The 144,179-nt window shown below is 35.0% G+C and overlaps 7 protein-coding genes across 12 annotated transcripts in view; 2 read left to right on the top strand and 5 right to left on the bottom strand.

Annotated features, from left to right (window-relative positions):
• LOC106673903 (xenotropic and polytropic retrovirus receptor 1) overlaps window positions 1–3,155 on the bottom strand; it is a 39,413-nt gene extending 36,258 nt beyond the window's left edge. The window contains exon 1 of the mRNA XM_014406287.2: window positions 2,692–3,155. Coding sequence (XP_014261773.1) covers window positions 2,692–2,760 — 69 coding nt within the window. The 5' untranslated portion in view covers window positions 2,761–3,155. The remainder of the gene's footprint in view (window positions 1–2,691) is intronic.
• A 7,580-nt stretch (window positions 3,156–10,735) lies between these two features.
• LOC106673908 (keratin-associated protein 5-3-like) lies at window positions 10,736–12,184 on the top strand. The gene is made up of 4 exons (XM_014406293.2): window positions 10,736–10,848; window positions 11,031–11,078; window positions 11,145–11,246; window positions 11,317–12,184. The coding sequence occupies exons 1-4, from the start codon at window positions 10,828–10,830 to the stop codon at window positions 12,118–12,120; spliced, it is 975 nt and encodes a 324-aa protein (XP_014261779.1). The 5' UTR covers window positions 10,736–10,827; the 3' UTR covers window positions 12,121–12,184.
• Window positions 12,185–17,175: 4,991 nt separating this feature from the next.
• LOC106673941 (keratin-associated protein 4-9-like) lies at window positions 17,176–18,267 on the bottom strand. Its single transcript, XM_014406337.1, has 3 exons — window positions 18,105–18,267; window positions 17,904–17,960; window positions 17,176–17,754 (listed from the first exon to the last, which is right to left on the bottom strand). The coding sequence occupies exons 1-3, from the start codon at window positions 18,114–18,116 to the stop codon at window positions 17,191–17,193; spliced, it is 633 nt and encodes a 210-aa protein (XP_014261823.1). The 5' UTR covers window positions 18,117–18,267; the 3' UTR covers window positions 17,176–17,190.
• Window positions 18,268–20,229: 1,962 nt separating this feature from the next.
• LOC106673948 (glutamyl-tRNA(Gln) amidotransferase subunit B, mitochondrial) lies at window positions 20,230–24,974 on the bottom strand. Its single transcript, XM_014406346.2, has 10 exons — window positions 24,791–24,974; window positions 24,405–24,552; window positions 24,238–24,351; window positions 23,801–24,122; window positions 23,610–23,743; window positions 23,453–23,554; window positions 20,956–21,138; window positions 20,753–20,892; window positions 20,570–20,693; window positions 20,230–20,504 (listed from the first exon to the last, which is right to left on the bottom strand). The coding sequence occupies exons 1-10, from the start codon at window positions 24,865–24,867 to the stop codon at window positions 20,283–20,285; spliced, it is 1,566 nt and encodes a 521-aa protein (XP_014261832.1). The 5' UTR covers window positions 24,868–24,974; the 3' UTR covers window positions 20,230–20,282.
• A 4,274-nt stretch (window positions 24,975–29,248) lies between these two features.
• On the top strand, window positions 29,249–50,411 carry LOC106673848 (importin-7). 3 transcript variants are annotated; one of them, XM_014406191.2, is made up of 24 exons: window positions 29,249–29,453; window positions 29,563–29,661; window positions 36,150–36,231; window positions 36,294–36,453; window positions 36,518–36,676; window positions 37,686–37,845; window positions 37,912–38,096; window positions 38,160–38,333; window positions 38,409–38,554; window positions 38,615–38,775; window positions 38,837–38,956; window positions 39,015–39,203; window positions 39,306–39,443; window positions 39,510–39,696; window positions 39,769–39,860; window positions 43,015–43,146; window positions 43,204–43,296; window positions 43,372–43,595; window positions 43,663–43,808; window positions 43,879–43,938; window positions 44,013–44,122; window positions 44,195–44,345; window positions 44,416–44,559; window positions 49,133–50,411. In XM_014406191.2, exons 2-24 carry the CDS (start codon window positions 29,578–29,580, stop codon window positions 49,198–49,200), a joined length of 3,165 nt encoding a protein of 1,054 aa, XP_014261677.1. In that variant the 5' UTR covers window positions 29,249–29,453; window positions 29,563–29,577; the 3' UTR covers window positions 49,201–50,411. The 3 variants fall into 3 exon arrangements, with proteins under 3 accessions (XP_014261677.1, XP_014261678.1, XP_024084691.1); XM_014406192.2 differs by having other exon boundaries at window positions 29,271–29,661; window positions 37,689–37,845; XM_024228923.1 differs by having other exon boundaries at window positions 29,271–29,661.
• A 4,534-nt stretch (window positions 50,412–54,945) lies between these two features.
• LOC106673955 (secretory phospholipase A2 receptor-like) lies at window positions 54,946–59,690 on the bottom strand. Of its 4 annotated transcripts, none has more exons than XM_014406356.2 (4): window positions 59,583–59,689; window positions 55,780–56,084; window positions 55,471–55,710; window positions 54,946–55,409 (listed from the first exon to the last, which is right to left on the bottom strand). In XM_014406356.2, exons 2-4 carry the CDS (start codon window positions 56,072–56,074, stop codon window positions 55,249–55,251), a joined length of 696 nt encoding a protein of 231 aa, XP_014261842.1. In that variant the 5' UTR covers window positions 56,075–56,084; window positions 59,583–59,689; the 3' UTR covers window positions 54,946–55,248. The 4 variants fall into 4 exon arrangements, with proteins under 4 accessions (XP_014261842.1, XP_014261844.1, XP_014261843.1 ...); XM_014406358.2 differs by having other exon boundaries at window positions 59,433–59,647; XM_014406357.2 differs by lacking the exon at window positions 59,583–59,689 and adding an exon at window positions 56,608–56,717.
• Window positions 59,691–66,899: 7,209 nt separating this feature from the next.
• On the bottom strand, window positions 66,900–136,285 carry LOC106673967 (pollen-specific leucine-rich repeat extensin-like protein 2). The gene is made up of 5 exons (XM_014406377.2): window positions 136,230–136,285; window positions 101,909–102,873; window positions 88,089–88,491; window positions 79,128–79,316; window positions 66,900–67,605 (listed from the first exon to the last, which is right to left on the bottom strand). The coding sequence occupies exons 2-5, from the start codon at window positions 102,870–102,872 to the stop codon at window positions 67,545–67,547; spliced, it is 1,617 nt and encodes a 538-aa protein (XP_014261863.1). The 5' UTR covers window position 102,873; window positions 136,230–136,285; the 3' UTR covers window positions 66,900–67,544.
• Window positions 136,286–144,179: the final 7,894 nt, after the last annotated feature.

The following is a 144,179-nucleotide window of genomic DNA, read 5'->3' as shown; positions in this document are numbered from 1 at the left end:
AAATACAAGATAGATAAATAAAATGTTTTACATATAGAAAAAATGAGTACAATAAGAAAAAATCCACATATAAAAACTTAAAATTAAATTTATTTATTTTATTTCTAAATCATAAATAAACTTAAATTGAACAAGGTTTCAACTCTGGCAACTTAATGGTTGATACGAAGTATAGTATTCTTTAGAATTAAGCTTAAGGCTTAATCAAACTTGTAGTTTTAATCATTGCAGTGAAAAAAAATTTTCTCTTTTTGAAAGGAATATTTTCAGAATTCATTGTTTATTTCCTGTCTGTAAAGATAAAATTGATTATATAGTTTAATAACTGATGATTTGAGCATCTATAACTTAAAAAATATATTTTACTGATACACACATTTGTAAAATTGACTATAAACTTTGACACGATAAACATTCTACAATTTATGCATTTTGAGTTATTTATTAGCTCAAGCCAACCATAAAAAAATATTTTTTTATTTGTTGACCGAAAAATGAAGAACTTACGTTGATAACTATTTTAATAACTGATCATTTCAGCAATGTATGGCTAAATAAAGAAATTATATTTTTTATAAATAAATTTGGAAAATGGTCTATAAACTGGACTATGGACACGTTGAATATTCTATAATTTATGTATTTAAATTAATTAATTATTTTATTGGCTCAAAATAAAATATATGCCAGCCATAAAAAAATGTATTTTTCTGTATTAGTTTGCGGTTTCATTATTTTTTCATTGATTGTAAAATGAAAATCCTACGATTGATAAATTAGTTTAAGAACTGATAATTTGAGCAATCTGTGCAAAAAAAAAAATTTTGTTGAAGATAGACTGTTAAAACTTGAAAACGGACTATAAACTTAGTCTCGACGAATATTCTACAATTTATGCTATTTAATTTATTTATTTATTGGTTCCAATTAAAAAATATACCAGCCATGAAAAAATATATTTTTCAAATAAAAGTTTTATAAGTTTTTCCTTGGCTTAAGTTTTCATTTACGTATGTAAAATTAAGAAACTAGGATTGATAATTTAATTTAAAATTAACTAGAAACATAGGCACGATGAATGTTCTAAAATTAATGTATTTAATTAAATTTATTTATTTGGTAAAAATAGCAAATGTACCAGCTATGAAAAAATTGGACTTTCAGTATTAGTTTTATAAATTAAGGCTTGTTACTAGGCCTGATTTTTTAAAAAATTTATTGAATGTAAAAATAAGAAGCTAGGATTCATACCTAAGTTTATTAACTGATAATTTGAGCAATGTATGCCCAAATAAGTATTTTTTATGATATACTGTTAACATTTGAAAAATTGACTATAAACTTATAAAATATTATACAGTTTATGCATTTTAGTTTATTTATTGGCCTAAAATAAAATATATGCCAGCCAAGAAAAAATATATTTTTGAATATTAATTTTTACGCAGTTTCGTTTTTTATTTATTGTCTGTAAAGTAAAAATCCTACAATGAATAATTTAGTTTAATAATTGATAATCAGAGCAATCTATGACTAAATAAATAAAATATTTTGATGAGTATAGACTGTTAAAATTTGGAAACTGACTATAAACTTACACACGATCAATATTCTACAATTTATGCATTTTAATTTATTTATTTATTGGTGCGAATTGAAAAATATACCAGCCATGGAAAAATATATTTTTCAAATAAAAATCTTATTAGTTTTTACTAGGCTTTATTTTTCTATTTCTTGCATGTAAAATTAAGAAATAGGATTGAAAATTTAGNAAACTAGAATTGAAAATTTAGTTTAAAATTAACTAGAAACATAGGCACGATGAATATTCTAAAATTAATGTATTTGATTTAATTTATTTGCCCAAAATAAAAAATGTACCAGCTATGAAAAAAATTGGATATTGGTTTTTACGAGGTTTCATTTTTTATTCATTGACTGCATAATGAAGAACCTAGGATAGATAATTAGTTTAATAACTGATAATTTGAGCAAACTATGACTAAATAAGTATTTTTTATGATATACTGTTAAGATTTTAGAAAATTGACTATAAACTTAGACACGATGAATATTACACCGTTTATTGACTCAAAGAAGTAAGTGAATACAGCCTCAAAAAATAAAATTTGCAAATAGAAATAGTATTAGTTTTCACCAGGCTTTATGTTTTATTTATTGTATGTAAAATTAAGAACCTAGGATTCCTTAGTTTATAAACTGATAATTTGAGCAATGTATGACCAAATAAGTATTTTTTTATGATAGATGTTACCATTTGGAAAATTGACTATAAACTTAGACATGATGAATATTCTACAATTTATTTGATTTATTTACTCAAAGTAAAAAATATGCCAGCCATGAAAGAAAATAGGATTTACAAATAGAAATAGTATTACTTTTTACCAGACAAGATTTATTAATTTAAAAGCATGCCAAAAATTTAGTGAATTAATATGGGAGCCGAATAGATAGAATTAACTATGCGGGTATGTAATTGCAAACTTCACATCATCATCAGAAGGTGCCCGGTCGATGACACAACGGACAAACAAACGAGGAGCGTAGAACCCCCAAGTACAGGCCTCGTCCGAAGGTCTCGTGACTCGTGCAAAGCGGTTGCAAGTCACCGTGCGGAATAATCAACGGTCGAAAAGCGACGAAGTTCAACCGGCCGAGACTCACCTCATAGTTGATGTACTGCTTCCTCCATTCGGGCGTGATGTGCGCGGCGAGGTGTTCGGCGAACTTCATTTCGGCCCTGTTGGTTTCGCGTGGCCGGCCCTGACGGGAGACGGCTGTCGACTGAAGTTCCTATCTTCGTTCTTGATAACTGAAGGCCTTGAAGCTTGAATTGAAGCTCCCCACTATTCAACCGTTTACCGTCCTCGCTCTCACTCTCTCCTGCTCCAACCACCTGTGCGATTGTCGGTTTACAAGCCGACCCTCCTCGACATCCCTGGAAGTCGATCGTTCAACGATCGTCCCGCTCTGACTACCCACAAGTACTGCCCGGGATTCGGTTTTAACACCAGTCCCATAAATAATTGACTTCCCATTTACTTTCTTATAATTGACCTTTTGTCTGAATCTGCATATGGAATAAGTTGATATATGCACATGGTATTTTTAGTCGCGGGCTCACATATGGGCGAGGTAACCTTTCATATACGTCCAGTTCTGACCTTTGACTCGATGACTTGAACGGACGACCTGATGAGTAAGGCCTGGCCTAGCTCCCCAAAGTACACACTTCAGAATAAAACTTAATAAATAATAAATATTTAGGTTTAATTCAAAGGTCAAATAAAAGAATTACACATAACTACATTATTTTAAATAATAATTAAATATTTTAATTATTTGGAGATCGTGAGATGCGGTCTGGTGTGACGTAGGTTTTATAAAAACATTTTCTTTATCGTGCCAACGTTTCGATCTTTATGAGATCATCTTCAGGGCCTGGGATTGATAAACATTGTTTAAATTATACAAATACATGTAGGATGTGAAAAAAGTGAATTTATACAATGCTAGAAATTTTAGACTCAAAAAATAAATGTGTGTTGTATAAATTCACTTTTTTCACATCTGACATGTATTTGTGTAACTTAAAAAATGTTTATAAATCCCGGGCACAGAAGATGATCTCAATAAAGATCGAAACGTTGGCACGATAAAGAAAATATTTTTCTATAACTACGTCACACCAGACCGCATCTCACGATCTCCAAATAATCATTAACTAACATTCACTAAACACCACACATTAAATATTTTATTAAAGCTATATATAAATTCCTCCTGTATGTTTAATTTAAAGTGTCCAATTTAATGACTTACTTTTAATCAATCTATTTATTAAAAAAAAAAAAAAAAGCCTTTTCCTATAGTTTAGATCCTAGAAATTAATATTTTAAGTTTTAGTTTAACTTCTGTTCCTCCGCTATACAGGGTGTTTCAATGTCTCATACAAAACCCGTCCACAACGTGGAAAAATTCCTTGGATTTAGCACAAAGGGTAATGAACAGCTTTTATGTTCCAATGGAAGAAGTCAGGGGACGTAATTTTCACCTTGTGTTCGGATAAGGGGAGGTGTTCCTCAGGGAAAAATCCTTGGCCTGTTTCTTTTTTCAGTATACTAGGTGTTACGGGTTTAAATGTAAATACTGCCTTGGTGGATTCACTAAATAAAACGTAGTTCAACGCCACCAAAACGGCGGTTCTATCTTGACTCTTTCCTGAGTTACATTTTTCAGATTTTTTTAAAGAAAATCGTTTAGGGATGGTTGGGATGTGCGTTGGGGTTAGGGACTTTTCTATCAAATTTTCGGGGTTTTACCTAAGTTGTCTTATCATATATGCATTCCAAGGACATACTCACTTTTACATTTTTTTAGAACTTTTCTCAGTGTAATCTCCTTTGCAAGGTTGAAAAGGGTGATATCGAATCCAAGGAGAGCAGCAAGACAAGAACATATTTCATATTTTTAATGAGAACATTTATTAATTGGTAACAAAAATCAGATCCCTTCTTCTCAGAAAGTTTACATAATTAAAGAAAAACTATAATGAAAATGAAACTTCATTAAATTACGTATTTTTTTCTAATTCAATTTGTTTGAAAACATTTATTATTTTCGAACAATGCATCAGTTAATTTGCAAAAAAATGCATAATTTAATGAAGGTTCATTTTCATTGTAATTTTTCTTTAATTATGTAAACTTTCTGAGAAGAAGGGATTTTTGTTACCAACTAATAAATGTTCTCATTAAAAATATGGCATGTACGATGTTCTTTCTTGCTGCTCTCCTTGGTTTCGATATCACGTTTTTCTATCTTGCAAAGTTGATTACACTAAGAAAAGTTCTAAAATATGTAAAAGTATGTCCTTCAAATACTTATAAGATAAGGCAACTTTGGTGAAATCCCCGAAATTTTTTATGGAAAATTCATTGCAAGAGCCACAATTGAGTATTTACAAAAAAAAAACATTTGCCATTTGCTATTCTTTGAGCGGCTACTGTGCATTCGAAAGCGCGAATTTTTCAACGGAATTTTTATCTTGTGGAAAATGTTATGTAGTTTGCCAAATAAAGGTCAGATTTGTATTTGACGCTTAAGTTGAGATATTACGAGTTTATGTTTAAAAAAATCTGATTTTAGGCTTAAATCACAAAATTATCAATATCTCAGGAAAGAGCCAAGATAGAATTGTTCTGGTGGCACTGAACTGCATTTCATTTAGTGCCACTATGGCAGATATTGACATTTAACCCTGTAACACCCTGTATACACTCCAAGATAAAAAAAAATTGGACATTTGTATTTATTTATTTTCCATAATAACTAGGTATAAAAATTAATAGTCGATTTAAAATGTAAACACCACATTAATATCTTATTAAATTCACTAATTTTCGTGGTCCGCTTGACCAATTAATATCTTTCAATTAATTAAGGTTTTTAGTTGAGATAAAAAAGTCTACCACTTGAGCTATCGTGACCTCGTGAAGTAGGTATAGCAGCGGCGTATCTGGCCGAAGATCGTGGGTTCGAATCCCGCTCGTGACACTGACTTTTTTATCTCAACTAAAAAACCTTAATTAATTGATTAATAACTTATTTTTTAGAGTGATACTAATCCTTTCACTCTTTAGCTTAAAAATAAAGAAAATCGGTTCAATTTCTTCCTTTCCAGCATAGCTAACTCGTCGATTGAGTTAATTGGTTTATTAAATTATTTTCTTGTGTGTAAAATTTTTGTAAAAAAGTAATTATTAACTTTCTTTCTTAAAAGCATGGTATTAAGTCGTTATCCCGCCCGGGCAGATGCTTTGGCCAAGCCCAAGAAGTTCTGGGTGTGCCGAGCTCAATCACCACGATGGTTTAAAGCGGTTTAGGGTCAGAGGAAGTCCCGATCGAATAGAAGGTGGTGGACCGCGATGTAAGACGGCTAGAAAGGATCGTTTTATTGTTTTTACCGCACTAAGGAACCGTCATTTAAGGGTCGGAATAATAATTATGTGAAACATTTGCGTTTTTCCCTAAGCCTGTTGTACCAATTTTTCTCCACTGTTCATTCAAGCTAATTTAGTAATTTTCTAAAAAAATCTTTTTAAAACTTATACCACTAGGAAGTATAATGACCTAAGACATTTTCACTTTATTTAGGTTTTACATACGTATGTATAATATAATCAACAAAAACCGACCACCTGGTTTTTGCTCGAAAAAAAATGGCCAACTTTGTAAATGCAGGTTTTCTCAGCCTTTTAAGTCACAGAACTAGGCGTGTCTCATTTTTTAGAAAATTTTACACTGAACAAGATGACCTTTTTTAAATGTTTTCCTAGCTTCAGACATTCATCAATATATTAAGAAATTCTGGTTAATTTTTGCAATTTTTCCGAAAAGTTCAAATTGAGCTGTGAAGCCAGGAAATAGTCCCTGGAGCGGCGCCCTGTAGCAATCGATGGGAAATTTTAGTAAGCTTTCAATTGGTCACCTTCCACTTTGCCCGTTTTCTCAACCGTTTTCGAGTTATTCGCCATTTTTGGGCTAAAACGTGGTTTTTTACGTGCATCATGGAAAATAGCCGATCACTCTCCCTCCCGATTTTCAAGAATGCATACATTTTGAACCGTCATTTTTTCGCAAATTCAACGATCTACAACTTTTGTTCCGAAGACTTTTTTCGAAAAGTGAACAGGAAGCGACAATTCTTACTTTGCGCTTTTGGGATGCGGAATGCTTCTGCCATCCATAAAAACTTGTTTATCTCATCACGGAAATTCAACTTTTTTTAACTTTTAACATTTCAATAAAATTTCTTTCCTTTTTCACAGTGTTGTGGCAGTTCGGCTTCAATGCGTATTGAAACAATAGGTTTATGTATGGTAAAATCGGGGGGGGGGGGGGAGTGAGACGGTTTATAATTTTTTTCCCCATTTTTTGGGAGAGAGAGAAAAGTGTGGGAGTGAATGAGAGAGGGTGAGATAGTGAGAGAGAGAGAGGGTTTATATTTTTTTTTCAATTTTTTGGGAAAGAGAGAAAAGTGAGGGAGTGAATAAGAGAGAAAAGTGAGGGAGTGAATAAGAGAGAAAAGTGAGAGAGAGTGAGAGGGAGAGAAGAGGCAGTGATCGGTTTTTTCCATGAGCATGTAAAAAAAACCACGTTTTTGCCCAAAAATCGCGAATAACTCAAAAACGGTTGAGAAATCAAGCAAAGTGAAGGGTGACCAATTGAAAGATTATTAAAATTTCCTATCGATTGCTACCGGGTGCCTCCCCAAGAAAGATTTTCTGGCTCCACAGTCCAATTTAAAGTTTTCGTAAAAAGTGCAAAAATTTACAAAAGTTCCAGAATTTTTGAATGTACTGATGAATGGCTTGTTTAGGGAAAAATTTTCTAAAAAAATTAGAGCAGTTCTGTGATTTCCAAAGTTGGCCATTTTTTCGTGCAAAAACCAGGTGATCAGACAGGAGCACATCGGAAGCAAAAAAACAAAAATTATGATGGCGAACAATGTTAAACAATTTTGGCTTTTAAATTAAAATAAAGATTGTATTTCTGTAGATTTTATTAAATCTAGAACTTCCCGTGCTCTTTGATATTTGTATATAGTAAATTGGAAGTCGTTGGTTGTCGAAATCTAAAAAATCCGGTCCACCACTAGGGAGATCAAATTGATCTTCAAACTGGCTTATACCTGGTTATACCTCAATATTCTATTAATCGAGGAAATGTTTCATTCTTTGCTGTGCATATAAGGAAAATATAATTGGTAAGATTTAAATAAGTGAAAAAGAACCATAGGAAAAGCCAACCTTCTCTTGAGAAGGACGAAAATGTATATAATATTTTCAATTCATTTAGTAAACCAATCAATAAAAAAGCATTTTTGTGTCTTCTTGTTTAAAAAGACAAAGCGTATTACAATGTTATTTTGGCAGAACGAAAAACCGGAAGGAGATCAGATCGAAAATCCTCCCTGTTCTATACCATTTTAAAAGTAAAGTAAAGTAATCAAGAAAGTGTGGAGTTCTTGGTTTATAGTACTTACAATTAATTAAAGTGTTTTTTTCTAGTTCTTTTTAACAACACTATATCATAAACATTTAATTAGCAGAGATATTTTTCTAGAACTTCGATGCAGTCAAAAACAGTCTGATAAGACACTTTAATTGGCATTTAATTTTTTTGTGAAATCATTGTTGATTATGACCCATCATTTTCATCGTCATTGTTGAAAGATAACCTTTCAACATCCAACTTCGGTCAACTTGACTGATAGGCTTTCAATATTACTGTTCCAATTATTACCAAACACACTGTTCAGTTTTAAATTTACTATTTATTATCAATGTACTAAAATAATACCTCATTAAATAATAATTAAACAGTAATTATAAATGTGTGGTGTTTAGTGATCATTAGTTAATGATTATTTGGAAATTGTGAGATGCAGTCTGATGTGACATAGGTTTCAGAAATACATTTTCTTTATCATGCCAATGTTTCAATCTTTATTGAGATCATCTTCAGGGCCTGGGATTTATAAACATTGTTTAAATTTACAAATACATATAAGATGTCAAAAAATGAAATTTCTAGCATTGTATAAATTCATTTTTTCACATCCCACATGTATTTGTGTAATTTAAACAATGTTTATAAATACCAGGACCTGAAGATGATCTCAATAAAGGTTGAAACGTTGGCATGATAAAGAAAATGTTTTTCTAAAACCTACGTCACACCAGACCGCATCTCTCAATCATTTAAAACAATAAAATAAAACATAGAAGGTTTTCAATTAAATTATAAATTCATGGTCCATCGGTAAAGAAAGTTATTACGGATCATGGATCTGATTGTAATATCTGTTAAACAAATCTGAGAAAACGAATAAATATTCTATAAGCTCACCACATATATATATTTTTTTTTAAGTCATATAATTATATAAATAAATTAAGAAAGAAAGCAAATTAACCGATAGATAATTAATAAAAATTTAAATAACCAAAAGAATAAAGTGAAAATAATATGGACTAGAAAAAAAATATATCAATACAATATATGAACCTACAAGATAAAAAAGCAGGAAAAAAGGGGGGGGAGAGAGAGAGAGCGAGAGTAAGAAAGAGAGGTGAGAAATTGAAAGTGAGAGTGAGATAGAAAGAAAGAATAAAAATTTATGTAAGCAAAAGAATAAATAAAGAGAAAGCTAATATCAAATATAATATGTACTAGAAAAAACATGTGTACAATGTATGAACATATATGGATAAAAAAGAGGGAAAAAGGGGAGTGAGAGAGAGAGAGAGAGAGAGAGAGAGAGAAAGTGAGAGTAAGAAAGAAAGTGGGATAGAAAGAGAGAGGTTGATTGATTGATAGGGTTTTATTTACCTATGCAAAATTGGGTCTATTGGACCTCTGTTACATCCAACGTGAGTTATAATTTACATATAAATGTTATAATATAAAACACATTAAATAATCTGCTTTATAAAACAATAAAAATTAACCATTAGCCTGTGTAAGGTAAATCACACTGTAATAACTAACATTATTATTTACATCAGAAAGCGTACTAAAATATAATAAAAAAACAAACAAAAATTACAATTAAAATTAAATGAAGACAATGCTGTAAAAAAAGTAATGAACATGGCTAATCGTAAGTAAAATAAGTGCATGCATTTCACTTATAACATTTTAATAAAATATTTTTGAAGTTTATTTTGGACATATTAATTTAATTAATTAATTATTAGAAGAGGGAAAGTGAGAGTAAAAAAAAGAGGTGAGAAAGTAACAGTGAAAGAGAGTGAGGAAAAAAGAAAGACATACAGAGGAGAAAGAGAAAAATCTGACGCTACTGTTATAATTTCATTAGACTTTTAAAAAATAAAACTGCTGCTAAACAGCAATTTATTCTCAAGAATGGGCCTAATTTATTATCTCTTTTGTATGTCTTTGTGCCAAGACCTGTTGAGTGCAGATTTATTTATTCTCTATAAGAATTATTTGTAACCTTATATAAATTGTAATAATTACAATTTTTATACCTATTCTAAGTAATTAGGTATTTAAGGTTATTCATTAGTGTTTATCTCACAAAATTCTGCCTTGCACTTCTTCTTACTTTCTCTTTAAAAGGGTCTGATAATCTAAAATACAAAATCATAAGTGAGATTCATATTCACTTGATTCTTTCTGATAAAAAAAAATCATTTAGCTGACTATTATGGCAATATTTTGTTTAAGACATGGAGGGATTAGTTTAAAAACATAACCCACATTCTAGATTTAAAATATTTGTAGCACCAAATTAAGTTTTTAATTATTAACTTATTTTTAAAAAAATGAGATTTGTTCAAGATTTTTCATTAGTAATTTGCATAGTATTCCACTGTTGTCTTTCTGTTTTATCTTCTTACATGTTTATTTTAATATTTGTTGTTCTTTCTACCTCAAGCAGAACTGAAAGGAGTGAAATTTCCCTCTCACAGAGATTTGTATTATCTTCTCTCTTCTAAACAACTTGTATTTGTTTGACTCATCTATTTCTCTTAGACAAGGAGTACTCAACAACTCTTTATTTTTTAAACTTTGGATTAGCAGAATAAACTTTGATGTTGACTTCAGAGTTCATTTTGAGTGCAGTTTGATCTCAAATTTAATTAATTTTATGGTACATATGAATAAATTATAAAACAAATGTTTAAACAGCTGCCTCCTAAGTGAGTACCAGTTGTTTGCAAGGCATGACAAGTTCAAGTTGAAAATTTCAAAAAATTACACAAAAAAATGATTCCAAACTCTGCAAAGGTAAATTTCGCCTGTGGTAGATTAGACATTTTATATTACATTAATTGCAATCCCTTGAAACTGAAATACTTGGTGCCTACCAATGTTAATTATTTGCAATATTTAACACAACATTAAGTTTACTTTAAGTTAAAGTTTAATTTTATTTCTAAAGATCTAATATAAAACACTGTTTTCTTCAGCTTTTTGGAATACTGGGCAGTACCTCTCATCCAGAAATTCTGGCAAATGTACGCATTATTTTACAAATAGCTAAGGATAATTGAATTCATTATTTTGAGTTGTTTCTGTTACAGTCAGTAAAAGGTGTGCTCAGCACTTCACTCGTGAGAAATAATAGCCAGGCGTGTTTACAATCGGTTAAATCACTGTTTGATTCAAATAAATCTTCACTTTCAGTAAGAAAAGATCAAAATAGGCCAATTATTATTTAAACTTTAGGTAAAATAATATATTTTTATTTTTCAGGTTCCAAACAATGTAGGCCAAGTTCGAAACGAAAGCTCATGTGGAGGGCAGACCCTCTGTGAATCTACAAAAGGCACTTGTTCTTCTTTAAGCCAACAAAAATTTACCCAGGCTTTTATGAAAAAGAAACCAGGAGGTATAACCCTTCCACCGCAAAAATGCGGTTATATCAAACCCGAACAGAAGCCTTGTGATGACTTGCCTTGTATTGAAAAATGCTGCCCGGTTAGCTGTCGGATTAAAGATCCCTGTTGCACCCACAAGTGTAACGCTATACCGTGCCCTCCTGTAAAGGAGCTGAAATGTTGCAACAAACGGCCGTGTTGCCCGAATGACGATTTTGGCAAAAACCAATGCTGTAAGGAACCGCCGACACCTAGGATACACAGGTGCGACCAGGAAGGCGCGTGCAATGATCCTTGCTGTTCGAGGGTCCCCTGCTGCAAAAAGGAAGAGAAACTAGCTACATGCGATGAATTTGATGTTGGTGGAGATCCTCTAGAGAGGCCTTGCCCCACTCACCCTTGCGATGTCAAAGGTGCAGCTTGTGATCTGATGGGAGCAGAGGAGAACGACTGTTGTGCAGATAAAATGAAAAGGGACGCTTGTGACGAAGGCCCCTGTCCCAGGAGGACCAAGTGTGAAAGGAAAAAGCCTAAATCGTCCAACCAGATATGTCTCAATTTGGACTCGAACTGGCCCCCCAAAAGATCATGTGGTAAAAAACCACAGAAAGATCCTTGCACCCCATGCCAAAGAGATTGCAAACCACACAAACACAAATTTGATGATGGACTATGCTGAAGTGGAATATGATTGATTGGCTTTAGCTGCTAATTGTGCTCTCAATAAAAGTTTTGGAATCATACTCATTTTTATTTATTTATATGTTTTAGTAAGTTCCTCTTGGAGGGGAGGATGGTCAATATGTGCTTAGGTGGTAGTCTTAGAATTAATGTAAAAGGAGGCTATCCACAGGGAGGTTGTTTATCGGCTAATGGCTAATTACAGTAAACAGCTTAATAGAACTTCTGAATAATTCAGGTTTCTACAGTCAATTATTTTCAGATGGTGGTAAATAATGTTCATAGGTAGGGATCCGTTGACTCTTTCACTACTGATGAAAAATGCCATGGGATTGCTTTATAGGTGGTGTTGTGACAAAGGTTTATCAATTAATCCTGCTAAACTAGAATTGAAAATGTCTAGCAGGAGAAGAACATTAGGTAATTTTAAAAACCCTAAATTTCAGGGCATAGAATTAAAGTTAGTGGATTCCTTGGTGTGACACTTGACAGGAAACTTGATTGGAAAGGTCATATTAATAACATATACAGGAAAGGCACTATATCAATGGTACAATGTAGGAGAATTGTCGGTAAAACATAGGGCATCAAACCATGGGTAGCCAAATGGCTATATACTGCAATTATTCTACCTAGATTCTTTTTCGCAGCTTTAGTGTGTGGAAAGGTCTAGAAAATAAATGGAATAGCAATAAATTAAGGTCATTTCAAAGACTAGGTTGTTTGATGATGACAGGAGCATTTTCAACTACACCCACCCTAGCACTTGAAATCATAACCAATACCACACCCCTTCACATTGAGGTTAGGGATGGTTAGGGGTCAGAGCACTATTCAGCTGCTACAGATTAATTAGTGAGGGCGGCTGGAATCATAAGTGCAATAACATAGGTCACTCGAAAATCTCACAACTATTGAGTAAGGTTAACGGTCAATTATTAAGTGTTAGTGATAAAAAGATTAAAACCCCTTCAGAGAAAAAGCACTTTCAGGTAGTCACGTGATTATAATTATTGTCTGGATAATGTCCATCGTAACATAGACTGCTACACAGATAGACCACTTATCAAAGGAAGAGGGAGTGGTGCAGGGATCTACATACCCAAATTAGGAATCAGCATCTCCTCCCCTCTTGGCAATAACACCTCCATTTTTCAGGCGGAAATCTGGGCCAACAATGTGTGTTGTAGAACACTTATGGAAAATAAAATTAAGGGAAAAGATATAAAAATCTTTTCTCACAATCAGGCTAGTCTTAGGGCATTACAAAAAGATTTGTCAACCTCACTACTGGTGGAGGAAACTATAGATCTTATAAATAGGATCTCTTTCAGGTTTGAGAATAAGGTAACCAATATTTGGATCCCAGCACATAAAGGACACCATGGCAATGAAAAGGCGGATGGCCTAGCCAAAGAAGGTTCTAATACTGCGTTTGTCGGGCCACAACCGGTATTACCTCACTCTATGAGCACAGCGAAAGAGAGTATTAATAACTGGGGCATGAAACTGTTCCTTAGGGAGTGGAATCTATCCCCCGGACACAGGCAATCGAAAGAGTTTGTTAAGGTGATCAAACCAGCAGAATCGAAATGGCAATTCTCTATCTCAAGGAAGGGAATTAGGAGGCTGATAGGTATTCTGATGGGCCACTGCCCACTGAGAAGACACCTCTTCGTAATGGGTACTCTACCAGATCCCTTTTGCCGATTCTGTGAAATAAAAGAAGAAACGGCAAGGCACTACCTCACAAAGTGTGATAGGTATGCTAGGCCTAGATTTGAAATCTTTGAAGGAGAGGACATCACCAAATCATTCCCCGAGATAAAATGGTCCAAAATCTTGGGGTTTGTGAACAAGTCAAAGAGGTTTATGCAGGACTCGTGAGCCGACCAAGTCCCGGACCTTTTAGGGATGGGGTACGAGTCTACCCAGGCATTTAACCCTTCGGGTCTTGGTTGCCCACCCTGCATAATATATATAGTTCCTCAACAACAGCAAACTAAATTTTACTCTTCGCTTATTTGTCAGAAAACTGATTTGAAAAAGATTAACATATAAAAATGATTTTTTGACCAACAGTGAACGGCAAACTAAACATCAGATTTATTACTCCGCAGACCTCAATAGGAAAACTCACAACCTACTCGTGTACACAAATTTGTAGAAATATTAGATTTCTACTATTAGATTATTAGAGAGGGAAATGAAAAGGCGTCCTAACCCTTAACTCCCTTAACTATCGCGATCCACCCCTCTGAAACTAAAAATGCAATAAAAAACATGATTGAAGGAATGCGGGTGCCAGTGGGCAGGGTTGGCAGAGAAACTCTCGCGTATCAAGAGCACTGACGATTGGTGGCCCTCAGAGGACCAACAAGAAAAGTCATCCTCAAACAATTAAGAATAGGCCGTGTGAGGTTTACACACGTGCACTTACTCTTGTGCCAAAGCCCACGTGTCAAGAATGCAGTTCCTTGATGTGTCCCATTTAAGAAGGGTGTTAATCCTGGCACCATAAAAAAGTGTGCTGGAATGCCACCCGATATAAGAATTGTTCTTGAGTGAAGCAGCGAATGTCTGGGTCTTCTATTCTGATTCTTGGAAGAAACAAGGTTGTATAAAGTGCTAATATTGTTGTCTATCGTAATGCCTAGTATGCACTGAGATTCTTTGAATCGATTCATGTTGCGGGGCAGAGTTGGGGCTGCGTAGATTCATTGTTGTGATGCATCCCCGACTCTGCTCCGTGACAAAGAACCGTGTCCAGACCAAGATTCAGTTCACATTCATCAGTGCCTGCGAAAATGACGGAGGAACTAGCTCTTAAAGGAATTTCCCTTGCTCTTTTTTGCATTGTACATAGTGAATCCAATCGGAGGTGCATTAAAAAAAATGCCCAAAAAGATGGTAGGTTCAACAAATATTTCACGGTGGGAATCAGCATGGGAAAAATCTTTTGGACACAAGATTAAATGATGGAGCAGGGTTCAGAATTCTTTTTTTTATTTCAGAAACACTCACTACAACGTCAACTAAACAAATGAAGTAAGAGCGCTTGTACCGATTCACATCCACACTGGCAAATGTTGCGCAACATTGAGTCAAAGAATCCCACATCGGATGGGATTCAAAAGAGTTTGAAAATGCTAGCCCGCAACCACCAGATCCATCGGAACAATTAGTCGGGGCAGCCCCGACTCAGGCTAGATGCAGTCGAGATTCTCCGGAGATTCAAAGAGTCGATGAAGAATCCCAGTGTGTACTACGCCTAATGTGTGTTGAAAGTGAATGTATTTATTAATGTCAATGTGGCATGTGAGAGGGTTCATTGTGGAATACTGAGTACCCCATGAATCCTTAGTCTAGTTATATCAGGTGTAAAGATGATGTACTGGAGTACTTTGCTGCCCTAATAGTGAATGGTATATAAATAAGAAAGAATGTATTTGAGAGTGAGTTTGAAGGGTTTCGATTGCGATGGGTACTGAAAAGACCTAGCTTTTCAGAGCACTCAGAGCCCAACTTCAGTGGCTGCACGTCACACTAAGCAAATCTCGGCCAATGAAAGACAATCTATCGGGCCGAACATTGGCCATCGTTCTCAATCACACCAACGGGTTGTGGTCAAGGGATTCAGCCATGTGGAATCGCAGTCAACATCAACCTTTTTGATGTTACCATCAGAAGACCAAGGCCAACCCCTTCATTGGTTGATTTACCTCCCATACACACTAAGCAAATCAAAGCGGTTGGTTATCTTTCCCGAAAGCACCGCAGCTGTGCTACAAGGGCACCATAATAATTTTCTATAAAAACTGTTACTAAACCCCTTTATAAAACCCTATAAAATAAGAACCTGGTGGCCAGTCAATCTCAATATGGATTTTAACGAGACAGTTGCAATTGTGTATTTTATATTATTGACCAAAAATGTATTCGCTTTTATATTTTTGCTATTAAACGCGTAATCCCTTTTCAAAAGGCAAGTTTTTCAACTTCACAATTAAGTAAGTAGTTTTATTTTTTAAAGAAAATTGCAGACAAAATAAGGTTTTTTTTTTTTAATAATTTAAAGGCTGCAACCTTATTGGTCATTAAGCCTTCAGTCTTTGCAAGTCAACGGAGCAGCCCGGCCCCCTCAGAGCGATGGCAGCCCCAGGCCTGGAAAGAACAGAACCCCACGGATCTCTCGCAACTGATGCTTTTAGTCTTAATATTGCGCGCAGGACTTTATCGAGGAGGGGTCGGTGTCTAGTCACCATCGACACCTCCTCTAAGCTCGCTGGAGATTCCTTGACCTCAGAGTCCGGGGAGGCACCCCTCAATCCAGCCCAAGACCGACCAGCACCCGAGGCCCCGCACGGGCGTCGCCAGAAGTCAGCCGCACCACACCGCCAACATGGGGAACCAGCAAAGGAAACAAGAGTTGAGGGGATGGGATATTAGATTTTATCAATTAGTTGGATGTCTGTTAAGAAGTTAAAAATTTTGTTTATTGATGTTGAGTTGTTGCTTAGTATGGATTGGAGGTCTTTGGGAATCTGATGGAGGGTTCTTTTAGAGGTGTATAAAGGACAATCTATTAGGATGTGGGATATTATGATGGTAGTTTTACAGAGTGGGCATATAGGTTTAGGAGTTCTTTCAAGGAGGAATCTATGGTGAGTCGGGAGTGGCCAATTCGAAGCCGGGTTAGGAGGGTTTCTTCTTTTCAGGAGGGTCTAGAAGAGGATTCCCATTTCTTTACATCTTTCTTTATTGCTAAGAGGTTTAAATATATCAATGCTTGAATTGAAAATGAATTACTATCATAAAACTCATGCAGAGAATATGGAAATGGCAAAAGTTTGGGAACTGCTGGATTAGACTAAGGTCTGACCCCGGGGTGGGTGATTCTCGAGGCCTGCTGGTGATTCATTGTAAAGTACAAAAGCTGGAATTGCATATGTGCATATATACAAGCACGTGCAGATTTGAGTTTATATAACTCAGATCAAACTATAGAATAGGAATTTGAAATATAATTTAAAATATTGAAATAATAAAACTCTTAGTGGTCAAACATTTATTTGGTTGGTTTACAAGCTTTTCCTACCACTTCGATAGTACACTTTGGTTCTCCACATTCAGCAACTTTGGGACAAATTTTCTTATCTGTCATGTTTGTACAGCAATGCATTTTCTCTGGTAGTTTTGGCGGACAACAAGTGAAATTGTGCGAACGTTCACACTTGAGATCTTTACAAGTACAAACTTGACAAGGGCAGCATTCGTTTCTCTTCACTTTACAGTGTTCGGGGCACATAGCGTCGGTTATTCTGTTTGGATGTTTCGGCAAGCAACAGACATCCCTGAACTGGTAGGGGTTGTAAGGAGGGCAGCAGGCCCGTTTGCAGCAAGCATCCTTCGTTTTAGGGCATGGCGGTGGGGTATAAGGACAGTGGAAACACGGATCGTCATATGGGCACATGTGTATCGGAGGGAGGCATGGCTTTTTCGGACAAGGTGGACATTTCAATCTTGGCTTGTCGCACACTTTCTGCCATTGCGATAAACACGGATTGATACAATCGACGGTGTCATTGGGGCATTTGTTCTTAATGCTTACATTCCTTGAGAAATTTGTTATCTAAAATCAGAAAATTTAAAATAAAAACGTGATTAACATCACTATTGTATATTTTACAATAGATAAACCCAAGAGTTTGAACAAATAAATTATATATTAATGACATTAAATAAAAAATTATTTAAAAAAAAATAGCAAAGGATATCTACCTCTAATTTCGGCTTAAGAAACGACGTCCATGTTTTGCAAACATACTTTGCAAGCCCCTAGGGGTTCAAAAACAAATATTATTCAGATCACAATTACCATGAAGTTTATTTAAAAGTCAATAAAATATTTATCGCTTTATTAAAGCAATAAACTAACAAAAGTGTAAGCCGAGTGAAAAAAATAAACATTAAGCCACTTACTCTACCAGCCATGATGACCACTAATTTTTCTTACTTGCCCTTGAGAAACTTGCTTCACATATTTTAATTAATATGTTCTGATCACATGGGTGTTAATTGTTTCTCTTTTGTCATTTATTTTGCAACAAATTTTGGTTAAAAATCACATGGAACCATCACTCATGAGTTTTTCGTTACCCCTGCAAGCGTGTATATAAATATTAAAGAAGTGGTTGCGTTAGGTGTTAGTTCTGCATTTCCTTTTTGTAACATGAAAATATAAAAAAATATAGTTATTTTAATAGCAACATTTAATGAAAAATATAAGCGTAAACATTTATAATATAAAATATTAGTACACAGGACTAGGTAGGTAAAAACACAGCAAATGATAAAAACAATTTGCACCAGCTTTGATCATAGTTGTTTGCCATTAAAAAAATCTTTTCACTTCATAATCTCCAAATCTCAATCCCGCAAATCCAAGAAGACCTAAATGTCATCGGCGTTGGACTCTCAATCTCAATAAGTCCCAGGTGTTTGGATTTGTTTTTTTTTTTCCGTTCCATTGTCTCATTACAACAATTTGCACATAGTATATAATATGTATATAGAACTGAACCGGTTCAACTTCAAAGATATTAAACAGGTTGGGAGAATACTGCCGAATGTGGAATTTGTCAGTAAATTTGAATAAAACTAAGATTATGGTGTTTAGAAATGGCGGTAGACCATCAAAGAACGAACGATGGTTTTTAGAAAATGAAAGAATAGAGGTAGTAAAAAGAGTACAAATATTTAGGTATAACGTTGACTCCTCTAATTTCCTTCAATATGCATTTGGCCAATAAACTTAGGGTTGCTAAACAAGGATTAAATATAACCTGGAATGGTACTCTCAACAGAGATGTTCCTCTAAAAAGTAAATTTAAAGTTTTTAATTCCGTCTCTAGGGCTGTGATGTGTTATGCGTCACAAGTATGGAGCTACCATCAGTATGAAGTAGAAAAACTTCTTTGTTTTTTTATTAAGAAGTTGTTTGGCGCTCCCTATTATACACCAAGTTATTTTCTTTATTTGGAATTAGGCTTTAGACCTTTGTTTGTGTATACAATGAGGAGTCATTTAAATTATATACAGCAGGTTTTGGGTCTGAAACAAGATCGTTTGCCCTACCTCCTTGCTCAGGAGATAATAAAAAAAAACATTTTTTGGTTTAAAGAATTGGAAGTGTTGTCTTCCGGAGTGAACTGTAGTTCTCGTATAAATTTTACAGATGCGAAAGATTTCAAAATTTGGGCAGTCCAATTATTACAGGCAGTAGAAACTCAGCATAAAGAAGAATGTTTAAGAAAAGTACAATGTTCTACATGCCATTTAATATACAAGAAATTGAATTTCGATCTTGGAGACAATTACTTGTATAAGGAATACAACTGGAATTTGATCAAGGTTGTTTTTTGCGCGAGAGGTCAATTATTATATTTAAATTTTAAGCCTTGGCTGGAGGAAAGAGACCAAGCATGCTATATGTGTGTAAACTAAAAACGGTGGAAGATTTGTTTCATTTTTTGCCAGTTTGTCCAACTTTGGAGAAAGTTAGGTTAATTTGGTTCCACAGATGTCGTTTGACATTCCGTGAGTATATAGAACTTTTAAATGGGAAAATTGGTTTAGTTTGTATAGATATATTATAGATGCGCTGAATTGCAGAGATAATTTTATATTAAGTTTATAATTTGTATGTTAATTTAAGTTTTATNTATATATATTTTTTTTTTGTCATTTGTCCCTCGAGGTGCCGGTGTTTTAAAAAAAAAGCCCATTTGTAAGTATGTCGGGTTCGAATGCAGGGCCGCTGTATTCGAACCCGGGACCTTTACCTTACAGTGATGAGCACCGTGTCAACACCGTTGCGGCCACTGACACCCCATATTTATAATATTACATTATATAATATATATTATACAAAAGGTTGTTTAATTTTTAAATATTGTATTTAATTATTGTGTAGCTGTGCAGTTTGTATGATATATATAGAAAAAGGGAGAGGGCCGATGGCGGAATATCAAGCACCCATCGGCACTAACAGTGCAGGACTTCATTGTTGTTCCATTAAAAAATAATAATAATAAGCATAAAAAAATATGAAATAAATTCAAATCGTTTATTTAAGATAAAAGTAACATTTTATAAATATTATTTGGAATTTAACATTTCTCTGATCAGTTCGATCACCTTACTCATTTTTGCACGATTGTTCGTTTGTTCACTTATGTAGTCCAAAAGAAAAGAAAGGACCCTGACTTTGCCTTTCCGATACTTTTCAACAGCAGTCGGATTATTCTTCATTGCTTCTAAGCAGATTTCCCTCAGAATCTGTTCATCGGTGATTTGATATAAATTCTCCTTTTCTACTATCTATAAATAGATAATATTTAACAAAAATGGTTCTGTATTTTTGATTGTGTAATCAAGGTAACAACCTCAAAAGGCGTTTGCGGATTTCCATTTATGATTTCACTCAAAAGTTTTCTTGCGGTTGTTAAGTTAATACGGTCATTCTGCAACAAATCTATTATCTCACCTAAACCAAGGCCGATGAGTTTACTGTTAAAAAAACCACATTAAAAGTGAAATTTATAATGTAAAAACTACAAAAACCCAACCTTATATCTTCGAGAGAAATAGTTTCTTTATTGACATGCATCATCAATTCAATTGTAATAAATTTAGCTATTGTTTTAACATCTCTTTCCTTATTTTCTTTTAAGAGTTGTAAAAATACATCATAAAGTTGATCATTTCCCTTAAAAAATAAATAAATAATTAATTAAATAAAATTATTTTCACCACCAAGGTGAAGACCTACCACTAAATGTATAATCATATCTCTAGATAAGCCGAAATCAACTGCCAACCTCTTCCTCGTATCTTCTGGCAATTCTGGAAGAGAATCGCGAAGCTTTTCAACACTTATGACGCCTGGGAAATCTTCTTTCGAAGTGTTAACTCTTAAAGGAGGGAGATTTGGTTCTGGCATGAACCTATAATCCTTGCAATAAATTTATTGTTCAAGTTAAGTTGGTCAACCAGGTTTTGGGAAAATTTTGAGACAAATGACTAGTAATGTGAGTCAGGCAGAGGGGTCATCGAAATTATCGGTAAAAAAGTTCCACGAAAGTCGGTACCAAAGGGTTTTTATAGCTAGACTTAATACAATTTGGTCAAATCCAAATTTTGTCCATTTTCTGACCTACTTTGCTTAACATAATGTTGATTAAAATACATTTAAAAAAAAACAGTATTTTGTTTATTTGTCTTTTTAAATCATACCAAATTATAATATTCTGCATCATAGAACATTTTTGTTTTTATGTTAACCAATAATGAAATTAATACACCAAAAAAAATTTTTTTTTTTTTTAAATCTGCAAAATAATTTATGCTCATTTAATTAAATTTACTTTATGCTTATAACTTTTATTAAAATTTTATTGTATGCAATATAATTTAAATAAATAAATTCATACAACAGTTATTTAGAGATTAAATAATATTATTTGTGGTAAATAGTAACTAATAACAAAACCGCGACCCACCAACCTGATCATCTTGTTAAATTAAAAATTAAAAAATCAGCTGATATGTAATAATCTTGAAATATGTACATAAATGAAGGCATAAAAACATATTTTGCAAAATTATTTCGATAGCTTTCTCTTTATTTATTCTCTTGCTTACATAAATTTTTATTCTTTCTTTCTATCTCACTCTCACATTCACTTTCTCACCTCACTTTCTTACTCTCTCTCTCTCACTCTCTCTCTCTCTCTCTCTCTCTCTCTCTCTCTCTCCCTCTCTCTCCCCTTCCCCCCCCCCTGTTTCCCTCTTTTTTATTCATATATTGTATACATGTTTTTTCTAGTACATATTATATTTGATATTAGCTTTCTCTCTATTTATTCTCTTGCTTACATAAATTTTTATTCTTTCTTTCTATCTCACTCTCACATTCACTTTCTCACCTCATTTTCTTACTCTCTCACTCTCTCTCTCCCCCCCTTTTTCTCTCTTTTTTATCTTGTAGGTTCATATATTGTATACATATATTTTTCTCTAGTTCATATTTTTTTCACTTTATTCTTTTGCTTATATAAATTTTATTAATTATCTATCAGTTAATTTACCTTCTTTCTTAATTTATTTATATAATTATATGACTTTTTTTTAATATGTGGTGAGTGTATAGAATATTTATTTGTTTTCTCAGATTTGTTTAACAGATATCACAATCAGATCCATGATAACTTTCTTTACCGATGGCCCATGAATTCATAATTTAATTGAAAACCTATGTTTTATTATATTGTTTTAAATGATTACTGGGATATCGTGAGATGTAGGTTGATTGTGCCAACTTTTCGATCTTTATTGCGATCATCTTCAGCCTCCCTCACGATCTCCAAATAATCATTGATTAACGATCACTAAATGTTTTAAATATTTAGTTTTACACATTTTATAAACAAGGGATTGGTGAAAAGCTGTATGTAATCACTTCTTCTTTTTTTTATATACAGAACAAAAAACCCTTTTCATAATTAATTGTTCTACTTGTTCTTTATAATTACTGATTATTTGGAGATTGTGACATGCAGTCTGGTGTGATGTAGGTTTAGAAAAACATTTTCTTTATCATGCCAATGTTTCAACTTTTATTGAGATCATCTTCAGGTTCTGGTATTTACAAAAATTATTTAAATTACACAAATACATGTAGGATGTGAAAAAATAAATTTATACAATGCTAGAAATTTTAGACTCAAAGTATTTGTACTCACTCAAAGTGTTTGTTTTCTGTGTAACAGTTGTATACTTTGATTGAGTAGAAATACTTTGATCGAATATAAAAAATTTTTTTGCATTGCATAAATTCACTTTTTTCCACATCCTACATGTATTTTTTAAATTTAAACAATGTTTGTAAATCCCAGGCCCTGGAGATGATCTCAATAAAGCTTGAAACGTTGGCACAATAAAGAAAATGTTTTTCTGAAACCTACATCACACCAAACCGCATCTCACGATTTCTGAATAATTATTGAAAATATTTTTTTGCTCAGCCCCTAGGACACAAAGGCAAGAATGCTCAGACGTGTCTAATATTTTTTAAACAAATAATCAAAAAGTTATTAAAACTGGTACTCCCACATTCGTAGCCTTCCCTTTATATATTCACTTATTTTTTCCTTATTTTAAAATCAAAAAATCAAAGCTTTCGCTTTATGTTTAATATATAAATGCCTACAATTGTGGCTACTCCGCAAGCAATAAAATTATATTGCAATTGTTACATTGTTAATTACCTGTTTGACCTCTTTATCTCTCATTGGTAAAGTTTGGGCATTAATGGCATCCCACGCTCTTGTTTCATTTACAATTTCTCCTCCCTTTTCCAATATTTCTATCTAAACATTTTGTTTATTTTAATTTCTTATCTACAGGGTAAAAATGATAAATTACCTGTCTTTTAATTTCAAAATTAACAGCATTCGCTACGCCCCTTATGCTTGAAATGTTTTTTACTTCAGTCCTTGTTCCGAGTGGTTCGCCTTGTTTATTAACAGAAATGTTAGCATCGACACGAAGAGCACCTTCTAAAAATTTAAAAACATGTTAAAAGCAAAAAAATAATATAATTTTAACTTATGTACCTTCCATTTTACAAGAACAAGTATTTATTTTAGATAAAATAAGAATAAGTTCTTTTACAAGAGCTGCAGCCTCTTCGCCGTCCGAGAGATCAGGCTCAAAAACTAATTCCATCAAAGGAATTCCTGCTCTGTTTAAATCAACTAAAGTATATTCTATAATTTCCTCGTGCAACGATTTACCGCTGTCCTGCTCAAGCTGGATTTGTTTTAATCTCGACCATCTATCGTAGGGCGTTTTGTGAACCCCAGGTGTGAAAATATGAAAATGAATTTTCCCATCGTTTGCCAAAGGTGCTCTCTGTTGGGTTATCTGGTATCCTGCCTTTAAAAACAAACTATTCTATATTAAAAAAAAAAAAAAAAAAAAAAAAAAATCATTTGAGAGTTGATTAGTAAAAAAAAAAAAAAAAAAAAAATCAGTTGAATTTGTTCATTACAGGCAGATCCGAATAAAAGTAATGCTTCCTGTCAAACGTAGACACCTGGTTGACCCTGCACGACAAAGCGAGAGCGGTTAAAATCCCAGACTCTACGCAACTTCTGTTCAACACCTAAAAAACACGTAGGTCAGTTAAACAGAATAAAACACTTTGAGCGTACTGACAGGTAAAGTGCCTGGTATCGCTGCATCAAAAAGGGCGACACTGCTGTTCACCAGGCCGCCGAAAGAAGTCGAAGCACCGGAGAATAGTTTGGACTTTGTGTTTATCTGGGCATGCACTTCCAGACCGACTACACTGTTCCATTTAGAACTGGAAAAAAAATTTGTAAATCTCAATAACAAAAACAAAAAAGTAAAAACTCGATATCATTTCAATAATAATACATTTTACGTAACTAGTATACTTGTATGTTAAACCCACAGAATAAAAAAATAAAAAAACAGCCTGAATTCACCAAATATTTTTTTCAATCACCTTAATCTATTTCATCTATGATTTAGATTTTATTTAGGAGAAAAAACTTTTAAAAAATGTAATTTTACTATACCCCTTTTTAGTTTTGGTTGAAAAATAGACCCTAGGACACCTCGTGTGAGGTGGGCCACGAATTAACTTATAAAGCATGACAATCAATTCATGGCATGTATTTTAAACGTTGAATTAATTGTTAAGAAAAAGCCATGCTTAATCCAAAACAGAACTTAAATCTGGAAGGAGGTTTTACTCAGCAAAGTGCGCTATCTCATAGAAAAGAAATAAGTTCATCCTGGGGTAGTTTCGATTGGTTGCCACCTTATTTTGAATTTGGCCAAAAGTACTGGCTAGATTCTGCAGAACAGAAGAAACCAAAGGCAAAACAAAATTAACAAAGCCTGATGAGAGTACTTGGAAGAAAATTTGAACTACGAAATTCATTAGCAAATAAAAACAAATTATAAAAATTAACTATTTGAAAGTTCATCTAAAAACCGACAAACAAGGTAAATTAGAAAACAACCAAAGAAAAAGTAAATAGAAAGAAAAAAGAGATTAATTGTAGAGAAGAACATAGAAGCCAACAAGAAAAACAACACAAAGCCTGATGAGGGCATCAGAAGAAAATTAGTACTTAACAATGCAATATCAAAAAACAAAAATATAAAAATTAACTGGTTAAAATTTCATTTAAAAAAAGAAAAAAAATGTTTAAAAAGCAAGAAATATAAAGGAAATTAGAAAAAACCCAAAAGAGTGGAGAAGAGAAAATAAAATGAAAGGAGCCAAATGAAAAATAAATAGCAAAAATACAACAACAAAAAATTTAATACACCAAGAAGCATAAATAAAATTAGAAAACAACAAAAAAAGTAAAGAAGATAAAGAAAACAATATCAACAATAAAATAGCAAATAAAAACAAAAATACACAAATTAATTGGTTGCAGATTAATTAAAAACACGGAGAAACATAAGAATTTATAAAACAATTAAATAAGAACAGAAGAAAAATAAGAAAGTTATACACCATAGAGAAGAGCAGAAGAAAACATGATAAAATTAGTAACACCTGCTAAGGGCATCAAAAGAAAATTAGTACCTAAAAATGCAACAGCAAATAACAAAAATATAAAGATTAACTGCTTAACATTTCATTTAAAAAAATTGTTTAAAAACGAAGAAATATAAAGGAAATTAGAAAAAAACCAAAGGAGTGGAGAAGAGAAAGAAAAAGTATATACATTGTAGGGAGTAACAGAAAAAATCATGAAAATAAAATGAGACGAACCAAATGAAAATTAAATCCCAAAAATACAAAAAAAAAATATTAAAACAACAAGAAGCATAAATGAAATTAGAAAACAACGAAAAAGTAAAGAAAATAAAGAAAAATGAGATTCCTTGTAGAAAACATAAGAAACCATAAGAAACCAATATGAGTAAATCAACAATGAAATAGCAAATAAAAACAAGAATTAATTGGTTAAAAATTAATTGGTAGAAAATAAATTAAAAACACCAAAAAAATAAGAATTTAAAAAACATCTAAATAAGAAGGATTACACCTTAAAGAAGAACAGAAGAAATCGACGTGATAAAATTAACAATATCCAATGAGGGGGTCAGAAGAAAATTAGTGCCTAAAAATGCAATAGCAAATTTAAAAAAAAAAAATACAAAAATTAACTGCTTAAAATTTCATTTTCAAATTTTTTTTGAAAATTAAGAAATTTTCAAAAAAAATAATAAGAATAAAGGAAAATTAGAAAAACCAAAGGAGTGGAGAAGAGAAAGAAAAAAGTATATACATTGTAGAGAGTAACAGACAAAATCATAAAAATAAAATGGGAGGAATCAAATCAAAATTAAATCCCAAAAATACAAAAAAAAAATAATTAAAACACCAAGAAGCATATGAAATTATAAAACAACAAAAAAGTAAAGAAGAAAAAGAAAAACGATATTCATTGTAGAAAACATGAGATCAATGAAAGTAAATTAACAAAGAAATGGCAAATAAAAACAAAAATATAAAAATTAAGTGGCTGAAATTTTAAAAAAAAATCGTTGAAAAACCTAGAAATATGAAAGAAATTAGATAAAAACCAAAGGAGTGGAGAAGGGAAAATAAAATCACAGGAACCAAATGAAAATTAAGAAAACAACAAATAAATAAAGAAGAGAAAGAAAAAAGGATATTCATCGTAGAGAACATAAGAAGCCAGTAAGAATACATTTACAATGAAATAACAAATAAAAACAAAAATATGAGCATTAATTTATTGAAAGTTAATTTCGAACACCAACAAATATAAAGGAAATTAGAAAACAACTATATACAAGAGAAAAGGATATTCATCATAGAGAACATAAGAAACCAATGAGAGTAAATTAACAATGAAATAGCAAATAAACAATGTAAAATTAATTGATTCAAAGTTAATATATTTTTCCCCTAAACTATTTTATATTTAATGTATATTTTAAGATAAAATGCTGCTTACAGTAAAACAGACTAGGTGAAAAAGGTCCTAAACTGCCTAATGACTCCGGGAAAGGAAAACAAAATTATCTTAAAGTGGGTTCCTGGACATGAAGGCACAGAAGGATATGAAAAGGCTGACCAACCAGCCAAAAAAGAAGCAACCCTCTCACCCATGGGATCATAATCACAACTGAGTACTCTGGAGTGTCCGCTTAAGTCGGAATTGGCAAAAATAGATTGAGAAAGATAAACCCTCAGACAAACAGGTATGAGGCAAAGCTAAGAGTTTGTAAATCTCTCAAAACAGAAGGCAAAGGAACTTCTCTCTCTCAGCAAGCAGGGTTTGAAGAGAATTAAATACCTCCATAATGCCACTGCACTTTCAATTTTCTTCTTAAGGCAAAACAGAGACAGAAAAATGCCGACTCTGTCAGAAGGAAACAGAGACATTGGCACATATCCTTTGCAAATAAAAAATATAAAGCTGCTTATGGTACAGCTACTTTGGACCATTTCTCATACTAAACTAAATCCCAAAGAGGCACTAATGAAAGTGCTTACCATGGATTAGTAAGTACCTAACTTTAGTATAAACTTAGTAAGTATATAACTATTTAAGCAATAGCACACTTTCCAAGGTGTAGTGGTTCCACAATAGACCTGTTTAGGTCGCAGAGGAAGATAAAACTGTCTTCTGCATCACCCTCAAAACCTTAAAAAATTAAATAAAATAAAAATAAATAAATATATTTTTTAAAGGCGAAAAAAAGCCACCAATGGTTTGAAGATTGCCTTGAAAATATGTTGTTAGCCAGAAATCATGGGAGCCTTTGCCCCGGCTACTTTCTACATAATATTTGAACATTAAAAGGTTATGTTTAGAAATTATGAATGAAACAAAAAATTATGAATGAATGAAACATAAGATTATGTTTTGTTTATTAGGCAGGATTAATAGAGGAAGCCAAATAATTTCTCAATATTACTAAAATTGTCACCTAGTATTGTTTTTAAACTATTTGCAAGTTTGAATCTATTTCTTAGTTCTGTGTATTTTTGCGTTATTAAAATATGTTTAACAGTGATTAATTTCTCCCCACTCTGGACACATTTGAGCAAGCTCTCAGGACATTAAGCAACCAAATGTCAATGCATGCGCCCTATCTTTATCCTCAGTCTAGCCAGCTGTTTCTTTTTTCCTAGGTTTTCATAAGGATGGCTCTTTGACAAAACCCTTAATTTCCTAAAGTTTGTCATTTTGTATGATGTTCTGCCACTTAATTTCCCATTGTGGCTATATAACTTTTTTAATAAATGAATTAAAATCTTCGTAAGGTACTTGAAATATTTTATGTACTTCTGTTTTAGCTTTCTTAGCTGATCAGTCAGCTTCTTCATTCCTGATTATGCCATTATGACCCAGGATCCGTAAGAAGCACAAAGACTGATTTTTAAATTTGTTTGCTATCGTAAGAAGAATATCTTGTACTCTAGGATTAGTCATGAAGAGGTTTCTAAGGGTGCTGATGCCAGAGAAAGATAAATAAATTAAAAAGTACAGTAATGCCGTGGAGTCACCTGAGTATAATTATATAAACAAATTACTGTAAGTCAAAACTTATATGCAGTAGAATTCATACTTACATATGTTCAAATATGTGATGTATACACTGATAGAAAATTGATAGAGAGGGAAAGAAAAAATATATATTATAGTCTATAGATTCTTGTGGGTACAATATATTGCTTAAATATTATATCAATTTCTTTGTCATAATTATCGAGCCATTTTATTGTTTTATAGTTGTTTATTATTTTTTGATACTTCACCTTTCCTTTAAATTAGGGATTCGGCGTAGTACCGCCAGGGGCGGTAGGCGTTCTCAGGACCAAGAGCAGATAAATTGGAGGAAAATTTTTGGTGAATTTTTACCTGGGCAGTTTTTCATAAACGGGCCAATTTTAACCGATCCCGGTCCGAAAAGAGGGAAGAAAACACAAAAAAAATCAGCTGCCGGGAAAAATGGGAAAAATCAGTTGTTAACAAATGTTGTTTTTTTTTAGTTCTCGCTCGATAATTTTTTAAAGTAGAATATTTTTAGAAGCCAAATCAAAATTGTAAAGTAAAGGAATAATTAAAAAAAAACAAGGTGCGAAAGTCGATCTGGTAGACTGAGAAGAGCGCGCTCGCCCCTAGGCGATTATTCCGTTTTGACTATTACATGTGATCGGTGGGAAGTGAGATTCCGGTGCGCCATTGTCTATTGACGGCTCACGTGACGTCCCTTTTACACTTATTAGTTGTCATTAGTTTTAATACCGAGGAAATTTCGTCAGTTGTCAACTTGTTTTTTATAGATCATAGCCGTTAAAATGGACACGCGGAAGTTAATCGAGGTCTTCAGGGGCACGTTGAATTCTGCACAGAGGGAAGAAGCAGAAGGACAAATCACCCAGGTACGGTCGTACGGCATGGCCGGCAGACCATTTAACCTATAAAAAAAGACTTTTTTTCTCAAATTACAGTCGTCGAGAGCGGATTTAATATTGGTTTTCATCCGGGCCGGCGGGTTTTCACAAGGAAAAAGCTTCGTCGGAGCGGATTTCCATCGGGGCCGGGCTTTAAGCCGTTCCTGGGCGCGAGGTCTCGGCCGACCGCGCTCATCGCCTCGAGATTTCTAGTTTTCACCAAAAATCCCTCCAAAAGTTTGTTCCTAGGATTTTTCAATTTTGAGACGTCTCGTGGTCCAGACTCATCCGCAATATTCCACTCCGTGAATCATTGCCAAAAATAAACTCCACATGCTCTAGCTTGTGGAATTGTGATCATGTTTCACCCGGTGATTAGTCTACTAGGGGAAATTCTGAATCTCCTGTACATTGAGACTAATCTTCAATATCTGCTAGGAGTGTCAGTCAAAAATAAACTTCACATACACTGACTTGTAGAATATGATCATGTTTTACCCATTTATTAGTCTACCAGGAGAAATACTGAATCACCCGCATGTTGAGACTGATCTTCAATATCTCCTGTGTGTTCCATGGTCAAATGTAAACTTCGCATGCACTAGCTTGTGGAATTAAGATCATGTTCCACTTGGTGATCATTCTACCTGGAGAAATCCTGAATTTCCTATTTAAGATTCTTGTACAATATTCCATTCTGTGGTTCATGTCCAAAAATAACTTTCACATGCACTGATTTGGGGAATTATGATCATGTTTCACTCGGTGATTAGCCTACCAGGGGAAATTCTGAATCCCCTGCACATTGAGACTGATCTTCAATATCTCCTTGGTGTTCCATTGTCAAAAATAAACTTCACACACACTGACTTGTGGAATTATGTACATGTTTCTCCGGGTGATGAGTCTACCAGGAGAAATACTGAATCACCTGTATGTTGAGACTCACCTTCAATATCTTCTTGGTGGTCCATGGTCTTAAGTAAACTTTGCATGCACTAGCTTTTGGAATTAAGATCATGTTCCACTTGGTGATGAGTCTACCTGGAGAAATCCTGAATTTCCTAATTGTTAAGATTCTTCTACAATATTCCGTTCGGTGGTTCATGGCCAAAAATAAATTTCGCATGCACTGATTTGGGGAATTATGATCACATTTCACTCGGTGATTAGTCTACCAGGAGAAATTCTGAATCTCCTGCACATTGAGACTGATCTTCAATATCTGCTAGGTGTGCCATTGTCAAAAATAAACTTCACATGCACTGACTTGTGGAATTATGATCATGTTTCACCCATTTATTAGTCTACCAGGAGAAATATTGAATTACCTGCATGTTGAGCATGCATCTTGAATATCTCCTTGGTGTTCCATGGTCATGAGTAAACTTCACATGCACTGACTTGTGGAATTAAGATCATGTTCCACTTGGTGATGAGTCTACCTTGAGAAATCCAGAATTTCCTAATTAAGATTCTTCTTCAATATTCCGTTCGGTAGTTCATGGCCAAAAATAAAATTCCACATGCTCTAGCTTGTGGAATTATGATCTTTTTCTCCCGGTGATTAATCTACCAGAGGCAATTCTGAATCTCCTGCACATTGAGACTGATCTTCAATATCTGCTAGGTGTACCATTGTCTAAAATAAACTTCACACGCACTGACTTGTGGAATTACGATCATGTTTCACCCATTTATTAGTCTACCAGGAGAAATACTTAATCACCTGTATGTTGAGACTCATCTTCAATATCTCCTTGGTGTTCCATGGTCATAAGTAAACTTCGCATGCACTAGCTTGTGGAATCATGATTTGGTGATGGAATTATGGTTGTTTCATCCGGTGATAAGTCTGCCATGAGAAATCCTGAAACTTCAGGCTGAGACTCTTCTGCGTTATTCCATTCGGTGGTTCATGGCCAAAACTAAATTCCACATGCTCTAGCTTGTGGAATTATGATCATTTTTCTGCCGGTGATTAGTCTACCAGGGGAAATTCTGAATCCCCCGCATGTTGAGTACCTTGTACTATATTCCACTTGGTGGTTCATGCTCAAAATAAACCCCACATGCGCTGATTTATGGAATTATGATCGGGTTTCACTTGGTGATTAGTCTACCAAGAGACATCCTGAATATCCTGCAGTTGAGACTCTTCTGCAATATTCCACTCAGTGGTTCATGGTCAAAAATAAACACATGCACTGATTTGTGGAATTATGATTATGTTTCCCTTCGGTGATTAGGCTACCAGTAGACATCCTGAATGTACTGCACATTGAGACTCTTCTGCAATATTCCACTCTGTGATTCATTGCCAAAAATAAACTTTGTGTGAACTGGCTTGTGGAATTATGATCATGTTTCACCTGGTGATCAAGCTCCTGAGAGAAATGCTGAATCTCTTTGACATACCTCTAGGAGTACCTTCTACTATATTCCACTCGGTGGTGCACGGATGCAATATCAAACGGATATCTTCAAGTTAGAAACTTGTAATCTATTCACTGTCTGTTCCAAATTCTTTTATTGTGAGAAACAACTAACTTTTTCCAAAATGGCCTTTGTTTATTGACTAATATGTAAAGGGGCAAGGACAAACCCATTGACCTGTCAGGGTGAGACAATTTCTTAATTTCTGTTTACTAATTTTTTTACATTCTTAGTCAAGAGACTTTTAAGTCTTATTTGAGAACAATCAGGCCAAGTTGTAAATCCCTGACTTATTCCCACATTCAGGACCTTATATTGATATTTAGGGGTGTTGATAGTCACATCCAGGTGGTCACATGGCCTTTTTTGTTTTCGGCTAAAAACAAGGAATATTAAAAATTTTAATATCTCAAGTACTGTTTATAAAAATTTTCATATTCAACATAAAGATTTGGTAATCTAAATTTATTTTTACTCATGTAAGGGAGAAAGAGTTTATTTTCTTAGTATAATACTAAAATAAATTTGATCAATGCTAATAAACCTTTATTTTCTGTTGGTAAAATCTTCAAAAAATATTAGATTATGATATTATTTTAATTAATTATTTATACTAATTAAGTTGAGTTGAAGAAGTTAGTGTCATAAACGGGATTGGACCCAAGACGTTCAGCTCAATACGCCGCTCCTCTTGAGCTATCGTGACTTCAATCCACTCAACTTACAACCTTTAGAATTTTACCTCTTTTTGTCATATTTTCAAATGTATTGATATTATTATTATTTTTTTTTTTTTTACTTAATATACCTCACGAGGAAAGACCTGACGTTAATCCAAACATCGGGTACCTTAATAACATTTGAGGGTCATGATTTGTCACATTCAAGTGGCCGATATGTTTTTTGTTTTTGCTCTAATAATACCTTCATCATAAATGGTCCTGAAATTTGGGCTAAAATTTAAATTTAACATTTTTATCCTTAAAAGGGTGAAAGGGCTTACTTCGTTAGTCATAGTCCAAAAATAAGGTTGGTCCTAGGAAATAATCTATTATTTCCTGTTCCCTTAAAAAAAAAAAAAAAAAAAATTTATTGATGCAAGGGAGAGAGGGCTTATTTTCGTACTATAATACTAAAATAAATTTGATGAATGCTAATAAACCTTTATTTTCTGTTGATAAAATCTTCAAATAATATTGGATTATGATTATTATTTTAATTAAGTCGTCTATTAAGACTAAATCACAATAGCACAAGTGGTTATAGCAGTGGTGTATTGAGCCGAAGGTCATGGGTTCGAATCCCGCTTGTGACACTAACTTTTTCATCTCAATCAAGATCTTACATAAAAAGAAAAAAATAATAATTAATTGGAATAAGTAATATGGTCAATTAGAAATAATAATAATATTTTCACCAACGGACCTCAGGAGGAATGAATACCGTGTTTTCATTCCAAACAAATTTATCTCTTACGAGGGTGAAGAGCTTATTTTATTATTTTCTTAGGCATAATCTCAAAATAAATTTGTTCCTAGCAAAGAAACCACTATTCCTGTTTTTAAAATTAAAATAAATAAATAAAGTGAAAAATAAAATAAATTAATATAACAATAATTTAAATAAATGAATAATAAATAAAATAAATAAATAAAACTCATAAGATGTCAATTGGAAAACCTAGAAAACCCTGACTTAACACATTCCATACTGAATATTTAATGGTGGAAATGGTGATATCTCTTCTGGTGGCCACATGGCCTTTTTGTTTTTGTTCTCAAAACGATTAACCAAAAATAACATGAAATTTTAATAAAATTGTAATCTTCATCATAAATTCAAATATCTGTGGTATTATATAACCTGAGGGGGCTGCCATTAGGCAGCAATCTCGGTAAATGACTATTGCTGATAGGTTTTATCCCTTATTGCAAAATTGAGCAGAAAATGTACTATGAATAAACAGCAATAGGCCACATACCATTTTGAAAAACAATACAACTTTGATTTAAACAATATACAAATACTAAACACTGGAAAAAAGCAAAAAACAAATGCATACGCAATTTTCTAGAAATGGTTTACATTAACAGAGACACACAGCATTAATTACAGAACAGATACAGGCAAACCAGCCATAACTATGCCAACATCATAAAGCAAATGAACTATTAAACTTTATTTTTATATTTTTTCCGTTGTTATCATCCTTAATAATTTACTTCCTTTCCAATATTGAATAAACCCCCCGAATCTCAAATCCAATCCAGAAAATCCCCATTCTCAACTTCCTTTCGAGTTAAATAAAACCGCCTATGATAAAAGAAATTTTTCCAGATTTAACGCATTCCCCACCCTGCCCAAATTGTATAAAAACAGCAGAATACAAATTCACGTTTCCCAAAAATTTCATGATAAACCAATATGACACCACAAGAATAGCACCACACTTTGTGTAAGTATGAAATACTTGGTGCAAAATTTATATTTACATCTGTATTGTTCAACATACATAAAGGTCGAAACGTCGATAAAAAGGTGTTTTTCTAAAATTCTTCGTTTTTGACCGCTACTCAAGACTTCAATAAATTATTGAACAACTGGTCACTAAAAAAACACAAATTATTATAATCTTAATAAAATCAAAAGTACTAAAACCTCAAGAGTATTTTTTCCCTTGAAAAATATTAGAGACATGTCAGCATTCTTGCTAATGTGTTATAGGGGTAGATAAAACAAAACTGAGCTAATTTAAATAATTTTTTAAAATACGATTTTCTCCCTTTGTTGTGCATATTGAGTGTATTATACAGGGTGTATCAATTTCTATAGTTCACCCATTTAATTCAGAAACGATTAACTTTAGAAGCACACAAGAATGGCACACTTACGCAGATAACAAACACTTTGAGCCCTGAAGATGATCACGATAAAGAAAATGTTTTTCTAAAACCTACGTCACACCAGACCGCATCTCACGATTTCTGAATAATTATGGACTAATGGTCACTAATCACACATTTTAGCCCCAAATAAATTTTAGCTAGGAATCGCATGGTGTTAACCGATTTAATATAACTTTCTCAAGTAATGGGGAAATGACACTAACTTTATTATTTTAAGTGGGATTCCCATATTTTTATTGTACAACTCGATTCTAGAGATTATTTTATGCCACTTTTACTGAAAGGAAAATTTTGATAGGGTTGACCATTTCTGAGTTATGCCTGACGGAAGAAACATGAGGGAGGGTATGCTTTTTGTAACAAATTGGCCCTCCCCTTTATTTCGAAAATGATTAACTTTAACAAAAAGTAGAATAGAAAATAGAAATAGAAAAAAATATAATTACACCCTGTATATCACAATGAGATTATAGATGTTAATAAAATAAAAAATTACGAAAAGGAAATGATGCTTCCAGTAAAGAAAGCTAAAAAAATCCTGAAAATAGGGCAGGGGCAATTTTTTTCTCAATATGATGTTCCACTTAAAAATTTATAATTCCACTATCATTTATTGAAATTCAACATTGTTACAATATTTCAATTAATTATTCTATGCTCTTGGTTGAGATGAAAATGTTAGTGTCACAAGTGGGATTTGAACCCACACATCGCTGATCTAACCACTTCTATCATGCTGCTCTATCATGACAAAAGTGGTTTGAGCAGCGGCATATTGAGCCAAAGGTCGTCGGTTCAGATCCCGCTCATGACACTAACTTTTTTGCTTCAACCAAGACCTTAGATAAAAATAATGATTGAAATAATTTTAGTCAATTATGACCTCTAAAGATGATTATTACAATAAAGAGCATAAACATTAGCTGATTTCTCATGGCATATGTCCACAAAGTGCAGCGCATGGTTTTGTGACCACATTTGTAATATGTATAGGGTACAAATAAAATAATAAAAAGGGTTGGTCAGTTTAATTTATGTGAGGATAATTTACTGAAATATTCTGTTGCAAAATGAATTAATATATAAAAATTATACAGTAATACACACAAATTAAAATTGTCTTAATTGTTTCAGATGAAAAAAATTATTGGTTTTGGACCCACATTGTTACAAATGGTAATGATGTCAGATGTTGACATGCCTGTAAGACAAGCCGGTTAGTTGAGAAAATTTATAAAAGTATTTGAACTTGGATTGATCTGGACTTAAAAATTCCAGGTGTGATCTATCTTAAAAGTTTGATAACTCAACACTGGTCGGATAAAGGGGCCATTGGCGACGCTAACAATCCTATGAACTTCATATTCCACGAACAAGACCGATCCATGATAAGAGACTCAATCGTAGACGCTATCGTTCACGCTCCTGAGCTAATTCAGTAATATCACGATTGCTAATAACCTAACAGGTCAAATATAATCGATTTGGTTTTTATTCTAAAGAGTTCAACTGGCAGTGTGCATTCATACGATGGTGAAACACGACTTTCCAGAAAGGTGGACCCAGATTGTAGATAAGATCAGCATTTATCTTCAAAATCCCGAGTCAGCAGGATGGGGTGGTGCTCTACTCTGCCTCTATCAACTCGTCAAAAACTTCGAGTGAGAATTACTGGTTTATTTAATTTAAATAATTAAATTTGTTAACTTAAATTTAAAAAATGCAAGATCTCAATGTTATTGTGTACTGTGATGACCATCGTGCTGAATGTTCCTTACTCCAACGTTTAGTTAGTTATCCTATCACCTTCTGCCAACTTGAAACATAAAATAATTAATTTTTACAGTCCATAATTTTTTGTTGCATGCTCTGGACATTGATCATATTGAAATTAAAGTCGTGCAGGGTTAATACAACCATAAATTTATAAATATAATTACAATTAATTAAGGTTTTTTAGTTGAGATAAAAAGTCAATGGCACGAGCGGGATTCAAACCCACAATATTTGGCTAGATACGCTGCTGCTCTACCACTTGAGCTATCGTGGCCCTGATCCACTCAGACACTAACTTCCCGTCTCAACCCTACGTTTTGAATTTTCCCTCCTTTTTGCCATTTTTCAGCTCAAGTGGTAGAGCAGCGGCGTATCTAGCCGAAATCATGGGTTCGAATCCTGCTCGTGCCATTGACTTTTTTATCTCAACTAAAAAACCTTAATTAATTGTATTAATTGGTCAAGTGGACCACGAAATTAGTGAATTTATAAATATAATATTTCAGTAAGATCAATTAAACAATTATTTTCTGTTACTGCGACTTGTTTTAAAAATAAAGTGAATGACTTTGAGGGAAAATGCTCCTCAAAAACAGTAAGTTAAATCATGTTTGAGTATATGTAAGACCATGAATGTCAATTGGTTTACAAAAGAAACTGACATTTCTTATAATTGAGTAGTGGTTCTTTAAAGTGCCTTGAATGGTTTAAAATTGAGTAATTTTTTTACAATTCAAAATTTTTTTTGTTATTTATGTATAGATTAACATTATTTTTTAAGTATACAGGAATTTCCTTTTGTTCATGTTTTTTTCTACTGTTTTGTAACTAACATTTACTAATAAAATTATTTAATTGTAATCTGTTAACATTGATCAAGCTCAATTATCCCAGCAGATATCGAAAAGCCCAGGAACGCGGACCGTTGAACGACGCCATGAATCTCCTCTTACCACTTATAAACGAGCTATGCATCCGACTTTTACCTGACGATTCGGAACAGTCGGTAGCCTTACAGAAGCAAATTCTGAAAATATACTTTGCCCTTACGCAGGTAATTGGTTTGATTTTAATTTGAACATTATGCGGTTCGTCGGCTAAGGTTTACTTTTAATTCTAGTACGTCCTACCTTTGAACCTTATTACGAGAGAAATGTTCGCCCAGTGGATGGAAATTCTGAGGCAGATAATAGACAGGCCGGTTCCTGAACAAACCCTCCTCATCGATGAAGACGAACGACCCGACCTTCCATGGTGGAAGTGTAAAAAATGGGCTTTACACATTATACACAGAATGTTCGAAAGGTAATTTCTTTGTGTGAATTTATGACTTATATTTAAAAAAAATCTAAAATTTCAATTTGACAGGTACGGTTGCCCAGGAAGTGTTGAAAAGGAATACAAAGAATTTGCGGAATGGTTCTTGAAGACGTTCTCATGCGGGATTTTAGAAGTTCTGCTTAAAATATTAGCCCAGTATACAAGGAAAATTTATATACCACCGAGAGTAGTCCAGCTGTCGCTTAACTACATCACACTCGCGTAAGATTTTCTGTTAATTTAAATACATCGGAATGTAAACTGTTTGTTACGTTTATAATTAACGCTTGATTTCAGTGTAAATCATGCTCATTCTTGGAAATTTCTTAAAGAGCACATGTTTCCAATAATTCAAGATGTAATTTTCCCTTTACTGTCTTATTCACAAACAGACGAGGAGCTTTGGGAGTCAGATCCACAAGAATACATTAGAGTCAAATTTGGTAAATTCGATTGCTGTTGGACGTTGTTGGATTGTGCGATAATGATTTTTTTCCCCACAGACATTTTCGAAGATTTTGTCTCTCCTGTTAACGCCGCTGCATCCCTCCTTATTGCCTCATGTAAAAAGAGGAAAAACATGTTAGAAAGGACTATGCAATTAATCTTGGAAGTATTAAATTCAGACACCGGGCCTCGGCAAAGAGATGGCGCACTTCACATGGTAAAGTTATTATAAAATCATTGTTTAAAATAAATAACTTTTACTCACTCTAATAATACAGGTGGGCACATTGGCGTCAATTTTATTCAAAAAGAAGCCCTATAAAGAACAAATGGAACAAATGATTGTTAGATACGTATATCCTGAATTTCAAAGTCCTTATGGCCATATGAGAGCAAGGGTGAGAAGAATAAAAAAAAATCTTGTCTTTTATGTCTTTTTAACTTATAATTTTTTAGGCTTGTTGGGTTATTCATTCCTGTGACGAGTTGAAATTTAGGTCTGATGAAAATCTCGCGACTGCTGTTACTTTTGTGACAAATGCTTTGCTTACTGACAGAGACCTTCCGGTCAAAGTCGAGGCTGCCATCGCGATTCAGATGTTGCTGTCCGAACAGGAGAAAGTTGAGACAATCCTGCGACCTCAGGTAATTTTTTTTTAATACCCTGATCAAATAACTAAAAATAAAAATTGGTGTTTGAAATTACGAGTCGATACAATTTTTATTGATTCTCTGTTTAAATTTTAGGTTAACATGCTCGCTTTAGAACTACTTAATTTAATCCGTGAAACCGAGAATGATGAGCTTTCATCAGTATTACAAAAATTTGTGACCACGTATCCTGAGGAAATTGCGAAAATCGCCGTTGAAATGTGTCAACACTTGGTACGATATAAGATTTATTTAATCTCATATCGAATAATAGAAATAATTTCAAACTTTTTTTTTTAGGCACAATCATTCAAGATTGTTGTTGACACCGACGAAGGTTCAGATGAAAAAGCGATAACCGCCATGGGCCTCCTGAACACGATCGAATCGATTATTTCAATGCTGGAAGATTATCCGGCGATCCTGGCACATGTACAATCAACGGTACTTTTTGTCGTCGGCCACATTTTTACAGGAAATCTTATGGGTAAGTTTTCTGCCAGTATTACAACCGCAGTAAATTTTTACAAACCTTAAATATTTTTTTTCCTCTTTTAAGAATTCTATGAAGAAGCTATGTCCTTGGTCTATGACCTCACAACAAAATCTATATCAGAAGATATGTGGAAAGTCTTTGAACATATGTATAGAGTAAGTTGCAATATTATTTTATTCACTTCAATTGAATTAATTTAATTGAATCAATTATTTGAATTAAAGTAATTCTTAACATATTCGTAATGGCTGTTTTTCTGGAACGATGCGTCTTTTCTAGAAAAACCCACTTTTGAAGCACGTTGCAGGGTGTTTATTTTTGGAATTGAATCAAATGTGTCACAGACCTTTAGGCGTAGTACGCACTGGGATTCTTTGAGTCGACTCTTGTAATCTCCGGATAGTCTCGGCTGTGTCTAGCCTGAATCCGGGCTGCCCCGACTCATTGTTGCGATGAATCTGGTGTGCGGTCATCCCTAACCATCCCTAGCATTTTCGGGCTCTTTTGAATCCCATCCGATGTGGGATTCTTTGTCTCAATGTTGCACATTTGCCAGTGCGGTCGTGAATTGGAACAAGCGCTCTTGCTTCATTTGTTTAGTTGACATTGTAGTGAGTGTTTTCTTGAAGATTTTGACGGTTTCTTGTATAAAGATATGTTGTGGAGTACCAATTTGACATTACAGTCTATCGAAGACATGGATTCCCATTGGTGTTTGTGGGATGTATCATTGGGAATTGAAAAGCCAAACATTGAACAGTTTAGCCCAAAAATTCAGTGTTTCCGTTGCCGAAATTGAAAAAAAAAAAAAAAATAATAATAATACACACTTTAAAAGGACAGTTCCGTCGGGAACATAAAAAATCAATCGGGGACATCCCAAAAAATTTCTGAACCCTGTGCCATCATTTAATCTCAACGTGTCCCAAAGGTTTTTCCCGTGCTGATTCCCCCCGTGAAATATTTGTCGAACCTACCATCTTTTTGGGCGTTTTGAATGCACCTCTGATTGGATTTACTACGTACAATGCAAAAAAGAGCAAGGGAAATTCCTTTAAGAGCTAGTTCCTCCGTCATTTTCGCAGGCACTGATGAATGTGAACTGAATCTTGATCCTGAAACTGGTCTTTGTCGCCGGCTACAATGAATCTACGCAGCCCCGACTCTGCCCCGCAACATGAATCGATTAAAAGAATCTAAGTGCGTACTAAGCTTTAGTATAGCTTTGGCAATGTTACTGTTATGGTTACGGTTGTTAAGCTCTGTTCACGGTTGAGTAGTCAACACTAAAGGTGGCCATTCACGATCGCTCCAAGCAGTCCAAACGGAGCGACGCCGATCCAAAAACCACGTCAATGGCAAAACTGAACTGGGTGCCCGGCTGTGCCGAATATTCGACCAGTCCAAACTCCATCGCGCCACTCCAAATATCTACGGCGTGATGACGGCATGGCGCATTCGTGCATGGGAAAACCTGGTGTGGAGGGTGGGGATTTTGGCGCACTGGCCTGGTCGTGAATGGGAAAACCCTAATTTTTTTTGGCGCAGTCTCCGTCTTTCTGTCACTGAGCAAACATCTCCGTCGTACATTCTCAAAAAGTCAAAAAGTTTATTCTTTATTGGTAATGACATCCAATCGAGATTTTATTGTTGAGGTGATTGAATTGTATGAAAGTTTACCATGTTTATGAAAGTGGTGGACAATGATTATATTACCACGATAGAAATAAAAGAAATTCGATCCTCAACCAGTTGGTCGACGTTTTCAAAACAAAGGATACAAATGCAATGAGAGATGCGGTATTGATAACCCCTAACAATGATCAGAAATCGTAGTAGAGAACTTAAGTTCTTTGTAGTTCATCCCTGTAGCGAGAAATCGTAATGTGGTTGCCAACCTTTCATGTAGTGATGATTTCTCTCATGACTGTCTTTTGTTTTCTAATCAAGGGGGTAACAAGCTGGAGTAAATATAAATAAGACGTTAATCTTTTTTTTGTAAGGTTTTGGTTGAAATGAAAAAATAGTGTCATGAGGGGATTCGAATCCACGACATTCGGCTAAATACGCCGCTGCGCTAACCACTTGAGCTATACTGACTTCGATAGTTCGATCCACTCGGACACCAACTCCCCATCTCAACCTACAACCTTTCGAATTTTCTCTCTTTTTGCCATTTTTTGGTTTCGGAGAGGATTGAAGTATTTAGCCGAAGGCCATGGCTTCAGATTTAAGTAAGTAATTTGGTCAATAGAACACTAAATATAATGAATAAATAAGATGTTTCATCCATCCTTAAATAGTTCCTCCAATCAGCGGGTTCAAGGGAAAGATCTTTCATCAAATTGATGTGGGTATTACGGCTTCTGTTCAGAGCCACTTCTTACACCATTTCCTCTTCGATTTTTTGCTTGTAATATGTAAATAAACGGAAGAGTAGCACAAGAGATCGTCATCCATTTTGAGAAGGTAATTGACTGGTTGACATTCGGAGCGACTGGCTGTGGAACGGTCGTGAATGCCCCTCAAATTTCAGGCAGTCCAAATGGAGCTGTACGGCTGGGTGCGGTTCCATTTGGAGTGATCGTGAATGGCCACCTTAAGATCTGCAATTTTTACTGTTGTCTTATGTGAATTTTTTTCAATCAACGTTTTGAATTGGTTGTTGTTCACAACAGAAGGCCTACCTGACCTTTCCTGTCTTCAAGATTGAAAACTCTGAAACCATCGCTCTCCCAAAATGCATTGATGTTTTGTGCGATTTGTGCCGCATATCACTCAAGTTTAAATTTGTACAAACAACTTTGACGACAATCCTAGTACATATTTAATTCCGTAGGTTCTCATTCTTATAAAATTCAATATAAACTTAAATGTTTTACATGAAAGTAACAGTTAAAAGTATTTATTATAATCCATAAATTAGATTTAAGGAATTAGTTGGTTTATACAACAAGCACCTGCTAAAATAAAACATTTTCAGAACCTGCATTCATTTTATACTACTAATAGTCAAGCGCCATACTTTCTCCTCTCTCTGTCATCTCACCAAGGCTAGAGGCTGGAAAGTTGCATGATCGCAAATCCAGGAGATGGTGTTTTTTTTTCTTTTTTACCATCTATCCTATTCTCTTCTGCCCATCGTGGGGTGCTATCACTACTCTGATGCTGTCCCTCTTTACCAACATAAATTACAAACTTACAAATTATCTTAAAACTAGGAATTGCAACTTAAAAAAAATTCTTTGCATGATTTTTTTCTACTCGAATAAGTTTTTGTATGATTAATGTCAAAATAATTTTGTTTAGGTGTTTGAAGAAAATGGTCTCGATTATTTTACTGATATGATGCCTGCTCTTCATAATTATGTTACTGTCGATACTCCAGCATTTCTCTCTAATCAGGATCGTCTCTTGGCCATGTACAAAATGTGCAAAGCCGTAAGTAACACTGTTACACGACAATCATAAAGGTATTAAAATTTCTCTTTTCAATAGGTGCTGACGGCCGACACCGGTGAAGATCCAGAATGCCATGCGGCTAAACTATTAGAAGTTATTATTTTACAATGCAAAGGGCAAATTGATCAGGTATAAATCTTTTGAAATTTTCTTTTTTTCTTTCTTCAGTTACTTTTAGAGTTAATATTTAATTTACGATTACAGTGTATATCGCCTTTTATTGAATTAGTATTAGAACGTCTGACAAAGGAAGTGAAGACGTCAGAATTAAGAGCCATGTGCTTGCAAGTTGTAATCGCTGCGCTTTATTACAACCCGGAACTTTGGTTGAAGACGATGGGCGAAATCCAACTCTCCGTCTCGCCTGGTGTCTCGATTAGCGAGCAGTTCATAACACAGTGGATACACGATGCAGACTGCTTTCTCGGGTAAGACTTATTAAGCTGTATTTAATTTCCCGCTGCGTGGATTTTTCAACGAAGGACTTGTTTTCAGCCTGCACGATAGGAAATTATGTGTGCTTGGATTAAGTACTTTGATGGCGATGGGCTCAAAAGGGCCATTGGCTGTGAACGACTGTGCTCCTAGGATAATCCCTTGTCTAATTTTAGTTTTCGAAGGCCTCAAACAAGCTTATGCAGGTGATAATTGTTACCAAATATTAGATTTTTTTTTGGTGAAGTTATTACAATTTTATATTTAAACTTTTAGCAAAAGCACAGGAAAATCAAGAAGAAGAGTCAGAACAAGAAGGTTCAGAAGATGAAGAAAGTACGTTTTTAATGAATTTCTGTTAATGAATATTCTCATATTATTAGATTTTTATTAATTAATATTTTGTTTAGTTCTTTCCTCTGATGAAGATGAAGTGCTTCCTTCATATCTTGAATCGCTGAATAATAAAGTAAACAAAGGAAAAAATTCAATGGTGTTCTCGGTTTCAGCCTCCATGCAGGTAAAATTTAAAATTAAAAAAAAAAGAAGCTTTTTTACAATTTTACGAACAATTTTTTTTTTTTAATTTTAGGATGGCAATGATGACGATGATGATGATGACGATGATGAAGATGATGAGGATTATGAGGTAGATGACACCGGACTAGAAGCATACACCACCCCTCTTGATGAAGAGGATACCGAGATCGATGAATATGTCGTATTTAAGGAAGTCCTCCAAAGTAAGCGAGTTGATTTTTTTCCCTAACAAGGCTTTTTTTTTGTTTAATTTTAAAAAATTTTCACTTGCAGCACTCGAAGGCGCTGACCCATTATGGTACAATGCCTTAACATCAAATCTAACCCCCGAACAACGTAACGCACTTGTGGAAGTTCTAGTCCTTGCCGACCAAAGGAAAGCCGCGGCAGAAAGTAAAAAGATCGAGCAGCGTGGAGGTAAATTATAATAGTTTTTTAAAATTAATTAATTTTTTTAATCCTTCCATTCGTGAACTAATAGTCCAATAGTTCTTTTTTTGCTTTATTTCTCCTTCTATGATTAGTTTTTGAAAAGGTTTTTTTAAACCCTAAGGGTGTCCAATTTTCAATCATTTACACTAAAAAATCTAGTTTAATAAAAATAAATTAATTAAAAAAAATATACAACTAAAAATATGAAAATAAAATAAAATAGTTCAAAATTGCATATTCGAACAATGCAGTTTTCATTCTAGTTTAATAGTATGACTGACTTTGGTCCTAGAGCAATGGTCGGCAAGCTCGTCATGCAAAAGAGCCAAATATAAACAAAAATACGAAATTGAAGTTTATTCAGAGCCATTTTTTAAACTTAAGCTTTGCTTTAGTAGACATATTTATGGAAATAATTGGAATTAAAATTACACTCTCGAGCTTGCCTTTGCTGAATATGTCTTAACGGTACATTAAATAAAACTTGGTATCATTCTTATATAAAGATAATATTTACAAAAAATATAAAGGTATCCTTTAAAAAAATTACAAATATTCCACTAACATGTACAATGGCCGCCTTGCATTTCCCTGGAAAGTACAGGTCAGGTTTGTAAGTTGTTTTTAATTTTAGGCACGATTCCAAGTTCTCATCATAAGCCGATTTCTTAATCTACTCTTGATAAAGTTCATGCTTGAAAATGATTGTTTTGCATAAATGTGTAAACCCAAATAAGGAAAGAACAGCAAACGCTAGTTTCTTCAGTTGAACATCATCATCCAGGTGTTAAAAATCAACATATCTTCCCTTGCCAGATCTTTCAAAGCAGACCATTTGTACTGTAAACTTAATTCACATTTATTTTTCACCAATAGCTGTAAATCGGTTTAAAGACGCTTCGAATTTTGAGCTCCAAAATTCATTGTTTTTTAAATTACAAAGCTGCCAATATCAATATTATAAAGAGCAAAAAAAATTTTTTAAACAAAGGCTAGCGTCGCTTTGTTGTTCCTAAAGCCTGACCAGTCACCTGCTGAGCAAATTTCTTCAGGAAATGTCTGAGCACATAGTGCTTCCTGATGAATAATACATGATTAATTTTTTCTTTATAAATAGCGACAATCCCATTTCTTGCACCTGTAATACTTTTCACTCCGTGTCTGCACTAAACATTTAGTGAAAGAGCCGCTGCTAAGAAGTCAAAGAGCCGCGGTTTGCCGACCACTGCTCTAGCCCAATAGAAGCTTTATTTTCGGAGAGGATAGCCAGAGGCAGTCCACTTTGCGAGAAGGAAGAATCGGAAAAATAAAAGAAAGAAAAAGAACCCTCACTGATTATAGTATAATATTAACCAAAAAGAAAAACAAAATTGAATTGAACCAGATTGAATTTAAAATTAAATAGATCTATTTCAAATTATAAATATTTGTGACCATACCAATTAAGAAAACCTCCACACAATACCGGTCAATGTTTCTTAACGGGGGCTGGAATCACACTCTAACTAAAAAGATATTAGATACTACTAAAGTATCGACAGAAATTATTTGATACTAACGAGTACTTACTCATTACGTTTATTCATAATCAACCTACTATTGTGGACTTCAGTTAAAATAATCAAGAAATTGCATTTTTTTATTGTTTAGTATTTTTTAATACAGTGGGTCATCTTTTTCTTAAAATCCACGGTTCGTAGCAATTATTATCCAAAGGTTGAAAAATCCTAAGTTCTCCGTGGTTGAAATATTTTATTTAATAGTTATTCAGATATCGTGAGATGCGGTCGGGTGTGATGTAGGTTTCAGAAAAACATTTTCTTTATTGTGCCAACGTTTCGATCATTTATTGAGATCATCTTCAGGGCTCAAACTGTTTGTCTTCTGTGTAATTGTGCCATCCTTGTGTGTCATGTTGAGAGTGCACGACACGCAAGGATGGCACAATTACACAGAAGACCAACACTTTGAGCCCTGAAGATGATCTCAATAAAAGATCGAAACGTTGGCACGATAAAGAAAATGTTTTTCTGAAACCTACATCACACCCGACCGCATCTCACGATATCTGAATAACTATCGATTAACGGTCACTAATCTCTACACATTTTATTTAATTATTACATGGATGTTTCAGGCTTACAACCTACCACCATCAGAACCTAAATGTGGAAAACATGGTACAATTGCCATTCAAAGATACATAAGTAATTTACAATTAAAAAAAAAATATATATACCTGGACTATGCCATAGATAAATATATATTTCCACCCCATTTTGAGGGGGATGTTGTCAAAATGGTTTTAAAAACTGTAATAACAACAATAATTTTATTTTAGTCCCACCATGGGTACAACACGTGATAATGAAATTCTTTTTATATATACCCTCGGCCACTATCCCAAAATATACAGGGTGGCCCTAATCGATTCAGCTACACTTCCAGATCTTATAGGAAATTGAACGCTGAGTAAAAAAAGAATGAACCTGTGTCTGCACACCCTTCAGTTTTGAGCTACAGGCAAAAAACCATCAAAAACCACGTTTTTTGACCTTATTCGTGATATTGTTAGTAAACAGTTAGCCTGACCATAAAACAGCTTGAAACAACATCTGTAGAGGATTAATTTCTGCGTCGAATGAGATTAAAACCAGCCTGATCGGCCAAAAATTTCATTTTGGCGATTTTTCAAAGTTAGGAGGTGATGGGTTCAAAATTCACCATTTCTGACATTTTTATCGAAAATTCACAACTTGAACACCCTATCAGAAAATTCTCCGTTACAAACCTCATTTGTTGGTGATCGAATTCTCCGTCACATTAGACCAACCCCTGTCCGATTCATGAAACATTCGAATTTTAGCTAATTTACTGCTTTTCACCGAAATCGAATGTTACTGTTTTCTGATGGGTAAGCCGTACAGATTTTTCGTACATTATTGCATTCAGTAGGGGGTACCCATCAGAAAACAGTTCAAGTTGTGAATTTTCGATAAAAATAAAAAACTTCGAAAAATTGCCAAAAATGAAATTTTTGGCCGATCAGGCTGGTTTTAATCTCATTCGATGCAGAAATTAATCTTCTACAGATGTTTTTTCAAGCTGGTTTACAGTCAGGCTAACGGTTTACTAACAATTTCACAAAAGTCCAAAAACGAGGTTTTTCATGGTTTTTTTGTCTGTAGCTTGGAACTGAAGGGTTTGTGGACACAGGTTCATAGGACCTTTTTTACTCAGCGTACAATTTCCTATAAGATCTAGAAGTGTGGCTGAATTAATTGGGGCCACCCTGTATTTTTATCTATGGTATAGTCCAGGTATATTCACTAAAAAAAAAAAAAAAAATGTAAATTACTTATGTGTGTATCTTCGGATGGCAATTGTACCATGAGGTTTTCCGTGATTATCTGATGATGGGCCCTAAGCCTGTAACGTCCATGTAATAGACAAAATTAAATAAAATAATTCAACTGCGGAGAACTCGGGATTTCTCAACCTTTGTTTGAGGTTGTAGGTATGTAGCATACCTACATAGCTACAGCAGGTATGTAGGTAGGAACAAGGAAAAGCTGTCAACACATTTCAACATAATTAATATTTCAATTTTATCGTTATCGAGTCTTTCAGAAAATTGATCAACGGGTGTTTGGTTTTCAAATGTCAAGAAATAATACTGATTAAATCTCACTATTTCCACTGTATTCACTTGAAGACAAAAACATTTTATAAGAAATTTCTGAAATTGAAAGTGTAAGGTGCGACGAGGTAAAGAATTATGAGTTATTACCAGAATTATCAGCAGTTACCAACCACCAATTAAAAATCTCGATTAACTTTGTTGACACATGCCGCTAGTAGGCGCTCTTAACAAGTAACTAGTCCACTCCCAGTTTAATGAGAGGTAAGTTTCCAACGGAAAATAACAATTTGTAGAAAAATCTATTTGAGTATATTTTCCAATACCTCAAAAAGGACTCGATACAGTACTTCTATCGAATAATAATATTCGCACGTCACTACTTGGCTCCCCTCCCACTGGCCACTCTTAAGTCAGGTCAGAAAAGTATGATCACTGACAATAGTAATAATAATAAGTTAATTAAGGTTTTTAGTTGAGATAAAAAGTCATTGTCACAAGCGAGATACGAACGCACGATCTTCGGCTAGATACGCCGCTGCTCTACCACTTGAGCTATCGTGACCTCGATCCACTCGGACATCAACTTCCCATCTCAACCCCACCTTTTCTGGGCATGGCAAAAAGGAGGGAAAATTGAAAAGGTGGGGTAGAGATGGGAAGTTGATGTCTGATTGGATCAAGGTCACGATGGCTCAAGAACAGCGGCGTATCTAGCCGAAGATCGTGGGTTCGAATCCTGCTCGTGACACTGACTTTTATCTCAACTAAAAACCTTAATTAATTGAAAGATATTAATTGGTCAAGCGACTACAAAAACTAGTGAATAATAATAAGAATGAAAAGACTTTTGAAGTGGTGGTCCCCCTTAAATTTTTTAATTGTTTGTAAAAAATATTAATTGGTGTTGTCTTTCAGGTTATAACTTTGTCACTCAGACAGTACCGACGTCATTCAATTTTGGAGGCAAGCCCTTGGGACGGTAAAGCACTGCGAGCCGCTATCATCAGCTCAAAAAACAAATACATGAATTACAAAAATATTACATTGTGAAACCAGTTTTCATTTGTTTGAAGAGAATCAAGTGTAAACAGAAACTGTTCCTTATTTTAAAAATTGATAAATGGAAAATATTTTATGTAAATATGGTAATTATTGGTAGTGTATGATTTAACGGTGGAGATTGAGGAGAAAGTGAAAAAAAATTCGGATCGAATTGTACAGATTACATGTCAATAATGTTAAGTTGAAATTAAAGATTAAAAAATAATAATAAAAAGAGTGACATGGATTTTAATTTTCATTCTATTTGTAACAATTTTGGCCACATCTTCTTTGTGTGTGTGAGTGTGTATATAGGGTCCCTTTGATCTATCTACTGTTATTTCAACTCCTCAATTCATCACAGAGTTACAAAAGAATCACTAGGCTCAAACGGTGGTTGAATATTTTTATAATAAAAGTTAAATTATTTTAATTTGCCAAAATGTAATATTGTACTCAAGTTGATCGTTTTGAACTTCCTGCAGCTGTTGACTAATGTTTAAGTTTCCAGAACCAGTCCCATAATGGAATATGTCTAAAATATAAGAGGAGTTATGAAAGGGGCATAATTTTATATTATGTTTTTAATTATTTAGGTATTACATAGCTATTGTTTCTTTTTAGATTTTTTTCTATAAACTTTTCTATTTTATTATAACTGAAGAAATACTTTTTAAATTCCTGTCATGTACAACTAGTTCATCCTGAAAAAATTACATTTTCCATAACTTTCTTATATTTTTATTAAAAAATAAGCTGTGTTATTCCAATTTTTTTTTGACAAAATGCTTAATTGCAAATACACATTAAACAATTTAATTTTGCTACATTAATGTTGACGTGCCATTTATCACAAAACTCAAATGGTTAAATGACCACATAACTTCAATATTTAAAATGGCAACGTTTTTAGTTTTTCTTTTTTAAATATATTTATATATATTGCTCGCAGTACATAGTTTAATGTGATGTTATTTATTAAGTGCCTTCCATTTTTTAATGGTATGACGTATTATTTAAAAAAAAGGGATGTTTAAAACTCTACAATGTACATGTTACCGCATTTAAGCCCATTTTGATGTATTTCGTCGTAATAAGTAAATGTAAACCGATGAGCTTTTATTTTTATTTGTATGTAATTTAATGTTTACCCAAAAAAATGATTTTTTTTGTTATACTAGAATACTGGTTGAACTGAGAATAAAAACTGTTAAAAAGTTAATTGAAAATTGTTTAAAAAGTTAATCTTTTCAAATTGTTTAAAAAGTTAATCTTAATTATTTATCAACTTTTTAAAGTATAGCTTGCAAAGAAATGGATGACTTTTTTTTTTAAATTAGAAATTCCTACATGAATCAATCCTTACTTTTAATTATAAAAATCTATCTTTCGAATAAATTTCAAAACATTGGGTTTCCATTTCACGAAAATCACTTGTACAACTGTTTCGCGAATATCTGAGTATCGTATCCTAGCCGGGTACGAGGATGTTTCAGGGTGAGCTGACAGGCTGTCAGTTTTTTATCCTTATCCAACTGTGTCAGTGCTATCTATTTTTGCCATAAAAAGAGCAAGATAGAGGATCTGGGGTTTGCTTTGTTTGGTTTTCTTGTTATTCTTAATGTATATCGCCATGATATCAGTGATGCTGCAGTAGGTGCAGATATGATGGGCATGCTTGTCTGGTGCAACCTGATGGCTCATCTTGTTGGCCTCTATGTTGCAAAATGTTTTTTTTTCTTGGAAATGGCTAACCCAAGACGGCTGTTTCACAAGTGATTCTCGTGTTTAGTGATTTTTGTGCATTGAGAACAGCTTTAGGAATCAAGTGGCTACCAATTTTATCAAGAGAAAAAAAATTTCTGGTGCTATAGGTGTGTCTGAATTTTTTCTCTTCCAGATTATTTAATATCAATAAATTTATTTATTGTTACTATCACTTTATTATTTTTTATTTCAGGAGGTAAAAGAGAAAAAACAGGATAAAAATAAAAATTACGAACAGGGCTTGAGAATTACCCACCCCAGGGTGTTGACACTCCAAGGTGATTCTAGTCTTATCCGTCAAGAAACCGAGGTTGATTAAGGGCTATTAATATCTTACAATTAATTAAGGTTTTCAGTTGAGATAAAAAAGTCAATGGCACGAGCGGAATTCGAACCCACGAGCTTCAGCTTGATACGCCGCTGCTCTACCACTTGAGCTATCGTTGAGCTCGATCCACTCGGACACCAACCTCCCATCTCAACCACACCTTTTTGAATTTTCCCTCCTTTTTGCCATTTTTCAAATGTGTAATCAATTTGATTCTCGGCGACAAATGAAATGGCCACGGAGAGCTTTAGTGAAGGTATACTTCATTTTAAACTTATTCAAATCACTAGTTTCGTGGTCCGCTTGACCAATTAATATCTTACAATTAATTAAGGGTTTCAGTTGAGATAAAAAAGTCAATGGCACGAGCGGGATACGAACCCACGATCTTCGGCTTGATATGCCGCTGCTCTACCACTTGAGCTGCCGTGACCTCAATCCACTTGGACACCAACCTCCCATCTCAACCACACCTTTTTGAATTTTCCCTCCTTTTTGCCACCAAAAGGTCCATCAAGTTGATGTCCGAGTGGATCGAGGTCACGATAGCGTCAGCCCCCAATGTAGTCTCCCATTCACACTCTCACTCTTAAATATATTATTTCTTATTTATATGCCAACAATGGGGTACTAAATATTCCTCCATTTGTCCACTCATACTACACATTCACTACAGTAAATACATTCACTCAAAACACGTATCAGTACTTACAGATAAAACAATCCTGTTTCCTCCAAGAATCAGAACAGGGGTCTTACTCGCGGCTCAAGCACAATTCTCATGCCACGTGCAGTCCTGTCTCTATATAGAGCCAAGGAGTTGCCCGTTCAATTAGGTGGATACATTTCTGTACATGCCGGACACGTTTGTGAGCAAAACAGAATGTATTGATGTCTTATTTTATATTTTAATAGGTTAATTACTTCTTTGAGTCTGGGCCCTTATCAACTGCAGCAGTGAGTTTGCCAGTCTTGTTGAGGGTTGTTTTAGCGATGTTTACTGTGTTGAGCACTCCTAGAGTTTATCCACTTTTCGTTTTGTCTTTTTTTGGATTTATTCGATGATGGAGGATTCTGTGTTTGTTTTTGTTATCCCAAATATAGGTTCAGGGCCTGTATATGGTCTTGCAGATCCTCCTCTGGACAGTATGTCTGCTGTTACCCAAAATTTCTTTGGCACCCAAAATATCAAGTTGTGTTTCCGCAGGTTTTGGAGATTTTGGATCATTTTTTTACATAATAATGCTTTAAATAACTGCTTGGCTGTCAGATGTTATGAGGATTTGTTTTGCCGGTGTAACCTCTTTTAAGATTTTCCATGAGTTTAACTGCTCATATTTTGGGCTTGTACAAAAAACACCCATCCCGTGCCTTCGATTGTTTTATAGTCATCTTTACACCATAGCAAGTGTTCTGTACTGAGTTCTTCCACTCTGCCAATCTGTTGAGACTTTATAGGATACAGTAAACAATGTTTCGGGATCCTATAGTCAGTTCTCATTTCTTCGAATGGGTTTCTGATTTTATTATGGTTGTGTACTCGAATTGTTTAGTTCCCATCCAATTTGATTGTTTTCAGAGACAAAATGAGCTTTTTCTAACCTCTCGTTATATGAATGTTTCCAGTGGAGGTAGGTTTATCAGAGTTTCTAATGCACTTTGATGGTTGTTCTGTCCCTGTGATTCATAGGTTTGCTAATCTTTCTATGCTACCTATTGTTTGGGCAGCTAGTTTTTGTTGAGCTTTGGTCCATCAGATTAGTGATCCATAGGTTATTTTGATCTTATTACTGCCAGTATATAGACAGCAGGTCATTTTTGGCTTTGATTTCTAAACTCACAACTGTTACAAACTGTTCATTCAGGATGCTTTGTTGTAACTATAAAATCTATTTAATACGTGGGATTTAAAAAAAAATTGAATAATGAGAATCACCCACTCAAGTGTTTTGATGCTCTGGGTCAGACCTCTGCCTTATCCATACCATCGCTGAAGTTGGGCTCAAGGTGCTATTGATGGGGTCGTATGAGCTCCTAGCACATGCACTTTTAACCTAAACATGCTCACTCTCTCGCTCTTTCTTAAATGCATTCTTTCTTACCACACCTTTTACTCTAGTAGGATATCAATTACTAGATATTCCCCCATCACACTTAACTCATATAAACTAACAATACTTACTCTAATTGATGATCGAAGGTCTTATTCCACCATCGACACCCTTGTGTTTCTCACGCATTCACGCATATAAATACAATCTCAGAAACAGTTAAAACATCTACTACCAAACTTAACAATTAATAGTTTTTTGTTGTATCCAAAATTAACTGCATTCTTCCCAAATCTTGTACCTAATCCTTTGCTCCCACTTCAGAGGACAATTATTCTGAGTTTGCCAACGGTCGAGTATGGTATGGTAGAAAAGGATACTAGGAAGCGGGGTTTGTACTCCCCAGGCACTGCAGCCTTCTGGCTTATTGTACCTTCCTAGTTCCTTAGTTCAGTCAATAGACTCAATCCTTTTTAGAAGTATCAGGTCATTGAATGTTGCTGCTGCAATTTGATTCCCTAAGTTTTTTCCGAATGTTAGGTTAAACTTATGATTTTTCCTTCTTGAAATTGGGATAATAGGTCATCTTTTTTCCATTTAATTCATTTTGTTTGGTAGCTATGTCCCTTTCAAATCCTTTAATCTGGGAATAAGCAATGCTTATATCCAGGTTTAAGATTTTCTTTTTTGAGTTATAAAATATGGAATCTAGTTTTTTGATNCCATTTAATTCATTTTGTTTGGTAGCTATGTCTCTTTCAAATCCTTTAATCTGGGAATAAGCAATGCTTATATCCAGGTTTAAGATTTTCTTTTTTGAGTTATTATGACCTATTATCCCTTACCTATGATTAAGATGATCCACCTTCAAGAAGGAAAAATCATAAGATTAACTGTTGAGGTCGAAATATAAGAAAACATCATTACTCTAATCATGGAGATATCAACGGACATGCCAGTACTGCTCATCGGGGAGGTGGTATGTTCTACAGACAGATCGCTGAAGAACATGGAGCTCCGTTGAGCTGTTGCTTCGCATTCGAAGATGATATGAGTAGCTGTTTCCTCCTCCTCATTACATAATCTGCAAATGGATCATCGCTGTACATACCCATGTTATGTAGATGTTCGGGGGTGTCGAGGGGGGTTGAGTGCTACTATGCCTTCTCTATACCTCAGACATCCCAACTTAATCCTTTACCCCCTTGCAACCTTTGCTAGAGACACAGCCATGCTTTCCTCTGATCCTGAATGAACAGTTAGCAACAGTAGTGATATGTTTCAAGTTTCAAAAGGCAATGATATGAAATTTTCTGGTTTCCTACGTTTGTAGCAATTACAAATTATTTTAGTGGACAGAATCATCTGAAAACTCAAATAACAGCAGTTGTTTTAAAGCCCGATTTTTTTTTTTTTACTACAGTTTTGTAGTAGTTTTATAGATTTTGTAGTTTGTAAGTAACATTTTCATTTATTTATCTTACAGTTCAGTCAGAATTACACAGATAAGCATATGAAATAATACAAAATGCTTTCATAAATCATAGTAAAAAATTTTATTATAAAACTGTGTGTAAAAAAATACATATACATTGTTAATAAATAAAACACATCCACTCTGTCGGTGTTATGAGACTACGCTTTCGTTTAAATGATTTCTTACCTTTAAAGATTCTATTTACAAAAATATAAATTTTCTATTTTTTTTATGCCATTCGCACTTGTAGTTAATTTAACTTAAAGCTCTGAAAATACCCGTTGCCTTTCTGTTGAGATAAAAGATTGGCACAAAGGTCGTTTGAAACATAATACTGATAAATTTGAAAATCAGATAATAGCTTATTTTAATAAGACATTATCTGACATATGCTGAACTGTGTCCTGTTTCTGCACGAATGCTCAGCCCACCGGCCGTCATCAGACAGTGACCAGCAGTTTCTCTTCGGATCGTTTCTTGCCTGCTGAGGTCTTGTCGGGAAGTAATTCGTTTCTGAGACCCTCCTGCCTATAATAAAAACGTTAATTCTGAGAAAGAATTAAAAAAAAATTAATTTAAAAAAATTTACCATCAGAGTGCTCAGGATCGCCTTCTTTTCTATTGTCCATCAGGCCAATCCAAGCATACTGGGCGTTTGCCTTTCTCAGCAATTCAGCAGCTTCTTTGTTTATCCCTGGGTCTGTCAGTGACACCAACCTTCCGTTTTGATTTCTGCAGTTTTGATCAGCTTCAGCGAAATCGGTCACTTTATTCATAAGCTTAAGACAGGAGTCGGATTCAGCATGATATACGTAACCATTTTCAGGAACTAAATTTAAAATTTATTAGCAAAAAAAATTTACAAATAGAAAAATATATAAAATTGAAATCAAATTACCTAATGGCCTTTTTGTGTAGTGAATGTGGTTTTGTGAAATCTCAAGAAACTTCGTCGGTGAGCATCTTGTAAAGACACGACATTTTCTCGTTTTCAAGTCGAAATTTGCCGAATCGCAAGCTGGCTGTGAATTACAAAGTGCGAGGCATTGCTTTCCAGACCTAGACAGTATGGTAAAACCATGCCCCTCCACTTTCACTCTCGCAACTTTTGCTTTTTGACCTTCCACAGGAAAGACAATCATCGCTAACCCCAGGGTGAACAAAGTAATAGTTATTTCTTCTACGAGGATCATCTTGGCATATCTATAACAAAAAGAAAAAAAAAATTAAATTTCCTAATTACAATTTAATTTGCCAAAATTTTAGAATTTAATTTTAACCTAATTTTCTTGACAAATTTCAAAAACAAGTTAGTCCAATGATATCAAACAATCATTAAAATTTTTTGATGGCATCCATCTTGATTTTGTGGAATTCCATAATAAATAATGTGTAGGAAATAAATTGTCTTTTCCAAAATAGGCATTCATTTTGTCAGACATGTTTCGGTTTAATATAAAACATCTTCAGTGAATTTTTTTGTATAAAATACATACAGAGCAAGTCTACAGTCGTACAGACATACTTTTGAACAAATATGTAAAAAACCGACAAACTATTTTATATAAAAGAGCCACTGAAGATGGTCTATATCAGGCCGAAACGTGTTTGATGAAATAAATGCCTGTTGTGGAAGAGACAATTTATTTCCTACCCATCATCTAATCATTGAAATCACAAAGTTAAATATTTAAAAATTTGATGATATTTAATATATAAACTTTACCGGTTTGGATTTAAACGGGCATTTAACGAGTCATCGGCTTTATGGAAGATTACAGACGAGTTTATCTCTTAACGGAAAGATCGGGAATATCGAGAACGGGATTATCATTAGGGATTAAAGTCCAAGGAGGAGATTAGACGCCCCTCTTAACGGTATGGCGTGACATTTATTGTTTTTTTTTTGTGGCTACTTTTTTGCTCGGGGCTTCTCAGGCGAGGTCTCAATTTCTCAACTTCCTTCCCGAAAGGCCACCCCCTGTCTCGCGGACGGTGACCCCGGGCAATGATCGGTTAAAATAAGACGATGTACTTTGCCGTGTTGCAAATACGATTCCGGACCAAAAAATCCATAGTTATATCGTATCTCACGCACACCTCTCTTCCGAAGGTAGATTGGCAAATCGATCTTACACGGTTCTTAGACAGGATAAGAGACGAAGTATAATGTTTTATGAGCAGGCATTTTTATTTTTTATTTTTCCAATTTGATTTCTTGGCATTGGGTGCTATATGTTTCGCGGTATTCAATCGATCAATCATTTTAGGATTTTTAAGAGCCTACCTCTCTGGTATGAAATTTAATCCAATCCATTAAAGAGAATACATATCAAACTTGTATGTTGTTTGTGGCACTTTATATTTTTTTGAACTATTAAGACAACAGGGTAACATGCACAAGTAACTTTTGGAAATCGAAAAACAAATTTCGAATTATTTTGAATAATTAATATAAACGGTTCCATTTTGTTTTGAGAGAAAAAAGTTGAAGAATAGTAAGATTGATCTGGCCAAGTTTAACTGTCAGCTTTTTAATTTCATGAAAGAAGTATAGTTCCTAAGTTCGTGGTTCGTTTCTTTAGATTTCTTAAATATGAAATTTGCTTCTATAGATTATTCTCTAATTTGTTGAAGTCGTGAGGAACGGTCAGAAATGAGATAGTTTAGAATAAACCATTTTCATTTTTTTCCCGACGTTTCGACCTTTATTCGGGTCGTCTTCAGGGCAAAAGTGTGGTTGTATCATATTTTCACACAAAAGTAATATGACACCACAAGAATAGCACCTAGGGGGCGTCGGCGGCCGCAACGGTAAGGTAAAGGTCCTGGGTTTGAATCCAGCGGCCGTGCATTCGAACCCGACATATTTACAAATAGGCTTTTTCAAAAACACCGGCACCTGAGGGTTTATATGACATCTGCTGTTGCGAACCGTCGTAAAACAAAATCATGATTGAGAGAGAAAGAGTGAGTAAGAGAGAGAGACAAACGAGAAAAAGGGAAAAGCAAAGAAAAATACGAGGCAAAAAGAAAGGAGATAGAGAATGAATGAATACGTTTTTAAAGTTGCAGGATAAAAGGAAATGAAATAGGACAGAAGAGAGAGAGAGAGTGAGAAAGAGAGTAGTAGATATAGGAAGCAAAAAGTTCGAATTTACCACGCTAATGGTTCTGGGTTCGAATCCCGTCAGAGTCAATAGTTTTGTAATGACTGCTCGTTAGGGACAACTCAACATTAGATCAACCCTCCTGTATGACAATAATTACCTTACTTTTAACTTTATATCTAAATTTTGTTTTTTTCTTTCCCTAGCTATACCTGATATTCCCCCCCCCCCGACGTTTCGACCTTTATTCGGGTCATCTTCAGGGCATAAAGTGTGGTTGTATCACATTTTCACACAAAATTAATATGATATTACAAGAATAGCACCTAGGGGGCATCGGTGGCCGCAACGTTTAGGCGTTGACAGGACACTCATTGTAAGGCAGTCTCGAGTTCGAACCCAGCGGCCCTGCATTCGAACCCGAAAAATGGGCTTTTTTTTTCAAAAACACCGGCACCCTGAGAGTTTATATGACCTCTGCTGTTGCGAAAAAAAAAGCACCACACTTGCTGCGCTGAAGATGACCCGAATGAAGGTCGAAACGTCGGGAAAAAAATGAAAAAAACTACCTTATTCTTGATCGCTCCTCACGACTTCCACAAATTATGAAATAACAGGTCATTAAGAAACACAAATTATTCTCTAACAGAAAGAGGTCTGACAGGAACCTGGAAAACAGTGTGGACAGGCGGACCAATGCTGAATAAATCACTAAATTTAAATTCACTTCTTAATTATGAAATTCATAATTAATTAATGCATTGCCTATTATTCGATGGTTGGTTTGTTACATGGTTCAAAGCAATTTGTAGTTTGCAATTTATAAAATTAAATTTAAAAATATGTACTAATATTGCATATTAATCTAATCTTGTACTAATCGGAACTAATCCGGATGTCGCGGGTTCGAATCCCGCTCGTGACACTAATTTTTCATCTCAACCACACTGCACACAAAAATGAATTATTTGAAAATAAAAAATCCTTTGGTTAAAAGAACCAACAGAAACATATGTATTTATGTATAAATAAAAAAAACTTACAATACAGCTTTGAAGTTGTAAAAACTTGCACTTTAAAAAATTGCATAGGCTGATTGCTTAACTTTAAAAAGAATTCAAATTAGTCGAAAATTCATGTTATTAATTAGTCATTTTCAATAAAAAGCGTTCCGAATGTATTCAAGACTCAAAGGTAAAATGCACGGATACATTTCAGAGTTGGAAAAACCAAAAATTTACTTTAAAACTGCAAATTTTTGACCTCTGAAATATTTCTCATTAAATAACAAAAACATTATTGAGGTTTAGGATTCAAGTCAGAAAGTACAAAAAAAAAAAATTATGAAACAACTAAACATCTCGGAAGGTATTTAGATCTTCGTTCTTACTGTAAGAAAGAACAGCAATGATGCGATAAGAAGTAGCGAGACTGTACGGACCTTAAAAATAACTTGTGTTTTCGTCGTTCCGGCGAACTTTAGTCAGACACTTCGGTCCACCTGAGTCTCTGTTAATGAAGGATTTAAAGAATCCGTTTTTACAGTTTTTCCTTCAGACTTCACCAACTTGACAACACAAACTTTACTCACTTTCATCAGGTTTTTCCTGCAGATGACGGGGTTGTGTAACCGGTTACTGTATCTAGAAACGAGACTTGATGACTGAAGTTGGACCGACACACTTGTTGCTTTTTAATTGAAGGCTGGTGGTGGTGGTCGTTCGGCTCGTGAAACTAATGGCCACGCCTCTGTATTACTATCTCTGTATTATCACTGGTAATCATCTTTTATCTCGATAATCATAAGATCATTTTTTTAAATTTGTCATAATAGTTAATCCATTTTAGTTTTTTTAAACCGTTACTTTTTTTTCTAATAATCCGGTTGTTATGGCATTTCCAATTTTAATTTTTTATATTCTGTTGAATCAATGAAACATGTCTTAAAGGAAAAATGTAATGAAATGAACACTTGATCATATTGAATTTTATAAAGTAATGGTAAACTTACTTTAACTTACTTTAAGAGGAGAGAGAAGTGATACTTAAGGAATGAATGAGATTTTATTTAACGAGAGAGAGAAAGAGAGAAAATAAAAGAGAGGGGTGTTAGAGGAGGGAAGAAGAGAGAGACGTAAGAATTAATGAATGAATGAGGTTTTATTTAATTTCATTAGGTTTCGTTAGGTAGGTCGTTCTCTCCTCTTAAATACATGTTCTTTTTTTCTGTCTGTCTCTTCTCTCTCTCTCTCTCTCTCTCTCTCTCTCCCTCCCTCCCTCCATCCCTCCATCCCTCCCTCTCTTCAATGAACTTTATGTAAGAGCCACTGGTACTACGTACGTGTAGGTGCTCATGAGCGAGCGCACACTCACCCAAACGTTCACGTATAAGCAGGTTGTCCTGAAATCCAGTTTTCTATAAAGAGAAAAAAAATGCTTCAGGAGCCAAAGAGCCTTGACTAAGTAATAAAAAACAACAGAATATATAAGAAAATAATGTATGAAAGACTTGACTTTCTTTCGGGGCTTAGACGCGCTATAAGGGCCTCTCTTCCTTTTTTCACTTTCTCTCTCTCTCTCTTTCTCTTTCTCTCTGACAACATTGAAAACTGCAACATTAAATAAAACCTTTTCAATTAATTAAGAATGGTTGAGATAAAAAAGTCAGTGTCACGAGCGGGATTCGAACCCACGATCTTCGGTTAGATACGCCGCTGCTCTACCACTTGGGCTATCGTGACCACGATCCACTCGGACACTAACTTCCCACCTCAACCCCACCTTTTGAATTTTCTCTCTTTTTTGCCATTTTTCAAATGTGACAGCTTTAGTGAAGGTATACTTCATTTAAACTTATTAAATTCACTAGTTTCATGGTCCACTTGACCAATTAATATATTTCAATTAATTAAGGTTTTTAGTTGAGATAAAAGTCAGTGCCACGAGCGGGATTCGAACCCACCAAAAAGGAGGGAAAATTCAAAAGGTGGGGTTGAGATGTGAAGTTAGTGTCCGAGTGGATCAAAGTCACGATAGCTCAAGTTGTAGAGTAGCGGCGTATCTAGCCGAAGGTCGTGGGTTCGAATCCCGCTCGTGACACTGACTTTTTTATCTCAACTAAAAACCTTAATTAATTGAAATATATTAATTGGTCAAGCGGACCACGAAACCTAATACAATTAAATAAAACCTCATTCATTCATTAATTCTTACATCTCTCTCTTCTTCTCTCCTCTAACACACCCTCTCTTTTATTTTCTCTCTTTCTCTCTCTCGTTAAATAAAACCTCATTCATTCCTTAAGTCTCACTTCTCTCTCCTCTTCTCTCCTCTTACATACACGTTCTTTTTTTCTGTCTGTCTGTCTGTCTCTGTCTGTCTGTCTCTCTCTCTCTCTCTCTCTCTCTCTCTCTCTCTCTCTCTCTCTCTCTCTCTCTCTCGTTAAATATAAAACGAATGATGTAACCTATTGACCACAAAAACAAGCTTTTTAAAAATAATGAAATTTTAATGAATTAGAAGTAGAGTAAACTTGGATGTAGATGTAGAAGTATGAATCCGGGTGTAATATAGTGCGCCCTTTAAGAGCTGTTGTATGCCCCGTCCTCTGCCTAAAGCATACCGGTGAGTCAAGGAATTTCATCAAGTAACTTGATTAGTAGGCCCGGTTTCAGTGGTTGAATCTCTTCTATGGTTACATTGTACATCCCAAAGCACTTCCTCCTGCGGGCAAGAGTAACACCACAATCTGTCAATAGATGTCTTGGTGTCTCCTCTGCCTCTTCGCAGAATCTGCATGTGCCGTCTTGGATCATTCCAATCTTCTTTAAGTCCTGTTAAGAATCCTGCTAGGATTGGCAGTTTATTCCTGCTTCCTTTGATACATTCTGTTATTCTTTCTTTCCGAAATTCGTTAGGAGATTTTGGATTGTCTCTGTCCAATGAGTGAATTCCATTATTCCTTCATTGTCGTTTTGTCCTTCTGCCTGAGATACTCATTGATAGTTTGGGTTCATCCCACAGAACGGTTCGGGTCCTGTCAGCTGTGTAGCACCTCCTTTCCTTGCAAGGGTGTTCTCTTCTTGTTTTTTTCTGCCTGTCTGTCTCTCTCTGTCTTTGTCTGTCTCTCTCTCTCTCTCCCCCTCCCTCCCTCTCTCCCTGGAAACATTGGCAACTGCGACGCTAAATAAAACCTCATTCATTTCTTAATTCTCACTTCTCACTCTTCTCCTCTCCTCCTACACACCCTTTCTTTTATTTCTCTCTCTCTCTCTCTCTCTCTCTCTCTCTCTCTCTCTCTCTCTCTCTCCCTGGCCACATTGACAACTGCAACATTAAATAAAACCTCATTCATTCATTAATTCTTACTTCTCTTTCCTGTCCTCTCCTGGTTTTTTTCACGCTTCTCACATTTTTCTTTGTTTCATTTCAACTTTATCCCTATCTCATTCACTGAGGAGTGAGGAGTGTCTTGTTATTCGTTCTTACCATCCCACACGTGGTTTGTTAAAAATATTTCAATATTTACAGACTCACTAACAATACCCACTCACGCTAAGAAAATGATCACCTAATCTACAGTTGGCAGTGCTCAAAGTACAGGTGCACGACTGAGGTGACCCCTACAACTAAATAAAAAGTCGGTAAGATAGTCAAAATCCTACCGACTTTCTTCCATTCATGCTAATAAATACATTCATACAGTACAAAATTTCATTCATCCATTAGACTAATTTCCTTTTGACGGTCTTGTGGAGTACTCGATATTCCTCGACATCCACGTCCATTTACACAAAACATTCACATTAATAAATACATTCATTTTGGAGAGGTCGCAGCATCTCGGTACTACAACCTTGATAGCGATGACCTGTCCCTCACACCACACTACAAATATATAATTACCTAAACTAATTATGACAGCCACACCCAGACATACCTCATCACCCCCGCTAATAGATACATTCACACTGTAAAATGGAGATGTACCACGTGTGGTTATACTCATACGCATTTATCAATTTTAAGTACCTAATAAGATTATCTTTGAAGTCACTGTTATACTTAAGAACTATTTCCAGATTAGATGGTAGGTCACACCGTTCTCGGTACTCTCTTAACTTATTACCTTCCTCTAATAGGTGCCTCACTGTTACCGGGTTTCCACAGAGTGGGCAGCGTTTTTGACTTCTACCCGCTAAGAGGTGACCGTGCGTGAGACGGGTGTAACCTATTCGCAACCTTGTTAATATTATTTTGTTACTTTTTTTCCCGAATTCTCCTGTTACACACCCTTTCTTTATTTTCTGTCCGTCTCTTCTCTTTCTCTTCCTATATCTCTCTCTTTCTCTTTTTTTCTCCCACTCTCTTTCCCTTTTCTCCATTTTTCTCTAAAGAGACTAAAAAATCCTCATCCAGCTTACCTTCTTTTTTTGCCAACCACTCACGTATTTCTCCGTTCGTTTCTTATTCAAACAAACTCTTTCTACCGAAAATGCATAAACATAAACATAACCGCAAAACACAATTTTTTAATGTGTGGTGATTAGTGACCGTTAATCGATATTTATTTAGAATTCGTGAGATGCGGTCTGATGTGATGTAGGTTTCAGAAAAACATTTTCTTTATCGTGCCAACGTTTCGATCTTTATTGAGATCATCTTCAGGGCCTGGGATTTACAAATATTGTTTACATATAAAAATTACATTGTGGATGTGGAAAAGTGAATTTATTTATAGGGGGTGTTGGTGTGTTGTTTTGAAGTGATTTGTAGGTGTATATGTCAATTTCTTTTCGTTTAAGTGTTTCTTGGAGAATTTTGTTTGTCTGTTTGATGAGAGTAGGAGTAGAGTCTGATTTGATTATGCTATATGTGTTTGTGTCTGTGATAATTTTGTTAATTTTTTCCCTGTACTCTTTTTTACTGATTGCTATTGTTTGTTTGGTCTTATCAGCAGAAAGAATGAGTATGTCAGGATTATTTTTGAGAAAATTTTTGGTTTTGGAGTATGTTTGTTGAGATAGGTTATGCTGATTTGTAGTGAGGTATTGTAAGTGATTTGTTATTATGTTAATGTATTTCGATCGTGTTATGTCTTTTTCTTCCTCTGTTTTTGTGGATTTTTTAAATTACGATTCGTGTTGTTTGACACAAGAAGAGAAGACACGAACAATAAATGCAGTGCTGCCTCACACAGTCGATCCTTTATGAACATTATGCTTTTTTTTTTTTTTTTTTTTTTTTGGTAATCAGATTTATATCGATTATTATTCTTACAAAAATAAAATAAATTGTGAAACAATACTAGATAATAAATAGAGAATAACAAATTATAAAAAAATAGTTTACATAACCGTGACTGTTTCTTTTGATAATTGTACTCATTGTGCAGGAAATATCTTCTCTCTCTTTACTTTCTCACTCTCTCTTTTTCATAATGTTTTAGGAGCAAAAAAGCGTTGCCTAAATATGAATATAACAAATGATTGAAAAAAAGATTATATAAAAAATTAATTTATGAAAGAACGACTTTTTTGGGCATGTTATAAGAATCTCTCTTTATTTATCTCTCTCACTCACTTACTCTTTCTTTCCCCCTCTCTCTTTTCGCCCAGTCTTTCTTTCTTTTTTATTTGTTTATTCATGTATCATATATATACGTATATATTATATACATGTATTTTTCTCTAGTGTATTTATTGAAGCTTGTGTGGACATCAAGTAAGTTCTAAGCCTAAATTTAAGTTCGGCTAGGTATTTGATTAAATTTTGAAGTACATTCTCTCTCTCGCGCTCTCTCTTTTTTACTTTCTCACTCTCTCATTTTCACTTGCTCACTCCCTATCTTTACTTTCTCACATTCCCTTCTTTTTTACTCGTTTTCTCTCTCTCTCTCTCTCTCTCACTCTCTCTGTCTGTCTGTCTGTCTGTCTGACTCTCTCTCCCTCTCTCTCTCTCTCTCTCTCTCTCTCGCTCTCTATATAAAATCTATGTATCGCGTTTTCTCTATATGTATATGTAACGTGTTTTATGATCATGTCATTAATGTGATGTAACATTCCGGCCCTTTTACTATTTGCAGTCTATCAGCAATTTTTTTATGCGTGACAACCGTTAATGAGTTATATAATTAAAATGTTTGAATGGAAAGATCCATTTTTTGATAATAAAAGTCTCTCATTAACACTTACAAATTCTTGTATGATTTCACACTGAGTAAAAACCCTTACAATTTCGACCATTAAAAAAAAAAATTGGAGAATCTAAAAACGTCCCACGTAGCCAAATATATTGCCTATTGGTGGTGAAATTGGTGTAAATGATCTTTTTTAACTATCGAAACTGGGTTATTATCTATCGCTACGTCCTCTCAAACTGATCAAGGATCACGATCAAGGAACTCCAACTCATCATGTCTCCTGTCCTTAAATCTATTATTAAATTAATATCAATGTTTTCTTTTTAAATGTTAATGAGTGGAAACAAAATTTAGTGATAATCGGTAAAAAAAGGTTTGACAGTGGATTGGAATAAAAATCACTTTGAAGTTTTTGCTCCGAACAAAAGAAAGATAATGTCTGACGTGAGGTGCTAGCAAATTTTAGTTATCAAATTGAAAAAACAGAAAAAGTAAAAGATAGTTAAATTTAAAAGATTCTTTGAAAATGACGGAGCCTGGGAATGTGACACTTCTGAACAAACATTGCGTCCTGTATACAATTTCCTATATATCCTCAAATATGAGATTTTTTGATTGTTGATGATGATGATAGTTTTTTCTCAATTCTGGGTAAATAATGTTGTAAAAATAATTATAAGAAAAATATGTGATGTTTAGTGACCGTTAGTCAATGATTATAAGGATATCGTGAGATGCGGTCTGGTGTGATGTAGGTTTCAGAAAAACATTTTCTTTGTCGTACCAACGTTTCGATCTTTAGTGAGATCATCTTCAGGGCCTGGGATTTATAAACATTGTTTAAATTTTACAAATACACATAGGACGTGAAAACTATGAATTTATACAATGCTAGAAAAATTTAGATTAAAAAAGTATAATGATTTTATGCAATACAAGAAAATTTTTGATTAAAAAAATGAATTTATTCAATGCTAGGAAATTTTTGATAAAAAAAATGAATTTATACAATGCTATTTTTTGAATCTCAAATTTTCTAGCATTGTATAAATTCATTTTTTTAATCTAAAATTTCATAGCATTGTATACATTCATTTTTTTAATTTAAAATGTTCTAGCATTGTATAAATTTATTTTTTTAATCTAAAATTTCATAGCATTGTATAAATTTATTTTTTTCATCTAAAATTTCATAGCATTATATAAATTCATTTTTTTAATTTAAAATTTTCTAGCATTGTATAAATTTATTTTTTAATATAAAATTTTCTAGCATTGTATACATTTTTAAAAAAATCTAAAATTTCATAACATTGTATAAATTCATTTTTTTAATCTAAAATTTTCTACTATTATTTATCTAAAATTTTCTAGCATTGTATAAATTCATTTTTTTAATCTAAAATTTTCTGGTATTATTAAATTCATTTTTTTCTAAATTCTTTTTTCACATCCTACATGTATTTGTAAAATTTAAACAATGTTTGTATATCCCAGGCCCTGAAGATGATCTCAATAAAAATCGAAACGTTGGCCGGATAAATGAAATGTTTTTCTAAAATCTACATCATACCAGATCGCATCTCACGATCTCCGAATAATTATGAGAAAAATGTTATGTTGGGGCAATATACGTTAAACTCACCTTGTACATAAAAAAATATTACTAAGTACTAAAAGAGATTCTGCTCCGTTCTACTAAGATTTGACTACTTGCCTAATAAAACTTTTCAAAACACGAACATGTAATTATTATAATAAAACAAATAATATCAACAGGTTTTTATTTTGACATATACTACACACAACAATATATACTATAACAAACATGTACCAAAAATACAACAATCGATTTTGTTCGTTATTATTAATATTGTAAGGTTTAATTGTCTAATCGGGGGAGGCTTGCTCCTGGAACTACTACACTTTTGAAACTATTCAGCTTTCTAATAAATATACAGCTAATTAGTTATGTTAGTTATGTATTTTTTTTAAATCAATCAAAAACCTTTTTTTTTTGCTTTAAGGCCTATCGTACCTTAACAATTTTTTTGTGTTTGTTATTTACACGCCCCTTTTGGATTGTTTACTGATTCCGGAATGGAAATAATGATGCAATAATTTTATAAGAAGGTGACTGTGTAGAGCACGCGTATCTCGCGTGATGTCGAAATGACCCAAACTGCTGAGTGCAGGAGGGAGGGATCACACCATTTCCTAGGATCGCCGCCGACCCGCGACCACCACGATGATAAAACGCCCTCGGCGGATTCCTTTCATTTTCCTTGGCTGTGAAGGATTTTTCCCAAGGGGGGGGGGTGGACGCGGAACAAGTCTTCGGGCTTTTCAGTTGGGGGCCAGGTCAGCGGAGGCCGGGGCCGGAGGCGGGTCTTCGGCCTCCAGACTCTCCTGTCAGCAAACGGAAAGCAGGGCCGCTTTTCTCATCCTGTACTCGGTCGGCGTCAAGAGACCTCTGGAAAAAAGAATGCATAAGTTAATAAAATAAGAAAGGACTAACAGACAATGGCATGTGTATGTGTTGGTGTACAATAGCACAACAATCGAACTTGGTAGATGAAGTGCAAAAATCATTCACACTTTTAAAATACTATTTCTACTCGCCTAATTTTACTATAAGTATATAGTAAAATGTACATATATATTATATAAATAGGAAGTTTAGGGGCCGACATCCAGGTGAAGTCATTGCCGGCTTACGTGTTTATAGTCCTTTTCTTGGTCTTTCATGAGTAGGTTTTAACCTGTAGCCATTTCAGCTCTCAATCTGTTACTGACTCTCTGCTTTTATATGAAAACTAAGTCGATATACTAAATTTGAAATTATACTTAAAGTTGTAACCTACATAATGGACATTAAACATATAATACTCATACATACATAATAGTCAAATACTCATTTCAGAGTTCTTGATATTCCTGGGGGTTGGGTTAAACAACCCCTTCTGCGGAGGTCTATGTAGGTGCAGGTTCTTGCAACTAGGACAAGAAAAACCACGAGGAAGATCCTACACCAAGGGACCCCCCTGGATAATAGCCCGAAGCTGGCTAGTGAGTTATAATTAACCGAGGAGCACAATTGATCTACTGAGGTCGAGGTGCAGTAGGTCTTGTAGCCGCCTCTCTTATTCCTATCCCTAACCCTTTCCTTTCACGCTAATGAAGTAAAAACATAAACTCAGCACTCGATATAAACATAAAAGTCTGGGTACATTCACGTCTCCAGAGTGCTAGATGTAAGGGTGGGGTAGAACCTATTTCATTCTCGCTAATAATTACTTTTACTGACCAGAAGTCACATACTCATCTCAGAGTACTCCATATTTCTCGGGGTGGGGTTAAACAACCCCTTCTTTTCACGCTAATAAAGCAAAAACATAAACTCAGCACTCGATACAAACATAGAAGTCTTGTTAGATTCACGTCTCCAGAGTGCTAGATGTAAGGGTGGGGTAGAACTTATTTCATTCTCGCTAATAATTACTTTTACTGTCCAGAAATCACATAGTCATCTCAGAGTATTCCATATTCCTCGGGTTAGGGTTAAACAACTCCTTCCTTTCACGCTAATAAAGCAAAAACATAAACTCAGCACTCGATACAAACATAAAAGTCTTGTTACATTCACGTCTCCAGAGTACTAGGTTTAAGTTCGGGGAAGAACTTATTTCATTCTCGCTAATAATTACTTTAACTGTCGAGAAGTCACATACTCATCTCAGAGTACTCCATATTCCTCGGGGTAGGGTTAGACAACCTCTTCCTTTCACGCTAATAAATTACATACATTCCAATAAATTAACATAAACACAACAGCCGATACAAACATAGAAGTCTGGTTATATTCATCTCCCAGAATACGCGATATTCGTAAGGGATTTCATTCTCGCTAATAATTACCTTTACTGACCAGAAGTCACATACTCATCTCAGAGTACTCCATATTCCTCGGGGCGGGGTAAAACAACCTCTTCCTTTCACGCTAATAAATTACATACATTCCAATAAATTAATATAAACACAATACCCGATACATACATAGAAGTCTGGTTATATTCATGCCTCCAGAGAAATCGATATTCGTAAGGGTGTGGTAGAACATATTTCATTCTCGCTAATAATTACTTTTACAGTCCAGAAGTTACATAGTCATCTCAGAGTACTCCGTATTCCTCGGAGTGGGGTTAAACAACCCTTCCTTTCACGCTAATAAATTACAGTCATTTCATTAAATTGACAGAGATGCCTGGTCACATTTACTCCCCCGATATTCCTCGGGGCAGGGTCGAACCCACTTCATTCTCGCTAATAAATTACTTTTACTTTCTTTGAGGTGGTGCTAAACAACCCTTTCCATTCATGCTAGTAAATTACATTCTTTCAAAAAGTTAACTTAAACACAACACCCGATAAAAACATTTACACATTTAGTCCTGTCACATTCATTCCTCTAAAATAGTCGATATTCCTCGGGGCAAAAATTGTCCAATAATTGAGGCCATTGGTTGAACGACTACTCGCATATATAATAAAATATAAATAAATATACATATATAATAAAAATATAAATAAATAAGTAGAAATGTGTGGTGATTAGTGACCGTTAATCGATATTTATTTAGAAATCGTGAGATGCGGTCTGGTGTGACGGCGGATTTAGAAAAACATTTTCTTTATCGTGCCAACGTTTCAATCTTTATTGAGATCATCTTCAGGGCCTGGGATTTACAAACATTGTTTACATATAACAATTACATTTTGGATGTGGAAAAGTGAATTTATACAATGCAATAAACACAAAATAGCAACATCTCACTGGCACTCTCGACACGACACGCAAGAATGGCACAATTACACAGAAGACAAACAATTTTAGTGAGTAGAAATACTTTGATTGAATATTTAAAAAAATATATATATTTTGCATTGTATACATTCACTTTTCCATATCCAAAATGTAATTGTTGTATGTAAACAATGTTTGTAAATCCCAGGCCCTGAAGATGATCTCGATAAAGATCGAAACGTTGGCACGATAAATAAAATGTTTTTCTGAAACCTACATCACACCAGACCGCATCTCACGATTTCTAAATAAATAAATAAATAAGTAAATAAATATAGTAATGTAAACTATTTTTTGAGGTGTTAAGAATTTCTAAAAAAAATTGTCTAAAATTTACAGTATGTTTTGTACAATGCAATAAATAAAATAAAAAATAAGATAACTGGTTAAAAAAAGGCCAAAATTGAAAATTTAATTGATTAAGATATGAAAATTTAAATCAAAATAAACTAAACTTTCATATTTTATTCAATTAAATTTTAAATTTTCACCTTTTTTAATTTGTTCATGATTAATTGAAATATCGAGTTCTCCAGGAAAACTTCAGTATATCGAAAACCATTCAATTGATTTTTAGTACCACTTTTCTGGAGAGGAAAAGTAATTTATTAGCGTGAAAGGAAGGGGTTGCTTATAACCCCGCTCCGAGGAATGTCGAGTACTCTGGGGGAGTGAATGTGACCAGACATCTATGTTTGTGGTGATGTATGTATTGTATGTTTTGTTTTTATTCTGTATTTGCAACCTGAGGTACAAACCATAGGCTATTCTAGAACATCAACGTAGTATATATTTAAAATCAGAGAGTCAGTAACCAGTTCGAGACGCTGAAATGGCTGCAGTGGCCGGCGATGACCTCAGCTGTTTGTCGGCCCATAAACTTCCCACTTTTATATATATATAGTATCACTTTTTGACGATGAATAGGATTTTTATAATTTGTGCAAAAAATATGGCATTTGAACAAAAAAAGTTGTTCTCCAAATCAGCACCAGCAGATTCTAAGTTTAAAATTACATTTGGAACTAAACTTAGTTTTACAATAAAATGGTCAGCGTAAAAATTAATGGTCATGTCATAAAAACACACACGATATTACTTTCATTTTTATTAAATATGTAATATGATTATCCTAGATTGTCCTGTCCTTCCTAAGAAATATCTTCTTTAAAATCCTTAAAATTTGAGAACATCACTAACATTCTATTTTATTATTATTTTATGAGTGGATTATTGTTTTATGGAAATTACAAGGTTTGTACGTCAATTGACACTATTAAATTAATTAATTAGAATAAGATATAGGCGAGTAGCAATGTACAGATCGAGTGTATCGAAGTCTCTAATTATTTGTACTGCCCATGAGTTAGAAAACTGATTTCTGGATTGCATGAATGCTTCCGTTCCAGAAAGATTTCTTCTGTGCATTTCCTGATTTCCTCGAGAGAACCAGTGCACACAAATAGCTTTCCATTGAAATTGAAATCATCGTAGTAAAAGGTGTCATATCAAATGACACGACAAGCCGTTTTGCCGTTTTCCACCGATCCACCGGTACACGAACCCTCGGGAAATATTTTCGCGTGCATTTAAACGGGCTCAATTTGTCCGATTTGGGAAAGCTTTCTGAATTCATAATCGAAGATTACGGGATAAGGGCCGGTCTTTCCTTGACGTCGTTCATTTGGCTCGAAATGGTACATCTGACTCTCCTAATGATGACAGCCGTGATTGTTATCACGTACACATACTTGACTACCGCGTCCAAGGTTTCGTCCTACTTAACAACAATTACAACTAGTTTCCAGTTGAAAAAAAAAAAAAAAAAAAAAAAAATCAAATCGGCCCTTATTTCTTTAAAATTATGACTTTTAAACCTTTTCTTGAACTTCTTCTTCGTCAATTACTAATATATTTTTTTACTAAAGAAAATTTAAATATTTGACGAAAATGACCATCTATGTATTTTCATTCAGATAATTATTTTTATTATTACATTGTATCAACTTTTATCTTCTCGGTATAAACTTCTATTATTATTTACGACTTTATTTCAAATCATGAACATACAAAACCTCAACAAAACGTCAAAGTAAGAAAGAAACAACCGCATGCTTATTAATAAAATATTTACAAGATAAACTGTCAGAATGTTTCAACTAAATGACAAATTCTTTTAAATTAATTAATCTTTTAACTAAGGTATTGGTTGAGATAAAAAAAGTCAGTGTCACGAGCGGGATTCGAACCCACGACTTTCGGTTCAATACGCCACTGCTCTAACCAGTTGAGCTATCGTGACTTCGATCCACTCGGACACCAACTCTCCATCTCAACCCCACTTTTTTGGGTTCGAATCCCGCTCGTGACACTGACTTTTTTCATCTCAACTAATACCTTACTTAAAAGATTAATTAATTAAAAAGAATTTATTTGGTCAATCGGACCACGAAACCAAATTTTACAAAAAGAACATACAAATAATAATAAATAAAAAATGCTTCATTGATTGTCTGATTGTAAATCTGTCTGGTGAAAATGTTGGGCAGGCCCTTGACAAGCTACAAATGTATGCATTTAAAATAAATAAATAAACGTAAAAAAATGACATTTTGGTGACTGCAATACATAAAACGAAAAAACCTCATAGGGCTCTTCAATATGGTTAGCGATGGTATTGTATTTACACTGATTTTACACAAGCTTTTGATTCTGTTGATGATGACGATTCTACTACAGAAATTAGAAAAATTAGGCATTGATGGTAACTTATTACGTTGGTTTTCAACTTAATTAGAAGATCGAATGCTTAAAGTAAAATTAAAATCGCATACTTTTTTAGCAACTTCTAAAGTTCCTCAAGGGTCACCGTTAGGGACTTTTCTGTTTAAAATCTATATAAACAATATCTCTGATTCTCTTCCATCTGTAATGAAGTTTTTGTAGATGATTTAAAAATATTTCTAAAAATTAATTCTGTTTCTGACTGCTTAGAACTTCAACATCACTTAGTAAAACATAATAATATGTTCAACATAATAATAATTTATTCACTGAGCATTTTAATATTATAGGTTATTTCTTTCAATAAATTAATCTGTTTATGTAAGGTTTGGATTGAAATGAAAAAGCTAGTGTCACGAGCGGGATTCGAACCCACGACCTTCGGCTCAATACGCTGCTGCTCTAATCACTTGACTTCGACCACTCGAACACCAACTCCCCATCTCATCCTTTTTGGACATTTGAAAAATGGCAAAAAGTAGGGAAAATTCGAAAGGTTGAGATGGGGAGTTGGGAGAATGGTTCACGATAGCTCAAGTGGTTAAAGCAGTGGCGAATTGAGCCGAAGGTCGTGAGTTCGAATCCCGTTTGTGACACAAGTTTTTTCATTTCAACGAAAACTTTACATAAACAGATTAATTAATTGAAAAAAGTAATTTTGTCAATCAGACAACTAAATACAATGGATTTAATAATTGGTGTTCACCTAATAATATTCTTTTAATTTCTGACAAATCAATTGTGGTTTTTAGTTGAGATAAAAAAGTCAGTGTCACGAGCGGGATTCGAACCCACGATCTTCGGCTCAATTCACCACTGCTCTAACCAGTTGAGCTATCGTGACTTCGATCCACCCGGACACTATCTTCCCATCTCAAACCCATCATTCGAATTTTCCCTCCTTTTTGCCATTTTTCGTGGGTTCGAATCACGCTCGTGACACTGGCTTTTTTATCTTGTCATTATCTTATCATTCCAGAAGTCAAATGACATTCTCCATCGATTGCCAAAGAATTTATACCAAGAACAACAAATTTGTTAATAGGCTATGGAAGAAAAGAGTTTCTATTGATGTTTCTAAGTAGAGCACTTTGTTAGGGGTAAAAGTCGGGAGGTGAAATAATTTTCTAATAAAGAAAAATTGACACGATTCAACTTAATCAAATCACTTCAAACCAACGATCCTTAAAGTTTAAATTTTAAATTGTGTGATGGAAGGGTTTGAGAGCAGGTTGGATGGAATTGGAATTAAGGATGAATTTGAACGTGCAAATTTTCTTTTTAAAGTGAGAAGTCAGGGTTTTGAAGATGACATCCAGATTTATATTCGTTCAAAACTTCTATTAATTTGCCCTAGAAGAATCAGTGATGTTTACTCGCCAGCTGTTTCTCATATGAAAAGCCATGATTTCTTTTTAAATATTAAAAAAGTTCCGTTGAAAGCAATAATTTTGCAGGAGTGCAAGCCAGGATGAGTGCATCGTCAGAATAGAGAAGATATTTGATTATAACGGAGCAGCGAATACCAAAGTCTAGGAAATCAGGAAAGTCATTTATAAAAAGAGAGAGGCTTAGGACGCATCCCTGTCTAACGACGGACTCAACAGGGGCACTTTTAAGACCATATTACTAATTTTAACTGCAGATACTGAATTAGCGAACAGGTCTGCTATCGTATGGATGATTGCAAATTGAAAAACCAAAAATTTCAAGCTTCAAAAATACCTTTGATCGATTGAGTTAAAATTAATTTTCTTTATTATATATTTCATTTTTCTTTAAAGTGGTTACTATTTGGGGAAAAATTGCTTTCTTTTCCTAGCTTCTTCTATTGTTTTGAATCTTTTAAATTTAGGTTTTAATAATTGTAAAAAAATGAAGTTATGAATAAAAATTTATAATAAAAAAATCCCTGTGAAATTTGAAAGAAACAAGGAAAATACCAGAACAACGATGAATGGCAAAAAAAGAACGATTCATTTTAAAACATTATCTTCTAATGTTCTTCATTCTTTTGGATGTACGAATATTTCTGCCACAAATGGTAAAACAGTGGCAAGGCAAAAAATTATCTGCTTGTCTCCACTGAAAATATATAATCTGTTATTTTACGCAGGTAAAAAGTAAAGAATGAATAAATCATAATAATACGTCCCGGTAACACAAGTAAATATGATTAAGGCTCATTTGATTACTTAGCATGTTTTCCTTATTTAAGCTGTAGACGAACGTCCAAGTGCAAGGGGCCCGTTTGGTCACGCGATGTAAGCGTGAAACCTCATAATGCGTTTCACATTGAGAGGCCAGGGTGCATTCACTAGAAATGTAATGGACTGGCAATTTATCAAGTTGAAATTAGCGTTTTCCTAATAGATGGAGCACGAAACCGGGTTCATGTTCCGCTAATGAATTTAATTAGTGTTGCTTTTCGGTTATTGTTGCCCTTTTGCTTTTTGTTCAAACACCCTGGCATTTTATCTCGTACATAATTTATTAACAAGCATGCTGTTGATTCTTTTTTATTCTAATAATAAGTTTTTTTAAATGGTTTTATTCGTAATTGACAAAAAAAATTGACTTTTATAACGTGAGGATAAAATATGATCCAGGAACTTGAATTTTCGTTTATTGAAAACTACACACTTTTGTGGAATTATTCAGAAATCGTGAGATGCGGTCTGGTGTGATGTAGGTTTCAGAAAAACATTTTCTTCATCGTACCAACGTTTCGATCTTTATTGAGATCATCTTCAGGTCCTGGGATTTATAAACATTGTTTACATTTAACAAATACATTTAGGATGTGGATTGAATATTTTTGCATTGCATAAATTCACTTTTCCACATCCTAAATGTATTTGTTAAATGTAAACAATGTTTTTAAATCCCAGGCCCTGAAGATGATCTCAATAAAGATCGAAACGTTGGTACGATGAAGAAAATGTTCTTCTGAAACCTACATCACACCAGACCGCATTTCACGATTTCTGAATAATTATCGATTAACGGTCACTAATCACCACACACTTTTGTAAAAGATTTAAATTTACAAGATTAATAAAAAATATTTAATTATTTAATATATTTAACCTTTTTTGCTGACGAGAAAATTTTCCAGGTACAAAAAAATACAGAAAAATTGATCTGAAGCGAATTAATTAATTGACATTATTAAGCAGTAATTATACAAGAGATATCCAGAGCAGTAACTCAAGTTTTGTGCAAAAACTTGGGCATACGAAAAATTTTCATTCTAAAAAATATCAGAAACTCAAAAATTCATCAATTTGTTCTGAAGATATTGAAGTTTTTTTTCAGAAGTCGATAATTTCAGTTTATTATATAACTGGTTAAAGTAATAAAAGTTAATAAAATATGAAAGTATATTTTGTACTGATTTTTTAAATTGAATTTTAAATAAAAACTATTTGTTATATGAAAATTGAAATTATCGAGTTCGATGTGAAATGTGTGAAAAAACCATCTTAAAAAAAAATAAGTGGAATTTTTTTTCGTAACTCGATAATTTCCATTCATCGTTGAACTGATTGATTGTTGTTGTTTAAATTTGTCTTAAAGAATATCAACACAAATGAAATTTTCATATTTAATTAAATTAAAATTTCAATTTTCACCATTTATCATCGATAAATGGAAAATTATAAACGATAAATGGAAATTATCGAGTTATGGAAAAAATCAATATCTCCCCTTTGGTACTATAATTGTGTTACGATTTCAAAAAATTTCCAATTTTCATTGTAAACTGCACATGTCAAAAAAAGTGAAGAAAAAAATCATCGTAAAAATTCATCGAAAAATCAGTGGAAATATTTTTTTTCATAACTCGATAATTTCCAATCATCGTTGAATAAAAAAATCACTTTCTCCCTTTTGGTACTATAATTGTGTTATGATCTGTCAAAAAAATTACCAATTTTCATTGTAAATTACACATGTCAAAAAAAAGAGTGAAAAAAAATTATTCTAAAACTTCATCGAAAAATCAATGGAAATCTTTTTTTTCATAGTTCGTTAATTTCCATTCATCGGTGAACTGATTATTGTTGTTTATATTTGCCTTAAAGAATATCAACAGAAATGAAATTTTCATATTTAATTAAATTAAAATTTCAATTTTCACCATTTATTATCCAATTAAACGATAAATCGAAATTATCGAGTTATGAAAAAATCAATATCTCCCCTTTGGTACTATAATTGTGTTACGATTTGTCAAAAAAATTACCAATTTTCATTATAAACTGCACATGTCAAAAAAAACCCTAAAAATTCATCGAAAAATCGGTGGAAATATATTTTTTTCATAACTCGAAAATTTCCATTCATCGTTGAACTGATTGTTGTTGTTTAAATTTGGTTTAAAGATAATCAAAACAAATGAAATTTTCATATTTTATTTATTTGATTTGTCAAAAAAAATTACCAATCATCCTAAAACTTCATCGAAAAATCAATGGAAATCTTTTTTTTTATTGATTTTCTTTTAGCCAAATTTAAACTTCAACAATCAGTTCAATATGAATGGAAATTATCGAGTTATGAAAAAAAATTAATATCTCCTCTTAAGTACTATAAGTGTGTTATGATTTGTCAAAAAGAATGATCAATTTTCATTGTAAACTGCACTTGTCAAAAAAAAAAAAAAAAGTGTGAAAAAAATCATCGTAAAACTTTATCGAAAAATCAGTGGGAATCTTTTTTTTCGTCACTCGATAATTTCCATTCATCGTTGAACTGATTGTTGTTGTTTAAATTCGTATTAAAGAATATCAACACAAATGAAATTTTCATATTTAATTAAATTAAAATTTCAATTTTCACCATTTATGATCCAATTAAACTACTAAATCGAAATTATCAAGTTATGGAAAAAAAATCAATATCTTCCTTTGGTACTATAATTGTGTTACGATTTGCCAAAAAAATTACCAATTTTCATTGTAAACTGCACATGTAAAAAAAAAAAAAAAAATTCACTTCAAAATGTCATCGAAAAATCAGTGGAAATCTTTTTTTTCGTAACTCGCTAATTTCATTCCTCGTTGAACTGATTGTTGTTGTTTAAATTTAGGGTTAAAGAAAATCAACACAAATGAAATTTTCATATTTAATTAAATTAAAATTTCAATTTTCCCCATTTATTATCCAATTAAACGATAAATCGAAATTATCGAGTTATGAAAAACAAATCAATGTCTCCCCTTTGGTACTGTAATTGTGTTACGATTTGTCAAAAAAATTACCAATTTTCATTGTAAACTGCACTTGTCAAAAAAAGTCATTACATTTGATAAAATAAAAAGTTGATCGCCAAGTCAGTTTAACGCCCCCAGTAATTAAAATTCTAATAGCACCAGCTAATTTTACCTGAAAAATTATGTTTGGACAATGCTTAGTTTTGCAATAAAATAGGCAGCTTAAAAATAAAATGCCACATGGTTCTGCTTACAAACATTATTGTACGCAAACTGAATCGATATGCCATATACCCTCCAAAAAACAAAAGAAAAAAGTTATTTAGTATATAACAAAAAGTTATTTTCTCTGTAAAAATGGATTTTATTATCGTTGTATAAAATAATAATGCAGTAGTTTATTTAAACAGTTAGGACTATTTTCAAGTCACAGCTTCTTTGAACTACATATTGGAGTAATTTCAATTAAGACATCTTCATTAAGTCTGGAATGGGACCATGTTTCGAACAGAATTTTCTAAACCTTATAAAAAATAATTTAGGCATATAATAATAGTAAAATTTAATATTTTTATTTGTTAATAGATAAAGTGAGTTTACATTTTTCTCTCCAGCGCATGTAAATATTTATCTAATGGTAAATATGTTTACCAATATTGATTATTAACGGAAATTCTAAATGATAATAAACATATTGTCACAGATTACGAGTTTTCGGGATACTGGGACAACAGATAACTTTCCATTTCTCTCGTAGTAATTATTTACAACTTTAATTCATATAATTTCAATTTCATAAAACAAACAAACACAAGACCAATTGGTGAATATATGGATTAATTGGTGAGTATTGGCCTTTTTAATAAATTGATGCCTCCACAAACAATATTTTTGAACATTCTGTTTGTTTCAGGTCATAAACATTATAAATATTATAACTCAAAATGATCTCTTTATTGTTTTCATAATGTTTAATATTATTATTTCATTTCGTATTATTATTTGTAAATTATTATTTTATATTTTTGAAAATTAGTTATATTATTTCTTCGAAGGAAATATTCTTTCTTTTGTTGGGAAATTTTGAACATTTTTGAATTTAAATTGTCGTTAAGATTTTTTACTCACCTTAGAACGGTTTCAAACGACACGGGCACACCTCTGTCTGACATTTTCTTGAACAGGTCCCAGCATTCTTTTTCTTTTTGGTTTTTGAAATCCGGCACTGTCTTCTTCTCCGGTTGCACTTCGACGTTCTCTTCCCCTTTTCCTTCCTTCTTATCTGGCGGCACCTCCGCCGATTTCGGCTCTGGATTCCTGAAAGGCATGAGTGGAAATGAAATCGGACCAGGTGGAGGAAAGACGCCGGACGATAAAGCCGGCAGAATCGATATATCAATGCACGAGGGCGAAAAAGAATAGAATTGAAAAGAAATCGTTAACACCGTTGTTACATGGCAGGTGGAAAACTTCTGTAACCAGAGGAAACGCTTAGGCAAAATTACTATTGATTTTAGTTATCTTTTGCTCTTTTGAAGATAAAGAAACCAAAGAATAAAAGTTCTCATTGTATCGGATATTCAGGAAGAACCAAATCTTCTCTCACACAAAATTCATTTGATTTGATGTCGTTTTCATGTTTCATCCTCAAGGAGAATTATATTGTACAAATTTCAATTCATTATGATAATTAGTATTATTAGAATTAAAAATCATCATACATTTTAAATAACAAAATAACAAATAAACACACGCACACAACGTAAACAATTTTTTAAATATATTTTTTCCAATTAATTAAGGCTTTGGTGGAGATAAAAAAGCCAGTGTGACGAGCGGGATTCGAACCCACGACCTTCGGCTAAATACGCCGCTGCTCTACCACTTGAGCTGTAGTAACTTCGAATCCCGCTCGTGACAATGACTTTTTTATTTCAATAAATAACACGATAATCGTAAATTGAAAATTTTCCAGAAAAAAATCCTTCCTTGAAATAGTCTTTCTTTCGATAGAAATTGTATTTTTTGATATTTATTTCATTGTCCTGACGGCATTTTTCTTGTTTAAAATTTAATTGATTCTCTGTGCTTAAATGCTTTTGATCAATTGTTCCTATTTTACTTACAGTATTTTGCTAAATTTCCGGCATTTTCACATTAGTTAACATCAGTTATAGTTTAAATAGTTGATCTAATTGTTCTAGCTGATTTTTTATTCTGTACTACTTATTCTAAAATAATAATATTAATAATAATGGGGAAAGATTTAACAGCATTACAAACAGCGAGTTGCCGTCTTTTCTGCGTGTTTTCCTTCTATTTCTGGTCTTTCAGGCGTATTTTTCAGCCTACACCTATTCGACCATCTTGTGGTTACTGAGTGTCTGCTTTTGTACGAAAACTAATTCGATATCCTACAATTCTACCTCAGGTTGACAACTCCAGAATAGACACAAGACATAAAATACTTATATGTACATCTCAACCCTATACAAGCATAGAAGTCTAGTCATTTTCATCTTCGAGAGCACTGGATATTCCTCGGAGCGAGGTAGAACCTATTATATTCTCGCTAATAATTACATTTTCTGTCCAGAAGCAATACACATCTCAGATTACTCCATATTCCTCGGGGTGGGGTAAAACAACCTCTTCCTTTCACGCTAATAAATTACATACATTCCAATAAATTAACATAAACACAATACCGATACAAACATAGAAGTCTGGTTACATTCACGTCTCCAGAGTACTAGATGTAAGGTTGGGGTAGAACCTATTTTATTCTCGCTAATAATTACTTTTACTGTCGAGAAGTCACATAGTCATCTCAGAGTACTCCATATTCCTCGGGGTGGGGTTGAACAACCCTTTCGTTTCACGCAAATAAGTTACATACATTACAATAAATTAATATAAACACAACAGCCGATAAAAACATAGACGTCTATTCATCTCCCAGCATACGGGATATGCGTGAGGGCTTTCATTCTCGCTAATAATTACTTTTACTGTTCAGAAGGCACAAACTCATCTCAGAGTTCTCCATATTCCTCGGAGTGGGGTTAAACAACCCCTTCCTTTCACGCTAATAAAGCAAAAACATAAACTCAGCACTCGATAGAAACATAGAAGTCTGGGTATATTCACGTCTCCAGAGTACTAGATGTATTGGCGGGGTAGAACCTATTTCATTCTCGCTAATAATTACTTTTACTGACCAGAAGTCACATACTCATCTCAGAGTTCTCGATATTCCTCGGGGTGGGGTTGAACAACTTTTCCTTTCACGCTAATAAATTACTTTCTTTCCAATAAATTAACATAAACACAACACTCGATACTAACATAGAAGTCTGGTTGTATTGACTCTCCCAGAATACCCAATATCCGTAAAGTCCAGGCAAAACTTATTTCATCCTCGCTAATAATTACTTTTACGGTCTCGAAGTCATATACTCATATCAGAGTACTCCATATTCCTCGTGGTGGGGTTAATCAACTTTTCCTTTCGCGCTAGTAAATTACATTCATTCCAATAAATTAACATAGATGCCTGGTCACATTTACGCCCACGATACTACTCGATATTCCTCGGGGCAGAGTCGAACCCGCTCCATTCTCGCTAATAAATTACTTTTACTTTCCAGACATCACACACTAACCTCAGAGTACTCATATTCACCGAGACGTGGTCTAACCCTCTCCCTTTTCACGACTTACTTTTCATCTCCAGACGTCACACACTCACTCCAAAGTACTCGATATTCCTTGGGGCGGGGCGGACCTCTATTCTCACTAATAACCTACTTTTCCTCTTCTAACGTCACACAATCACTTGATTGTATTTAAACAACTACTTCCTTTCACGCTAATAAATTAGATTCATTCTAATAAATTTACATAACCACAACAACTCATGCAAAATAGAAGTCTGGTTATATTCATTCCCCCAGTGTACACGATATTCGTATGGCGGGGTAGAACCTATTTCATTCTCGCTAATAATTACTTTTACTGTCAAGAAGTCACATACTCATCTCAGAGTACTCCATATTCCTCGATATGGGGTTAAACAACTTTTCCTTTCACGCTAATAAATTATTTTCTTTCCAATAAATTCACATAAACACGACACTCGATACTAACATAGAAGTCTGGTTATATTGACTCTCCCAGAATACCCAATATCCGTAAAGGCCAGGCAAAACTTATTTCATTCTCGCTAATAATTACTTTTACGGTCTCGAAGTCATATACTCATATCAGAGTACTCCATATTCCTCGTGGTGGGGTTAATCAACTTTTCCTTTCGCGCTAGTAAATTACATTCATTCCAATAAATTAACATAGATGCCTGGTCACATTTACGCCCACGATACTACTCGATATTCCTCGGGGCAGGGTCGAACCTGCTCCATTCTCGCTAATAAATTACTTTTATTTCCAGACGTCACACACTCACTCCAGAGTACTCGGTATTACTTGTGGCTGGGCGGATCCACTCCATTCTCACTAATAACCTATTTTTCCTCTTCCAACGTCACACAATCACTTCAGTGTACTCGATATTTCTCGGGCGGATTTAAACAACCACTTCCTTTCACGCTAATAGATTCATTCTAATAAATTTACATAACCACAACAACCCACGTAAAATAGAAGTCTGGTTATATTCACTCCCCCAGTGAACACGATATTCGTAAGGGCGGGGTAGAACCTATTTCATTCTCGCTAATTACAATTAATTAAGGTTTTTAGTTGAAATGAAAAAAAGGTTAATGGCACGAGCGGGATTCGAAAAATGGCAAAAAGGAGGGAAAACTCATAAGGTGGGGTTGAGATAGGAAGTTGATGTCCGAGTGGATCGAGGTCACGATAGCTCAAGTGGTAGAGCAGCGGCGTATCTAGCCGAAGATCGTGGGTTCGAATCCCGCGCGTGCTATTAACTTTTTTTCATCTCAACTAAAAACCTTAATTAATTGTAATGATTTAATTGGTCAAGCGGACCACGAAATTAGTGAATTCTCGCTGATAATTACTTCTGTCCAGAAGCCGTATACACATCTCAGAAAACTCCATATTCCTCGGAGTGGGGTTAAACAACCCCTTCCTTTCGCGCTAATAAATTACATTCATTCCTTTAAATTATCATAGATGCCTGGTCACATTTACTCCCCCGATACTACTCGATATTCCTCGGGCCGGGGTCGAACTCACTCCATTCTCAATAATAACTTACTTTTACTTTCCAGACAATACAAACTCACCCCAGATTACTCATATTCACCGGGGCGTGGTCTAACCCACTCCATTCTCACTAATAACCTACTTTTCCTCTTCCGACGTCCCACACTCATTCCAGTGTACTCGATATTTCTCAGGGCGGGTTTAAACAACCACTTCCTTCCACTTTAATAAATTACATTAATTATAATAAATTAACACAGAAACAACATAAACACTGTATAGATGAAATATATATATAGCTCCGAGGTATCCAAGAAAACGATCTGTACCCGCTGGCGAGGTCTCCTCTCCAAAAATGTTCTTATTTTAATTGAAAGGTTTACAATTTTTTTTCCTTTGACCCAAATGCAGTTAAAATATTTAAATTGTGCAAGTTGGTTAATAAAATAATACTTGTCATTTTAACTGTTTTTGCTATTTTTCTTCATCATATCCTTCGTAATTTTAATACTAAAAAAATTGATCCTTCGAACAAAAACGTTTTAGAAATTTAAACGATTTAGCTGGTTGACTTAAAAGAATTGGTAAACTAGTTGAAAAATATATGTTGTAACATGCCTACAATAAATGTTCAAACATGTTGTTCTTACCTTGTCCATCGAGTCAAAGGAAAGTTTATTAATCTGTAATTCTTTGAAGTTTTTCTGTTTTTAAAACATCATATATGCTCCTGTAATTTTAATTTTTGAATACAGTCAAAAATTATGTTGTATGTATTGAAATATCCAGATGATTTTTTTCTCTCTTTTGCTAGTTACCTACTCTATTAAATCTTCAGTTGCCACCCTTGACTCTAAATATCTTCAAAATTATGTTATTTGTTACACATAAGAAAAAACTGCCAAATCACCCAATACATATAGACAAGAAAATTACAATCACTACACAGTATTAATGAACGTTAAATTTTTACAAATATAATAAATATATAGATTTTGCTATTTTAGATAGTGAGAATATGAGAAGTTCTTTTCAGAGGATCTTCGGAAAAGTTCCTCTGAAAAGAACTTCTTGTATCCAGCAGGTCGATAATCTATTTTCATCGTTATAGTGAGAATATATTTGTTATCATCCGTTTGTACTTTTATTTAATGGAACACGATCGGATTCGATAATAACTCACTTGTTAAAAACATGTCCCTTTCCCCAGGGTTATCTGACCGGTTGTAATAGAAAGTTGAGGTTTTTTCCCTCAATAAACAAACAAGCGCGGAATTAGATTTGTATTTCAATTGATAATTCAGTCAAATAGATAACCGTTGGCAATCTACAATTAAACGTAAAATTTTGTTACACATCTCACGGCAAGTTTCACTGTTTTTCCGAAGGAATATTGAATTTTTAGCAGTGAGATGGGTTTAGACGATTAATAATCGGGTATAGCTAGGGAAAGAAAAAACAAAATTTGGATATAAAGTTAAAATTAAGGTAATTATTGTCATACAGGAGGGTTGACGTCTAATGTTGAGTTGTCCCTAACGAGCAGTCATTACAAAACTATGGACTCTGACGGGACTCGATCCCAGAACCATTAGCGTGGTAAATTCGATCTTTTTGCTTCCTATATCTACTACTCTCTTTCTCACTCTCTCTTCTGTCCTATTTCATTCCCTTTTATCCTGCAGCTTTTAAAAGGTATTCATTCATTCTCTATTTCCTTTCTTTTTGCCTCGTATTTTTTTTTTGCTTTTCCCTTTGTCTCGTTTGTCTCTCTCACTCACTCTTTCTCTCTCAATCATGATTTTGTTTTACGGTGCGCAACAGCAGAACCGGGGTAAACCAACAGGGTGGCGGTGTTTTTGAAAAATGAAAAAAAGCCTATTTGTATGTCGGGTTCGAATGCACGGCCGCTGGATTCGAACCCAGGACCTTTACCTTACCGTTGCGGCCACCGACGTCCCCTAGGTGCCATTGTTGTGGTGTCATATTACTTTTGTGTGAAAATGTGATGCAACCACACTTTATGCCCTGAAGACGACCCGAATAAAGGTCGAAACGTCAGGAAAAAAGTGAAAAAGGTTTTTTTTAAACTACCTCATTCTTCACCGCTCCTCACGACTTCAACAAATTAGAGAATAATCCACTGAGGCAAATTTCATATTTAAGAAGTCTAAAGAAACGAACTTAGGAACCATAAGTCTTTCATGAAACTAAAAAGCTGACAGCTAAACTTGGCCAGATCAATCTTCATATTCTTCAACTTTTTTCGCCCAACAACAAAATGGAAACGTTTATATTAACAATTCAAAATTATATTGAATGCAGGGCGGTTGGATTCGAACCCAGGACCTTTACCTTACAGTGATGAGCGCCGTGTCAAGGCCTAAACCGTTGCGGCCACCGACGCGCCCTAGATGTTATTTTTGTGGTCATATTGGTGTTGTGTGAAGACGTTGTAATATACAACCACACTTTATGCCCTGAAGATGACCCAAATAAAGGCCGAAACGTCGGGAAAAAAATGAAAAATTGTTTTTCTAAACTATCTCATTCTTGACCGCTCCTCTCGACTTCAACAAATTAGAGAATAATCTAAACACGCAAATTTCATATTTAAGAAGTCTAAAGAAAGGAACTACGAACATAGGAACCATACTTCTTTCATGAAACTAAAAAGCTGACAGTTATACTTGGCCAGATCAATCTTCATATTCTTCAACTATTTTCGCTCAAAAACAAAATGGAACCGTTTATATTAATAATTCAAAATTAAATTGAATACAGGGCGGTTGGATTCGAACCCGGGACCTTTACCTTTCAGTGATGAGCGTCGTGTCAACGCCTAAACCGTTGCGGCCACCGACGCTCCCTACTTGCTATTCTTTGTGTTGCCATATTACTTTTGTGTGAAAATGTGATACAACCATACTTTATGTCCTGAAGATGACCCGAATAAAGGCCGAAACGTCGCGAAAAAAATGAAAAAGTTGTTTTTCTATACTACCTCATTCTTGACCGCTCCTCTTGACTTCAACAAATTAAAGAATAACCTACTCAGGCAAATTTCATTTTAAGAAGTCTAAAGAAACGAACCCCGTACACTTAGGAACCATACTTCTTTCATGAAACTAAAAAGCTGACAGTTAAACTTGGCCAGATCATCTTCCCAATCTTCAACTATTTTCGCTCAAAAACAAAATGGAACCGTTTATATTAATAATTCAAAATTATATTGAATGTAGGGCGGCTGGATTCGAACCCAAGACCTTTACGAATAACCTGTGATATACAACCACACTTTATGCCCTGAAGATGACCCGAATAAAGGCCGAAATATCGCGAAAAAAATGAAAAAGGTGTTTTTCTAAACTTCCTCATTCTTGACCGCTCCTCTCGACTTCAACAAATTAGAGAATAATCTAAACACGCAAATTTCATATTTAAGAAGTCTAAAGAAAGGAACCAAGAACATAGGAACCATACTTCTTTCATGAAACTAAAAAGCTGACAGTTATACTTGGCCAGATCAATCTTCCTATTCTTCAACTATTTTCGCTCAAAAACAAAATGGAACCGTTTATATTAATAATTCAAAATTAAATTGAATACAGGGCGGTTGGATTCGAACCCAGGACCTTTACGTTACAGTGATGAGCATCGTGTCAACGCCTAAACCATTGCGGCCATCGACGCACCCATGCTATGTTATATGTAGGTTATAATTTATAGACGTGTGATTACGTGTGCTTGAGTTAAAGCAATTTTACATAACAGATGAAAACAATCAACAAGAAATCAACTAGAACAAAAATTAAAAAATTAAAGATTTTAAAGAATCAATCTTTTTGAAATTGGATATACTATACATATAAAATGTCGCTTTATTGTTTTAAATTTTAAACGACAGTTTCATAACTTATAACCTAAATTTTGCATAAAACCTAGATAATCCAGAAATATCCATGGACAAACGTGTATCGGTCGTAATAATAAAATTGTAGATTCTGCACATGTGGGAGAGCGATAAAAGTCTCCTCATTCGTTAAAATCCGAACTATCTGTCATTATCGCCAATATTAGCAATGAATAAAGAAGCGTGTCTGTTATCTGTAAAGGGTATCGCTTGTAAGTCCAGCTTAAGAAAAAAATTAATTTTTTTTTTTTAAATTGCTGATTGCATTTTTTTCCATTATGCAATCTTTGATAATTATGTCAGTTTTAAAATTGGCGCCGGTGAATGAATTACAAAAATTATAATTGAAGAAGAGGCAAAATTCGTTCGTTTTTATAAAATATTAATATAATAAAGGAATGTAAAATGTATTTTCCTTACGAGACATCTTTTATGTTCACTGTATGGGTGAATTCTGTATGAATTTACAGTTCATCTAGCATCCGAGGTCAAATTAACCTCGATTAACCCATTCTAAACATGTGTTTGACACAAAACCCCGTTATTTGGTGAAATTAATGAACCCCCTGCGATCTGCCAATCCCATTATTTACTTTACCAACTGCCGACTTGTAATTTAAACAGTTAACAAATAGTATTTTTTTTCTATGTCAACCCATAGATTTTACCTTGGTCAGTTGACAAAAATTGTAATTTTGTCGATACTGATCATCTTAGTTTGTCTATTCTCGCTGTGTTGGTCTTTCTATTAAGTTGTTTTCTTGTGATAAGTAAAAGTAGTTATTTCTAAAATAGTTTTGATAAAAAACGAACATTTCTGGTCCGCCTGTTCTCGCTTAATTAAAAACAACTCAAGGAGCAAGAGGATTTATGAAACTCGACATACTCAAACGGCGAGGACGGGCAGATCAAAATGAACGAAAAGGGTCAAAACCCAACTTTCTTATCTGATAATTGTACAGATAGAAGAATAAAAATATACTTACTTATTGGTCTGTTTGGGTTCGATTTTGACCACCGGCTGTATCAATGGAGGGGCGATTGTCGGTGAATTTCTTCTAATGACCGTCGTTTGGTGAATAAGAGGATGATGCGCTCTCGGAGCCGCTTGCGGAGCCGTTTGCAGCACGGGCGGCGTCGGTTGCCGTTGCAGAATCGGCGATTGCTGCGCGGTTTGAGCAATGGTCTGGGCCTGCTGCGGAACGGGCGTTCGGGGCTGCACGGTCCCTTGCCTTTGTACAGGAGGCCTTACGAAACCTGCACCGTTCGGACAGGAACGCTGTGGCGGCGGCGAGTTGGTCTGGTTAACGACTGGAGTTCTTTTCAAAGTGTAGTTGGTTTGAAATTGAGTCCCGTTGGTCTGTATCAGCCCCGCTGGTCGGAAAGTAACTAGAACAATAAGTATATCCGTGAAATCAATCCTGCACAGTTATTTTCTTTAATTATACATTACATTCACTATTTTTCGTGGTCCGTTTCATCAATTAATATTATGAAAAATGGCAAAAAGGAGGGAAAATTCAAAAAGGTGAGGTTGAGATGGGAAGTTAGTGCCCGGGGGATCGAAGTCACGACAGCTCAAGTGGTAGATTAGCGGCGTATCAAGCCGAAGTTCGTGGGTTCGAATCCCGCTCGTGACACTGACTTTTTAATCTCAACTTAAAACCTTAATTAATTGAATATTATACATTATAATTAAGATTTGCAGTTGAGATAAAAAAGTCAATGGCACGAGCGGGATTCGAACCCACGATCTTCGGCTAGATACGCCGCTGCTCTACCACCTGAGCTATCGTGACCTCGATCCACTCGGACACTAACTTCCCACCTCAACCACATCTTTTGAATTTTCTCTCCTTTTTGCCATTTTTCAATTCATTTTTTTATCTCAATTGAAAACCTTAATTAATTGTAAGTTATTAATTGGTCAAGCGGACCACGAAATTAGTGAATTGTGAATTCAAGGCGAAATGTTGAATATTGTAAATAAATGAAATTTATTTGACATGACATTTTCTAACAATAAATAATTTGCGTACAAATGAATTTTTGAGGGAAAGTGGCGGTGCCCTATGCGTCCTCTTTAGCATATCTCCATTTATGTATCATACCTCCTGTAAAATATTTTTGTCGATGTTGATGGGAAAATGTTCACGAAAAACCAGAACTGGAAAAACTACTTAATAATTTTACCAAGAACTAACAGTTATAATATATACATATGTCAGCAAAATAAATAGATATTAATTTAATAAGTTGGTCTAATAACTATAAACAGTGAAATATTTAGTTTAAAATAAATAAGTAAATAAGTTAGTTTAAATAATTAAATAAATAAGTTAGTTTACCAAATTAGTAATAAATTGACAATTTAACAAATTAACAGTTTAAATAAATTAATAAATTGTTAAGCATTTACTAACCGAACCTTTCCTCGAGTTTAAAAGAGGTTTTATAACACAGCAATGAAAACAGCAAGAAAGTAATCGAATATCTGAAGCAAATAAATGCATATGGTCGCCTTTAATGCTTCTCCACACGTGGTTTCGTTTTCCCTTCCTAAAGTGAGTGTATTTATTGGCGAGAATGTGTGAGTGTATGGGTGGGTAGTGGTCGGAATATCGAGTACACCACAGCCCCACCAAACTAGGATAGATATCTCTTTGTGTGTTTTGGGTAGAATGAATGTATTTATTGGCGCGAAAGTGAGTGTGTACGGCTGGGTTGTGCAGGAATATCGAGTTACAGACCCACCGATTTAGGTTAGGATTAGGCTATAATATCTTTTAGAGTGAATGGGCGGAAACACTGTTATAATATTAAATGCGCCAGTGGCTCCGCATTTTTTATTTGTAAATACAGAATGATTGGTTACTGTTTGAGCGAATGTATTTATTAGTGCGATAGTAGTGTATGCATGGGTGGGTCTATGGTGGAATGTCAAGTACTCCATAAACCCACCAACCTAGGTTAATATTTTAGATTAATTGTATATAATGTATGGATGTATTTATTAGCGTGAACGAGGGCGGGTCTTCAGAGGAATATCGAGTACTCTCGAGTATCAAGTAGTAGGCTAGGCTAGGATTGAATGTAAGAGAATGAGATAATTTCAGAGCCTTTTCAACACGTGTGGGAGGGCCAAAAATGTAGAAATAACGTGCCAGAACACAACCAGAAAGATCGCCAGACTTCCTACAGAAAAGCTAACTTAAAAAAAATGAAATAAATAAATAAAAATAAATAAATTTTTAAAACGTGAGGTGGAAGAAATGTTAGGTGCCGGCAATAGCCCAGGCAGCTAGCCGGCCGAAAAAAAATCTGTAAATTATTGTAGTAGATAAATAATTTTATAAGTTATTAAGTAACAGATAGTTACATAAGTGGCTGATAAATAAGAATTTTAGATAAAACAAGGCAAAACAGCGAGAAGATTCAGGAGGATATGGTATGGTATGGTGGAAAGGGTACTAGGAAGCGGGGTTTGGATTCCCCAGGCACTGCAGCCTTCTGGCTTATTGTACCTTCCTAGTTCCTTAGTTCAATCAATAGACTCAATCCTTCTTCTTAGAAGTATCAGGTCATTGACTGTTGTTGCTGCAATTTGATTCCCTAAGTCTTTTCCGTACCTTAGGTTGAACCTCCATTGAGATGTTGCTTCGCATTCGAAGATGATATGAGTGGCTGTTTCCTCCTCCTCATTACATAATCTGCAAATGGGATCATCGCTGTATATACCCATGTTTTGTAGATGTTTTCTCAGATACAGTGACCAGTTAGTAGTCCCACCACTCCTGAGTTTTGCCCTCTCCAATTGCAGCAGTATTTTTGCCAATCTTGGTGAGGGTTGTTTCATCATAAGTTTACTATGTCTAGCACCGCTAGAGTTTATCCACTTCTCTTTTTGTTTTGCTTGGATCCATTCTGCGATACAGGATTCTATGTTTGTTTTTGTTATCCGGATAGGTTCGGGGCCTATGTATGGTTTTGCAGATCCTCCTCTGGCCAGTTTGTCTGCTTCCTCGTTACCCAAAATTCCCCTGTGCCCTGGCACCCAAGATATCATCAGGTTGTTGTGTTTTCCCAGGTTTTGGAGATTTTGGATGCATTCACTGACTAGTTTTGATGTAATTCTTTTACATGCTAATGCTTTAATGGCTGCTTGGCGGTCTGATCTTATGAGGATTTTTTTGTCAGTGTAACCTCTTCTAAGATTTTCCAGGGCACAAGCATTGATGGCATGTATTTCCGCTTGAAAGACCGAAATGTACTTCCCTAATGAGTTTGATTGCTCCTATTTTGGGCTTGTACAGAAAATATCTGATCCGGTTCCTTCGTTTGTTTTGGAGCCATCTGAGTACCATATCATTGTATCTGATGCTCTCCTGTGTTCTTCCTCTCTTTATAGTCTGTTGAGACTTTATAGGAAGTTGTGAAGATTGTTTCTGGGACCATGTAGTCCCCATTTTTAATAATGGGTGTCTGATTTTGTTGATTATGGTTGTATGCCCAAATTGTTTAGTTCCTTTCCAATTTAATTGTTTTTGAAGCCTAAATGACGCTTTTCCTAGCCTCTCCTTGTATGAATATTTCTAGTGGAGGTAGGTTTAGCAAGGTTTCTAGTGCGTTTGGGGGGGTTGTTCTTATCGCCCCTGTGATACATAGGTTTGTTAGTCTTTGTATGCTGCCTAATGTTTGGGTAGCTACTTTTTGTTGAGCTTTGTTCCACCAGATTAGTGATCCATAGGTTATTCTGGGTCTTATTACTGCCTTGTAAGCTAATATGCCATTTTCGGTTTTAATCCTCAAGATTTGCCTAAGGTCCTTCTTGTGGTCATTAGCGATATTTTACTTTTTGCTACAGTATGTTGCAGGTGAGGATTCCAGGTTAATTTCTTATCAAAGATTATTCCTAGATATTTGACCTTATTTTTTAAAAGCAGCATTTCGTTATAGAAGCTTAATCCTTGTATTTCTATATTTCTTTTTTTTGGTGAAAGCAATTAAGGTGGTTTTTGAGGGGTTTACTTTAAGTCCCCGTTCTAAACACCATTGTTCCACCATGTTTAGTGCTCTTTGGATGAGCTCTTTTAATGTTAAATCGAATTTTCCCCTGACTAGTATAACAATTCAGGAGGATAAAATATGTTTTATTCTCCTGTGCTTCCAAGATTTTAGACAATCATATGTGCCGATCGAAGCACATATGGAGTTATCGCTGTAGACTTTTTGAGAAAGAAATTTTTGGGTCCTGTATTTCAACTCCCCTAATCCATGGCATTCCAACTAATGCATGCAAGTCCTTGTGTAACGTGGGGAGGAAGTGGCTAGTCTTAAAAAACTTGTTTTGTATGTAACCTTTTAATGTTAGTCATGCTTGTGTAGCTCCAAGAAGGACAAGCGTACAATAGTATTGGTTTCACTATCACTTTATAAATAGATAACTTATTTGCTACGCTCAAAGATGATTCTCGGCTTAAACGGGGGAAAAGAGTCTTAATCATTATTTTTCCTCTCTTTATCAACTAATATGTTCACTGAAGTTCAGTTTGTGATCCAGAGTCACTCTTAGATATTTTACCTATGGGGTCCCCATCATACATGATTGGCTAAATAAAGGCTCGTGGCTGGTCTACGAGAGTCTGAATACACTTCTGGGGCCCGTCTATTCTTTTTCGTCTTAACGTTGCACTCATACGAGAAAAAGGTTGCTCACAGAGGATAGCACGAAGAGGCACGATGAGTATTCCAAGTCCTAGTCGCTGGTCTCCATGATTCTGGTTACTAGGTTGCCATCGAGGTACCCTTACGGACAGATACTGGCCATAGTACTTGTAGTCGTCCTCGGCATATATGTCAGTGGATGTGTTGATCGGGTGGCGGATTTCAAAGGGAGCAAGTCCAGCGAGCGACGGTCTACACTCCTTCGGCATCCCTATGGACCGGGCCATGGATTCATACACCGGAGGGAGCAAAACGTGCTCTCCGCATCTTGAGGTAATTAATTGCCAAGATTGCTCCTTAATCTGTCACCTGTAGCCAAATCCATGGCATTCCAACTAAAGCATGCAAGTCCTTGTGTAACGTGAGGAGGAAGTGGCTAGTCTCAAAAACTTGTCCAAGTCCTAATCGCTGGTCTCCATGATTCTGGTTAGTAGGTTGCCATCGAGGTACCCTTGTGGACAGATACTGGCCATAGTACTTGTAGTCGTCCTCGGCATATGTCAGTGGATGTGTTGACCGGGTGGCGGACTTCAAAGGGAGCAAGTCCAGCGAGCGACGGTCTACACTCCTTCGGCATCCCTATGGACCGGGCCATGGATTCATAAACCGGAGGGAAAACGTGCGCTCCGCCATCTTGAGGTTGTTAATTGCCAAGATTGCTCCTTAATCTGTTACCTGTAGCCTGGGATCGTTCTTGGACAAATTCTGCTACGATATGGACAGCGTCAGAAGCTTCGCTCTACTTGTCAACCATGACGCGGCCCGTGAGCCCACAATCTAGGTGCCAGGACCAACAGAATAGGAAGAGGATAGCATGTAAGGTTCACAAGGACCAAGTAGAAGAAGAGACGTACCAGGGCAACCGTCCTGGTAATAACTCGTTGTTGTATGATCCAACATAAAAAAGGGCGAGAACAGACGGTCCCTAGAAAAGTGATCAGTATCGATCAGTTCAAAATTAGTTCCATATAACTATCTCTCTCTCTCTCTCTCTCTCTCTCTCTATATATATATATATATATATATCTCTCTCCCTCTACACAGAGGTATCCAGAAGACATAAGCAAATAGAAAGATAAAAAACTGAATCGATCCTGTGTTGTTTCTTGAAAAACGTATTTGTCCTAGATTCCATCGCGATTGTTGCTATAAATTTAAAGTTGTTGAAATAGCTTTGATTTGTTTTTCCTTCTGAATTCGAATCAGTTTTGTTACGGTTTATTGATTTTCCTAAGTTTAGAAGTTTTTGTGCCATTTTGGACAATGATTTTTCTTTATACGTAGTATCAATTCTTTCCGTCTTATTGAGTGTTTTTTTAGTTGTTCTCTTCTTCTTTCTGCTGAGCCACGAGGAAAATATCTAAAGAAAAATCATTAAAAAGGGCTTTTGAAGATATTGACCCAGTATTGTGACATTGACCTCTTGTATCTTGTATCGTTTCTAAAGTAGGAGGGGGGGTCTCGCGACCTCAGCAGGAGACGAATTTTCCGTTTGCTCGGAAGCCGTTGAACTTTAATAATTCCCCATCACGATTCGACGTTGAACTTTCTATAAAAGATTTATGCCGGGTCGAACACAGGATGGGTTGGCTTAGGCCCCTCGTACCTTTGTCGAAACGCGACATATCACGTGAGAAAGAAAGAACACAGCTTTGACTTTCGGCACGCGCGCCCCAGTTTTCCATCCCCTAGCTCAAACAATCAATCGGTTTCAAGAGAAAAGCGAATGGGGATGAGTTATGCTTGAAAGAGGTAGGTCAGAAATATTGGATGTAAAATCATGAGCACGAGATAATGCCTGTTCCAGAGAAATAGTTTTTAAATTGGTTTTATATATTTACCTTATTTATAAAAATAGAAATATATCTTATTTACATATAAGGTATTGTACTATATACAATTATTAAATCATTAAATAAAATTTAAAAGCATATTTTTTATACCATAATTAAAGAATTTTAGATTCGATTTTTTCGTAATCCAAGATTAAGTTTAACTCATTACGATATCCTTAACACAAATAACACTAATAAAACACCCATGCTAAATAGCATTTGAAGTGGAGGTGTGTACTTAATTTACCGTCGAGGGTTAGCGTGATCTCGGGACAAGTTAATTAAGTCTAACTCTTGTATACTTTCTCAAGGAGAACTTGCACGTGGAACTTTTTTCCCCCCTAGCTCGTTCTTTATTTTATTGTTTAATCTTTCTACCGGTAAATGGCTGCTTGTTAAACGTTTCGGATTAGTCTGCCGTCTGTTTTTTTAACAACGGTTCGGCTGTGTAACTTTCAAGGTTGGATGATATCGTAGAGGAGAGACTTAGTAAAGTGATTTAATCAGATTTTTTTTTTTTTTGGTTTGTGGGGCTAGAAGGGTTAATATCAATGTACAAGTAGCTTAAATCAAAAAAAGAAGAAAATTATTTTAAACGCTTTTTCAATTCTTGATAAAAGTAACACTGATAACATTTTTCGTTTCTGTTAAGTTACCTGACGACCTAGATTGATAAAAATGATAAATGATGGAGTGAGTGTGGTGTTCAATACTTTTTAAAAGGATAGTTCCTACTCACAGTAAGTTGTTTTTGCAACGATCCGGATTTCGAGCCTTTTAGCTCATCATCAGGTTGAAGGACTTCTACAACCACGTCTCTCGACATGAATTGCCAAAGTGAACCTCTGATACCTCCGCCAACGCGACGTTCTAATTATCAGCTGATTTTTTTAATGACGCTCAATTTGAACGTGCGAAGCGCGGAAATTATAACACAAATAAATATTAGAATAATAAATACTTAATATTACTATAAATTACTATAAAAATAATATCAATTAAAATGGTTAGATTAATTATTTGGATGTTTGNATTTCTGCGCTTCGCACGTTCAAATTGAGCGTCATTAAAAAAAAAATCAGCTGATAATTAGAACGTCGCGTTGGCGGAGGTATCAGAGGTTCACTTTGGCAATTCATGTCGAGAGACGTGGTTGTAGAAGTCCTTCAACCTGATGATGAGCTAAAAGGCTCGAAATCCGGATCGTTGCAAAAACAACTTACTGTGAGTAGGAACTATCCTTTTAAAAACTAGATTGATAATACTGCGAAAATTATATAGTTTTAGTTGAATTTGTGTTCTTTCGAAAATGAGCACTATAATTAAATTCACTATTTTTTGTGGTCTACTTGATCAATTAATATCATAAAATTAATTAAGGTTTTGAATTAAGATAAAAAAGTCAGTGTCATGAGTGGGATTCGAACCCACGACCTTCGGCTTGATACCCCGCTGCTCTACCACTTGAACTATCGAGTCTTCGATCCTCTCGGGCACTAACTTCCCATCTCAACCGCACCTTTTGAATTTTCACCTTTTGAAAAATGGCATGCGGTTGAGATGGGAAGTTAGTGCCCGAGAGGATCGAAGTCACGATAGCTCGAGTGGTAGAGTAGCAGCGTATCAAACTGAAGGTCGTGGGTTCGAATACCGCTCGTGACACTGACTTTTTTATCTCAACTTAAAACTTAATTAATTGTACTATAATTAAATATAAACTTATTTATATATTTTTTATAGACGTATGTATCCTTTATAAGTGAAATTCTGAAAAAACAAGAAAATTATTTACAAAAAGTAAAAAGATTGGCAATATACAGCGCCTCGTTGTTTATTCGACCTAGAATAGTGCGAAAGATCTAAAGGCTAGTATTTGCAAGACGATGACCCGAAACTTGTTGATGATTAATCGCTGCAGATACTCTTTCAGATAAAAAATAATTTATTTGATAGGACCAGATGTTTTCATTTTTAAATGGCACGGTTTTTGAGGCAGAAAACGAATTTTGATTGTATTCATAACTCTGATTTGTACATATTTTCCCTTTGATTTCTTGTACTCTATGGTTATCAATCCCGACACGAATTTGTTAATTAGTTTTCTTTCTTGAACTATGTTTTTTAAACTGAGCTTTTTGAGCTCTGGTTACCGAATCTCTCTCATGTCAGATAGCCAAGCAGCCATCAAGTTCAAGAATGGTGTTGAAGTGTAAAACCAAATTAGACTTATTACGCAGAACAAAGTCAGCCTCAGCTGGGTCCCAGGACACATGCGAGTAGAAGGCAACGAGAAAGCGGACACCCTTGCAAGGCAAGGAACTGCTACACCGCTGACAGGACCCGAACCCTTCTGTTGCACAGGTACCCACACTATCAATGAGTATCTCAGACAGAAGGACAAAAAGAAAATGAAGGAACAATGGAATTCACTCATTAGACACAGGCAATCCAGGAATCTCTTTACAAATTTCGAAAGAAAAGGAATTACAGAATGTATCAAAGGAAGCAGGAACAAACTGCGAATCCTAATAGGAATCTTAACAGGACACTGCAAGCTAAAGAAGATTGGAATAATCCAAGACGGCACATGCAGATTCTGCAAAGAGTCTGAGAAAACACCGACACATCTACTAACAAACTGCAGTGCTACACTTGCCCGCAGGAGGACCATAGAAGAGCTTCAACCACTGAAACCGGGCCTATTAAAAAAGTTTCTTGATGAACTAGGACTCACAGATGTGCTTTAGGCAGAGAACGGGGGATACTATAGCTCTTAAAGGGCGCAGTATATTACACCTCGAATATTACATCTACATCCACATCTAACGAATCTCTTCTTTTATACGTACACCATATGTAAGCATTCGGAACTCCGGCGTGCTACTGCAAGGTGACACCGAGCAGGACGCCAGGATCTCTTTGCGAGTTCAGGCACCCAACCCAGGAACACCCAATCACGGCACCCAACCAGGGAGAACGCGGTCAGAAACGGGTCTACGACTGAGTGCGTCAGAGTAGCACGCCCGGCGATGATAGTACTCGATATGCCTACGATACAGGTAACCCATCGCCACCCGATACAAACAGAGGTTTGATCACTTCACTCCCCGAGAGTATTCGATATTCCTCGGGGCCGGGTTAAACAACCTCTTCCTTTCACGCTAATAAATACATTCATTGGAATAAATTAAGATAAACGCAAAACATATATAAAAATCCCTTACCCAGTGTAACGGGAAAGCAATCTGTTGCTGCGTACCCTAAGAATGCACATGTCCGACGATATGACATATTGTGGTCTATAAAATTCGAGAATACTATAATTGAAAAGGTGGTCGACCTTTACTCTTCCTTTTAAAACAGGCACCTATGCGGTCGCATTCCTACCAGAAGATGCCCGTGCATTATTTCCTATGAATTTTTCCGTTTTCGAACGATTTTTCGTATACCACAAACCTAAGTCTTTCTTATCCAGCCACCATTTGTCAAGATTATTTATATTTTCCAGGCTCAGCGGTTTCTCCGTTATCCTTTTACATTTGAAGCTAATAGCCTTAAATCAGCTGGGCGTACAGTATTTTGACCGCTCTGACTGCTTCTTCGTTCCCGTCTATCCCTTGTGACCGGAAACCCATACCAACATGACCTTCTACCCATCTGTGTCAATCTCTTTTAATTATTCTTTTATTTTATTTGTTAGGTGGTGCATATAGGGTCTTCTTCTATGCTTCTGTACGGCACTGAGCGAGTCGGTCCATAATGAGTTATGGTTTTGACTTTTAATAGTGCACAGTGCGAGGAATATGGATTCAGCCGTGTACATACTCGAAACTAGAGGTAGTGGCAATTTTTTGATTTCTCCCTCCATGTACACAGCACACCCAACGCCAAGAAGGGTCTGGCATCTCTGTATTCATCTTTTAGGACTTTAAATGTACTTTATTACATGCATAAGTCGGGTGCTTGTTTTTCATTAATTTTGCCATATCCCACCATACAGTGGAGGAGTGAAGATGGGATTTAGCTTTTCTGCCTCCACCCGGTTCAGCTTTACTCCCAGCTCCATTAGTATGTCCACGGCCCTTAAGGCCAACGGCCTCGTAAAGATCCTCAAGAGTTAGGTGCCAATTGCTCGCATAATCTTCTTAGCAGATGGTATATATCAGGGATAATAAAAAATTCTAAAATTGCACGTTAATTACAATTGATTAAAAGAAGATTAAACGCTTTAATTTAAATTACGATACTTTACTGTTCATTTTTTATTTTGTGCTATTAACATTGATCACTTGGCTTGTTATTACATAGAAAATTAAAAAGAAAAAGTTTCAGCTCATTTTGTTTTTATACCCGGAAATCAGTGCATGAAGTTCTAGTGGTCGTGGAAACTTTCCTCAAGCCGGTGGAAAGTTATTGACCTCTGTATAATGTGGAAAAATTGTTCTAGTAATAGAGTTCAGCACTTGTTTCTTCTCACGTTATTAGGAATAGACCTGTATGGATTTTTTTACACGATGATTAAAAGTTAAGTTGATGAAAACGTTCGGCAATCACAGAAGAAAATATTCGACGTGTAAACAGTCATTAATTTTTGAAAAAGTTAAAAATGATTTATTTACGATATAATTAATAATTTTATATTTAAAATCAGTGTAAAGGCCAATAATAATTTTTCTCTTGAGCTTTCGAGGAATGCAGTTATGCCCTTTATTAGGAATTTATAATTACTAATTTGAAAATTGTTGTAATTACGAGTTAAATTTACACTGAATGAGATAAATAGATAAACAGGTGCATTTATCGAAGCATCACAGCAAAATTAAATTTTTAAACAAACTTCAATAAAATTTTCTAATTAAAAACACAATATGATTGAACGGATTTGTTTCGATAGGTATGTCTGAGCTCTCTGGAATTTATAAAATTTCTTTTAAAAACTTGAGGGATAGCAAAGGGTCGGTCCAAATTTCACGCAAACTGAAAAAGGAAGTCAGAAGGAATCAAATGGGTGTGAAAAAGGGATGAGCGAGGTAAAATTTCCGTCCGTTGGCTCCACGACCATGTTAAACCAGCCCAACGGTGGTGAAGATATTTCAACGGCCTGGACATGGGTCAGGAGATATGATGATTACTCTAAACATCAGAGCTAAAGCTCTTGGATTCTGAAGCAGAAGCTCGGAGCGTCCGGACAAAATTAGCTCAAGTCATTGCCGTGGTCCTAGGCCGAAGCGGTGAAAATCCCCTCCGCAAAATGACATGAATGATGACGCCATGGCTTCACTGGACAAGGAAGCTCGAACCCTTGGACATATCGAAATAAGAATTGGAAAAGACTGATGAGAAGTCATGTCGCAGCTGAATTCGTCCAAATTTTGAACACGGTGAAAGAGACGGTCCTCGCCTCTTTGCCGATGAAGGGAGCCGAGCACAATCTTGAAAATATTAAATTACCATCCAAAGAAAAATTTTATTTAGAGATCTTACTGACGATCAACGTTCTAGACAATTTAAGTGCAGTAGCAGTAGTTGCTGCAAGTACTTCTGGGAAATAAGCCAGCCGTCAAAAACTACGGACATGATTTCCGCAAAGAAAACAACTGCTGTTGTGCAAAGAAGCCGGAAGTGAAAACAGCAGTAGAGAAAGCTACCATAGCGAAAACATCTGCAAGACCAACGAAAACTACGCTTGCAGACAAAAAGCCAACTGCAGCTACTGCTAAAGCTCCAGAAAGGACAACAACCTTTGCGAAACCAGTGGCTCCTAAACCATCTACACCCAAAGCCTTCCAGTAAACCAAGTACACCTACATCAGAAACACCCACAAGCCCAGCTGGTGGTGTGAAATCTGCCAGTACTAAAACATCTGTTACTGGAACAACAAAAGCCTCTCAGACAAAAATCGCTGCCCCTGCTGCCGCCAAACCTAAGGTGGCCCGTACTGTTGCTGCAAACCTATCACTAAAGACAGAGGTGAATAAGGAAGTTAAAACAGCAGCACCTGTATCCAGACCATCGTCCGCTAAGCTAACTAATTCAAGTCTCTCAAGTGCGACAAAAGTACAAAAGCTACAACAGCTACGCCTCCCATAACTACAGCTAAACCCTCATCTATTACTACTACATAATTACTACTACTACATGTACTGCACTACAACTATAAGCATGTATTTAAAAGTGACTTGATAATTCATTTAAGCAGATGGTGCATTGGGTAAGGACTCGCAGTGGCTGAGTGGTGAGACCTCTGGCGGATACCTAGAGAAGAGGATGCGTTTCATCCGTGGCCGTGGTCTGTAGTATTTGCGCATGACCTCCGCATTACCTCCCGACCTCGTGGGAATCAGATGAATCGGATTGCCGAGAGCGTATAGCCAGCGAGGAGCTATGACTACGCTGCCGGCGTCCCTCAAATGCATGAGGAATGGTGGACGGGGGCGGGTGCTTGTTGGTGCGGCCGTCAGAGCTGCCTTTACCATAGGCATGGTCTCCTCTAGTGGGTGGTTAGAGATTCCACTAAAATCGAAACCGCGGCTGGACCGTATACGGAGGTTTCGTCACTAGCGGAGCCCCTACACCCAGGGAGATAGAGTTGTCGTCTCTATCTAGGGAGTACGTGGGAGACTTGGTGATGCATTTCGACCACCTTTTGGGTATCCATTTACGCGCGGCACTGGTTAAGTGCTAACTTTAACCCACCTCCTCGGAAGGGGCAAGCGGGAGAAGTCAGCATGTCTGTTGATTAGTCTATGGATGTGTGGGCTCCGAACCTCACGGAGGAAGCAGATTTCCGTGCGCGGAGGTGAGTTGAACTTAACCTAACTTGAGAATCTAAACGTGTAAATAAGGCCTGACAGCTAGGTGCGACCGGTAAAGAACCTCAATGTTAATAAGACATTGCGACCCGAGTGGGAACTTATGTCCAAAAATGCACCATATTGGAGGTAACGTTGTATGAATGTCATTACACTGCATTTGATGAATGTTTAGAATTTTCTTAGAATTAGATGTAACAGACATTTAACCATAATTGAATAATGATAATTATTGAATAATAATAAATAGTTATAGATGAATTTATATTTTTCATTTTGCTAAATTGATGTATCTGAATGCCTGCTGTATGATATCACATGGATTTATTTAATAGAACTATAATTTAATAGTAGTAAGTGATAATAGTTTGCCGAACGATAATAAAAGCATACATTTTCAAAAATTATGCACGTGTATTTTTATGTGAGGTTACCTGCTTTTAACGGCTTTCGAAGGCAAATAATCGGAGGAGGCGGAGGCGGCGGTTTGGGTTCTTCTTTCGGAGAAGGTGGAGGAGGAGTCGGGTTCGGTGTTGGTGGCAGATGCATACAAACCGGCTCGTCAGAATCACTTTCCGCAGGGCTAACTAGTGACACCATGGTTATCACTTCGCCTCGCTCAACCCCACGGCGTACTCCTTTTCGTTGGGTCTTTTCCTCCTCACCGTTTTCCTCCTTCGGCTTTCTCCTCGGCGGGGGTTTCAGCTTCTTTTTCGACGGAGCACATTTAACCCTCTGGTTGTCGACGCTTGGAGCCCGGACTAGTTTTTTCACCGGGGCTCGGACCGGAGCAGACATCATCCTCTGGAGAGGAGGTTTAACCCTCGGCTCTGGGGTAGGACAGAGGGATTCGACGACCTTCTGCCTTCCCGCGTTCCTGAAATTCATCCTCCTTTCAGAAGCGCATAGTTTTTCCCTTTCGGCCTGGGGAGGAAGTGTCGGCTCAGGGGTCCTGCTAGTAACGGCAAGTTCTTTATCGGACAATTCGTCATCGGAACTGTCCGGTGTTCTCGGCCTAGGATCGGTCAGATCCGTGTCGCTGTCCACACTCTGATTCTGGTTTAGGAAAATGTTAAGATTGTGCCTCCCGTTTTTCTTTTTCCAAGATGATCTCAGCCTTTCCGTCAACTGCTGCCTCGAGAACAGCACGGTGTTCTGATCGGGTAAAAAAGGGCTCCTCGGAGGTTTCACCACGGCAGGTTTTGGTTGGCCGCATTTCTTCGCCACGATTTCCACGTTATTGGACGGCTGTTGGATTTGTAGCTGAGGTTCAGCCGCCCAGGCGATCTTCAACGGACCCGGTCTAAGATCTTCAGAAGCTTGTCTTCGCAAAGGTCCTCTCACCGGCCCCTCGAGCGACAATTGTCGCACGCACCTCCCCCTTTCCCTCACCATCATCCTGAAACATAAATATCAAATAGTACGACAAAAAAAAATCCTGAAAAAAATTACTAGAATTTTTGAATTAAAGAATCGATTAAAAACATTCTTCTTTAATAAGCAAAATAATAAATTTAGGGATGCATATTCTCAGTTAGATGATCAAAAAATATGCTTGAGGAAGGAAAGTCTGCATCTAAGCACCTTTGTTTTTATATGAAATTGGATCAAATTTTTTCATTGATTTCTGCTGATTGATTTAATGTTATCACCAGTTTGATCAATACTGCGCTCATGAGTTTACCCATTTCCACTAGTTTAATTTAACGAAAGTGGAATTTTTTTCCTAGCATTTTCAATGTTTTTATTTATAGCTGTGTTACTATATCCATGAATTTCAATGACATAAACAAGGTTGCTCCTTTTGATAAGACGCAACGGGTAAATAACGGAAATTAAGTCTGGACTGGATATTAGTGATATCAGAATAGTTAAAAAAGAAGATAAGCTTCGTGTCGCTGGGGTCGTTAGATAGAAACCCTGGTAACGTTCCGAGAATCCATTGGTGATATGATTCATATTTTTCCCGATGGAATTGTCTTTATACAGAACGTTATTTTCACCTGTGAACTGTAACCATTTGTCCTGACTTTATTTAAGATGGTACAGTAAACACCATTAATAACCACAAACTATACAGGGTGAATTGCTACTCGTGCTACAAACTTCTCCAGTAGATTCTTCACCCTAAAATGAACAAAAAAGTTCATATTGTCCATGGTCCGATTCTCAACCATTTCAGAGTAATTTCGCTTTTTATCGATTTTGAAAGATATCACGTCCTGGCGTCGGAAAATCGTGATATCTTTTAATCTAAACATTTCTCTGAAAATCTAATAGCACCGTTGAAATTCCCGTTAATTTTTCAATAAGAAGATGACGGTGGCAAAATGTTTGGGCTAATTTTTTGTGTTTTATTTCAGCCAGAACTACAAAAAGAGTGGAAAATTGTGTAAATCGGAAAGTGTATAAAGTAATCCAGAGTTTCTAATTTTAGTCTCAGAAGGCAGCAAATTTGAGGAAAACTACCTGATTTAATAACGCTTCCAACGCACTCGTCATTTTCTTATTTAGTGGTTGTGAGACCAAGATGTTGATGACAAAAAGAGAAAAAATGGTGGTTCAAGGATTGCTAATGTTTGAGAGTGACTTGCTACTCGTGCTACAAACTTCACCAGTAGATTCTTGACCCTAAAATGAACAAAAAAGTTCATATTGACCATGGTCCGATTCTCAACCATTTCAGAGTAATTTCGCTTTTTATCGATTTTGAAAGATATCACGTCCTGGCGTCGGAAAATCGTGATATCTTTTAATCTAAACATTTCTCTTAAAATCTATAAGCACCGTTGAAATCCCCGTTAATTTTTCAATAAGAAGATGAAGGTGGCAAAACGTTTGGGTCTTTCTTCCTTGACCTTCTAGCTGTTTGTAAACTTCTTAAGCATTACATACTAAATGGGCATTAAATTAAATTAAAAAATTTCAATGGAATTATGATTTTGATTCTCTCTAAAAATTAACGGGGATTTCAACGGTGCTTATAGATTTTAAGAGAAATGTTTAGATTAAAAGATATCACGATTTTCCGACGCCAGGACGTGATATCTTTCAAAATCGATAAAAAGCGAAATTACTCTGAAATGGTTGAGAATCGGACCATGGACAATATGAACTTTTTTGTTCATTTTAGGGTGAAGAATCTACTGGAGAAGTTTGTAGCACGAGTAGCAATTCACCCTGTATATAAACGAGTACACAGAAGAAGACACCACATAAAAAGTGTGACGAATACGAAACCCTCACAAATATAATAGAATTATATTTACATACATAGTATACAATAAAACTACTTTAAATTCAACGGAGATAACAAAACACGGACTAGAAATGGGTAATCTAAATTCAGACATACTCGCAGAAATATGTTTATACAATTTTGAAGAGAAACAATTCCCCAAAATTAAGGCAAAACATAAGCTCACACACATATACTGTCCGTACAAGACATACCCGCAATAGTAAACATCAATAATAACAACTGCTAAAAATAAAATACTGCCAAACTACACAAAAACATAACATTCACCGCAGAAATAAGAAGCAGAAACAAATGACAGTGTAAACTTTCTAGACTTAACATTCACAAAAACAGAATTGAACATGAACAACAAATTGAAAATAAAACAGATTGAACATATACAGCAAACCGACAGACAAGTTCATACAAGACTACTCAAACCACCCATATAGACGCATGGCAGCATTGCAGACTAAACAAATGTCAGGCAGACTAAAAACAATCCCTCTAAACAAGTACGAAAATGAATTAAAAATAATCAACAACAACACAAACACCAATCAACAAAGTAATAAACAAAACACGTCCATAAAAACAAAACAGACACTAAATAGACCACATTCACATCCAATGGGAAAGAGACGGACAAATAACTTATTTAACAAATCATAAAAACTGGCATAAAAACATCACTCAAAACCGCAAATACAATAGGAAAATTACTAAGAGAAACTTTTCAATTAATTAAGGTTTTGGTTGAGATAAAAAAGCCAGTGCCACGAGCGGGATTCGAACCCACGATCTTCGGCTAGATACGTTGCTCTACCACTTGAGCTGTCGTGACCTCTCGATCCATTGGGACACTAACTTCCCATCTCAACCCCACCTTTTGAATTTTCCTTCCTATTTGCCATTTTTCAAATGTCGTGAAATCTATTTGATTCTCGGCCTTCGTGACACTGACTTTTTTATCTCAACTAAAAACCTTAATTAATTTAAAGATATTAATTGGTCAATCGGACCACGAAAACTAGTGAATTTAATAAGTTTAAATGAAGTATACATTCACTGAAGCTCTCCGTGGCCATTTCATTTGTCGCCGAGAATCAAAAAGATTACACGACATTTGAAAAATGGCAAAAAGGAAGGAAAATTAAAAAAAAGTGGGGTTGAGATGGGAAGTTAGTGTCCGAGTGGATCGAGGTCACAATAGCTCAAGTGGTAGAGCAGTGGCGTATCTAGCCGAAGGTCGTGGGTTCGAATCCCGCTCGTGACACTGGATTTTTTATTTCAACTAAAAACCTTATTTAATTTTTTGACTTTACTTTCACAGATTTGACATAAACAGAAAACCAACAGCAAATGTCAACTTCATACAGGACGACTCAAACCACCCATACAGACACAAAATAGCAATATTGCAAAACATGTCAGACAGACTAAACACAATCCCACTAAACAAAGACAAGTACGAAAATGAATTGAAAATAGTAAAAAAAATACAATAACGACGACACAAAAACAGACACTAAATGGACTACATTCAAATCCATTGGGAAAGAAATGTACAAATAACTTATTTAACAAATCATAAAAACAGGCATAAAAACATCAATCAAAACCACAAATACAATAGGAAAATTACTAAGACAAAACATCGACAAGATGGGCCAGATAGGAAAAAAACCGGGATAAATAACTTACGAATGAGGAGACGACAAATTTATCGGGCTGACAGTACAAACAATAAAAGACAGATACAAAGAACAAACAATTCATTTAGATACAACGACGGAAAATTGAATTACACGACTCACTTCATACTAAACCACGAACCATCAACAATACAAACTGTGTAAGTACTACAGAAAAAAAAAAAAAAAAATGGACAAACACCAAACCTCTGAATTATATTAACGATACACATTCTACACAAAAAAAACACTTATAAATATACAAAATAACAATAACTCACGAACTCCATTTAAAACGTTACACAAATTAAAAAAAGAAAAGAACCGAAGAACAAAAAGAACGCATAGAACAATAAAAACAACTTAATTCATCAAACCGACATACAACAATACCTACACAGGGCTATCCACGACCTCGTAAGTAAAACTTAACCGAAATCACCTAAAACTAAAGATGGCGAAATACCGAAACGTTATCACTAGGCATACCACAAGAGGAAATCTCACAATAGTACTAAATAGCTAAGAAAAGTTTTGAAATTATAAAAAAATTACTTACACATTTTTTCAGTTAACATTCAACATCAGATATTACGACAGATATCAGACATTTGTGATTCACTAACACAACTAAAACAGCTTTCTAAAATAATTTGTCACAAGGTTTACCAATTTGTTTTACTTCTAATTACAAACTTTCAAAAATACGTTTTTTTCAAAGAACAAAATTATAAGAAAATTTATTTTTTCAAAATTTGTTTCTTTAATTCTCAGCTTTGAATGTATACGTTGGTTTAACATCCCCTTTGCTTCAATAGAAAGCTTAACGTTTTATTTACTTAATCCAAATGTCATTTAGGTAATTATTTTCAACTAATTTACATACAGATTGTTTATTATATGTATTAGTGTATTGTAAAAAAATAAAGTTGGGTATTATCAACTTTGAAACAGGGTTTAAAAAAGTCAGAAAAGAAATTGAGGACACTTAATTTTAAAATGAGCGACATTTGATCACAATCGGGTTCTAAGTTTTATTTATGTATTTATGATCAAGGTTGGTAAATCAAGTCGAGATGGGAGAAGTGCATCTTCTGCTTTCGGTTTTATTTGATGTGATTCTGAAGATCTGAATTACAAGAACGTCGAAAACACATTTCAGGACACTGATAGAACAACATGATTCATTTTATGTATTTGTCTATAGCTCTAAATAAATAATTTACAAATAGCGTACTCTTATATTTCCATGCAAATAATCCACCTTTTTGGCAATCATAAAAGTGTCAATTTTACAACAAGGCCAAAGTAATAAAATTATGTTAATAATTAAAACAACTTGTTAGTAAAGAGTACCTAATTTTTATTTTATTTGTTAAAAAGTAAAACTTTATTATCTTTATTAATATACTTATCACTAAATTCACTAATTTCGTGGTTCGCTTGACCAATTAATATATTATAATTAATTAAAGTTTTTAGTTGAAATAAAAAAGTCAATGGCACGAGCGGGATTCGAACCCACGATCTTCGGCTTGATACGCCGCTGCTCTACCACTTGAACTATCGTGACCTCGATCCACTCGGACACCAACTTCCCATCTCAACCGGTAGAGTAGCGGCGTATCTATCCGAAGATTGACTTTTTTTATCTCAACTAAAAACCTTAATTATAATATATTAATTGTTCAAGCGGACCACGAAATTAGTGAATTTAATGATTTGGAATGAAGTATACTTCACTAAAGCTCTCCGTGGCCATTTCATTTGTCGTCGAGAATCCAATCCGATTACACGACATTTGAAAAATGGCAAAAAAGGAGGGAAAATTCAAAAGGTGGGGTTGAGATGGGAAGTTAGTGTCCGAGTGGATCGAGGTTACGATAGCTTAAGTGGTAGAGCAGCGGCGTATCAAACCGAAGATCGTGGGTTCGAATCCCGCTCGTGCCATTGACTTTTTTATTTAAACTAAAAACCTTAATTAATTATAATTATCACTGTTATTAAAAGTCTTATTTTGGCTCTATAGAGGTTTCTTTTTCTTTCCGTTATCCTATATCCCAATAAAGGTGGAGGATGTCCTCAAATTTCAAATTCAGAACTTTTACAATTGTATACCGTGGGCTCGGTACTCGTGTACTTTGCCAGTAGATTTTACCTTCAAAATGTAACTAAAAAGTCCTAATTAAATATGGTCCGAACCTCACCAGTATCGGAATTAATCCACTTTTTCTGATTTTTCAAGATTTCCCGACCTTCCTTCAAATAAACAATGATAACTCCAAAATTAAAACTTTTTCGACAAATCCGTTGATACGATAAAAAATTTGTTAAATTTTTAATGATATATGATTAATACTAAAGTTGTAAACTTTGGTGAAATAAGCGTTTTAGTAGGCAAAACTTGGTAGTTTAGAATCACCATATTAAGTTTTTCAAATTTTAAATAAAAACCATTTTATTGGAAATTTAATGAGTTTTTCAATACTATTAACGGATTCGTCCACAACCCTTCAGTTTTGGAGTTATCATTGTTTATTTGAAGCAAGGTCGTAAAATCTTAAAAACTCAAAAAAGAGGAATATCGCCGAAACTGTTGAGATTCGGACTATAGTTAATTAAGCCTTTTTGTTTCAATTTTGAATGTAGATTCAACTGGCAAAGTTTGTAACTCGAATAGCAGAACACCCTGTATAAATTAATTTAATTGCAATAATATTCTTTTTCTAATTACACATTTATTTATAGCTAATCCCTTCTATTTATTTTATTATTATGTTAACGTCTTAAAACTCCAGCATAGATTGATTTGATCCCTCCTGTTTTATCTTTTTGTAAATACCAATCGTTAGTACTTTGGGCAATTTTTCTTTTATCAATCGTTTAGTCATGTTTTTACTTATTTCATCGAATCAAACACGTGAAAAGTTATTTAAATGTTTGCAAAAGTTTATTTTCCGACAATAATCTTAAACGGCCTTTTGTGTCAAATTGGCGATCCGATTCGAGTAACGGCGGTTTTCAACTAGGTCACAGATTGGGTAAGTTCAAAAGAGTTGACGGAGCAAGGCACAAGTCATTCCTCGCAAAACCTGATCATCCCAGTTCATCGAGTCGACTCCGAGCTTAGTTCAAACGTTTTTCTTTTCGCGGTCGATGTCGATTTTTCCCTGGAAAACTATTAAAGTGGAAGTCAGTCTCCAAGGCGAGGAAGTCCGCCTGCGTGAGTCCGGTAGCTACACGTACAACTCGGAAACTCTTGACAGTCCATGTCAAAAAATTAATTCGACTCGTGTAATTTCAAATTTCTCTTCAAAATATCCTCTGGTATAAATTAGGCACTATGAATTAAATCGGTCCTTAAATGTATGAAAATCGATTTTGTGAAGAAAACATGGGAGAAATTGAACAAATGAACTCAATGAGTAGTAGTAATGAGTAGTATGAGATATAGTTTATTTTCTCTATAATCTATAACCTGCTCTTTATAATAGGTTTGAGTTATCTGAGGAAAAATATTCAAAAAAACCGTTTAACATAATTTTTTTTAATTTATGAAGAATAAAAACTGCATGATAAGGCAACAAATTGAAATGAATACAAAAAATAAAAAAAATAAATACACCTATTTAAAATATTATATGTTAGTTAAAAATACGTGCTTTACGAGCTTAATTTTTGTTCCAATTGACCCAATAGGTTGATTTACATCGAATGAGACAATAAAAATATTTCAATTTTTTTTTCTTTTCTCGAAAACAACGTGCTTTACAAGCTTAATTATTGTTCCAATCGACTCAGCAGATTGTTTTACATTGAATAAGAGAATAAAAATATTTCAATTTTTTTCGCTTTTTTATTCGAAAACTACGTGGTTTACGAGGTTAATTCTTGTTACAATTGACCCTGCACGTCGTTTTACACCGAAAAAACAAATAATTTTTTTAATCTGTTTTTTTGCGATTTTCTTCTTGAAAACTACGTGGTTTACGAGGTTAATTCTTGTTCCAATTGACCCAGCACGTCGTTTTACACCGAAAAAACAAATAATTTTTTTCCCTGTTTTTTTGCGATTTTCTTCTCGAAAACAACATGCTTTACAAGCTTAATTATTGTTCCAATCGACCCAGCAGAATGTTTTACATTGAATAAGATAATACAAATATTTCGATTTTTTTCGCTTTTTTATTCAAAAACTGTCGTTTACGAGATTAATTCTTGTTCCAATTGACCCAGCAGGTCGTTTTGCACCGAAAAACAAATAATTTTCCCCCCTGTTTTTTGCGATTTTCTTAAAAACGACGTGGTTTACGAGGTTAATTCTTGTTCCAATTGACCCAGCAGATCGTTTTACACCAAAAAAACAATTTTTTTCTGTTTTTTTGCGATTTTCTTCTTGATAACTATGTGGTTTTCGAGGTTAATTTTTATTGCAGTTGACCCAGCAGATCGTTTTTCACTTAAAGAGACAATAAAATTATTTTTGTTTGCTTTACGTTTTTTTTCGAAAACTACGAGGTTTAGGAGGTTAATTCTTGTTCCAATGTTTTATATTAAAAAAGAAAAAAAACATTTTTTTTTCGTTTTTTTCGAAAACTGCACGGTTTACGTGCTTAAGGATGAGATTGCACTGTAATTTTAGAGTTTTTACTGGGTTTAAGAATGAAAATTACTTTTGTAACTCTTCACAAATTTCGATAGCGGAAACTAAATATTTACAATAGCTTATGGTACTATAACAAGTTTAATATAGAATAAATATTTATTTGTACATGTGCAATAGGTATTACAATAATTTTTGAATGTATGGAAAGTGATTTTTCAGTATGGCTTCCTACTTTTTACAACTAATAATTTTTATGTACAAAGAGGTATGAGAAATTCCATAATAATTTGTGGGAAAAAATGTACGTTAAAAAAACCACATACAGAGGGATGAAGTCTATATAGAATTAAATAAATGCATATAAAAAGTGTAGATGAGAAGTAAATAAATAAACAATTACATAAATAAATAGATAAATATTCTTATTAAATTTGATAACTATGTAGATGTAGTAGATGTAGATGTAGTTTCAGGGTACAGTATACTGCGCCCTTTAAGAGCTATTGTATCCCCCGTGATCTGCCTAAAGCACATCGGTGAGTCCTATTTCATCAAGAAACTTGATTAATAGGCCCGGTTTCAGTGGTTGAAGCTCTTCTATGGTCACATTGTACATCCCAAAACACTTCCTCCTGCGGGCTAATGTAGTTCCGCAGTTTGTTAGTAAGTGTGTTGGTGTCTCTTGTGCTTCCTTGCAGAATCTACATGTGCCATCTTGGATTACTCTAATTTTCTTTAGATGTCCATTTAATCTACAGTGTCCTGTCAGGAATCCTGTTAGGATTCGCAGTCTATTCCTGCTTCCTTTGACACATTCTGTGATTTCTTTCTTGCCAAAATTGGTTAGAAGATTCTTGAATTGTCTTATTCCAATAAGTTCCAATAGTGAATTCCAAAGTTCCTTCATTTTCTTTTTGTCCTTCTGTCTGAGATATTCGTTAATAATGTGGATTCCTATGCCACAGAAGGGTTCGGGTCCTATCAGCGGTGTGGCAGCCCCTTTTCTTGCAAGGGTGTCCGCTTTCTCGTTGCCTTCTACTCCAATGTGTCCAAGGACCCAGCAGAGGCTCACTTTATTCTGCATACCTAATATGATTAATTTGGTTTTGCAGTTCAGCATCATCCTTGAATAATGGTATTTGAGCTTAGTGCTTTGATGGCTGCTTGGCTATCTGACATGATAGCTTTATTCTTGTTTTTGTATCCTCTATTTAGATTGAATTGGATACATCTTTCAATTGCGTGAATCTCAGCTTGGAAGATACTGGTGTGTTTTCCCATGGGTTTTGAATATTTGGTTCCGGGTCCAAATACTCCTGCCCCCGTACCTTCTTGTGTTCTAGATCCATCTGTGTACCAAAGGATGGTGCCATTTTTGAGGGAGTTATTTCCCTTTCTTTCCCATTCCTTTTTGGTGCCCAGATGTATTCGGAATTTTTGGTTAAATTCAAACCTCTTGTTCATGTCATCTCTTGGAGCCATGAGTATGGATGATTTTTCCACAGTTTGTTTCTGTCTCTCCATTTCAGTTTTATTCCTGTTGGAGGTTTCTGTCTAATAAAGTTGATTATGGATTTCTGTGCTGTCCTTTCTACCATGTGATGTAGGGGGATTAGTCCCAATATCTTTTCCAAATTTGATAACTATGACGAGTTTATAAACCAGGTACATCGTGTTTGATCCTTTTATGTTTCCAATTTCCGACGTTTATATACTATAATACTGTAATGTAGAGGCGTCAGTGGCCGCAACGGTTTAGGCTTTGGGACGGCGCTCATCACTGTACGTCCCGGGTTCGAATCCAGCGGCCCTGCATTCGAACCCGACATACTTACAGATGGGCTTTTTTTCAAAAACACCTGCACCCCGAGGGTTGATATGACCTCAGCTGTTGGGAACCCTCGAAAAAGAAAAAAAAATGTAATATAGAACTTTTTCTTTAATGTGCTTTCAAAAAGGCTGAGGAGATATTATAACCAAATTCAAATTAACTATTCATTTTATAATAAAATATTTTCAGGAATTAATTGTATTATATTTTTTGTGTCTGCTTATTTGAATTCAACTTAATACAGTGATTGTTTTGAAAACGCGTACATCGTTTAAATTTCTGACGCCGCTTTCGTGGAAGCTGTAGCGTCAGATTGTATATACTCAGTTCGCGTGATTAAAAAATGAAAAATAAATCGCGGAGTTCGACCATTTTATCTGCATATTGGCTTCGGTTGCGTGATCAGAAGGAACGGTTTAACGCGGCTCACGCATGTTTTTCTTATCGCCACGGTGAACTGCTTCCTCCCTGGTTAGGTTGTGCGATGACACGCTAAAATGTTGAACAATGACACTTTAACCCTTCTATTATAGAAAAGAAAACATGTGTTGAATAGCCTCGTTTGTCTGTTAGAAAATAAGAACAATTTAAACTGATTGCAAATCATGGCACTTATTAGAAAGATTCATAATTTAATAGACCATTTTTTATGCTATTTAAAAAAATTAAAATAGCAGCTTTTATCTGAGAATGCTATATCAAAGAAATAGAGAAATTCATAATTTAATAGACCAAGATTTATGCTATTTAAAAAAATTAAAATTGAAGCTTTTATTTGAGAAAGTTATATCAAAGACAATAGACAAATTCATAATTTAATAGACCAAGATTTATGCTATTTAAAAAAATTAAAATTGCAGCTTTTATCTGAGAAAGTTATATCAAAGACAATGTTAATTTGAATTGAAAACTCATTCTTACTTAAGGCGCAAAGTTTATATGAAAAGTAATGCAAAATAATCCTTCATACTGGAGGCGTAGGTCTAACTAAAAGTCCAACCACTTTACAATACATTTTTCATACTATGATCAATTAAAAATTAATGGAATCCGTCGGGATTCGAACCCAGAACGGCTAGCATGTCAAACCAGTCGGCCAACGCGGTCTCCGAAATCCCAAATTTTGGATATATTAAGTACTCTCAAATGCTTTCTAAGGATCATATCTAACGCAATAAATAAAGTTTCAAAATTTTCCAAAGGAAGTTACTCCGTCCTGGCAAATTATTGTTTTATCTCTTTCCCCCTCTCTCTCGCTCTCACTATCACTCTCCCTCTTCCTTTTCTTCTGTCATATTTCTCTTCCTTATCTTCTGTTTTATCCTGCGACTCTAAATAAAAAGGATTAATTCATTCTCTGTCTTCTTTCGTTTGCCTCGAATCTTTCTTGTCTCATTTTTTCTCTGTTCTCCCTCTCTATCACTCTCTCTCTCTCACACACTCTCTCTCACCCTTTCTCTCTCTCTCTCTCTCTCTCTCTCTCTCTCTCTCTCTCCTTACCTCTCGTTCATCGTAGACTTCATCACGAATCAACTTCCAAGTTATTATACTGTATACAGGTTATAATTAATACAGACATTTGCTTACGTGTTTTTAAGTGAGTTAAAGCAATTTTATATAACGGAAGAAAACAATCAACAAGAAATTTAATATAACAAAAATTTAAAAATTAAAGATTTTAAAGAATCAATCTTTTGGAAATTAGATATACTATACATAAAAAGTGTCACTTTATTATTTAAACATTTTTTTCTATCCATAATTTTCTAGCAATGTATACATTCATTTTTTTATTCTAAATATTTTTTAGCATTTTATAAATTCAATTTTTTTAAATCTAAAATGTTCTGGCATTGGATAAATTCATTTTTTTATTTTTTTCATATCCTACATGTAATTGTAAAATTTAAACAACGTTTATAAATCCCAGGCCCTGAAGATGATCTCAATAAAGATCGAAACGTTGGAACGATAAAGAAATTGTTTTACTAAAACCTACGTTACACCAGATCGCATCTCACAATCTCCGATTAATTATTTTAAATTATGACTAGCGACAGTTTCATAACTTTTAACTTAAATTTTTCATAAAAACTAGATATTCGAGAAATATTCATGGAGAAACGTATATCGCTCGTAATCGGTCTCAAATCCCAAAATTTGGATATCTTAGGTACTCTCAAATCCAAGGCTTTCTAGAAGGCATCTAAGGCTCATATCTAAAGCAATTATAATAATAAAGTTTCAAAATTTTCCTAAGGAAGTTACTTTATTGTTAATTATCGTTTTCTCTGTCTGTATGTCTCTCTCTCTCTCTCTCGTTATCTCTCGTTCATTGTGATGAACAACTCTCATGCTGCTTTGCTTAAAGAGATCAAGAATTTTCTGCTAATTTGCCGCTTACAGTTTCTACTAGTTCTGCAAAATCATCTTTATAATTAACAGCCATTTCAGCAAGGACTTTTCTATTTAAACTAATTCCAGCAAGCGTGAGGCCATACATGAATCTACCATAAGTAAGCCCATGCTCTCTTACTGCTGCATTGACACGTATTATCCACAGGCTGCGAAAATCGCGCTTGCGATTTCTTCTGTCCCTATAAGCATATTGTAATGCTTTTTCAACTCTTTGTAAAGCAATTCTGTAACAACTTTTTGCACGTCCTCTATAGCCCTTTGCTAACTTTAATATTTTCTTGTGACGAGCATGAGTAGTAAAAAAACTTAATTTTTGAGAATATAAACTGGAAAATCATGTAGTGCTAACACCACAAACTTATTAAACACTTAACTAAGTTAAGTGAGGAAAAATATGAAAGATAATAATACTATACAATGTTTATTTTTTCATGTCAAGCACTTTTTAAATTTTTTTTGCACACTTTAGATGCCATAGAAAGAATAAATTGGTATAAGCTAAGATGGAAAATAGGAGGGTACTTGAGAGTTTTAAAATCAGGATGTAAGATAGAAAGCTCTCGTTTAGCTACAAAAGAAAGATTACAGAAGCTAATTGCTATAAAGAGCATAATTGCATTTAAAATTTTATATTTGACAAAAGTAGCTTTATCAAATCCCATGGAAACCTGGATGCAAGTAGGCTGGTGGAAATACGCAAAAATAGACTTACTTCAATTAACAACGAAAATAATAATGTATACGCTGACCCTAAGAAAGTAGAAAAGGAAATTAAAAAAGCAGAGGAACTTTTTAAACAAAACAATTGGCCAATTATAGATGTAACACAAAAGTCGATCGAAGAAGTGTCAGCAACGATTATATAATATTTTAATAGAATGTGATAAATTTATCAATTTACTAACTCTTTGTCAGTAGCCATAATATGAGATAATTTGGTTTTCGCTATAGCTATGAAAGTTAAAGGCTCACTAAAGTCCCATCGCAGCAGAGATAAAAACTGTAAAGTTGTGAGAAGGAGTGGTAAAATTTACGTTATAAATAAAGTAAAACCAAGGTGTAAAGCCCGCCAGGGTTCTTGAGTATCAGCCATAAGTTGGTTATGCAATAGATTTATCGGTTGCCTTGAAACAAAGGGGGGTTACAGTGGCCAGAATGCAGTGTCAGTTGTATATCCGGGCTTGGCTTGCGGTAAAAGGGTTCTAAGCTGTAACTAGGGTGCTTAGTTTTTTTATTCACTTTGTCATGTTATACGTTTTTTAGTTTCTTATATGTAAAAGTATGGTGTTTGTATTTAGAAATAAGAAGAAACTGTGTTTAAGTATAGCTTTGCTCATTTCTTCTCTTTCAGTATATTTCATGAACATGATTTCATCACGAATCAACTACCAAGTTGTTATTCTGTATATAGATTATAATTTATACATACGTGTGCTTAAGTGTGTTTGAATTAAAGCAATTTTACATAACAGACGAAAACAATTAACAAAAAATGTAATGCTATGACAAAAATTTAAAAATTCAAGATTCTCAAGAATTAGTCTTTTGAAAATTGGATGTGCTACACATTTAAAGTGTCACTTTATTATTTTAAATTATGACTAGCGACAGTTTCATAACTTTTAACCTAAAATTTTTCATAAATATATTAATTTCATCGTAATGTATTAATTGGTCAAGCGGACCACGAAATTAGTGAATTTTTCATAAAGATTAGATAATCCAGAAATATTCATGGACAAACGTGTATCGCTCGTAATAATAAAATTGTATATTCTGCACATGTTGGAGAGCGATAAAAGTATTCTCATTCGTTAAAATCCATTCTATCTGTCATTATCAGCAAATTAACAATGGATAAAGAAACGTGTCTATTATCCCTTTTAAGTCCAGCTTGAAAAAATGTATCCTTTTTTAAAATTGCTGATTTCATCTTTTTCTATCTTACAATCTTTGATAATTATGCCATTTTTAAACTTGGCGCCGGTAAATTAATTACAAAAATTATAATTGAAGGAGAGGCGAAATCTGTTCATTTTTACAAAATATTAATATAATAAACGAATGTAAAATGCTAACGAGACATTTTTTATAGTATGTTAACTGTGTGCATGAAATCTCTATGAATTTACAGTTCATCTAGCATCCGAGGTCGAATTAACCTCGATTAACACATTCTAAAGATGTGTTATTTGGCGAAGTTAAACCCCCCTGAATTATTTCCTGCGATCTGTCAATCCCATTATTTACTTTACCAACTGCCGACTGTGTCATTTGAACAGTTAACAAAGAGAATTGTCTTTTTTTCATGCCAACTCATGAATTTTTCCTTCGGTGAAAAATTGTAATTCAGCCGTTACTGATCATCCTAGTTGTCCTCGATGTCGGTCTGTCTGTTAAATTGTTTTTGTGATGATATACTTTTAGAAAGGTTTTGATAAGGAACGAGGATTTCTGGTCCGCCTGTTCTCGCTTAATTAAAAACATACAACTCAAGCCGTAAGACGGTTTTATGATACTGACCCCAGTACCGAATATGGCGAAAAACCGAAACGCTTCTAACAGACAAATAGCAAGAATAGACAGTCCAGGGTGATCGGTAATGAACAAATTATACCTAAATAAATATAGTGTATATTAAGAGAGAAAAAAGGGGAGAGAAAGAGAGAGAGAGAGAGAGAGAAGAGAGAGAGAGAGAGAGAGAGAGAGAGAGAGAGAGAGAGAGAGACCACACAAAACTTTATTTACCATACCAGTCAGGAAAGATTATTCTAAGTTTTTTAGTTGAGATAAAAAAGTCAATGGCACGAGCGGGATTCGAACCCACGATCTTCGGCTTGATACGTCGCTGCTCTACCAACAAAACCGCACCTTTTGAATTTTCCCTCCTTTTTGGCACTGTTCAAGGAGGGAAAATTCAAAAGCTGGGGTTGAGATGAGAAGTTAGTGTCCGAGTGGATCGAGGTCACGATAGCTCAAGTGGAAGAGCAGCGGCGTATCAAGCCGAAGATCGTGGGTTCGAATCCCGCTCGTGCCATTGACTTTTTTATCTCAACTAAAAACCTTAAATAATTGTAATATATTAATTGTTCAAGCGGTCCACGAAATTATTGAATTATTCTAAGTACTTGGTATCTACCATATTTATGTGATATATGATGATATTAAATGAAAATATACCATATTGAACAAAATGTTAAAAAAAGATTATTATATATATAAAAAGGCATAATAATCTTATTAGGAACTCGATAGGATAGGAGTCAAAGAAGTCGTTTGGTTGGATTATCAGCTGCTCAAAAAATTAAGCAAATTTGAATTACAAAGCTAAATAAAATTTTACAATTTTATAATGTGCTAAAAACCAGAGATACCTTTACGGCGTGAGGGTTTAGCTTTAGGTAGCCCCTGCAAAAAAAGCAATAGGACGGGACTTTGTCGGGGTCGTTGGTTTATGCCAAGCAACGCTTTTAGCTTATTGGATTGAAATTTTATGTGAACATAGAACAGACATTATTCGTTGATCATTTTGTTTAACATTGGTCTATGAGATATGAAAGGTAATGCATAATATCAAAATCAATTTGAAGAGAAGGTATAATCGACACTGGTACTGCCAGTGTTCTCTTGGTGAAAATTTTCTTCTTCATTCTTCATCAAGTACGGTATTGGTCGGATGACCGGAAATTGTGGACGAGAGCTCGATAATCCTTTTTGTCATGTGCAGGGTGGGCGACCAAGACCGAAGGGGTTAAATGCCTGGGTAGACTCGTACCCCATCCCTAAAAGGTCCCGGACTTGGTCGGCTCACGTGTCCTACATAAGTCTCTTGGACCTGTTCACAAACCCCAAGATTTTGGACCATTTAATCTCGGGGAGTGATTTGGTGATGTCCTCTCCTTCAAAGATTTCAAATCTAGACCTAGCATACCTATCGCACCTGTGAGGTAGTGCCAAACCGTTTGTTTTTTATTTTGCAAAAACGGCAAAAGGGATCTGGTAGAATACCCATTATGGAGAGGTGGCTTCTCAGTGGGCAGTGGCCCGTCAGGATACCTATCAGCCTCCTAATTCCCTTCCTTGAGATAGAGAATTGCCCTTTCGATTCTGCTGGTTTGATTTCCTTAACAAACTCTTTCGATTGCCTGTGTCCGGGGGATAGATTCCACTCCCTAAGGAACAGTTTCATGCCCCAGTTATTAATACTCTCTTTCGCTGTGCTCGTAGTATGAGGTAATACCGGTTGTGGCCCGACAAACGCAGTATTAGAATCTTCTTTGGCTAGGTCATCCGCCTTTTCATTGCCATGGTGTCATTTATGCGCTGGGATCCAAATATCGGTTACTTTGTTTTCAAACCTGGAAGAGATCCTATTGATAAAATCTACACTTTCCTCCACCAGTCGTGACGTTGACAAATCTTTTTGAGGTGACCTAAGACTAGCCTGACTGTAAGAAAAAATTCTAATATATTTTCCCTTTATTTTATTTTCCATAAGTGTTCTACAACACACATTAATGGTTGGTACTTCCCAGTGTTCTCTTCGCGAAAATTTTCTTCTTCATTCTTCATGAAGTCAACCAGCAGCTGTACTGCTAGGGATCGTTATTGGTCGGACGACCGGATATTGTGGGCGAGAGCTCGATAATCCTTTTTGTCATGCTCGCCGAATATGGCAGGAACGATAAAGACAGTATCATATATACATATTCGGTCGACGCTGTATCCTCTCCAACTTTTAAAGTCCGCCAGGCATTCGTCGCCAACGTTATTTTTTCTATGGTATTTCCGTATTGATGCATCTACAAAGATTTCTCTGTACCTCGTGAAGCTTTGTAAGTTTCTGCAGTTTGCAGAACTTTCGACTGCTGAAACTTATGCCAGCGGTGATTCGGGACCTCAAATTGAAGCACGGTTATTGTTTGCTTTTACGTAACCTAACTCTTGAGCTGGGGGACCGCGGTAGTCGAGTGGTTAGCATGAGAGACTCTCACGCCGCGGTCGTGGGTTCGATTCCCACCGTCTCCTCTGGCCCTTTTTTCCCGATAACCCCCAATTTGAACACACAAGAATTCGTACTGTGGCTAATATGCAAGATCATAAGGCCAATAAAAAAAATAAAAATAAAAACTCTTGAGCTGTGCAGTGTTCGCGTAATCCATACAAATTTCGCTAGCTTCAATGGAGTCGTATTATTTGAGATCGTTGTGTTTTCCCAATCTTCCGTTTGAGACACCAACCTTTAAGCGATAGGCACGATCAAAATTCGGTCACGTACACTGCATGATAGATTGAACGGTTTAGTTTTCAATAACATATTGAAGCTTTCCTTCCTTGATTCTGCATCCTATTAATTTCAGTGATCATATCCAACTGCTAGGATACGATTGGCTCAGGAAAAGCTGCGGCATAGGGACACGCGCTGTCGGGGTCGTTCAGTGAGCGTGTCGTGCTAACCTTGCGATGTTCCGTAAAGAGTCTCCTTCTCTCGATATCAGGCATTGGGTTACCTGTGTACACAAGGCTTCCTCTTTCCAACGGAATGCTTAAGTTATAGTTTCGTTTGTCTGAGGTTGCCTTATTTAATTCTTAGAACTTTTTACATTCTTACAGTGGGTCGTGGTTTCCATTGAATGAGGATTGCGGAACTCGATTGGGGTGAGAGGAGAGTTTATTGTGAAAAAGTTTTTGGAGGTTACTTTTTTGCGCCAAAAGGATTTTGAGATCATTGAAAAGGGTGTTGTTGGAGACTATGATTATGAGTAGTTTTGATTGAAAGGTCTGTATTGAATGTTGGAAGGTCTAGCGGAGCCCCACAGTTTAGTCCGTACATTCAGATTGGGTTTAGTGTTGTCTTGTATACTGTCAGTTTGTTTTTCGTTGAAATGTTAGATTGGCGGGACAGAAGTTTGTAGACTAGTCCGAAACGTTGGTTTAGGCATGCTGTTTTAGCAGTGTGGGTTGGTTCTAGGTTAGTCTTGAGTCTAGATGGAACCCAAGGTTGTTTTAGGGAGGGAGTATTATTGAGGAATATTGTATGCGGGGTTTTGCTTTGAAGGGTGACTGAATATGGGTGTTTTTGCTTTCATTAAGCTTTATACGGCTGTTCGCTTTCATTCGGTGTTTTTTAAAACATGTGCCTGGAGCTCCTCCGGAGCGATTGTTAGATCGTGATGAGTGGATAGCAACGATGTGTTTTCGACAAAGGATGCAAGGATGATGGAGGTCGAAGTTGGGATATATGCGGTGTAGGTAAAGGATCAGTCCAGGTACGCTGCCCTGAGGTACTCCCGCTCCCAGAGGACAATAGTCGGAATAGGCAGATCCTTGGCGGATTCAGAAGAATCTTCCGTTAGGTACGAACGAAGGATTAGGTAGGGGGTATGGATCGCTCCGTTTTAGTTTGTACAGTAGGTCTTCGTTCGCGGTCAAATGTTTGTGGAAAGAAAAGCCCCTACAATCTTTGCGCTCAAGGGATGAAGATATGCGATCCACGTACTGGGTAGTGGAGTGTTGGTGTCGGAAGCCAAACTGATGGTCTGGGAGAAGGTTGGAGGAGTTGAGTGTTGGGCTTAATCATTTGAGGAGGATATTCTCGAACTTTTGAGAAGAGGGCGAGTAGGCTGATTGTACGACGAAGCCATGGCAGTTATGAAATATAAGATGTGCTTTATATAAAACTCCATTCAATTCACTATTTTCGTGGTCCGCCTGACCAATTAATACTTTACAATTAATTAAGGTTTTTAGTTGAGATGAAAAAAAGTTAATGGCATGAGAGGGATTCGAACCCACGACCTTCGGCTAGATACGCCGCTGCTCTACCATCTGAGCTATCGTGACCTCGATCCACTGGGACATTAACTCCCCATCTCAACCCCACCTAATGAGGCAAAAGGAGGGAAAACTCATAAGGTGGGGTTGAGATGGGGAGTTGATGTCCGAGTGGATCTAGGTCACGATAGCTCAGGTGGTAGAGCAGCGGCGTATCTAGCCGAAGGTCGTGGGTTCGAATCCCTCTCGTGCCATTAACTTTTTTTCATCTCAACTAAAAACCTTAATTAATTGTTTATATATAACGTGGGAAGTTTAGGGCCGACAAATAGCTGAGGTCATCATTGCATATTTGTATTTCTTTTCCTAGTCATTCACGCGTATTTTTCAATCTGCAGCCATTTGAGAGTGTCGATTTGCCATGTGTGTTTAAAAAAAATGTATATTTGTAAGTAGAGTTGATGAAATCACGTTTAGTGCTAGTAGAGTTTTGTTAATTTCAAGTTGATTGGGTTTATTCCTTTTTATTCATTATTGATCACTGTGTCCTAGTATTGTCGGAAGTACACTATAGCCTAGATTTGACTGCTTTAATCCACGTGGTTCATTTGAACAAATATCCATCTATTGTTAATGTCGTCGGTTAACTCAATATCCATGATTGGATATTGATTCTCCTTATTATATCTAGTCCTAATGAACTCATCTAACCGGAAATACAGAAACCGCGTGTTTTCTAATTTCCTTGAAATCTACAAAAACACACAGTTTAAATGGATTACATTTTTTTTTAATTGTTCGAAACGGAGATACACGTTCAGAAGTAAGTTTAGTCCGGGTTTGAAATTTTCCGTACAAACAGGTCATCGGCCTTCGCTCAATTCCGTGTCTTTTCGTCCGACTTCTTGCCAACTTGGCTAATTGAAACTAAACTGGAGTTTCCTTGATAATTTCCCCACTTTACTAACGAGAAGGGAAACTTCTTGTGAAACTCAATCATTACAAAGTGCAATTCCGTTATTATCACTTTAAGGTGAATAACGAAATTTATGCCGATATTCGAAAGGACAACTATCGACAACTTTTCAAAGAGCAATTCAAATTTTAATTTTTAAAATAATTATTGAATAAGGATAGAACATAGAAATGATAAATGATGGAGAGAGTGTGGTGTTCAATACTTTTTAAAAGGATAGTTCCTACTTGCACCATTTTAAATATGTACATAAATAATATCAAACATCCACATAATTAATCTAATTATTTTAATTGTTATTATTTTTATAGTAATTTATAGTAATATTAAATATTTATTATTCTATTATTTATTTGTGTTATAATTTCCGCGTTTCGCACGTTCAAATTGAGCGTCATTAAAAAAATCAGCGGATAATTGGAACGTCGCGTTGGCGGAGGTATCAGCGGTTCACTTTGGCAATTCATGTCGAGAGACGTGGTTGTAGAAGTCCTTCAACCTGATGATGAGCTAAAAGGCTCGAAATCCGGATCGTCGGAAAACAACTTACTGTGAGTAGGAACTATCCTTTTAAAAAGTAAGGATAGAACATGCGAGGTTGACACATGACAGAACTTACTTTTGACCCAAATTTCGCGTATATTTCCGCCATGTAGAGGAAGGGTGTGTGAAAAGATGTGTTCCAACTTTGACGAAGAAAGTCGTCGATGGGTGGTCCTCGGATTATCTGACTTGTAGAAGAAGTGCACCCTCACCCGATTAAGAATAGGCCATGGCAGGTTGACACATGTCCATTACTTTTGGAACAAAACCCGTGTCCGCTATGTAGAGCAACCTGGCTCGATGTGTTCCACCTTTGACGAAGAAAGTCGTTGATGGGTGGTCATCGGATTATCTGACTTGTAGAAGAAGGGCATCCTCACCCGATTAAGAATAGGCCATGCCAGATTGACACATGCCCATTTACTTTTGGAACAAAACCCCGCATATGTGTCGCCATGTAGAGAAAGCTTGCTCGATGTGTCCCACGTAATTGATGGGTACAATTTCTTGGCTCCATATAGAGAGCTCGTACAAAATATCACTCAATATAACTGTGTCTGAACAGGGCTGCGAGTATTTGAGTCCCCTGGTCCTATTCTTAGGAAAACGGGATGTTTTATTACATAAAGTACTGACAGTTTTGTATACCTACCGTGTGTTGAGTGTGAAGTATATATAAGCGTGAATGTTTAATGTGAGAAGGTCGATGGCAGAGTACACCATCGATCCTCATTTAGGTTAGTTATACAGGTAAATGGGAGCCTTTTACTTTAAAGGCTGAAATGACCTAAATGTTGATAGCCCAAGGAGCATAACCTCGACGCATAAGACCTAAATCTGACCTCGGACTACCTTCACCCTGGGCAGGTGATTCTTGACGCCTGCCGGTAATTTATTGTGAATCGTATAAGATGGAATTGAATGGAGTGCGAGATCCGTGTGCAGAGTTGAGCTTATAAAAATCAAGAATAATTAATTACTTATAGAAAAAATGATGTGATTATCTAATCTTAATAATATAATAGAATAAATGCATTGAAGAAAACATAAACTGACATCGTCTGTGTTTTCTACTGTCTTGTTATTGTGTCACCGTCTCATTTCTTTTTCCCTTCTTTTTTTCTCTCTCTCTTATCATCTCTTTGTTCTGGGACTCTTCATTCTCACTCTGTCCTCTCCCTTCCACTCTTATTTTCTTTATTGTTCTCGTAGCGTTTTACTTCTTATTTCCATTTCTCCTCTCTCGCATCCACCCCCTCTATCTCTCACCCATTTCTTCTGTCTTATTTCTCTCTCTCTCTTTTTCTCTTTTCTTCTCTTTATTCTGGGACTCTTCATTCTCTCTGCCCTCTCCCTTTCTCTCATATTTTCTTTATTGTTCTCGTTGTCTTTTTCGTTTTCTCTCCATTTCTCATTTCTCGCATCATCCGGCTCTCTCTCCCACCTATTTCTTCTGTCTTATTTCTCCCTCTCTCTCTCTCTGTCTCTCTCCCAGACTCTCATCTCTCTTTTAACTTCTCTTTATTCTGGGACTCTTCATTATATCTCTGTTCTCTCCCTTTCTTTCTTATTTTTTCTTTATTGTTTTCGTTGTCTTTTTCGTTTTCTCTCCATTTCTCCTCTCTCTCCCACTCATTTCTTCTCTCTTATTTCTATCTATCTCTCTCTCTCTCTTTCTTATCTTCTCTTTATTCTGGGACTCTTCATTCTATCTCTGTTCTCTCCCTTTCTCTCTTATTTTCTTGTTTTTTCTTTATTGTTTTCATTGTCTTTTTTGTTTTCTCTCCATTTCTCCTCTCTCTCCCACTCATTTCTTCTCTCTTATTTCTATCTATCTCTCTCTCTCTCTTTCTTATCTTCTCTTTATTCTGGGACTCTTCATTCTATCTCTGTTCTCTCCCTTTCTCTCTTATTTTCTTGTTTTTTCTTTATTGTTTTCATTGTCTTTTTTGTTTTCTCTCCATTTCTCTTCTCTCGCATCCTCCTTCTCTCTCTCGCACTCATTTCTTCTGTCTTATTTCTCTCTCTCTCTCTCTCTCTCTCTCTCCCTCCCAGACTCTCATCTCTCTCTTATCTTATCTTTATTCTGGGACTCTTCATTCTATCCCTGTTCTCTCTCTTTCTCTCTTATATTCTGTTTTTTCTTTATTTTTCTCGTTGTCTTTTTCTTTTTCTCTCCTTTTCTTCTCTCTCACATTCTCCCCTTCTCTCTCCCACCCATTTGTTTTGTCTTATTTCTCTCGAACTTAAATCTCGACTTAAATTAAATAAAACCGCATTCTTTCAATCTCCTGCTCTTTCTCTCCTTTAAAAAAAGACATCGTAAATAACGAAATTTGAGCAGTTCGAAAATGTTCGACGATTCGATTGTCTGTGCTTTTCTAATAAAGATAATTCTTCGACGCTTTTCAATGGGAAAATTGCTCAATAGGGGGAAAACGTGAAGTATGTGATTGATGGTAAACGTGAAAGTAAAGTGAAAACCCATTCTCCTACGTTGGTGTGATGTAGGGAAATAAATAAGGTCATTAGAAGGGGCCTCGTGTTTAGTCGATCCCTACTATTCCATTCACAAAGAGAGTTGCCACCAACTCCCGCGATTACTACTACTACGAAGGGCGGCCGGGTAGTTCACAAACAGCCGGCTAGTTGCCAACTTGAACAATGGACTATTACTACGCCACTATTACTACTCACTACTCCTCGAATTATCATTTCCATTGATTGAATGACCTATCTAATGTTCGATTTAGGATTGACGATCAAACACATACTAATTTTTTATATTTATATTAATTTTACCCTTGAACGGTTGAATAATTGAATGACTAATTTATATATTTAAAAAAAATTTAATACCTTTACCATAAAAAAACCGACCATTTGGTTTTTACAAGAAAAAAATGGCCAATTTGCAAATTCATATTTTATCAGCTTTTTAAGTCGCAGGCCTGCGCTAGGTCCAATTTTTTATAAAATCGTACTCTGAACAATGATGAATTTTTAAATGTTTTCTTTTCAGTCATTCATCAGTAAATTAAAAAATTCGCGAACATGTCAATTTTTTCACTTTTTACGAAAACTTCATATTGGGCTGGCGGACGGCACCATAAAGAAATCGATAGGAAATTTTAAGAAGCTTTCACTTGGTCACTTTCCACTTTGCCCGATATCTCATCTGTTTCCGAGTTATTGGCGATTTTTGGGCAAAAAACATGTTTTTATTATATGCTCATGGAAAAATCCGGTCACTCTCTCTCTCCCGATTTTACAATACATAAACCTACTGACGATTCAAAATGTATGCTTTGTTGAAAATCGGGAGGGAAAGTGTTTTTTTTTTTTTTTTATGAGCACATAGTAAAACACGTTTTTGCTTGCACTTTGCCCGATTTCTCAACCATTTTTGAGTTATTCATAATTTCGGGGCAAAAACGTGTTTTTTTACGCTTATGTAAAATTCCGAACATTTTCTCTCTCTCTCTCTCTCTCTCTCTCTCTCTCTCTCTCTCTCTCCAGATTTCCATACATAAACCTATTGACGATTCAAAATGTATGCTTTTTTGAAAATGGGGAGGGAAAGTGATTGGTTTTTTCCATGAGCGCGTTAAAAAAACACGTTTTTTGCTTGAACTTTGCCCGATTTCTCAACCATTTTCGAGTTATTGATAATTTCCGGGCAAAAACGTAATTTTTATACGCTCAAGGAAAAATCCGAACACTCTCTCTCTCTTTCTCACTCTTTCCCTCTCTCCCTCCCGATTTTACCATACATAAACTTATTGACGATTCAATATGTATGTTTCTTGAAAATCGGGAGGGAGAGTGATTGGTTTTTTCCATGAGCACGTAAGAAAAAACACGTTTTTTGCTTGCAGTTTGCCTGATTTCTGGAGTTATTTTCGAGTTATAATAGATGATGGGGTTTGGTCTGCGATTCTATTTTCGAGTTATTCGTAATTTTTGGGCAAAAACGTGGTTTTTTTATATCTTCAAAGAAAAAGCCGATCACTCTCTCAATCGCAATCTCTTTCTCTGTCTGTATGTCTGTCTGCCAGTCTCTCTCTCTCTCTCACTCTCTCTCTCTCTCTCTCTCTCTCTCTCTCTTTCTCTATCTCTCTCTCTCTCTCTCTCCCCCGATTGCATCCGAAAAGGGTCGCGCTTCACTATTAACTTTTTTGAAAAAGTGCTCGTAAAATTTGAGAAAACATGACGATTCAAAATGTATGCTTTCTTTAAAATCGAGAGAGAGAGAGAGACGGAGAGAGAGGGAGAGGGAGAGAGAGAGAGAGAGAGAGATCGTTTTTTTTTCATGAGCACGTAAAAAAACACGTTTTTTGCTTGCACTTTGCCGATTTTTCAACCGTTTTTCAAGTTAGTAATGAAAAGTTGAATTTCCGTGATAAGATAATGATTGTCGGTTCCCTGTTCACTTTTATGAAAAAGTCCCCATAACAAAAATTATCGAGCGTAAAATTTGAGAAAAAATGACGATTTAAAACGTATGCTTTCTTAAAAATCGGGAGAGAGACTGATCGGTTTTTCCATGGGCACTTAAAAAACTATGTATTTGGCCCAAAAATTGCCAATAACTCGAAAGTAGATGAGAAATCGAGCAAGTGGCAGGTGAACAATTGAAAGCTTATTAAAATTTCTTATCGATGGCTTACGTCGCAGCTCCAGGAGGATTTCCTTGCTCCACTGCTCAATTTGAAGTTTTCGTAAAAATATGTCCTTGTTTTCTCTTAGGACGTTCGATTGGATTCTTTGGATGCGTTGTAAGTTGGAATGCTTGGCTGAACCCGAGAGTTCGATACCATAAGTCCAAATAGGTTTGAGACCAATCTTTTGTAATTAAGTGGAAGTTTGGATCGTTTGTCGAATACTGGTGATAACAGTTTGTAAAGTCTGTTCGTTTCGGTTTAGTCTTGTGTGCGGATTAAAATAAGTCGTCTATCCAGGTGAAGTCCCAAATAACGTATATTTTCGACAGGGGTACTAAAATCCCGTTAAAGTAAACAGGTGGTAGTACTATAAGTCTGAGTAAGGTGTTAATGTATTGGCTTTCAGTTGCAAACCAGTTGAGGCACTGCCCTTGAATTTGAGGGTTTCTAAATTCGGTGAGTTGATCTTCATGCGGAGAAAGGATTGATGTATCCTCAGCAAAAGTGAGAGAATTAGAGAATTGTTTTTGGAATAGTACGAAGGTCAGAGGTTTATATCGTAAAAAGGAGAGGTCTAAGAATGCCCCCTTGTGGGACGCCAGCTTGGATAAGATCACTAGAGGATATTGCTACCCTGACTCTGAAGTAACGATCAACACGTACGTTAAATGCACAGGAAACACGGTTGTCAAACCCTGACATAGGCTTGACCAATGTCAAGGAACACACGGACAACTTTGTGAAAACCCACGGACCTGCTTTTAAAGTAAAAACCTAATTTATCAGAAAGAAAAGTAATAAAAATGCGGAGAGAAAAACATAGAATGGAATAAAGGAGAAAGAGACATAGAAAAAATATTAATTACGATCGAGATTGAATAGATTGAGAATAGATAAAGATTTTAGCATTTGCATCATTATAAAGTACGTCACAACTGATTTTAAATGAAAAAGCCAATAAAATTGATATCTCTTTAATAGAAAGTGATCATTTTAAAGTAATTAATACCGACTTTTTGAATAATTAAATTATTGCAAATACGTCATTGACAAGAGAACTAATGTATGATTTATTAAATGATTTTATATCCCGTGCTGGATTATTATTATTATTAAGCAGATTATTTATTAAATTGTTTCTTGGAGTGGGAAATATATTTTTTTATAATAAGTTTTTCGAGCCGAAATACAATTAAAACGAGGGGTAAGTGAAAATGAAATAATGAGTGGTGGAAATGGACAGAAAGATAGAGTGAGAAAGAGAAAAAAAAGAGAGAAGAAGAGGCAAGAAGTGGGAAAGGAGAGAGAGAGAGAGAGAGAGAGAGAGAGAGAGAGAAAGAAAGAAAGAAAGAAAGAGGGAGGGAGGGAGAGGGAGAGAGAAGGAGGGAGAAGGAGGGAGTGAGAGAGAGCGAAAACGGAGGGGTGGAAGGAGAATGATAAGAATGGGAAAAACAGGTAAATAAATAGAAAGATAAATTGTGTAAGAAGGAAGGAGCGGAAGAAAGAAGGAAAGAGAGTGAGAGGGTGATAAGAGAAAAGAGAGAAGAGACAGGAAGAAAATAAAAGAAAGAGTGATTAATGGAGCGAAGAGGAGAGAGAGTGGGCGGGAGTGAGCTAGAAGATGAGAATGAGAAAAATAGATAAACAAATATAAAAATAGATTGAGTGAGGAAGAGGAGGGGGAAAAGAGAAGAGGAAGAAAAAAGGATGAAAGAGAGAAAAGAAGAGAGAGAGAGAGAGAGAGAGAGAGAGAGAGAGAGTGAGTGGGAAAGAGAGAGAAAGCGAAAGAGAGAAACAGAGAGAGGTAGTGAGAGAAGAGACAAACATAGAATAAAAGAAAGAGTGAGTTAGAGGAGAGTAGAGAGAAAAGAGAAAGACAGTGTTAAATTTTTATAAAATCCACGTTAATGGTAGACGATGGCGTGTTTTGTTTAAGATAAGTATTTAAATTTTGATTGTTTAACCTTTCGTTTTTTTGTTGTTTCGTTATCAAATAATTTTTTGTCATATAACGTGATGCGATTGCTGCAACAACACAGTCCAAATTTAGCGTTGTTATCATTAGTTCTTGACAAACTACGTTGTCAGGTTATTTTGTTTGCTAGATACTAGTACTAGAGTAATTTTTTTTCTTATAAAAAGTGATCTTACCGCGAATGTTGTTTGTTTTTAATCCGTATCACCGAAGGGGCGAGAAGGGATTGGGGTTGAAAAACCGGGGTGAATTACATTCACCCTAGAAACGTCTTGAATTTTGCGTGGCGGGGCTTTGATTTTTGCGTGTTTCCGTCTGTTTTTCCATTCCCTTTTCAGTTTTCTGGGACGACCATGAGAGTACACGAACCTAAAATTACTTGAATGAGTTTGACGGGCGCGGCGTGGAGTGAAAAAAGACGAGGGGGTGACGTGAGAAAGAAACGGAAGTGGGTTATGCCATTCCATCTGATTTATTACTGTTCTCTTTTTCTGTGCGTCATTTTTACAATTGAAGCAACCGAAATTCCAAAGGAAAAGCCTAAACGCAACGATTTGTTAAACCAAAAAGCCCAACTTGTAATTTATTGCACATTACTTCCACCAATAAGAAAACATTGTGTTTTTTGTATGAAAATATACTTAAATAATATTATAGTTTAAGAAAAACTCATTGAATTATATTTCAACGTAGAAAATTACATAGGTACATAATTGAAAATTATCTATGGTAAAATTGAACGAGACAAGGTGACCTACTAAGCCCTGTTGTTTTACCTTATAAGATTATTAATTTTATATTTGTCCGATCACACGACATTTGAAAAATGGCAAAAAGGAGGGAAAATTCAAAGGTGGGGTTGAGATGGGAAGTTAGTGTCCGAGTGGATCGAGGTCACGATAGCTCAAGTGGTAGAGCAGCGACGTATCTAGCCGAAGATCGTGGGTTCGAATCCCGCTCCTGCCATTGACTTTTTTATCTCAACTAAAAACCTTAATTAATTGTTTTATATTTGTTGTAAAAGTAGAACAAAATATATTACCGGAGAGTGTGAGAGAGTGATAGAGGGAGAGAGAAAGAGAGAGAGAGAGAAAGAAAGAAAGAGAGAGAGGGTGAGTGAGATGAGAGAAAGGGAGAGAAAAAGAGAGAGAGTGATGGAAAGAGATAGAGATAGAGTGAGAGAAAGAGAGAGAAAAAAAGAGAAAGTGAGAGAAAGAAAGAGAGAGAGAGACCTTTCTTACACCCAACAAGAAACGAACATCTTACCATTTGAACTTAAATACATGCGCTTCTAGGTGATCATATGTGCAATATACTAATAATAAAAAATATAATATATTTAAAAATAATAAAAATATATCCTGAATTGGAACCGACCACCTGGTTTTTGCACGAAAAATGGCGAAATTTGAAAATGTATATTTTCTCATTCTTTTAAGCCACAGACTCTTTAAGTCACAGGCTTGGTCTCATATTTAAAAAATATTTTCGTTGGTTTTTAAATATTCTCTTAGCTTCAGTAAATTCAAAAATTCGGGAACATGTTAATTTTTTACTTTTTACGAAAACTTCAAATTGAGCAGTGGAGGAAGGAAATCCTCCTGGAGCTGCGCCCTAAGCCATCGATAAGAAAGAGAGATAGATAGATAGATTAGATAGATAGATAGATAGAGATAGAGAGAGAGAGAGAGAAAGAGAGAGAGGGAGAGAGAGAGGGAGAGAGAGAGAGAGAGAGAGAGAGAGAAGATGCTGATGCCTGTCCACTTTACAGTAATATGATTTTCTTACACATAAAACATTTATTCATATATTGTATGCTGGCGACACAAGGCTACCTACTAAGTCCTATTCATTTTTTACTAATTCATTTTGCAATATTTAGAACCGTTTAAATTAAATATTATGCTAGCACGATTAAATAATTGTACCATATATTCTTAGAGCTGTGTAGTGGTCTAAATTGTGGTAACAATATTTTTTATGGAGCAAACTACATTTGTCATTCGCCTGCTTTTTCTTTGTTTGGTTTTCTTTTACGGTATTCCTCGCATTTTAACTCAAGTAATTCCTTTTCCAGTTTCTCCAGCCAAGTTATGATCAGTCCAGTATAGACGACTCACTCTTTTCTTTATCCTAATCTTTCTGTACCTCAGGGTTCTTGGACCTCCGAAAGTAAATTCTCTTTACTTTATATTCCTCAGTGCAATTGAGGATAATTCAATCAAATTTTTAAATCCTATAAATATCACATTCACGTACAGAAAGGTAAAAAGTTCTATTGGGTTTCTTGATTGAAAAGTTGGGCTAAATTTTCTAGAAGTAACGGTTTTTTTATTTGTATTTTTTACGAGTGTCCTCAACAGCAGAGGTTATATCAACCCTCGGATGCTGGTGTTTTTGGAAAAAAGCTCATTCGTAAGTATGTCGGGATTGGATACTTCATAATGGACGGTGAATCATGGATGTCTTCTAAGCTCTACTCCGTACTGAATTTGACTAGGATATATTTCTGTTTGCGGACGTTTAACATAGACATAGATTACGCAAAGTAGGTGAGAATTATTTTCACGTTGTATACAATTTCGTCCAATGATCGCAAGGCTAACTACTAAGATTTATTCCCAATCTACTTTTCCCAATATATAGTTTTTTAAAACTCTGTTTCCTGTCTTCATTAACAATGAAGCTTTTTTTTAGTAATATCCAATCGTTTGTACGTATTAGTCTTTCATTGTTTCAGGTGATTCGATTTTGAGTAATTATTTGGTTAAAATATATTATAATAACATAATTCGATGAGACTTTTACCTATATTTAAAATAAATGGGTCTAATTTGATTATAGGTGATGGAAAACAGCTTTTAATTCAAAAAATAACTTAGAGTAATGTCAAATTTGTTAATTTCTGGGTCTACGGATGTAAGTATGTGCTGTCCTGCAAATTGTTCATAGTAACGACTTCACTTTCTGCCCTCTTCGTTGATCAAAATACCAAATTCTGTAATTTTCTAATATAAAGTATGCACTTTAACTTACATGCTTGTACTTCCCCATCTTTTCGCCTTTGTGCAATAAACACCCTTGCGTCACTTGTTATATCAAATTTTTTTCTCTTGACCTGAGACTTATTTGTTCTGAAATTTTTTATTCGGCGTGATAATTTTTTTTCTGAGTTTGTTGATCTTTACAATAAGGCACAGATACGAATATTGCTTAAGACTTGTTTAAATCTTGATTAGAATCGCAAAAAAAATTAATGAACACGTTTATTTTAAACTTAAATCGCTGTGATCTACCATTTTTTTGTTTCCAAAAAAAAATTATACACAATGTTTACACTATTTTTTAATTTATGTATTCATATTTTAAAAACTAATGGTTTTAATGATTGAAAATTTAATGCTTTTATTCTAAATTTATTATTGGTACGTTTTCCTACATTTTAAAACTAGGCATGTTGAAAATTTATATTTCATTCTTAAACAGAAAATTTTAAATTTTTTCTCTTTTTGAAATTAAATCCTTGACAGTTGGAAAATATCAATCATAAATATAACTACTCTTTATGAAAGGTATTGGCTGAGATAAAAAAATTCAGCGTCACGAACGGGATTCGAACTCACGATCTTCGGCGAGATACCCGCTGCTCTACCACTTGAGCTATCGAGACCTCGATCCACTCGGTCACTAACTTCCCATCTCAACCCCACCTTTTGAATTTTCCCTCCTTTTTGCCATTTTTCAAAGTTCGTGTAATCGGATTGGATTCTCGGCGACAAATGAAATGGCCACGGAAAGTTTTTGTGAAGATATACTTAGTTTAATTATTAAATCCATTCCAGTTCGTGGTCCGATTGACCAATTAACATTTTTCAATTAATTAATATTTATGAAAGGTATTGGTCGAGATAAAAAGAGAACAATTGGAAAAAGGAGGGAAAATTCGAGAGGTGAGGTTAAGATGTGAAGTTAGTGTACGAGTGGATCGAGGTCACGATGGCTCAAGTGGTAGAGCAGCGGCGTATCTAGCCGAAGATCGTGGGTTCGAATCCCGCTCGTGCCACTGGCTTTTTTATCTCAACTAAAAACCTTAATTAATTGTAATATATATTAATTGGTCAAGCAGACCTCGAAATTAGTGAATTTCTGACTAAATTTAAGAAGTTAGCTAGCTTAAGTTAATAAGCATTCTGACTGTGTGAATAAGTAAAAAATTCACTGATTATTAACCCTCGTCCAACCCCCACCAGGTTGTAGGCGACCCAAGGTCCCTATTTCGGTGAGGAGAAAGGATCTGCTATCCTGAAGCCGCCAATTAAGTCTTCCAAGGCATACTCAAACTTTTTATGCTAATTTTTTGTAATAAGTCTTATTATGTGCATGGCCTAGGTGTGTCTTATGCGTTACAAAATTTTTCATCTTCTTAAGGGCAGCTGTCATACTTTTTTGCCTTTGTGCTGAGAACCCTTTGATCTGCCCAATGGGAGAGCAAAAACACTTGTTGATGAAGAAAAAGTGTTTTTCTCTTTACCGCCGTCCAAATCTCTTTTATTATGAAATATATCAACGAAGAAATTATAAAGAAATCCCTATAATTCACGACCAAATAGTCATAATTTGGTCCGACTGATCAAAGCTTTCCTTGTTTTGTTGATCTTGACTGGTGTTATGAAAAGTTCAGGACGATCATCAAAAGTGCTATTTTCCACCTCGCTTGGAAATTCAACAAAACTAATTTTTCCTTATCATAATTTGATTTGTATTCAACATCTAATTCTTTTGATGAAACTTTTAGGTAACTGTTCTATTGGTGTTATTCCATAAAAATTATTCAAGATTGCTATATTTTATTTTGTTGAGTATCGAATTGACCAAAAGATCGAGTTAAGTAGTTGATCGGGTGCTGGTCAATTTAAAAAAAAATCTGATCTGCTTATCGATATATCAGGATGGCCCGTAAGGATTTTTAAGAAATTTTTTCGTTATCCTAATATCTCTTACAATTTGGGAATTTGGTTATTTTTGTACGCTTCTATACCTCCCTTGATAATAGTTCTTTTGATTCAAAAGTTTGCAAACAGATAAATTTTTAGGTAACTGTTCTATTGGTGTTATTTCATAAAAATTATTCAAGATTGTTATATTTTATTTTGTTGAGTATCGAATTGACGAAAAGATTAGGTAGATGATCGGGTGCTGGTCAATTTTTTTAAAAAATCTGATCTGCTTATCACAATATATACGGATGGCCCTTAAGGATTTTCAAGGAAATTGTTGGTTATTTGGTTATTTTTGTTCATTTCTATACCTTTCTGGATAGAACTAACAAGTTTTAAGTACTAAGAGTTTAGTACTAACAACAACTAAGTATGTTTTTGTCATTTATGTCTAATTTTTTTAAAATTATTTTTCTTTTTCAATATCTTTTATTAAAAACCAAGATTGGTATGTTGTTATAGGTATATTTTATTTATTTATAAGAGAAGTCTAAGGCTGCGTAAAATTCTGTATTGTCTTTCAAGTTGATTGCAAGGCTTTGTTTTCTCACAAAAAAAAAGTTGCATCAATTGTAAATTATATGTTTATATGGATAAATCTTATTTAATTCAAACCCAAATTATGCTATTTTGAAAAGAAAATTTCATTTTTCATAATATAGGCCGCACATGACCATGGGACGAAGTAATGGCTGTAGGAGGAAGGTAAGAAAAATAATTACAAGAAAAGTACATAGTAATATAATTATAATAAGTTTTATAGCATTATTAAAAGAAATTTTTGAAAAATTAAATTGAAAGAGAATATTTTATGATACTTTTAATTGCAAATAAAAAAATAAAATTTAATTTATTTTTCCATCTTCATTATTTCGTAGGTACTTGTCTGCTTGCTTAAATATTGATATAGTAGAGAAAAAAAGAAAACTTAATTAAACATTCTTTTTTTTTGTATGAGAAATGTAAAAACGAAGTGTAATAATCAGAAGAAAGTGAGTGACGATTAAATACATGTTGAATTTTTGGATTGGCATACCTGATACGATTCACGGACGTGGATTGGGAGGGAGCGGCATCGGGCGAGAGAAGACCTACCTGGTCACAGTCTTTTCTCATACTGGCTCGCGAACCTCCTTTTATTATTGATTAAAAGGCCTTAAAGCCGTTATTGTATATGCTGTTGACGGGTTGCCACGGGCTCTGGAATAGGGGCTCAGTCAACTACCAACCCGGTCGCGAATGGTAAGTCATCATGCGATACCGGGAGGACATCCTCTTCGGATTAAGGATTTACTGCTGGGCAATTCATCGATTGGACTTTTAATACTCTTGTACTTTCCAACCCGTATAATTTACTCTTATTATCGCCTCTTAAGCGATAATACAATTTAAACGTTGGGAATTGTATTTGAACAAAAGGAATGAATATGACAATTGTGGCAAATTTGAATGACAGAAGAAAAAACTTCTTAAAAACCATCTTCTCGTCGAAGACTCCTTCTGGACCGATTGTTTGGCTGGTGCAAGGGTGTTTTCGCGGCCCTTATGAATATCACAGTCATAAATCTTTGAAAAAAAGTCGTAAAATTTGTATCAAAGTAACAGAAAACAACTATTCTGTAAACGGTGTAAATTTACAATATTAGAGTAAAATATCAAAATATCTATAATATGAAATTAACGTATATTATATACAGACATATGATAGAGAGGGAGTGTGTTTGTGTGTGTGTGTGTGTGTGTGTGTGTGAGAAAGAGAGAGAGAGAGAGAGAGAGAGAGAGAGAGAGAGAGAGAGAGAATGAATAAATTGTGAATTAAAACATGAATGGCATAAAACCTAACGAGGTGTTGTTTCATCGATGTTAAATGGAACTTTTTTGCTCCTAGGAACCGAGACAATTAAAAAAAAATTTACATAACTTTTAAAATTTATGTGTGGTGATGTTTGTAAATCCCAGGCCCTGAAGATGATCTCAATAAAGATTGAAAAATGGCGAAAGGAGGGAAAACTCATAAGGTGGGGTTGAGATGGGGAGTTGATGTCCGAGTGGATCGAGGTCACGATAGCTCAGGTGGTCGAGTAGCGGCGTAGCAAGCCGAAGGTCGTGGGTTCGAATCCCTCTCGTGCCATTAACTTTTTTTCATCTCAACTAAAAACCTTAATTAATTGTAATGATTTAATTGGTCAAGCGGACCACGAAATTAGTGAATTTAAAGATCGAAACGTTGGCGCGATAAAGAAAATGTTTTTCTGAAACCTACATCACACCAGACCGCATCTCACGATTTCTGAATAATTAATTTTAAAATTTAGTTTCCTGACTTCGTTGACCATGTATTATAGGGAGGGAAAATGGGCTAGAATATAATAATGACGAAGGTAGATAAATAGATAGATCAAGTGATTAAGAAGTGAAAAGAGAAGAAAAGAAAAGAAATAAACAGCTAGTCAGACGGATAGATAGAGACAGGCAGAAAATTAAAGAAATGGAGAGTAATGGAAGCGAAAAGGAGAAAGAGCGAGGGACAGGGAAAGAGAGAGAGAGAGAGAGAGAGAGAGAGAGAGAGAGAGAGAGAGAGAGAGAGAGGAGATGGACAAAGAATAAAAAAAGTGTGAGTAAGAGGAATTGATTTTTTTATACATTTTTTAAATAATTTTTCACAATTTAGTTGACTTACTTTGATATGAAGGTATTATAGGGAGGAAAAGGTCTAGAATATAATAATGAGGAAGGTAGTTAAATAAAGAGATAGATGAAGTGAATAACAGGAGACAAGAGAACAGAAGAAAGAAAGATAGGTAGATAGACAGAGAGATAAAGATATATAGATAGATAGATAGATAGATAGATAGATAGATAGAGATAGAGAGAGAGAGGGAGAGAGAGGGAGAGAGAGAGAGAGAGAGAGAGAGAGAGAGAGAGAGAAGAGACGGACAGAGAATAAAATAAAGGGTGAGTAAAAGAAATTGAGTTTTTTCTATATTTTTTTACAATTTTTCAAAATTTAGTTTCTGACTTTGTTGTGAGGGTATTATATGGAGGGAAAGGGCTAGAATATAATAATGACGAAGGTAGATAAATAAATAGATAGATAAAGTGAATAAGAGGAGACAGGAGAAGAGAAGAAAGAAAGATAGGTAGACAGACAGACAGATAGATAGATAGATAGATAGATAGATAGATAGATAGATAGAGAGAGAGAGAGAGAGAGAGAGAGAGAGAGAGAGAGAGAGTGAGAGAGAGAAAGGGGAGAGCAAAAGAGGGCAGGTAAAGTAAGGTATGATGATGATGATAATGAACGCATTATTTATCAATCACACAAGATTTGGTCTCAAGTACCATTCTTACATCATGTCTGAAACACGATGGTTACTAAATTTACTCTACCAAGAGACGACATGAACAGGATGTTTGAATTCAATCAAAACTTCCAAATAAACGTAAGTACAAAAAAAGAATGGGAACGAGAGGAATTTTTTTTTTCTTTTTATTGGATATTACAACCACCTTCATTTTGGTATCTAGTAATAGAGTATGAATAAGTAATTAAGAAAAAAAAGTGGAGAAACTACCCACTGGTAGTACTCCTAACTATTCTTTATTCAATTGTCAGTGGATAGAAGATCCCGTGGCCATCGTCCTTTTAGTCGGCGTAAAGGGTTCGAAGGATCGTCGGGATGAGAGGATTTGAATTTGAGGATTTATAGTGGTTGGGAGGTTTGTGTAAAATTTTCGATAACGGGAGTGGATTACATCTTGGACACACGGATTATTTAGGCCTATATGGGTAGTGTCGTTGGACACATAAAAGGGAGCATTAAGGATGATAGGATGATGGATTGGGCTCTTCGGATGCGTAGGATATGGGAATGTTTGGCTGAACCTCACACTTCCAGTCATAAGTCCATATCGGCTTCACTAGGGTGATATCTAGTAGTCTTTTGTTTAAGAGAGGTAGGTTAGAACGTCTGTCAAGAAGTCGTGAAAGTGCTCTGTAACGTTTCATAAATTCTCGTCGTTTCAGTCGTGTGTGCGGATTCCATGTTATACGTTTGTCAATGTAGTCCTATGTAGCGCACCTTGTCCGCAGTTGGGAGGGATATTTGATTGAAGGAGGGATGTTTTTGCGGAGGGTGAAGGTGATGTGGGTGGATTTTTCTGGGTTCAATTTGAGTCTTTTTTTACACCATGATTCCAGTAGTGTGAGGTGTTCTTGAAAGTAAGGAACGAGAGGAGCACATCTCCTTTAAGAATGGCACCATCTTTTGGTACACAGACGGATCTAGAACACAAGAAGGTACAGGGGTAGGAGTATTTGGCCCTGGAACCAAATACTCAGAGCCCATGGGAAAATAAATGAGTATCTTCCAAGCTGAGCTTCATGCAATCGTGAGATGTACTCAATTCAACTTAACTACAAGAACAAAGCTATCATGTCAGATAGCCAAGCAGCCATCAAAGCACTAAGCTCAAATATCATTAGTTCAAAGATGGTGTTCAACTGCAAAACCAAATTAAATTACGCAGAACAAAGTCAGCATCTGCTAGGTCCCAGGACACGTGGGAGTATAAGACAACGAGAAAAAGAACACCCTTGCAAGGAAAGGAGGTGCTACACAGCTGACAGGACCCGAACCGTTCTGTGGCATATGAACCCAAACTATCAATGAGTATCTCAGGCAGAAGGACAAAACGAAAATGAAGGAATAATGGAATTCACTCATTGGACACATTCAATACAAAATCTCCTAACGAATTTCGGAAAGAAAGAATAACAGAATGTATCAAAGGAAGCAGGAATAAACTGCCAATCCTAACAGGATTCTTAACAGGACATAAAGATGATTGGAATGATCCAAGACGGCACATGCAGATTCTGCGAAGAGGCAGAGGAGACACCAAGACATCTACTGACAGATTGCGGTGCTACACTTGCCCGCAGGAGGAAGTGCTTTGGGATGTACAATGTAACCATAGAAGAGATTCAACCACTGAAACCGGGCCTATTAATCAAGTTACTTGATGAAATTCCTTGACTCACCGGTGTGCTTTAGGCAGAGGACGGGGCATACAACAGCTCTTAAAGGGCCCAGCATATTACACCCGGATTCATACTTCTACATCTACATCTACATTTAATTTATGAAAATTTCATTATTTTTAATAAACTTGTGTTTGTGGTCAACAGGATACATCATTCATTTTACATTTAACGAGAGAGAGAGAGAGAGAGAGAGAGAGAGAGAGTGAGAGAGAGGGAAAGTGAGAATACGGAATTCTTGGATTGGAGTCCCCAAAGCAAAACAAAATGGTCACAAAAATTTTTTAAAAGTTTTTATACCTTTTTACTTTCTATTGTTCTAAATGGTGTAAATCATGATTTGTTCTGTTGTTTCTTTCTGTATTCGTGAGTTGTTTTAGTGTTTGAATGTACTGAGGGAGAGGAGAGAAAGCGAGGGAAAATAGAAAAAGAGAGAGCGAGGTAGATAGATAGATAGATAGAGAGAGAGAGTGAGAGAGAGAGAGAGAGAGAGAGAGAGAGAGAGAGAGAGAGAGAGACTGATGCTTGTAAAAACTAACCAAACAAAAAATTCTATACGAAAAATGATTATCCCATTTTCTTAATTTTCTTCGTATGTCTTGGACAAAACGTTACGCTCTTTCTTATATATCGTAATATAATAAATATTTTATATTCTTATATTTTCAGTTTATCTTAAACGAAGGGCAAGTATTTTGAGATGGTTGTAACTGGGTTGCTACATGCAGGATTATTCGTTATACATATAATAATACGAAAACTTTTCTACCATTATCTACATATATCGTGACTTGAACAATTCATGGACTAACGCAAATTTTTATTGCTCCGAAATGCAATATCGGCATGTTTCTAATATTGGCAGGCTGTGTTTTCTGATATGTTTGAAATTCAAAGATTTATGGAAGAAGAGTTAAAATAAATTTAAAAAAATGTGTTTTTATTTTTTTTAAGAAGCTTTTCCACTGGTTTATAATCTTCATCCCTTATCGTTATTCTATCTCTCTATTCGTTTAAATGATTATTTCAACAGTTCATAACAATGTTAATAAAAAATGTTGGCAATTTATTTTTAAATCATTCGATAAGATTTTATCTTTCCAGTTCTCAAAGTGAAAATTCGTTGGGAAATAAAGCTGTGTATCGCTCAATTTTTTGCCTAAACCCAATACTCGATATTTTTAATGGGATTTTTTTAGTTTTTCAAGGTTGTTTAAACTAGTTCTTGGATTACGGGTTAAGGAGCTATAAAACAAGGAAAGTTTTAGGTCTCAGTTTCAAGTTTTACCAATCTGTCAAAGGAAGTTCGGCAAAGGAGGTTTTCAGGTTAACAGTAAAAATAGACTCCAAGGCGGTGTATTTCAACAGTAAAATCTAGTTTTCTAGGTGATGTACTGTCAAATACCCGCAGGTGAATTCGTTCAATGTCCAACAAGGTTGGGACGTACGTGTTGACACGCATATTTTTCTGTCACTCGATGTAATTGCAATTAGATGTTTTTATAAATATAATACATTTGAAAATGAAACAGTGAGTCAACTATATTAATAATTACAATTAATGAAGGTTTTAGTCGAGATAAAAAAGTCAATGGCACGTGCGGGATTCGAACCAACGACTAAAACCTTAATTAATTGTAATATATTAATTGGTCAAGCGGACCATGAAATTAGTGAATGTAATGAATTAAATGAAGTATACTTCACTAAAGCTCTCCGTGGCCCTTTCATTTGTCGCCGAGAATCCAATCCGATTACACGACATTTGAAAAATGGCAAAAAGGAGGGAAAATTCAAAAGGTGCTGGGGTGAAGTTAATGTCCGAGGAGATCGAGGCAAGATAGCTCAAGTGGTAGAGCAGCGGCGTATCAAGCCGAAGATCGTGGGTTCGAATCCCGCTCTGCCATTGACTTTTTTATCTCAACTTAAAACCTTAATTAATTGTATTATATTAATTGGTCAAGCGGACCACGAAATTAGTGAATATATTAATAATTATTGGTCGAAGATTACACATAATTAATTAAGATTGTATTCAATTTTTTTTACAATAAATAAAACTATAAAGGTAATTTATTTCTTATCTACATTTTGAAATGGACCACCTACTTAAAATTTGCATTCGAATCGTAACTACATAATAATAATTTAATGTATAAATTTTTAATTTTATTGGTTACAATATGATATTTTATTGAAAACAAGAGATAACACGAACATAAAATAAAAGGGAAAAATTTAGTAAATAAAAGTTAATATTGAATTTTGGATTAATGGGATGTAATAATCAATGTATTTACATAAAATCTATATTAATGGATATACACGATAACGTTTCATAGGCTTTGTTCTAGTTGTCTCTTAGGAAAAAATTAACGATGTTAAAATGTGTGGTGATTAGTGACCGTTAATCGATATTTATTTAGAAATCGTCAGATGCGGTCTGGTGTGACGTAGGTTTCAGAAAAACATTTTCTTTATCGTGCCAACGTTTCGATCTTTATTGAGATCATCTTCAGGGCCTGGGATTTACAAACATTGTTTACATACATATAACAATTATATTTTGGATGTGGAAAAGTGAATTTATTTATACAATGCAAAATATATTTTTTTTAATATATATTCAATCAAAGTATTTCTACTCACTCAAAGTGTTTGTCTTCTGTGTAATTGTGCCATTCTTGCGTGTCGTGTCGAGAGTGCCAGTGAGATGTTGCTATTTTGTGTTTACTGCATTGTATAAATTCACTTTTCCACATCCAGAATGTAATTGTTATATGTAAACAATGTTTGTAAATCCCAGGCCCTGAAGATGATCTCAATAAAGATAGAAACGTTGGCACGATAAAGAAAATGTTTTTCTGAAACCTATATCTCACGATTTCTAAATAAATAACAATGTTAATTTAAAAAGATATTAAATTCACTAATTTCGTGGTCCTCTTGACCAATTAATATATTTCAATAAATTAAGGTTTTTAGTTGAGGTAAAAAAGTCGGTGTCACGAGCGGGATTCGAACTCCGCGATCTTCGGCTAGATACGCCGCTGCTCTACCGTTTGAAATATCGTGACCTCAATCCACTCGGACACCAACTTCCCATCTCAACCTCACCTTTTGAATTTTTCCTTCTTTTTGTCATTTTTCAAATGTGTAATCTATTTGACCCTCGGCGACAATTGAAATGGCCACGGAGAGTTTTAGTGAAGGTATACTTCATTTAAACTTATTAAATTCACTACTTTCGTGTCCGCTTGACCAATATATTTCATTTTTTTTCAAGGTTTTTAGTTGAGATAAAAAAGTAGTGTCACGAGCGGGATCCCTGTGGGAAAATTCAAAAGATGGGGTTGAGATGGGAAGTTAGTGTCCGAGTGGATCGAGGTCACGATAGCTCAAGTGGTAGAGCAGCGGCGTATCAAGCGAAGATCGTGGGTTCGAATCCCGCACGTGACACTGACTTTATCTCAACTAAAAACCTTAATTAATTGAAAGTTAAAAAGATTTATTATATTTTATTAAATAGAGACCTAGTGCTTATTGACTTTCACGCATAAAAAACATAAAAAAACTTACGTTTATGTTTGTTACCAGTCAGGTTATATTTGGTGGGATAGGGTATGTGATCCAATCCAATATTGAAACTCTGCCAAGCTTTCGGTGTTTTATTATTTTATTACCTGAGGAAGGTGAAATAAAACATCGAAATCTTTGCACAGTTTCAACATCATAATGTTCATTTAACAATGGACCAAATCCACGATCCCAAGCTCGCATCCTTCAAGGAGGTGGTTTATACATTTTATTTAATTTTTTAAAGCTTTATGTTTTCTGTTATGCTCAAAAGTTATGGTTTGTTAGATATGATAATGGGTTTTGATCTGTCGGTAAAATGTTGAACCGGCACAGAGACACATACTGGGTCCGTCTCCTCTCGCG

This window comes from Cimex lectularius, unplaced genomic scaffold (assembly GCF_000648675.2).
Source record: "Cimex lectularius strain Harlan isolate CLEC.00 unplaced genomic scaffold, Clec_2.1 scaffold12, whole genome shotgun sequence".
In the NCBI taxonomy this organism is placed as follows: domain Eukaryota; kingdom Metazoa; phylum Arthropoda; class Insecta; order Hemiptera; family Cimicidae; genus Cimex; species Cimex lectularius.
The sequence above is the reverse complement of the archived record's forward strand: the minus strand, read 5'-3'. Positions and strand labels throughout refer to the sequence as shown.

What these genes read in the sequence shown, in the direction of transcription:
- LOC106673908 (XM_014406293.2), top strand. Translation starts at nt 10,828, where the DNA reads ATGATTCCAAACTCTGCAAAG. An exon ending in TGATTCCAAACTCTGCAAAG is followed by an intron (nt 10,849 to 11,030) that starts GTAAATTTCGCC and finishes TGTTTTCTTCAG; the next exon opens with CTTTTTGGAATACTGGGCAG. An exon ending in CAAATAAATCTTCACTTTCA is followed by an intron (nt 11,247 to 11,316) that starts GTAAGAAAAGAT and finishes TTTATTTTTCAG; the next exon opens with GTTCCAAACAATGTAGGCCA.
- LOC106673955 (XM_014406356.2), bottom strand. Translation starts at nt 56,074, where the DNA reads ATGATCCTCGTAGAAGAAATAACTATTACTTTGTTCACCCTGGGGTTA. An exon ending in CTACACAAAAAGGCCATTAG is followed by an intron (nt 55,711 to 55,779) that starts GTAATTTGATTT and finishes TTTTAAATTTAG; the next exon opens with TTCCTGAAAATGGTTACGTA. An exon ending in CGATCCTGAGCACTCTGATG is followed by an intron (nt 55,410 to 55,470) that starts GTAAATTTTTTT and finishes TTTTTATTATAG; the next exon opens with GCAGGAGGGTCTCAGAAACG.
- LOC106673948 (XM_014406346.2), bottom strand. Translation starts at nt 24,867, where the DNA reads ATGCTTTATAAGTTAATTCGTGGCCCACCTCACACGAGGTGTCCTAGG. An exon ending in ATTTTGAAATTAAAAGACAG is followed by an intron (nt 23,555 to 23,609) that starts GTAATTTATCAT and finishes CAAAATGTTTAG; the next exon opens with ATAGAAATATTGGAAAAGGG. An exon ending in GAGATAAAGAGGTCAAACAG is followed by an intron (nt 21,139 to 23,452) that starts GTAATTAACAAT and finishes ATTTATTGCAAG; the next exon opens with GATTATAGGTTCATGCCAGA.
- LOC106673848 (XM_014406191.2), top strand. Translation starts at nt 29,578, where the DNA reads ATGGACACGCGGAAGTTAATCGAGGTCTTCAGGGGCACGTTGAATTCT. An exon ending in CAGAAGGACAAATCACCCAG is followed by an intron (nt 29,662 to 36,149) that starts GTACGGTCGTAC and finishes TAATTGTTTCAG; the next exon opens with ATGAAAAAAATTATTGGTTT. An exon ending in AAAGATCGAGCAGCGTGGAG is followed by an intron (nt 44,560 to 49,132) that starts GTAAATTATAAT and finishes GTTGTCTTTCAG; the next exon opens with GTTATAACTTTGTCACTCAG.
- LOC106673941 (XM_014406337.1), bottom strand. An exon ending in TTCTTAAGCCGAAATTAGAG is followed by an intron (nt 17,755 to 17,903) that starts GTAGATATCCTT and finishes TTCTGATTTTAG; the next exon opens with ATAACAAATTTCTCAAGGAA.
- LOC106673967 (XM_014406377.2), bottom strand. Translation starts at nt 102,872, where the DNA reads ATGATGGTGAGGGAAAGGGGGAGGTGCGTGCGACAATTGTCGCTCGAG. An exon ending in TCGAAAGCCGTTAAAAGCAG is followed by an intron (nt 88,492 to 101,908) that starts GTAACCTCACAT and finishes TTATTGTTCTAG; the next exon opens with TTACTTTCCGACCAGCGGGG. An exon ending in TCGTTTGAAACCGTTCTAAG is followed by an intron (nt 67,606 to 79,127) that starts GTGAGTAAAAAA and finishes TCTTTTTTCCAG; the next exon opens with AGGTCTCTTGACGCCGACCG.